The 112,855-nt window shown below is 36.7% G+C and overlaps 4 protein-coding genes, 1 long non-coding RNA gene, 1 other non-coding gene and 1 pseudogene across 8 annotated transcripts; 3 read left to right on the forward strand and 4 right to left on the reverse strand.

Annotated features, from left to right (window-relative positions):
* Positions 1-14,222: 14,222 nt before the first annotated feature.
* LOC148959685 (uncharacterized) lies at positions 14,223-20,082 on the reverse strand. Of its 2 annotated transcripts, none has more exons than XR_016144090.1 (3): positions 19,913-20,082; positions 19,521-19,678; positions 14,223-19,321 (listed from the first exon to the last, which is right to left on the reverse strand). It is a non-coding gene; the product is annotated as an uncharacterized LOC148959685 (long non-coding RNA). The 2 variants fall into 2 exon arrangements; XR_016144089.1 differs by having other exon boundaries at positions 19,521-19,749.
* Positions 20,083-26,507: 6,425 nt separating this feature from the next.
* LOC148959686 (uncharacterized) lies at positions 26,508-28,953 on the reverse strand. The gene is made up of 2 exons (XM_089110280.1): positions 28,751-28,953; positions 26,508-28,267 (listed from the first exon to the last, which is right to left on the reverse strand). Exons 1-2 carry the CDS (start codon positions 28,812-28,814, stop codon positions 27,636-27,638), a joined length of 696 nt encoding a protein of 231 aa, XP_088966406.1. The 5' UTR covers positions 28,815-28,953; the 3' UTR covers positions 26,508-27,635.
* A 9,638-nt stretch (positions 28,954-38,591) lies between these two features.
* Positions 38,592-61,687, forward strand: LOC135681915 (uncharacterized). The gene is made up of 2 exons (XR_016144100.1): positions 38,592-51,996; positions 52,741-61,687. It is a non-coding gene; the product is annotated as an uncharacterized LOC135681915 (transcript).
* A 967-nt stretch (positions 61,688-62,654) lies between these two features.
* On the reverse strand, positions 62,655-82,541 carry LOC148959687 (uncharacterized; annotated as a pseudogene). Its single transcript, XR_016144088.1, has 2 exons — positions 82,411-82,541; positions 62,655-82,191 (listed from the first exon to the last, which is right to left on the reverse strand). The product of XR_016144088.1 is annotated as an uncharacterized LOC148959687 (transcript).
* On the forward strand, positions 73,117-81,215 carry LOC135684460 (uncharacterized). The gene is made up of 3 exons (XM_065200035.2): positions 73,117-73,249; positions 79,356-79,584; positions 79,898-81,215. Exons 1-3 carry the CDS (start codon positions 73,237-73,239, stop codon positions 81,213-81,215), a joined length of 1,560 nt encoding a protein of 519 aa, XP_065056107.2. The 5' UTR covers positions 73,117-73,236.
* On the forward strand, positions 75,404-77,818 carry LOC148959688 (uncharacterized). Its single transcript, XM_089110278.1, has one exon. The coding sequence runs from the start codon at positions 75,404-75,406 to the stop codon at positions 77,816-77,818; it is 2,415 nt and encodes an 804-aa protein (XP_088966404.1).
* Positions 82,500-83,259, reverse strand: LOC148959689 (THAP domain-containing protein 1-like). Its single transcript, XM_089110281.1, has 2 exons — positions 83,052-83,259; positions 82,500-82,756 (listed from the first exon to the last, which is right to left on the reverse strand). Exons 1-2 carry the CDS (start codon positions 83,257-83,259, stop codon positions 82,500-82,502), a joined length of 465 nt encoding a protein of 154 aa, XP_088966407.1.
* Between the last annotated feature and the right edge of the window lie 29,596 nt (positions 83,260-112,855).

A 112,855-nucleotide genomic window follows, 5' to 3' on the forward strand; every position in this document is an offset into this window, starting at 1 on the left:
TCTGGTGTACCCACTTCTGACTCACAAACCAAATTTTATTTTATATCTACAAGAAAAACAAAGAAATAGCTAATATTTTATGAAAGTATATTGGAAAGTTCCTATGAAATACGTTTTCTACCAAAAGACAGCAAAGAAAACTGTTCGAGTTTAAACTGTACAGAAATTACAAGAAAGGCGCTTAGCCATGCCTGTCAAATCATTTCTCATTATTGGGTTAAAACAAAGAAAGCTGATCTTTTAAAAATTTGTGGATAGAAGAAACAGCAACACAATAATTTCATTAGTATATTATTTACAATGAACTCACTGTCATGAGGTAGAGAAAAAGTTATGAGACGTAGTTTTAACCTAAATTAGGCTCTAATCAACACATATCCACTAGTAATAAAAAACAACAACTACGCTTCAATGCCCTAATAAGTTTGAATTCAATAGCGATGTGTTCTTTATTGAATGTCAACACAATACATGCAAATATTTCTAAGGAAGGTGACAATAGGCTAGTTTCACCACACTCACCACAGCTTTGGTCACTGGCAGTGCTTTGCTAAATTCAAGTCGTCTTTTCCGACTTTTTTGTGGATCTAAATTTAAAATATAGGTTGACTGTTAAAGACATTAGTGAGTATCATGAAATGACAGATGTTTATTAATTTTAATTGAAATTGCAAATAGAAATAAGGTGCATCAATTACAGTTTTCTATTCAATAATAGATTGTCTTGCTTTACATGAAAGCAAGACAGCTTAATCAATAAAAGCAGAACTGGTTTTACTAGCGAGCTGTTAAATGAATATTGGAGTAGGTTCAATATTCACTTGCAAAGACTATTCACTTGCAAAGACAATATCAATAGCTTACCTAAAGATATAGTGCGTGTAGGTGCTGGCCTATTACAATGAACTCTTGATGGTGGATTTGGAATGTTAAAGACCGTTTGTTTTGCATTGGATTGTAATCGTGCCCTTATATTGCAAAATTTAGGAAGAAAATCTGGCTCAATGTGTGTAGAGCAGATGTAGCAGTTTCGTTTCAGATAGTTGGTGCCCTTGTTAATAAGGTCTTCACAGCGACAGCACTGTACCCATTCTTGACATCTATATATTGGAAAAAATTTCTCTTAACAAGATGATTATGACTTTTTAAAATCGTAAAGGAAAGGATATTATAAAGTAGGAGACTAAGCTTAGATCAAACGAGAGTCTGCTCACCTGTTTGGATCCGAAGGAAAATTGAAGAAATGGAGTTCAGGATTTGTTCTTTTGTTGTTACTACAATTTACTGCTGAACAGTAACTTGTAGATCTTGATCGTTTTTTGTCTTTACCTGACATTATCCAATCTCATTTAAGTCTCCAAAAATTTAATCAGGTATACAGCTTACAACGTCTGATTTTCTTGCGGGAAAACAGGCTCGGTTAACCTCACTTTCACACGCACGTGGGCACGAAACTTTTCATAACAATGATTAGATCGATGTGGTCCTCTTGCTTTTTCCTCATTCTGTACCTTAGAGTAGCCAGACAACAGGACCATGGGCCAGAAGAGGCGTGGAAATCTATGCAAGATATATTCTTGAAGTAATTCGAATTCAATAATTTCGAATTTAACCTATGCTTAGATGTTGTCCTTTTCAGGAGACCTACAAGGTTCTGACTTTTATATCTTGAATAATTTTAATTGTAAGAGTTAAAGTATGTATTTAAGTTTAATTTTGTTCATGTTAAAACAGTCCTCTTAACTATTACCACAGTTGTTTTTCTTATCTGTGATATCTGATATCGAGATCCTGCTAACAAAGAGGTTTTGCAACACTACCTCAGGCGACTGCAGTTCAGTGAAGCCACTGATCTAGAAAAAAGACTGGATCGTGACCCAAATTTCGCGGAAAATCCAAATCTGTTATGGACAGCTTTGGCTCATCGTGGAACACAGTGTTGCGCCTTTGGTTGTAACAAGAGAAGAAAACGGAAAATAGACGCCGAAACTTTCGGAAGTGATAGTGACGGAAGTTCAGACGAAGAATCCGAAATAAAACGCAAATTCCCAAGAACTTTTCACTCGTAAGTAATGATCTCAGTTTGGGTATTTTAGGCCTGTTTCATTTAGTCGGATTTAGTCGGATTTTTAAAGAAAATTTTACATTAGGCTTAAAGGGGAACTGAAGTGAAAAATGAAAATCATTAAATTAGTAGTTTTCATCGTGCTGATTTCGAATATCGACACGAAAGTAGTGTTTTTCTTTTCGTTTTCCTGTATTTAACGCGCAAAGTGTGAAATTTCTCCATTTCCGTGGCGGAGAGGTCTGGAGACAAGTTTCAGGCGCTGACGTAAAGTCGTGGACACGTGCCCCGAACCTAACGAAAACAACAGTGTAGTAGAGTGAATCGGAGGGAGGGGATTTGGTTAGTAGTTAAAATTTCAGCTCGCAATTTTCACGACAGCTCTTCAGGAATGACAACAGACTTAAGATCGAGCGACGATGAAGTGTTTGGAGCATGTGGCGGTGAAGTACTTGCCCTACCAAGGGCGAACGGGACCTGCGAAAGTGGCGATGAAGATTAGCCTAGGCCCGATGAGATCCCAGAGGATGAGGATGAATTATCTCCCGCGACGTGCTCGTTTTGTTGGTAGAAATGAGGAAGTAAATAAATGGTACGTCGATCCTTGTTTCTTTTCTTGCAATGAAGGCAAGAAATACTCAAACTCAATTTCCTTATTTCCTTATAAAAAGTAAGATATAACAGAGAATGAGTAGGCTTCCTATTATAATTTTTCCATTTCTAAAATCTGAAATAATAAGGATTATTACATGTTACAGTTTAATAAATATTTGCTTTGATATAAAAACGTTTATACATAGTTTGATGTGTGTGCTACAACAGGTCGACCTAATCCACTTTTGGTTTAAAAACTGGTTTGTTTTGTGTACATTGACAAGTATTATTAAATCTTCCTGCAATTCAAATTTTTGGACTGATAATTCGAAAATGTCAAATATTTAATAGAATTGCATAAATATGCCTAAAATAGAATAATACCTAAAATTATATCCACTTTGCTAGGTATCTACAAACAGTGGCCGATCAATGTATGGTTTGCTGGTTTTTGGGTATTTGTGCTGGAATAACTGGACAACTTTAAGTATGCATTTATCACAAATGTAAAGGAAAGAACTTTAGTCAAAGAAGACAAGGGTTTCAAAATTCTTCAGAGAGACAATGAAAATGCAAAAATCAGCTACCTACTACATATACAGTGGAGAACAGGGTTATATACACGGGGTTATTCAAAAGGACCAGACTTTTAGTTCATAACAGCAAAAAGATAAATTTGTTGAAACTAGTGGGACAATGGCCAAATCTTGTCAGCTCTAGGCCAACCACTAGATTAGTCACATCAAGGGGGGGGGGGGGGAGGGGATTGAGCAAGGCTTGATATTTTTAAGATTCCTAAGGTGTACTTTTCAAGATAGTTCACTCACATCAAAATGTGTAGAATAGTTTGGATTTGATCAAGATTTTATCTTACCATAATGGTCCTGTACCACCTGCTTGGTAACATTTTTTATAAATAATCAGAAGAAAATGTTTTACCTTCAGGGTAAAATGTTCTTTTAATGTATTCTGTCACTGCCTGTTGTTTAGATACACTGTTTTTAAATTTTGAGAATGAAGTTTTTTTGTGCCCAATGGTTGTATTTTTCTGAAATTCGCTTCAACTCAACATTTTTCATAGAGAACAGTTATGAGATAAAATCTCTGACATATCTTTTGTTAAGATAAGTTATTTTAATAAACTTGGAAACATATACATCATTTAATGGTTGTGCTTTAAATCCTCCCCCTTTATAAACATCCTGGTATGAATTGTTTTTTATGCCTGGAGTTAAATCAGAAAATGCTTTGATATCATGTTCTGTAGACAAAGCATGAGAAATCATGTTTAAAGGGGTATTTCTGAAGTGGGGGGACCACTTTAATCATTTTCTGCAAGTAAATTGTGTGGGTTTGCCAAGTTTCATGGCTGTATAGTTAACATACTAACATATTCTGAGTACTGGGCACAAGTACCCAGTCTAAAAATAGTACAAGGGGTAGTTCTGAGGATGGGGACCATTTTTATCTTTTTCAGCAAGTCAAATTGTGTAGGTTTCCCAAGTTTCATGGCTGTATGGTTAACAGAAATACATTTACCATACTATTGTATTCTGAGTACTGGGCACAAGTACCCCAGTCCAAAAATAGCACAAGGGGCATTTCTGAGGGTGGGGACCATTCTTATCATTTTCATCAAGCCAAATTGTGTCGGTTTGCCAAGTTTCATGGCTGTATAGTTAACAGAAATAGATCGACCATACTGACGTATTTTGAGTACTGGGCACAAGTACCCCAGTCTAAAAATAGCACAAGGAGCATTCCTGAGGGTGGGGATCATTCTTATAATTTTCAGCAAGTCAAATTGTGTCGGTTTGCCAAGTTTCATGGTTGCATAGTTCACAGAAATAGATTGACCATGCCAACGTATTCTGAGTACTGGGCACAAGTACCCCAGGCTAAAAATAGCACAAGGGTATTTTTCCCAAAATGGATTTATATTCTATCTTGTTACGCATATCGAATTCTATATTTTCACCAAGTTTCATGCTTTTATCACAATTTTCACGATTGTTACCTGTCATGAACCTTATCAAACTCACTACTACATTTCATCAAAACATCTCTTCGTGTCCACCACTTTACGTCACAAGGTCACGTGACACAGTGGTCTGACCGCGTTCTCGCTCCGCCATCGATGAGGGCAAATTTCGACTTTAAAAACTTAATTACTTAAAAACTACATAACGTATTTAAAAAATTCAAACGGTTTTTGAATCAGCACGGGAACCTTTATCAGTGGTAAAAAAATCGTTTTTCACTTCAGTTCCCCTTTAAGCCACACACCCTCCCCCCCTCCCCTTTACATTTTTTTTACTTCTTTGGCATCCTTGATAACGTTTATAAATGTATCTGAAAAGGTCAAATAAATTTATATAAAAATAACAGTTTGTAGATGGGGGGGGGGGGCAAAAATTCGAACATCTTTTGCTCTGAATTTTGAAGAAAAGGAATATCGCAACCTTTGACAAAAGGAATATCGAAATTACACCACGTGGAGCAGACTTTTATTATGGGGATTCAATACTAATTTACTCTTGTTGATATAGTCAAAAAGTCTACATGGTCAACTACAAACTGGAAGATAGAAGTGAATACCCAAAAGCTAAATTCACTTTTGATGGTTAACTCAAGCTCAAAAACAAAATTACTGGCTTTAGAAATTGTAAAATAAAGGGGGGAGAGTACACGGGGCTTGCCCCTTTTGAGAAAAAAACAATCTAAAAAAATATCTAATCTATTAAAGAATTATGCAATAAAAATAGAATTTTAACAATCAACATTCAATTGCTAAATCTAAGATTTACAAACATACTTTGAATACTTGAAAATCCTTACAAAAGTTGGCTTAAGGTTTGACAAATGAAATCGTTTTTAGGTACCACACAACAAAAGAAAAGAGCCCACTGCCAGGACAAAAAGTGTTCCAGATAAAGAAGCTCAAGAAGATGCTGTTTTCATTCCTATGGTACCAACAAAAGATGTCTTGCATGATCATGCTTATGTAATTACTAGTTCACTGAAAAGCCTCAAATCTCAATTGAAAAAAAGCAATGAGCAACTAGTGGTTTTGAGGAGAAAATTGAAAACTCAAAGACAAAAGGCCAGAAGATTCAAATCAAAATTAAAATCTTTGAAAGGAGTTATTAAAAAGCTAAAAGAAAAAAAATTGATTTCTAACAACTGTCAAGAACAGCTTGACAAGTCTCTTTCTGGGGTCCCTATGGCACTTCCTTGATAGATTTGATAGACTCCGCGCAAATAAGAAAGGAAAAGGTCATAAATGTCCACCTGAATTGAAGTCATTTGCCCTTACGCTTCAGTTTTATTCTTCCAAGGCATATGAATTTGTGCGACAGAAATTGAATCTTGCATTGCCTCACCAAGCTCACATTAGGAGATGGTATGCCAAAGTTCCAGCTGCACCAGGATTCACGCAACCAGCATTTGTGGCAATAAAGGCGAAAGTTGATGCAGCTAGAGAGAGCGGAAATAGTGTTGTGTGTTCATTGATGTTGGATGAAATGGCTATACGGAAACAGGTCTCTTGGGATGGGAAGCAATTTACTGGGTATGTTGACTTGGGGAATGGAACACCAGATGATGACTCACCACCTGTTGCGAAGGATGCTCTTGTTTTGATGGCTGTTTGTATAAATGGATCTTGGAAAGTCCCTTGTGGATATTTTTTCCTTGATGGGTTGAGTGGTGTCGAAAGAGCTAATCTTGTAAATGTGTGTCTGCAGCGATTATGGGACACTGGAGCAGAGGTGGCATCTGTTACATTTGATGGTCCGTCTTGTCATTTTACTATGTCTTCTGAGCTTGGTGCACCACTCAATGTTGAAAATTTAAAGCCTTATTTTCCTCATCCAGTCCAATCTGAGAAGAAGGTAAATATTTTTTTGTTGTTTGTCATATGCTGAAGTTAGTTCAAAACACATTTAGGGACGGTGGTATAATGGTTGATATGTGTGGTGAGAAGATTTATTGGAGATACATTGAAAATTTGCACAAACTCTAAGACAAAGAAGGGCTGAGGCTGGGGAATAAAATCAAGATACCACATATTAATTGGCGACAACAACCAATCAAAGTGAACCTTGCTGCTCAAACATTCAGTGACAGTGTAGCTGATGCCATTGAATACTGTAGGACAGTGTTAAAACTCACACAGTTCCAAGGTTCAGAAGCGACTGTCAAGTTCATTCGTTTGTTTGACAGGTTGTTTGATGTTTTGAATTCAAGAAATCCACTTGGCAAAGGATACAAATCAGCTCTCCGAATTGCTAATAAAAACCAATGGTATCCATTTCTCGAGCATGCATACTGCTACATTTCCAGTCTCAAAGACACCACAGGAAAGCCAATGTACCAAACAAGGAGGAAGACTGGGTTCCTTGGGTTTTTGGTAGCCATATGCAGCACACAGAATCTGTTTGCTTCTTTCGTTGAAAGACAGGAAGCACCACTGAAGTACATTTTGACATACAAATTGAGTCAGGATCATTTAGAGCTTTTCTTTGCGGCCATTCGTTCAGCAGGTGGGTTTAACAACAACCTAACTACTCAGCAATTTACTGCTGCATATAAAAGGCTGTTAATGAGAAGTAGCATCCAGGGGGGAAACGGAAACTGTCAAAGCCAAGACCTGACAGACATTCCCTATGTGGTGAGTGACAACTGCACAATAGGTGATCAAGAAACATCTCAGAAACATCCTTGATGAGGGAATATGACTTATCTGACAGGCAAACACCGCTGAATTTTGACCATGATTACTGCATTAGAAGCATATCAAAGCTTTCTGAGTACAAAAGGGCTGCTATCTCCTACATTGCTGGGTTTGTTGCTCACATGGTGGCAAAAAAGCTTTGTTGTTTGACATGTTGTAGTGCACTTGAATCCAGTAGTCATACACCAACATTGCCCTGAAAGACAGAGGAGGCCTATTTAAGCCAACAAAAAGTGTGGTTGCTGTTTGTGAAGAAACAGAAAGATGTTTCCAAAGAATGTTAACCACAACTACAGGTGAGCTCCCTCGTCTTAAAGGCATTCCTGCTGCGATTTCAGTATCAGTGTTACAAGATATCAACTTATCAAAAACCTTTAAAGAGCTGAATGACCACATGCTTGAAACTGCAGTCACAGATAATCATCTGTTCTCGCTTATCAAGAATATTTCACAGGCGTACTGCAAAATCAGACTGTTCAATATGGGAAAGGAGACAACTAACAAGCTTTTTGGAGCTAAAATACGTAAAAAGCTAAGCAAGTTAGTCCTCTTTAAGCATCAGCAAGCCCCTTTCTCTCTAGAAAAATACCCCTTCTATTCCAGTGGTCATGGCAAAAGATGCCACCTCAGTATGGTTGTACCCAACCATCACAAATAGCCTTATTGAAATTTTAAATACAAAATACTACCTATTTCTCGTGCATATAGAGAGAAGGAAACCCCTTCTATCCCAGTGGTCATGGCAAAAGATGCCACCTCAGTATGGTTGTACCCAACCACCACAAATAGCCTTATTGAAATTTTAAATACAAAATACTACCTATTTCTCGTGCATATAGAGAGAAGGAAACCCCTTCTATCCTAGTGGTCATGGCAAAAGATGACACCTCGGTATGGTTGTACCCAACCACAACAAATAGCCTTATTGAGATTTTAAATACAAAATACTACCTATTTCTCGTGCATATAGAGAGAAGGAAACAACAAATTTTATGACCACTCCCTTTAGATTATCTGAAAACGACTTTAATTTCATGCAAATCTCAGATAAAATTTCTAACTAGCACAAACTTTAAATAGAGCTAGTAGCAATTTAGAGATTATAAAAATTTTGTTAAAATAACTGCTTGAAACTGTACTTTAGTTGACGGAATTCTTTCTCAACAGAAACACGCAACTAACTCTGAATTTTCAAATAATAAACTAAACTGAATCTTTTATCTTTTCACGGCAGTAAAATTTCATGACGTATAAATGACAAGTCACGAAAGAATGGAATTTCACACTAAACGTTTTTGTTGTATTAGCCGACTACTAAAGCGACATGTGCCCTTTAATCAAATTAATGCCTTTGAAAGTTTTCTTTGCGGTGGTTTTTCGTGGAAATAGCAGTTTGTTCGTCGGTTGAAGTGTCATTGTCATCAGTTTCAAAAACTCACCTATGTAATCGTAATACTAAAAAATGCTAATGGTCCGAATTCAATCAACACATGCTGTATTTGTGAATAGCTTTTATTTTCTCTTAGATGAAGGAAGACAAACAGTAGTTTGAAAGACAATTTATGGAGTATTGAAATCGATTATATCATATCAGCCATTAGCGACCCACCCAGATTAGCAACGTTTGATACCAATTCCTTTCTCTTCGTATATTCAAAGAAAATCATAATATTAAAATTACATAAAACTCCTGAATTCAGAGCAGAGCTCCGTGCTTGAGACAAACACTCTTGATCGAGGGGCAAATCAACAATTGAAACGCTACAGCTCTTTTTAAAAATCCCTAGAAATCTTTTTGTTTGGAGGGAAACTGGCAGCTGAAAGAGTGAGCTACCTACATTCCCACAAGTATCCTCAGCGGTCCAGGCATAAGGACCTATTGCGCTTTTAGATTAGACAAAACGATGAAGACAAAGCATCTGTACCATTATTACTTCCAAGTAACTTTATGATAAGAAAGTAATCTGTTAAATAACATGACTTGCTTATAGGCCTAAATGAACCCCTATCTCATTGGGTTTATTTATAAACGTCCACGACAACAGCATCAAAAAGAGGGCTCCCTAAAACGACATACATAATTAACATTAGTAAACATACCTGTTTTGCCGTCTCTCTTTCAAAAAACTCAAATCCTTGTTGTCAGTTTTTTTTGGAAGCGGCGTTACACACAGAACGTTACGAAAGCCCCAATTCAGGAGAGTGTGCTCCAACTTGCTCCCGATAACGGATTCAAACCATTTGCAGAGCTGGATTTTGCTCCAGTTGCTCAGTAGTTTGATTGGCTAACCAGCACTTCCTGGAGCAAATTTTCATCAACTGGAGCGAAATCCAATGGTCTGATTGGTTTATTTGACCATGACGTATTTCATGTGGAGCAAAATTGTGAACATCTCCTCCACAGTCAACACATTAGCAACTCAGACAACAAAATGTAAACCAGTTCTCTAAGGCACCTATCTAGTCCACAGGGGTTGTTTGGGGAAGGGGGGGGCATCAGGAAGTATTAATTGATGATTTATGAAGTAACAGAGCTAAGTTAATATCAAACAGGCACTATAATAAATTTAGAAAATGAAGGTTTGCTCCGGTCTAAATCCGCCACTGCTATCCTAGTGGTCATGGCAAAAGATGCCACCTCGGTATGGTTGTACCCAACCACAACAAATAGCCTTATTGAAACTTTAAATAAAAAATACTACCTATTTATCGTGCATATAGAGAGAAGGAAACCCCTTCTATCCTAGTGGTCATGGCAAAAGATGCCACCTCTGTATGGTTGTACCAAACCACAACAAATAGCCTCATGGAAATTTTAAATAAAAAATACTACCTATTTCTCGTGCATATAGAGAGAAGGAAACCCCTTCTATCCTAGTGGTCATGGCAAAAGATGCCACCTTGGTATGGTTGTTCCCAACCACAACAAATAGCCTTATTGAAATTTTAAATAAAAATACTACCTACTACTCGTGTATATAGAGAGAAGCAAACCCCTTCTATCCTAGTGGTCATGGCAAAAGATGCCACCTCGGTATGGTTGTACCCAACCACAACAAATAGCCTTATTGAAATTTTAAATACAAAATACTACCTATTTTTTGTGCATATAGAGAGAAGGAAACCCCTTCTATCCCAGTGGTCATGGCAAAAAATGTCACCTCGGTATGTATCCAACCACCACAAAAAGCTTTCTTTAATATTTACATACAAAGGGGTTCACTTTGAGAATGGGAAATTTTTATAGTTTGAAATCAATGAACGAAGACTTGGGTATGTAAAGACTTACCAGCTAACCTGTAGATATATTATTGTAGCCCTAAATGTATTAAATAAATCATCTGTTGTGAGCCATAAATAATTTGGTCTATTAGCCTATTATGTTATGATGAAGAGAATCTCTATAAAATTTACGCCAACAGTAAAGTTTGGTAGTCAAATGTTTCCTTTTCTATGTTCCAACTGCTTTTTTTCAGTATTTTGTAGAGCTTTAGAACAAGTCAACATCGTCTTTATTAAAGGTGCTAATATTGTAGGCAATAATGATCTGAGCAGTGACACCAACTAACGAAACCCGCACGCGGTAGCCTATATACTGTAAACAACGAAACAGTCAATCATGCCTTGAAAGTGTTAGGATATTATTTAAGAAGCTTAGAAGTCAACAATACCTTTCAGCACAGAACATTTCCAAGTACTTCGACAAAGTTTCTCTTCTTATATCAATATGACCCTGCAATGTTTACATCTGTGACCCTGACTGAGTGGGTCACAACTGTGATGGCTGCTATGCGGTATGATTGGCTTCACAATTGGAGCGCAGTTGCTCGATCCAGTCTTTTTTCTAGATCAGTGAGTGAAGCCCACAAGTGAAACTGAGGCTGAAAAGATAATCTCGCACACATTCTGCACTGAGGCTGTTCTTTATAGATCTTTCTAGCTGTCTGTGGGGAAAAGTGGCCGCTGACCTCAGTTTGAGAGATGACCTCTCATCTTGCTTCTTATTTGCTTTACTTTCTATTTAGTGGGTTACTTATTGAAGTGTTGATTTGTTTTGATTTATTTGCCTGGGGTGCTTTTTTGTGTTATTATGATCTTTGGTGAGTCGGAGTTGTTCAGAGGCACGGATCATTCTGTGAAAGAAAGCGGATCTACCGAGAAACCCAATGAACAAACGAACCTAGAAGTGAAGTCAAAGAGATCGCACAAGAAGAGAAGAACTCAGGTGACGAGTAACCATTTATATATCTAAAGAGCATTCAATTTGAAGAACTCTAGAACGGATCAAACTCTTAATTAATTTATTTTGTTTAGTATTAGTGTAACTGCTTGATCTGCCTTATTCTTCGGAATTTAGAATGGTTATCTATATCTTTATACAGTCCTCTTACGATTTATGATTATATTGAAATCTATTTGACTCTGTGGAAAAATATCGAACCCTTTTGGGTATTCTATTCTGCTAGGTAGGTAGGCTTTGCTAGTCGCCTAGCTCCAAATTTGGATCTTATACAGAAAATTATCTACACTGTCTTTTAATACAGAAATTCATCAAGACCTGTTTTGTGGTCTTGATAAAAACTCTTTTCTTGAAGCTGCCAAGAGATGATAGGCACAGAGATTAGATAAATTAATTTCTGGAAGATATTTTGACGTATCTGGTGGCTGTTAAATGATGCCAATAAGGATCTCCAAATACACTCCATTTCGGGTTGATCAAGGTCGAATCTTCGTATATATGGTATATGGGATGCAATATATAGCCCCACACCGCCTCCTTTATCTGCGTTTGAAAGTCTTGGTTTTGCGATAAAATCGTAGCCAGAAATTTTAGCCTAAGCCTCATCATCATTTGAAAGATGAGTTTCGCTGAGGGAGAAAATATGGATCTTTTTAAAGCTCTCTAAAAGAAGACAGATGTTGTGTTTATGTGTTAGAAGCCCTCTGATGTAAGATTTTGAGGCCAGGCTTATTTTGCAATACAGCCAGCTCGGGTAACTCATAATGTGTGTCAGCGTTTACACCATTTGCTGTGTTTTGAATATCAGCAGCTCCATTCGAACTTTTGCGATCATGTTTTGTTAAGCATGATAAACAGCGAGCTTCATTGAGATCTTTGATCAAGCATTTCAGGTGTAATGTGTCCTGACATTGCACACACATAGCTCTACTCTGGTTTTTTCGCACTGTTTTGGCACATGAACAGCACTTTATGGATTGACCTGGGCATGTTTCAACATCGCCACAGAGTAACAGCATCAGTTGAATGAAAGTAGGCCCATCTGGTCGAAGGTGTACTCCATGGCTCTGTTGTTGTACCCAGAACGAAGAAGAGATATAGCATTCAGAGATAATGTTATCCATATCCAAATGATTTAACATGATTGGTAATGAGTCAGTGCTGCAAAATGCAAGCTTCTTGATCGATGAAAACGACCATAGGAACAAACAGACGTAAAAGAATCCAAGTTGTGCGACCGCCATTCTGACTCCATTTATAGTTGTTTGTGATGCTTAAATTGATAATGCTTAAGAATGTTAAATTATATGGTTAAAATTAGTTTTTTCTTCAATATTTTATGTTATTTCTAATTGAATTTCAAGTAAATTGACATTTCTATTGAAGAAAGATAAAAACATATCAATTCTAGTTACCTGCCTCTTCAAATATTAATCTTAAAACTTTAATCAGCATTTTCTCAGAATAGTAATTTTGGAGTTTAGTGCAAAGAAATATTTTACCTCCTGATTATAACAAAACATGTCTATACACCACAAGAAAGCTTATACTTCAGAGAGAGGGCCTTATTTTTTACATTAGATAACTATTTGTCTTAATGATTGGCCTTGAAAAGGAGAGATGTATAGCCAAAAAAGTGAGATTTTGTAAAATGTGTAACAAAAAAGTACAAAATTAGAAAATTAAAATTTAAAGACCTTTGTGCAATCCTTTGATGTATCATTTTGGCTTATATGTTTAACAACAACTAAGAATAGCTTTCAATAAGCAAGGAATGTTTTTCCCTATTTGCAATAGCAGCTATAAGTTATTTTAAGAATTTTATTACATTTTTGTAAAAAGGGCAAAAAGTTACCTCAAGTCCCCAAATATTAACAGTGTAGCAATACAACAAAGATTTTAGAATTTGGACCAGTAGCAGCCTACTTTAATCATTTTTCAGACAAGGGATGACAACTAAGGTCAAATTTATTAAGATAAAAAAGAAAAAACAGGAATTGCAAGGAGCAGCAGAAAAGGGAAATTAACCTGGGACTTGCAATAAAATAGGTAGTTGTTTAATATTGTTTCCTTTTAAATTGTTATTGTCGTAGTAATTAGATTCTATTTTATTGTTATTTTTTCTTTCTTATTAATGTCTTATATTCCTGCAGGGATCTGAGGAATAAAACGATGTCAGAATCAGATGTTTTCTGTTGCCATTGAGTAATTGCCACAAGATGTGGAGCTTACCACAAAAGTAAAGGATGCCTTGTATCTTGTAGTCAAGGAGCACCTGTAATGCCGTGGGAATTTTCTAAAAAAAGCAAGCCACCAGTGTATATGTGTTAAGGAGACACCAAAGAACACGAAAAGTTTTCGTGGCAACTTTTAATCTCGCTCAGACAGGATTATTTGGGTCAGGTTTGTGAAGTGTAGATCCCAACATGGGAAGGAGGCTCAAACATGAAATTGCCCGTATTTATTCATTATTTGCGTTAATTAATTTAACCTAAAAAACTGCAATAATGCAAATAAATGGTTCAAGTACGAAGATGTGATTTTAGAACGTTAATTGGATCACGTGGCTAAGCTAACATGAAAACGAGGCTTTCACAGAAGCTCCACTTGTAAACTTGTAAATTTTGTTTTACAATGACATTATACCATACACATCATCGATTATTTCTCTTTAAACAATTTAGGCGTCATCATCATCTGAAACCTCCTCTCCATTTGGGTAGAGAATGTCCTCATTCTGAATATAGTTATGGCAGGCGATCCTTATGAACATAGTCTGAACATAGTTATTTCTAAGCAGGTGCAGAGATCTGTACAGTTTAAACAAGCCCTGCAGCATTGACAGTAGAACACTGTTCTTTGGAGCATCCACATTTTTGAAGTTGAAGTATCGCTTCAGGGGCTGGTGGCAGGCTTGTCATGTCGAGGACAAAGGGCAGGTAATTCCCACCAAGCAATCTAGGGGCAGGGATATTTAAGTCCTTTTATTGATACACTGTAGTAGCAATGAATAGCTAAAAACTCTTTACTTGTTCTTTATTTGCACCAAATATCAACAAAAATACTTGAACTCTAGTAATTATAGTTTTTATCAACCAAGACCAAAAGAACTATACTGCATGTTCTTTTATAGTTTAAAAACTATCATCCACCATTTATAGGCTCCTTGGTCACGCTGGGATAGATCCAAGTCTTTATAAATAGGATGCCACTGGATTGAACCACAGAAATTGAGAGAGAAATAGAAGAATCTTCAGAATGGGAAATAAAGATCAATGAAACTCTGGCAAAGATCAAGGTACCGTATTTACTCTAATATTCCTGCTTCTCTTTTATTCCCGCCTCTCTAGTAATCCCGCTTGTATTTCATAGATTGTAAGAATAATCCCGCCTCCCCAGTAATCCCGCATGCGGGATTGAAACTTTTGATTGGCATTTGCTATTCTTTACACACTTTCTATGGGTTGAAAATCATGGATTGAAACTTATGTTTGGAGTGAATGGGTTAAATTGTTACGCTACGAAGGTCGAACTTGTATCATGTGCTGGTCCACGTGGCTATCATTGTGAATATCGTTTTATTAACTTTTATGCTTTTTTAACTATTGTTCTGTTCTAGTGTTTAATTGGCTGTTATCATGTTCTGTTTTCTTATTGGCTAGTTGTATTTTAGAAAGCTTATAAAGTAGCTTGCCTGTTTTAGAGTAGGAGGCTTTTCACTGTGGGCGTTCTCGCCTTGCCAAAAGAATCGTGGCCGTCGTTTCCCGATGATAGAAAGTCGAAGCGTGTGTCGCTTGAAAGACGTCGCTGTTGTCCTGTTGCAATTCGAAGTGTTATAGTCAAGGACGCCACAAGTCGCCAACACTAAAGCAAGCAAGCTAAAGGTCGTGAGTGCTTTGTTATCATTGTAATTCTTAGTGTTTCTACATTATTTATATTGAACATTTGAGACTGATTTCATATGAAGTTTTTCGTTGACTCACAAACTGTTAGACTTAGAGGTGTAGTCTAATAAAATCACATGCTTATGTCAGAAACGGGAGAGGGCAGAGAGCTGTCTTATTTTGCAAGTTTATCAAACATCCAAGTCTCGCAGCATAAAAAGACGTTTGATTCTTTGACCTCGTACTACTGTCTATAAAGCACAATATCTGCTCTGTCTTGTCTGTGAAAATAAATATCCAACCCCCTATTTAATTTTAGCCCCCCATACATGTTGGAATTGCATATTTTTTTCTCTGATTTGCCACAATCATGTTTAAGAGACTTTTTTGTTGAAACGGTATCCTCAAACTAGACTTCAAGACATTAAAAAATAATCCCGCCTCTCCAATATACCCACCTCTCGAATAATCCCACCTTTAATTGTTAGGTTGAAACGCTAATCCCGCAGCAGGAATATTAGAGAAAATACGGTATTTTACAAAATGAGTTACTCTTCTCCATCTCAAAATGCAAATGTTCTTGATACACAAGGTGAACTTCCTTCCCTGACAGGGGTCATAATCTTAAAGACTCATTGCTAACAATGGGCCTTTGGGAGCGTGGCGACGGTCCAAACAATGGCAGTAATTGATTTTAGACAGTCTAAAAATGCATTATGGGATGCTTACGTAGCGTAATGGCTCATTGTCAGCAATGAATCTTTAAAGGCAAAACATTGTTTTAATTGTTTGAGAAATGGTCATTTCCTTAAAGATTGTAAAAGCAGCCACAATTGTATCCACTTGAAAGGCAGACACCACCAGTCTATTTGCATGAGCAAAATGGAAATTAGAAGGAATCTGCAAGTGAGAGTAACAGCGTTACAGACACGGCTAAGAAGAAGGGTTCAGTTATGTTGCAGACAGCTAAGGCCTACGTTTATGGAGAAAACAAGGACGACAAGACAAAGGTCAGAATTCTCTTTGACAATGGGAGTATGCGTCCTATCACGGAAAAACTTCGCCACAAGCTCTCATTGAAGACCGAAAGAAAAGATAAGACATTGAATTTGAACCCTTTTGGTTCAAACAAATATCGTAAAGTAAAATGTGATAGAGCAAATATCGTAAAGTAAAGTTTAATCTAGAATTAGATAATGGCGAACGTCTCGTTATTTCAGTTCTAACACACCCAGTTATCTGTTCACCAATAAATAAGCGTATAAGCCTGGCAGGGAGCTTAAGGCTTGGTGATCGCAGCGCAGAAGGCCAACAACCCATATACATTTTAGTTGGTGCAGATTTTTAATTTGATATAGTTTCAGGAGAAGTTCAGAAAGGTAGTTTTGATCCTACTGCTATCAATAGTAAATTAGGTTGGCTATTGTCAGGGCCTATCTCTGATAAAATTGACAATGATTCCTTTTTTAACATTGTTTCGCATCTTGTTAAAGATAGTCAATCAAGATTTTTTGCACAGATTTAACTCTCCGTGATAAGCAGCCTGACATGAAAGGAGAAGATTCAGCTGAACTAAAACATTCATTGAAAACCTTCTGGGAGCAAGAAGCCGGAGGCTGGCATGGGAAGGAAAGTGACGATGAAAAACTTGATGAGCTAAAGGTAAAGCTTGATATCCAGTTTGATGGTACACGGTATAAGGTAGGCCTTCCTTGGAAGTTAAATATTTCTACTTCTTTACCTTATGATAATGACATGTGTTTAGGACGTTTGAGGTCTCTATTTTCTTGTTTAAAGAATAAGCCTAAATTGCTTAAGGAGAATGATTCGATTTTTTGGAACAGCTAGAAAAGGGTATTATTGAATTGGTTCCGGAGGAAGAAATACGCAATAGTAATTGTCATTTTATCATCCACTATTGTGTTATTCAAGAGGATAAATCAACTACGAAGTTTAGAGTCATTTTTGACGGTAGTGCATGCTCAAAGGACAATTCGTATTCTCTTAATGACAGCCGTCAGATATTGAAGAAGCATTTTTACAAATTGATGTTAAGGAGGCAGACCACAAAATTCTATGCTTTGTATGGTACGAAAATATTTTTGATAATGAGCCTAAGGTCGTTCAATTTAGAATCAAATGCCTTCAATTTGGTCTCACGTGTTCACCAGCGAATCTCGGTGCCACCATTCGTCATCACATTGACCAATTTTCAGACAAATACCCGGAGGCTGTCAAGATACTGCAGCGTTTGAATTGTGACGATTTGTCATGCGGCGCGAACTCTGTCGAACAGGCATTTGACATATACCAGCAATGTCAGGATATAATGGCGGTTGGGGAGTTTAACCTTAGGAAATGGAATTCCAACAACAAGGAGATATTAGCAAAAATCAAGGTGTCTCAAAAGGTTAAGGACAGGGTAACACCCCCTGGCAAATCACAAGTTGAAGAAGACAACCAGTCTTTCGTAAGTTCTCTATGGGGTTGCCTACTAATGATAACAAAATTCTTGGACTATATTGGGACACAGAACATGACTCAATGTACGCTTCATTGCAAGGCTTGGATGCTTTCGCTAAATTGTTACTGCCCACAAAAAGGTCTGTCTGTGCTTAAAGGGAATGAATCAGCATAAGAGGTAGAGCATTGGGGGGGGGGGGGGCTTTTTGAAAAACGTGATTTATTCCTGTGATCACTTTTGCGTTTTTGAGAAGGAGGCTGTCTCCTATATGGCGCCAGTTTCGAAGCGAATGCTACTTGATACGGAAGAAATCGGATGGATACGATTGATGCCAACACTCTCAACAACTTGTTGGTATTTAGGGAAAACAATAGAGGAAAAGCAACAAATAGGAGGTGAGATACCGTTTTGAATACAAATTAGATTGGCCTAATTATATCAAGGGTCAAAGAAAAGTGAATGTCTGTCACAGTTAACCATAATGGAACGTTTATGAATTAATGTTGCCACTCCTTCTTAAAAGACAAATAAATTTGTGAGATGTTTGGCAATGAAATCAGCAAATTTATACTAACTGGTTTCGGTGGACAGTTAGCAGTTAGTTTCATATTTCGTAATGGAAGATATGAAAGCTCCTTTTTCAAATTTTTGTTTCAAATGTACCATATTTAAAAGATGAGTTCCAATTCCGTTAACTGAGACAGTTTTCATTTATTTACCTATCAATCAGTCCTAAATACAATTCTACACAATTTCATGAAAACAAAATGGTTAAAAATACCATACAACAAAAACAAATTAAAGTTACAAAATTCTGGAATAGAATTTAACATGATGACTAACTGGTTAAGGAGGAGCTCTCTAAATAGACCCATGTCTTGTTCGCCATGTCTTGTTCGAGCCTACCCTAGAGTTGGCAATGCGCAATAATGCAGACCATCTCCATTATCCTTTTGACAGAAGCAACAATGCCTGTTGGCGGTTTACAGCTTACCACCAGTACTGTCTCTGGGCCTGGGGTAGGCTAGGAAAGCATAATAGGAAAGTGATTCCCTCCTGCTGTGTTTGGATGATAAGGGATAAATGTCCTGATCAAAATTCAAGCTACACTGGATTTTTTGATGTAGAGTTTAATCTGTAATTTTTCAGAATACATCAAATTACCTGCATTAAATTTCACTTTGTTTCATATTTGCACGTTTCACGTGTGGTGCAACAAGGTCAGTTGTGGGAGGGGCTGGCTTTGAAGCAATGTTTCTTGCCAATGCCTTGGTAGCTCTCCTTGCCACACCTGAATTCCTGTCCATATGTCGTCTCCACATGATTTTTGCTTGCAACTCTAAATAAGATTTTATGAATGTATAACAACTCAATACTACTTAACAAAAACTGAAATAGAAACTTTATTTCAATGATCCACCTATAGTATTCATCATTCAATTGTACATGACAACAATGTGTATTACAACAAAACCAGCAAAATTTGTTTTATCAACCAAGAAATAACTGTTTTAAAAATAATGTATGCTGGATACTACCTTCCATATACAAATACGACTTAGGAACAGGAACTGGAACTGCATGCCACATCTTTGTCCTTTTACCCCATTTTCTAGCAAAAACGTGGGTACCATCTTTTCGCTTCAACTACGGTCTGTTTAGGTGTGCATTATAATCTAAGTATGCCAGCTCACATCTGGTAACAAAAGCATCATTCTTGTAACCAATTCGCTTACAACAGTACTCCAAGATCACATTGTGGAAAACCTATATGCATAAAAATATTTTACACAAAATTTGCTGGCAGCATTGGATTAATGGTACAACATAAAACACATGGCAACTGCTTTAGCCTACCTCCAGTAATAAAGAATCTGCACTTAATTGATATTCTCTTCACTTCTACGGAAAAATGTTTATAAACACTTACCTCCAACATACCAGTATGCCTGTTCCGAACATAATAGTGTAGAGAATTTAATAGAATGCTATCCATGACTATCTCTCTAAGAGCTGACAAAGTATTACTGCCAGGCTCTAGCCACTTCTTCCCATTCAATGGTTCAATTATGTTGTCATGATCACAGTCCTGGTGGTCATCCCCAATGTGATGTAAGAGTCTGGTCCAAAGAAGGCGAAGTTTCACTTCATTGCTGTCACAATTGCCACAACAGTACCAGAAATGGTTCCTTATTGCTGAAATCCATGGCAAAAGCTCTTGATGGGCCTTCTTCTTTGCAACCTTTGAGAATGCATAAAAAATGTGATAGCTCTATCGTGACAATTATGCCATCATCACTGCAAAGACTACATGCACATTAGTGTATCCAGATAGAAAAATAAATTCTTTAAAGAAATCTCATACAATAGTTTCATTAAAATAAAGTTCAAAACTTTTTGCAAGATCCTAATTTGTCAACCCCTGTGTCAAATACCCCCACAAATAGTAAGATAGAAAAAAGCCCTGTTTTTTCAGTTGTTAGCCACATAGCTGCAAGATATGTTTTAGTCAAAAAACAGATCAAAAATTTACCTCAAACAGCTAAGAGCTAACTCTATTTGTTTTGTGCCAGACATCTTTACTGTGGAATATTCCCATTTTTGGCACAGCTTGCAGCAAAAATTTTTAATCCCTTTGGCATATACAGCATTTTTGTGATTAACATTAAGGATCTTCTTCAAGAATTATGCGAAGCTAAACTACCATGGGATGAGGAGTTAACAGGTATCAATAAAACTAAATATGAACCTATTCTCAGGCGAATTGAACAGTTACAGTGTTTGGAGAAGCCGCGTTTTGTTTTGAAAGCAGCAAAACTGTGTCACATTCCTACTGATTCCTTCAACAATCTTTATTTCAACCCAGTCATAAAGAGGTTTGCACAAGCTGAAGCGAACTTATTTTCTATAGTTGTGCCCAACTTCTGTCTATAGAACTTATCATGAAATTCAAAGTAGTTGTTTTCAGGACCCAGAGGTGCCAATACCACAAGGGTATCAGTAGCCACAATTGGGTTTTCCCCTCTATCCAGCGCTACCCTGGTGGCTTCCAAACCCTCCCCAAGTGGACTGCTAGGATTGAGTCCCACAACATCAACCGTGCACAGTATAGCCCCCTCTGGTATCCTATCTATTTCACTTAACTAAGACAAGAAATAGTGTCCTTAATGTACGACCTAGAGAGGCTAATCAGAAGATTCAGGTGGCTAACTAGTAGACCAGAGGTGATGGGGTGTTGAATATTTGATTATCTTGTAGACACCACTACAAGGCACGAACTGTAGAAGCTTATATCTGTAAGTAGTATACGGGGTTCGGCGTAATATGACCAAAGACGTCCAACATTAAAAACGAGGTTATAGTTAGTGTGATTATATATATCGTAAAATAAACTAATTGAATGGCTTACACAAGTCGATAGTATAATGTATAATTCGTAATCCCTATAAAAAAACCGTTCTTTGAGTTCAAATGCGGCCACAACTCCCTGCGTGACCGCTCCGTTTATCTTCGACTCTTGACTCCTTGCTCTCGACTGACCACAGGGGTCCGAAGTTATAACAGAAAGATAACGAAATCCAACATGGGATAGCATTATCACCTGAGCTGGCAATTAACTAGACTAACTTTTCTGACTTAACCTTTTTGCGTAGACTACGAATCCAGATGTTGCTTTGGCGTTTAGGGGGGCATTTTCTAGATATAGGGGTCAAAGCCCTAAAACACGCAATGTGACCTAATTTGACTGTATTTAGTTATTGCACTTTAGAAAATGTTTAATTTTATCAAAAATTGGTTTCTTGATCAATGCTCTGTCAAATTTGGCCTTTTTTGGCATTGATGGGGGGGGGGGGGCAATTACAGGGAAGGGGAATTTCACTATTACTGTATTCTTAAAGCGTTTAACTTAAATTCGCTTTTTTCTTCTGATTTCTTTGCTTGCAAACAATAGCTCCACAATGTCCTCAGGATAGTAGAGTGATTGGCTGGTTCTTCTTTGTTGATTGTGCTTTGTAAAGCTTGTCTTTATACTCTTGCTACAAAGTTTGCAAGTGTTTTTCGAGGCTGCTTTTACATGGGGGCAGCAGTGACCCACCAGTTACTTTGTTTTCCTTTTGAAAGGTCCACCAGAATATAGCATATCTTGCTTCATTCACTGACAGTAATCGTTTCTCTCCATACAGTGTGCAAACGAACCTTTCTAAGCCGAGTAACAAATTACCACTTGCACAATTTTTCTTGCCAAGCTCTGAGAATATTTTTCGGAATTCTTTATCGCCTCGAAAAAACGCTTCCAAAATGCAGGCTTTCCTTTTGCAAGAAGAATGAGATGTAGAAATTTCCTGAAAATGTATGCAGGCCAAGGAGAGCTTGATTCCGCAATAAACATAGTGCAAAAGCATTTAGATCCAGAAGTCTCCTGTATTTTCTTCTTCTATACTCCATAAAGACATGCAAGTTGTTAGCCTCCTTGGCTAAAAGGATAACAAGAATATCATCATCTCCAGAGCGCACAATGCAAACTGTCTCCTGTCCCTTTTCATCTGTAGGACATGGTGAAATAGGTAGCAGATTTTGGTACCTGCGTTCCCATGGTTTGTGTTTGACTTTCCCACCTGAGTTACCCCTTTGCTCTCAATTTTAACATAAGAATTTTTTCTTGCAAAGTATATTGAGACTACTTATTGTTGCGCTAGAAATTCTCTGACGAAGGGGCTTGACCTTTCGATAGGGGGGCTATGCAATTGGAGAGAAAGCATGGAATCCCAATTGCAAAAAGACGCACAATCGTTAAGGTTATAACAGGACATGAATGTAACAGACAAAAAAGAACAGCTTCTTAGAGCTTAATCAATATTCTTTTGTTGGGAACTCGCATTTATAACAAAATATCCCTAAAAAGACAAAGACGCATGTTGAGAATGTTCTTTGAAGGTCTTTTTCCATGATTTTTTCACAACGCTGTAAACTTTTCTGAGTAATAAAAAAAGACTTCATGTAATCATCAAACAGAATAGGAACCATTACATGAAAGTTAGTACCTGAGACGGCACCATGGTTGCCGCAAAAGGTGGGAGAAATGTTCAAACCTTGATGCTTCCAGTTTTCTGGAAAATTCACTCATTAGAGACATTTTTACTACTTTACAATACAGTCTTATTCTAAAAATAAATATCCGTGGGTGGAAAGCTATTTGACGGTTTTAATCGATTTTCTGGTAGTCATTCTCATCATTCGCACATCCAAGGCTGAAAAATTGTAATGTGGAGTTTAGCTCCCAGTGGTTTCAGTTTGCAAATTAACGTTTGAAATATTAACATTCCAAGGAGCGAAGAGGAACAAATCAAAATGAAAATGAAAGCAATCAAATATATCATCGACTATTATTGATTTTTTTAACTAACGCCACCATCAAGTTAGCTGAGTAAGCACCAAAAATGCTGAATCTGCTGAGTTAAGAACAGATTCAGAAATCTTGGGGGGAGGGGTGTTATCCATGTGTCTCAATGTGTCCATGCATCAAAGTATTCGATTTTTGTAACTTTTATGACTGTGCTCCAGATCATTCTATGTTGAAGATAAAAATAACTTACAGAAAGCTTTTCATTTCTTTACTCCGAAGATTTTTCAAGTTCTCACAATTTTTTTTCCAGATTAATTTTTGGCACCAGGTTTTTTGGCACTATGACTGATTATAATGCAGTATGTAGTAGCATGCTCTTGGCTGTTTGGCGTCTGTATCTTCAGTTGTTGCAAGGGCAAGAGGATTAGCTCTACTGTGGTTTTTTTTCGCTCAAAATTAAAAAGGTACCTTCTTGATTCATATTCACAAAACTAATCTTCAATTAAACTCATATGATTAATCCCATAGAGGTTCATCTGGTTCTTGGTTAATATGTGCTGCCTTTGTTTTTAAAATAATTTTTGGTTCTTTGTTTTTTACGGGGGGGGGGCTCTTTTTTCGATTAGTTAACCTACTTAGAGAGCTCCTCCTCAATCAGTCAATCTTAATTCAATCATGTAAAGTAATTTTTTTTAAATTGTTAGTTTTTAGTATGTAATGTGTCTTAGTTGTAGAGTTATGTGTATGAATTGTATTCGGGATTGATTAATAATGAATGAAATGAAATGAAATAAGTTAGAGCTTTGTCTATATCAACTGATCCCTTTTCTTTAAACGATGTTGAACAAGAAGTTTTCAAAACTTCTTATATTTCAAGAACATACGTAATTTGAAACTATTATCACTGTCTTTTTGTTTTCGTAAGATTACTACATCACCAGATAATAACAAAAATTACCAATTTTTTTAAAGTGTGAAAGTGGAAAACAGTCAAATTAGGTCAAATCACGTGTTTTTGGGCTTTGACCCCCTATATCTAGAAAAAGCCCGCCTAAACGCCAAAGCAACATTTGGATTCGTAATGTATATAAAAAGTTGAGTCAGAAAAAGTTAGTCTGGTTAATTGCCAGCTCAAGTGATAATGCTCCCCCTCTCACCTCTGGTCTATAGATATTCCGATATTTTTTTCTGTAATGGTGTCACAATTGGAAATTACTGGCCTACCCTCAACACCACTTAATCCCTTATAAATCTTAGGCAAATGGAAAATCTGCCTGGTTTCCCTCACAAAAAAAATTAGTCACTTCCTTTACCCTAGGTCCTCCACCCTTTACTCATTAATTCTTTAATTAACGGCCTTACCCAATTCTATTGTCGGGTCAACCTCAATCTTTTCATAAACGTGCCTATTGCCTAATTACTGGTTAACCTCTATTATATAGTCTCCCTGTACCAAACCAAAACCGCTAATCTCTTGTCCGCCTCCTTGATAACGATGCTCCTATCGCATTCATGACTATTAAATGTATTGAGTTCAGAAGAGGAAATGTTACTGTGATACTTACCTTCTGTCTGGACAAACAGCATCTTCTTTTCCAGTTGTTTGTTTGAAACCATACAAATAACAAGCTCAGCTTGTCAGAAAACTAAGAAAAAATGGTGTAATACCAACCGCAGCCCTGCTGTACCGGGCGCTGTCCCACAGTCTTGTGCCGAACGAAACCTGGGAGCCAGTATGCTATTGAAGTACTGTACCCGCATTAAAGGGGCGTGTTTCAGCATAGGCATTCTATACTGTTTATTCTCTTTCATACAGAGTGTTATATATGTACACAAACATATCAATATATCTATACATATATATACACATCTGTACGATATATTTTGTGATTATGAGTCCTTGCTAGCTCCTCAGCTAATCCACCAGGCAGAGCATTTCGGGGCTTATGATCAGTATGCTCTTTTACACCTGGGTGCCCCCTCACCCCTGCGTCCAGGGATGATGCCAGCAAAGGTGTGTTAATATGTTGTAGCAGTGTATATAAAATATGTATATTGTAGCCATAGAGGCATGTATCATCCTTTGAATGTAGAAGTATGTTGCATATATAGACAAATGGTTATAAAATTGGGATATCTTGTTTATGCAGATAAATCGCGAATAGAAAAAGCATTGGAGTCTGGTGTGACATAATAGTAATGTTGATGGTGTGGTATCGAGGCATCTTACAATGTCATATGATGCTCAAAATTTAGTATGAGTTAACCAATCTCCAAGGTTGTTGTGCCTTTGTAAGGCGAGAATGGGGGTTTTTGACCATATGTTTTGTAATTCTTTATCCTTTGTTATAATATTCCAGTGTTTTTTGAGAATTTCACGGATGTGAATGGTGCGGTTGTCATAGGGTATAATGAAGGGTAAAACAGAGCCTTTCGGTGTGGAGAAACTGCCGTTATTTATTTGTTTAGATTCAAGTAGCTGCGATTGCGATAGTCTAATGACCTTATTGAACTGTTCATTTATATCATTGATCTGATATCCCCTTATGATGAGGTTGTTTTTTAATTCTTGTAATTTTGAATATAGCTCTTCGTCACTTGTGATAACTCTTCTGTAACGTAAGGCCTGGCTGTAAATGATTCCAGTTTTACAACTCCATGGGTGGAAGGAATCACCGTGTAAGAGATTGCAAGTGTCTGTTGGTTTTTGGTAGAGTGAGGTGGTAATTCCCCCCTCTTTGTGTGAGTTTATTGTTGTATCCAAGAAGTGTATATTTGAATTGGAATAATTTGCTTCAAACTTTATTGTTTTGTGGACGGTGTTGGTGTATTGTATAAAATTTTGTAGGTCCTCAAGGGTGTGTGGCCAAATGAAAATTATATCGTCGATGAATCTTTTCCAAAACATTGGAGTACGCCCCATTGGGGCATTTTGTAAAATATGTTGTTCTATAGTTGTCATAAATATGTTGGCATAGTTGGGAGCGAAGGGGCTCCCCATTGCAGTGCCCTGAATTTGTTGATAAAATCTACCATTAAAGGTAAAATAGTTGTGTTTAAGTATGAATACCATCATTTGTTTGATGTAACTTGTACGCATTGGCGGGGTGTCCCCATAATAATTCCGGATGGCCTAGAGGCATGCCTCGATCCCCTCGTCCTGGGGGATGTTGGTGTATAGAGATTTAACGTCTAGCGTAACCAGCCACGAGTTTGGTGGAATGCTAGTGTGTATTTCGAATATTTGTTGTAAAAAATGAGTGGTGTCTTTTATATATGAGGCACTTTCCTCGACTATCGGTCTAAGATAGTGATCAAGATATGACGAGAGTTTCTACGTAGGGGAGCCGCAACCCGACAGTATAGGCCTCCCTGGGATGCCCTCCTTGTGAATTTTTGGTAACAAATAGAATACCGGTGTTCGAACCTTCGTGTTAGGTGTAAGATATTCGAAAAGTGTTTCATCAATACGGTAGTTGTGGAGGAGATGTGTTAAAAAAGTTGTAATCTTGGCGGATGTTTCGATTGTATGATCTACTGGATGTTCTTTGTAAAAGTTTGCATCATCAAGTTGTTTTGTGGCCTCGCGTAAATACATGTCTTTAGGCCATAGTACAATTTTGCCTCCTTTGTCGGCTTTTTTTATTGAAATATTGTCTATTTGTTTTAGGCTACGAATGGCCTCTTGCTCCTCTTTTGAAATATTTAGAGGGTTGTAGTAGTTTTGTGTGTATAGGTTTAAAATGTCTGAGTGTACGTTATCAAGATACTTGTAAATGTTGGGGTTTCGAACAGATTCAGGTTCCCAACTCGATTTCCCCCTAAATGGAGAGGCAGTTGTATCACTTTTGGTGTCCTTGAAGTGGACTTGTAGGAGCATTTTTCTTCTGAATTCATTAAATGATTGTAATGTTGTATGTATATTTACACTTTTCGGTGTGACAACGAAGTTTAAGCCTTTGTTTAAAACCTTCTCTTGTAACGAATTAAGTTTCAAATCACTGAGATTGACAATATTGCTGTATCGCACGTTGTGAGATTGTTGTATTTTGTTTAAAAGGTATTTGCGTGTTGATGATTTTTGTGTTTTCGCTTTCACGCGATGTTTTCTATTTTGGCCTAAGATCTTTCTAAGGCGTTTTTTGGTATGTTGATTCGTGAATATACGTGTACCCTCGGATCCTGTATGCAGCGAGAACAATAGAAGACAATGTAAATGAGGTTTGATAGTAAAGTTGTAAAATAAGATAAAAAAAATTTTTTATGTATATTGTTAAAGTTATATGTATAATTATGAGTTCAAAATTGTTCAACGCCGTTCGCGTTTCCGCTTATTGCCTGTTGTTGAGACCTCTCTGGTTCCTTTGTATCTTATGTGTTTATCCATGGCCAGGGTTTCTGCCCCCGATACAATACCAGCGTATGCACCGGGATATCTTTTTCTGGCCATGTTTATGTAGTTTTGTGTGAGATCATCTTGCAATGACCTCATTGATTCGTGATGGGAGGCCAGTATGTTGCACATGGTCCTGGCGAACGTGCAACAGGCCTCTGCCACTTGTTTTTGTAAATCCGACGAGAAATCGTTTCTGTATCGGACGTTGACCTCCGGGTAGAGAAAAGTCGGATATCGACCTTTCTCTGCGTGTCTCTGAAATTCTTCAGATTTGTCCTGGTGGTAGAAGCTACTCGCCAGGCTGTTGGATATAAGGGCAGTCAATTTGCTGTTCTGCTCTTGATATGTCCCACTATTGTGCTGGCTGGTGGAGTGTGTTTTTTCGGACCTCTTTCTGAGAGGGGCGGAGGACTGTTGTTTTTTCTTCGGTATTTTGTAACCAGAGAGGCCATGCCTGGTGTTTTCGGGTGTGCGTTGGCCACATTCAAGAGGTTCCTCCTCGCTGGTGGTTTCCAGCACCATGTCCAGAAGTTCTTTTGTGTTATCTGTGCAAGTATAGGTATAGCAATGTTGTGAGATGTGTTGTGTGATATTACTCTATATATACAGAAACATATACACACATATGAATATTTGTATATAGGTTTCACCATTTGGATGATATGTATACAAAGCTTTTTGTTCTCGATAATTTTCTGGACAACCAAACCTATGTAGTCGTTCCCGTACCATAAAGGTGGGTCGTGTGATGTTTCATAGGTTGCACGATGTACCAATATCATAGATATGTAGATACAAAGATATATTTTCCTATGTGTACATTGCGTTTGCTTTATATGTACATGTTTATATGTGCACCGACCGGTGTATGCTTTGCGAATTCTGGTATATATTGATAGAAACATGAATTTTGGCTATATATGTAACGAGTATCATATGAAATACTTGTATAGAGTGCTAAACCATGTGAGGAGAACGAACATTATAGGTGTGGATAATTTGTAATTTGTAAAGTAGAAATGTAGTACCTTTCTTGGTGGTGGATGAATCGCGTGTGTCTTCTTTGTCGTTTGAAAGGTAATTGCTGGCCATTATGACGTGCTGATTTTGTGGATAGTCTTGTGTTATATCAACAAGCGCAGGCGTAGATTTGAGCGAGAGTGAAGCTCAGGGGCTCCTATCGCATTCAAGATTATTAAATGTATTGAGTTCAGAAGAGGAAATGTTACTGTGATACTTACCTTCTGTCTGGACAAACAGCATCTTCTTTTCCAGTTGTTTGTTTGAAACCATACAAATAACAAGCTCAGCTTGTCAGAAAACTAAGAAAAAATGGTGTAATACCAACCGCAGCCCTGCTGTACCGGGCGCTGTCCCACAGTCTTGTGCCGAACGAAACCTGGGAGCCAGTATGCTATTGAAGTACTGTACCCGCATTAAAGGGGCGTGTTTCAGCATAGGCATTCTATACTGTTTATTCTCTTTCATACAGAGTGTTATATATGTACACAAACATATCAATATATCTATACATATATATACACATCTGTACGATATATTTTGTGATTATGAGTCCTTGCTAGCTCCTCAGCTAATCCACCAGGCAGAGCATTTCGGGGCTTATGATCAGTATGCTCTTTTACACCTGGGTGCCCCCTCACCCCTGCGTCCAGGGATGATGCCAGCAAAGGTGTGTTAATATGTTGTAGCAGTGTATATAAAATATGTATATTGTAGCCATAGAGGCATGTATCATCCTTTGAATGTAGAAGTATGTTGCATATATAGACAAATGGTTATAAAATTGGGATATCTTGTTTATGCAGATAAATCGTGAATAGAAAAAGATAGGGTTCACCAGTTGAGAAAGATAGGATTCCACCAAAGAAACAGTATTTGAAGTCCAGCTGGACTTTGAATTAAAGACTATGTTTTCGATTCAGTGATGTGAAAAAGGGCTGTTTTCAGCTTGTAGAGGGGTGAATGGTAATTCTTTGAGGGTCATTCGTGCAGTTTGGCTTAGTCTTGTTGGAAGTAGCTTACACCCTTGAGAATTTTTCTTGTTTTCAGAAGTCGACAGTCCATTTCCAAGATGGCTGCTTTCAGAAACACTGCAATGACCATCAAATTGCTTGGTGCATCAACATATATAACGCTGAAGATGTATTTTTCTGCCCCTATGATCACTAACTGTCAGTGGCTATTCAAATAATTCCATCATTGGGCAGAATTCAAAAATATATTTCTAAGCTGTAAAGCTTGTTATTGTTAGAAATTTTGCGGGAGATGTTCTGATTTTCAACCAATTCCGTTGTGCAATCTTCAATCTTCAATCTTCAATAGTTAACTCCTAAAGGCTATCCAACCAATCTGGAGAAAATGTTGCATTTGGTTTTGGTTCAACAAATCATAAATTAGGAATAACAAAGGCTAACAAAAGAGTAAAAATTGTCTCGAATAAGTTTATACTAGGGTCCATGTGTTGGTGGAGGCTACCTTTACCCACTGGCGTGGACGCAACCATTCTGTCACTGATACTTTGAATTTCTCTTCTCTCACGCAATTCATAATTTCTGGCGGTAGGCTATTCCAAATTCGAATTGTTCTTACGAAGAATTGATTTTTGAAAGCTTCAGAGTGGAGGCATTGGATTGTTTGATATTCGAGCGGATTTCTGGTTGAGGAAAGGACAATTTCTGGAAACGAGATGTTGAGCATCATGTTGTTTTAAATTTTATTGAAGATTTGAAGGTCATGGATGCAGTGTTGGTGCACTAAAGAACAATGCTGAAATTTTAACAATGTTACAGTTCTAATTAACTTAAAATACAACAAAAGGTTGACACAAAAAAATGTTTTGAATGGTATACTTTCCTACTCAATGACCAATACAAAAACGTTTGCCTATCATTCCACTTGAAAAATTGTGCATAAAAGTCACCACGTTGTTGTTTGGATGCTAGGAAATTTCAGCATTGTTATTTAAAGGCCAATCTCTACTGATGCTTTTTTCAGCGTTCTTCTGGAAAATTCGCGTGATGAATAATGGAAGTAGTTTCAACTTTTCGTTAAGCAAAATTACTCAAGGAAAACATAAGACAATAGAACGTCATGATTTTCGTAATAGGCCTATGCAATATGGCGTTCTTACACTAACTGGAATTTAGTAGAAGCGAACCTGATTTGCAGTTACGTTCTTTACTGGGTAGAATAGGCAACAATTCCTTTTCACAGGGAAAAACAATTTACAAATGCTGACATCAGGTTGGTTGGTGTCAACCAAGAAGAATTAGAGCTGGAAACTTTTATCGATGACGCACAAGATCAGAGCAATGATGCAGATTCTATCCGGGAGAGACCTTAAATGTTGTTTGCATCCTGCCCCCAGTCACCAGGAATAACACCATTTGAACTATCTTGATCCACAAATGAATCTGGACAGTAACAATCAACACAAACCATAAGAAAGTTATGTAGGGACACTACAGCTTTTGTTACTGCAACAACTTTTTCTACTTTTGCAGTAATAGGATGGTGAAATACACGAAATCTACTGGCAGCAATTCCAAAGGGGTTTTTTTATTATTCTTCTGGCAAGACTGAGACGGTAATTAAAGACTTTTTGTCCAAGGAAAGATTGGTAAAGGGATATGGCTGCATGGTTAGCGACAAAAATGAATGGAAAAACACGGTTGGAATTAGAAATTGTTTCATCTTTGAGAATTGAAAGTAATTTATTTTCAATGGCATATCCCAGTTTGCTGTTCGTTTACACACTGCCACTATCACAGATGACAACTAGAGTAATTTTGTACCTTGTGTCACAAACACCCATAAGTACAATGCTGTGGGTCTTTTGTAGTTACAATAGTTGGAGCCCTCTCTTGGTGGGGCAAACATTTTTACATGTTTACCATCAATGGCCCCAACAACATTTGGAAAATTCCAACAATTTTAAATTCAGCTGAAATTTTCTTTCAGTCATTCTCAGACGGTATTTTTAAATACACTTGCTCGAGCATTCGTTCCCAAATTGCAATACAAGTTTCATGTACAATCCTGCCAACCGTAGTAGCACTCATTTTGAATTTTAGGCCAATTGTGCAATGTGCGTCCCCAGTAACTAAATATCGAAAAATTACTGCTAATCTCTGTTCTGGGTTTATAGGTTTTCCAGGTGTGTGGAAGTTTATTGAAGATCTTTGCCAATAAGTCTGAGAAGATTTTCGAATGTTTCCGGTAGCATAGGAAAGTATTTGACAAACAATTCGTGATCATGTAACTTTAATTCCCTGACAAGTGATTGGTATTCTCCTCTCTAATCTCTTTCTTTATATAATTTGCGCACCCAATATTTACATGTTTTTTTTAAAGCTCGATTTCTCCTCCAATGTAAATATAACTGAATTTTTCTTCTTCTCAAAAACAAAAATCGTAAAAGATCAGGCCGAGATACCATTTTTGTTATAAGAATCTCGTGCGCGCTAGAATTTGTTGGAAACAGTGGAGATTGGAATGCAAGAAATTTTGTACGAACGCTTCAGTGAACGCTACGAAACAAGCGTCAGTGAAGATTCGGCTTAATGTTTCATTTTCTACTAATAGTTTTGAAGAAAATAACAATGATATTTCGAAAAAACATTAACAATGCATTTCCTTTATGGCCCGTCCATAATAATTTTTATTTTTATTATCTTCTCTTTTGTCAACTTTCCTCTCCCAGAAATAGAAATTTTTTGTGCTTTGCTTTGGGCAACTAAGTTGTGTAATGCTGTTCCCAATCTCTTTGTCACATGATTAACACACTCTTCCTTATTAATTTGAATGGCATCACCAGACACTTTCTTTTGCACAAGATTGTCATAGGTTTTGCTTGATTGATAAAATACCAATCAGTATCAATCAATAACTATCACCATCTGATGAAATTGTTGTGTATCTGAGTTTGTGTTTTTGTTCTGACCTTTTCCAAATCCATTTCCATAGAATTGGAACACCCTGCGTAGTTTTTTAGCAATGTCCGAATGTTTTTCTAGCCAATCATCAAAGATTACATCCCCACTAGATGGAGCAAGTTGGCACTGCAGGCAAAAGTTTGATAGTATCTCATAATCAATGGGTAATCCTGTGAGGAGGTCAATGACAAGGCTTTAAATTCCCTCGTATTAATTTCAAATAGAGCACGCCAAGTTGCAACAGAACCGATTCTCTCACCCATGTACTGTTCAATGATTACATCTTCAAAAGTATCACAGACGACAACACATTTTACAGGAAACCAACAAACATTGTAGATGACGATGAATCACAGTCTAGAAGAGAAACATTTTGGACAAAGCACTGTTGCCATCAATGTGCACATTGAGCTCTATTGCTCAATAAAATAGCAATCATCCTCAAAACTTTCACATTCCTCATGAACATCTAGTGACATTCCAAAAAACGTGAAGCTTTCTAGTGCTGGTTGATGTATGTGGCTTTTCAGATGCTTCTGACCAAGGATTAGGCCCAGCGATTAGTTTGGAACTTGTGCAGTTTCTAACAAGTTACTCAAATAAGATTTTCTGTAAGAACGCCTTCAGCCTCCTTGAGAGGCATTTGAAACTCTAAACTTTGCCTTTCCCTTAGCTAAAGCCACAGGAAAACGAATTCATCATAGATTGATAATATACGATTGTCTGAATTCCTTGAGTTTGTTGGAATGAAAAAAGCATGATTGTTGTTACAGGTCCACAGTGGCCTAAGATTTTTCTAACAGCCAATTCAATCACTCAGATAGCATAATAGGCTATAAGGCTGCTTCTAGGTGCAGGTAATAAATTGAATAATTACCTAAAAAGGAGGATATTATTGGTGGAAAGAAGTTAATAATAAAATTCTTCACAATGTGAGCCATCTTTTGATAGATAGTCACATGATTTTGCGGCAAGAGAAACATGGTCAACGGCCTGAGAAGAAAGCCTACTTTCTGTTGATCGTTTCATGATTTCATTAAAACCTCCTTAGGTAGCATGTGCTAGAACTAGAAAATTTTCATCAAAAAGAAGAGCTGACAAGTATTGAAATACATTTTCTGGAAGGTGAATAATTTTAAGAAATTTCTAACCAAGAACAAAAAAAATTAATTTGACTAAAATATTTGATTTTTGACTTGCAACCTACCTTAACGCAATAATAGTTGTTGGTCGAAGCTGTTACGAACTTTTGAGAACGAGCCCTCCTTGCTTTCTGCCATTCTGATGAATGTGCTGATGAGTGGTATGTGGTGATGAACAAGCAGAAGCTGATATACCATCACTGGGAACTGAGATCCAGAAAATAAAAGAAAGTAACCTAGACAAAGGCAAAACTCTTGAGACTGTCTGACGAAACATCACTTGGAATGATTTTAAGCGTGCCAGAGAAAGATACTTTTCATTTAGTTAAAAATTATCTAGGCAAGATGACTCTTATTAGAATTCTAATGTTTCGGACGTTTGTGATGTATCTTCTGATTCTTTGACTGAGCTTAGATTTACATTACACTCCCTATCTGCACGGTTAAATGAAGCAGGTTGTTTGCCTTTTCATCCCTATTTTCTATTTTGTTCGAAAATACCATATTATTGCGAAATGCATTGTCTGCACAGGATATTTCTAATTCAATTTTGTTTTCCATGATCCATGTTATTAGGACGGCGTGTAAATAGTCATTATAATACAAAATGTTTCGTAGGTAGCGGAACCTAACACATTTAGTTTCAGTAGCAGAAGCAGCTTTAAAAGACATTTGATCTTAGCAGAATTTTGTGTCATCTAAAGCTGCAAGACACATGATAAGAATAGTTGAGACACCACAACTATTGCCATCCTTTTGCAAGGGGATATATGACCAGCACTTGCGAGCACATTGTGCCCATTAATTGGGTCAGATGATGCATTTAGTAGGTGCATGGATATGATGGAGATTGAGGTGTCATCAAGTAACCCAACCCTCAAACATTTTGCAAGGAAAAAGGGCATCTCATCTGGAATGTCCCGAGTGAGAGAATCTCCCTAATATAATGTGCATGTGTGTCTACAGAACCAATCTTCTGTCCATCATTGCAAAATACAGATGATTTCTCATTGCAAGCGAATAATATTGCAAAGGGCTTCTGGAAAAACATCAAAAACTCTATCTGCCCTTGCAATGTCGACGTGAAATGTTTTTTCTTTACTAAAAGAGGCTTTTCCTCCTTCACAGTAAATGGTAACAATTCAGTCATACTTTCAGAAACTTTAATTATAGAGCAATATCGATGAGGTAGGCTTCTGCCACACTTCACTTCGCAAAGAATTTCTTGAATTTTGTTTTGTATCTGTTCTTCAGAAGGTCCAACTTCAATTTTTCCTTTAAAAACAAGGAAGCGAAGATGACTGAAATGAATGAGCAGGCAGTACTGCCATTGCGACCATTGATAGTTTTCTGGGTAAATCTATCTTCGTACATGAGAAGAATGCAATCTTCACTCCTTCCAAAAAATACCATACGCACTATTCTTAGGGACAAATGAGAGGCTTTTGCGTTTTATATTGATTGCACGGAAACTAGATTCAATGTCTTCATTGTCACCATTATCACCATCATTGCTATTGTCACCATCAATACCATCATCACCCTCAATGTTTTTGCTTTTTTGCAAATCGGCCGGTTGAATTTCCGATGGCTCTTGCCCTGCAGGTTCTGGTTCAACAAATGTGAAACCTGTATCCTCTGTGACTCCACTGACATGGGAAACGGTCTGGTACCCCTTTTGCAGCTCAAAAAATCAATGCCTTTGTTGAAAATTGACAAAAGACCATCACCTCCTCCACTAGTAGAAACACTGTATCTTCTAGAACAATCCTTGTAATATAAAAAGCAAAAATTCAACCATTGAATTCACAAAAAGTTGTATCTTAGTCCTTGGATATAGCTATGCTTATAACTTAGAGATTTTCTTATAACTTAGAGATTCAAGCCATTTGTGTAGGATTTGTTGATTTAAGAGTGTGAACTTACAACTTGATTTACAATGCCTTTAGACAAATCAAAGCGATCTTATGGAAAGGGCTGAATGGTGATCGAAGGGAACATGTGCCCCACAAAAGCAAATTCCACATATACTTGGATCAATAGGGTGCTTTCAGCATAAAGTGAGAGACTGAATTGTTTGGCATTCCATTGAGAATGTGACAAAGTTTTTATTTCAGCTTTGTAGTGTAAAAACAACATAGCCAGTATTAGGGTCAAGTATTTTCAAAAGTACCATTTGACTTACTCTTCTTCCCTGAGCTACTTCCCCAAAATCTTGACACCTCAGCTTCGCCTTGAAATGCTATTTAAGTTGACACAGATATTATTTCAAGACACTGAGCGTTAAATTATTATGCACTCAATCCATTTTCTACAACTAATATGCATTAGGAAATTCCAATTTATTTTTTAAGTCTAATGGCAAATGGTAGTATCGAAATTTCTAAAATAAATTCCAATAAATCTTATCTAGACCCTTCTATAATAACAGGGAAGAGTTTGTAAAGCTAGATCAATGCAGAATCTTTTTGGGGTGGGCTGAGTCCCTCTAGATATTACCACTGAATGGAAGATGCAAAAGTTGTCATGCAGGCCCTTGTTTGTCAACGTTTCCAGAAGAGCTGATTCTTTCTTTGAGGAATGGAATCACTTTGTTGGCATAGAACTTAAGATGGTTTGCCATCTCAAAGCTAAATGGTCCATTCCTTCCTTGCATCTTCGTCAAACATCCATGCACTGGACAACGTGTCTCATAGTAGCAATCGAAACTGTAATAACAGGAGTTGTTCTGAATTTACATATTAAGAACATGGCAAGAAACAAGCATTTCATATAAAAAAGGAAACACATTCCTGCACGGGAAAATGTGATAAAATTAGAAATCCTGCTTCTTAAAACTCCGGGAAGGCAACTTAAATTAACAGTTTAATTTTTAGGTTTGGCGTATGGGTGTTTAATAAGATTATCTTCAGTCAAGGATCAGGTATTTGAAAACACCAAATCAGGTACGCAAAATATCAATAGTGGGAAAATCGATACACTCTTTTGATATAGAAGGTAAAAAACTAACGATGCAACTAAGGTTGCAAATGGTTTTTGCAGCAACAAGCGATTCCTTTGTTCAATTTTGCCTGGAGACCCCAACGACCTATACACAAAAGAACTGACAAGAAATTCAATTTTTGGCTTGTGTCAAATCTAGAAGTCGAAAAATACCTTGAATCTATCAAGCAAAACAAGTCAACTGACATTGAAAATCTGCCTCTGTGTTTGTTAAAAGATGCTGCATGTACCGTATCAGCTCCTCTGAAACACCTTATCAATCTTTTACTTCAACTTTTTGCTGCCGACTGTGAACATGCAAAAATTGTACCACGTACTACCTACATTCACGTCCTGCAGAATTTTACAGCTGAAACTAACCACCACCCAAACTGAAAGACTTGAATCATTTTATGATCGCTCCACAAAAAATAATAAAACGAAATTAGGCGAACTGATTTTATTAATTTCATCCATTAAAAATGCAAATGACATCCGAGCATGTAACTCCTCCGCAAATGCATAAACAAAGAAACGTGATATCTTTCAACAGTATTTTGAAGTTCAAGACCACAGAAAAGTTCAAGACAAGAAATAACCACTGCTTGCTTAAACTTCCCAGGATTAAGACTGAATATGCTCGCAAGTCTTTTTTCTTCATGGATGCTAAAATTTATAATGAACTGGCAATTGAAATCATGAAAACCGAATCCTTCAAGGACTATGATAAACTTTTAAACACTTTTTAAAATGCATTAAATGTTTTTATCATCTCTGTAAATAGTTCATAACCAGTATCAATGCATTTTTTAAATTCAAGTAATCAAAGTACTTATGTAATACATTTTTATCATTCTTGTAAATAGTTCATAATCAATATCAATGTAAGTTTGTTTTTAGCGATTTTCCTATAGCAGGTTGTCATCATTGGCTCTAATGATTTTTGTGGTAAGCCTCATTGTCAAAACGAGGTCTTTTTTGTGCCTATCGTTGACTAATACATGAAGCACTACAGTCAAGAGGACTGGTCTTCCTAAACTTTCTGTGACCGATTTTTACAACGTGTCTCCTGAAGATAAGTTATCAGGTGAATTCTGCCTTAACTTGCCTCCATTTCTTGTCATCATTCTGGTCACCTTTATTCTCTTGAAGATCATACTTTTTTTCTATTAGCTTTAATAAGTGGTGTATTCGAAAGTTTATTTATATTTTTAAATTTCTCATCTGGCTTGAAATACATGAATCAATGTCACTGAGGATGAGATTTCTTCATCCATTGGAATGCATTTATTTGCTCATGGGCAAATTGCCATCATATTGTTATGACCTCATGCCACTAAAGCGCTTCACAAAGATAAAGAGGTTTATGCATTTTGTAGACAATGACATGTCAGAGGGACAAGCAGACACACTATTCAAGATAAACGCCATCATTGATGCAGTGCAGGATTAGTGTAGGAAGATTGAGCCAGAGGAATTCCAGGCAGTGGATGAACAAATCATTCCATCAAAAACAAAATATTCAAAGATACGCCAGTACAACTCAAAGAAGCCCAAGAAGTGGGGCTTCAAGAATCTAGTTCGGGCAGGTGGATCTGCAATAATGTATGAGTTTTTCATCTATGCTGAGGAGGATTCAAATGATGATCCACAATACAATTATCTCTCAAAAAGTGCCAAAGTTGCAAAGTTGTGTAAGTCACTGCCATGTCTCATGAATCATGAAGTTTTTTTTGATAATTGGTTCAGCACAATGGAACTGATGGGCTACATGAAGGATCAAGGGTTGTTAGCTGTAGGGACAATCAGAGCAAATTGCCTGCAAGATTGTCCACTTCAATCAAATTGCGTGTGACGATTATTGTGGATTATTGTAGATTATTTGATATGTTTGAGAGGACAGTGCTTGAGAAAGACTGTGCCTGATATAAAGAGAACAATGGACGTTACAGCAGACATTATATTTAAAGTGCCTTATTCGCGGAAAGATCTTTTGATCTGAAGAAAAACGTTTGAACATTATCATTGTGTCTATTTGTTTCTTTTCTCATTGATGGAAGGACCATTTAGTCTTGATGATAACATTAGGGTGGATACATTCTTTTGGCAAATAACCCTATTACATTTGCTGTCAGGTGTGGGATTTATATTCGAAACGATACTTGCAATACAGTATTCGAAGGTGCTGGAAACTGACCCGAACTCAATGCGACCAAACTCTGCTTGGACAAGCATTCAGTTATTCACTTACTAAAGGCAACACCTATATGTCATTGGAGCATACCATGGTGAATACCCTAAAACAGTATTTGAAGAATCTGTACGTGGAGAGAGCATGTATTTTATCAATGGAAGGTGACGCACAACTGTTCAAAGAGACGATAGTTCGTATACCCTAAATACCACACAGAGATGCATTTGGCTAACATTTATCTTACTGGACTTGTCATTTTAACACTAACGGACAGAACATTTCAGACAGTCGTTTATTTATAGTATTTGTATATAGAATCGAGGATGATTCCTTTTTTCAAGATGGGGAGGTATGTTATAGTGCTAGTTTAGATTTCGTTTGTTTTGCATCCTGTAACCTTAGTAATTTTATCACCATTCCCACATTCGATTGTTTATAATTCCTTTTGTTATCTAATTGCACCTTTAGATTCATTAACTATTTCTTTTGGGATTTTTAGTATCATTATTCAGTTTATGTAATTAATCTTGGGAGTAGTATATTTTGTATTCACTATTATTATGTAAATTTACGTAGCTATGTAGCATCATAATTAGTTCTTGTTTAGTTATATTTTGGGCGTGTTACATTTAGAGTTAGTTTTAGTTGAAGTTGAAGTTGGAGATTGAATTTGGTTAAAAGCGATTAGGTTAAGTTTTGATATTTTGTATATTTAGGTTCTCGACGTTTCACTTATGTGGCAAGATGCTTGTAAAATGCTTTTTATGGAATACGTAGCAGGACGATTTAGATTATTTTGGATTATTTGATATATTTGAGAGGACAGTGCTTGAGAAAGACTGTGCCTGACATTAAGAGAACGAATCCATGTTACGGGACAATAGTAGAGAAACATTATATTCATAGAACCTTATTCGCGGAAAGATCGTTTGATCTGAAGAAAGACGTTTGAACATTATCATTGTGTCTATTTGTTTCTTTTCTCATTGATGGAAGGACCATTTAGTCTAAACGATAACGATAGGGTGGATACATTCTTTTGGCAAATAACCCTATTACACTACCACTATTTTGCAGAATAATATGACTTTTCACAGAATCTTTTGTTGTGAGTATTAAATTTTATCTTCCCCCCCCCCCTCTCAACTTCCCAACCTGTGTTGAAGCCCGTGCTAGAAAGCTTTTTATTTCACAAAATGTTGGAGAACAATTTTCGACCATGGTTTCTTGTTAATGTCATACTGACTTTCTGGCCATTAAGGGCGACTAATGCTAGGGAAGGTTCGAGAAAACAGTTATTTTTGATAAAAAATCGTTTTAAAAATTGCTTTGCAGCACACCCTTTGAAGTTACATAAAACACAGGAAATATCAATAGGAAAACAAAAAGACTGATTAGCTTTATTCACAGCTTGGTTAAATTACAATAAATTTTCAGATTGCAGTTTTTACCACCACCCTGCCACAGCCATTTTGCATATCCGCCGAATAACCAAAAATTCATTAAATTTTAAGTCGAATAACCGAATAGGAATTAGTGAGGCCTAGTTTAAAGGTCGCATTTCTGTCACATCAAATTAAATTAACCAAAGGTGTGTTTCGTATATTAGCAGCAGCTTATATTATTTCCAACCAATTGCGCATGCGTAAAAAAGCCTGTCACTTGGAGAAAATGGCAGCCACAAACAGTGCCTCAAATCTCCCGTCTTTCAATTCTTTAAAATTAAATGATGAAATGCGCAAGATTAAAAAGAAAAAAGACATGAAGAAGAAAAGACAATTCACAATGTTGATGAAGGCTGCACAACAAAGAAGAAAGCTTATTTTGTCAGCTTTTCTATCAATACTTTTTTGGCAAATCCGACCACCTTGTCGATTCCACAACAGAGAAGTCATTTTCAGCACACTACAGGTTGGTGGGAGAGTACAGTGATGCCAGGTTCAAAGAAACGCTCAGCATTTCAAGAGGAACGTTTGTTTATATACTTGATCAGATGATGCCAGAACTCGAACGAATAAGCTTGAACAAGAGACCCCTACCTCCTGATTTCAGGCTGGCTATCTGCCTATACAAACTTTCAAGAGGAGATTACTATTTCACCATTGTCGAACTAACAGGTGTGGGTGAGGCAACAGTCTGCATAATTGTTATGGAAGTTTGTGCTGCGATAGTTCAGATTATGTGGGACTCTGAATTCTATGGCATATTCCCCCAAACTGAAGTAGAGTTAAGGAACTCAATGGAAGCCATAGAAGAACATTGGCAGTTTCCTTGTTCCTTTGCAGCAATATTTCAGCAGCAGCAATATGGATATTTCACCGTATTTCAATAAAGTGCCCACATGGTCTACAAGAATCTCGGAAAGATCGTCACAACTTTAAGGGATTTTATTTCATTGTATTGATGGCATTAGTTGATGCAAAATTTAGATTCACATGAGCAAGCTGTGGTTTCACTGGCAATAACCAGGAATCTACAATATTTCAACCCACACATTTAACCAAAACAATTACTCTTGGAAACATCATACCGAAAATTGCTAAAGATGTTGGTAGTGTAAAAGTTCCTCCTCTCCTATTAGGTGATGGAGCTTTCCCATTTCGCTCCTGGTTAATGAAACCATACTCCAATGCTTTTCTGAGTCATGGCAAGATGTATTTTAATTACCGATTAAGTAGAGCCAGGATGGTAACAGAAGGAGCCTTTGGGATACTGAAGGGACGATGGAGGGTCCTCCTTACGAAGTGTGCATGTGCTAAAGCTACTGTAAAGAGCATGAATTTAGCATGCATTGTACTCCATGATGAAAAATTAAATTAAGAGCAAATCAAATACACCTTGCAAGGCAACTAATAGAATTGAAAAAAAAACAAATTTTCTCTCAGAAAGGGGTTACCACAAAAGTGCAGATTTGTTCTCAATATTAGCTGATGAAGGAATTTTTTCAACTCAGTTTTTTTATGTTCTTGATTTAACTGTCACCATCAGGTCAACTGTTAATGTACCAGATACATTCAGAGAATTAGCAGTCAAACGGCTAATTGATATTTCACTGTGATTTGATTTCATTCATGTTGCATACAGGGTTGAAGAAACAAGTTGTGTTGTACGCTCTTGCTGAGAAGACAAAGACATACAAATTATTCTACTTGCCAATGAAGACCAAAACCTGCACATTCTGATTGAAATGGGACCAGCAAAGGCAGAAAGCTATTAGATCTTACACAATGTGAACTGTTGCCAGGACAAAAGCGACCACTTCTTGGACTTCATGCATTCACAGGAAATGATTACATTTCATCCTTTTTCAGGAAAGGTGTAAAGTTTAGTGCTGGAAACTAATTTAGGATTGTAGAGTTCCTAGAAATCTTTTCAAAATTAGGAGAGGTGAATGATATTTCTGAGAATCTCATTGCTGAAAAAGAAAAAAGGCTTACATGAGTTGATGATGCCTGAAGGAAGATATTTTGGAAGAATTTCACGAGAGATGAGAAGATAACAGACAATTAATCCATGGATGGATCGAGAGAATGGATTGAAGAATTCCGTCCATTCAAAAGGACTGTGTTCCTGCCACATAAAAGTTCTGTTGTATATGAATTTACGTGCCAGTGTGATTCTGGCTACGTAGGACGCACCACCCAAAGATTGGAGGATAGAATAAAACAACATGTTCCGTCTAATATTAGAAACAAAACCCATCCCCAAAGAGAACAGCCACTTCAGTCTTGCAAATCTAAAATTACAACTAAAACCTGCGATTCTGCCATCTGGCAGCATTTACTAGAAAACCCAGATTGTACAAAAAGCTATAATGGCGACATGTTTCGGATTATTGGTAAAGCCCGATCGTCGTTCCACCCAGCAGTTTTGGAATCTATCTACATAAGCATGAAAAAACAGCTACTGTGTAGACAAAAGGAGTTTGTTTTCACCTTAGGACTCCATTGGTAACATTCTCAATAGGCAAGCGGCACTGATTGGTCAACCTATAAAGTTATGTGCTTCGATCCACAACTGGGAATATATATTTCCTAGTGTATTTTCCTAGCAATCTATGTTCTGACGTTTTAAACTCTGAAGAGTGTCACACGAAAAGCTTTAGTTTACGAAATGTTTGCTTTTTTCAAAGCCATTTTCAAAGCCATTTTCAAGTTTTGTACCACCAAAAGATTGTTTAGACATTTAATCATTACCACCTTGTAAGAGTAGCATATTGCTCCATTTCAAATGAGCAAACTTTGTTGCAAGAGCGTGGAGACAAGCAAGCTGCGCAGCCCACAAGGGTCCAAGATGACCCAACAATGCATGGTTGGAAAGACAACTATTTATATGAATGGGTATCTGAGACATAGAAAATTTGTGAGCTTCTGATCACCAACGAAGAAATTGAACCAGATGCTGAAATGGCTGATTATGTGTCTTCTGATGAATAACTGGGACTTGGAAACTTTAGGTATTCGTGTTGATGAAGATGTTCATCAAAAGATTATCGATGATGTATCATTTAAAAGTCAATGTTACTCAGTACGTTTGCCCTGGAAGGCAGAGCATGGACCTATACTATCAAATTATAATAGTCCATTAGTAAACTCGAAAAACCAGTTAAGAAAACTACACCAGACACCTGACATTTTAATGCAGTATGTTGCCGTAATTAAAGAGCAATTAGAATCAGGTTTTATTCCAGAAGTAACTAAAGATGATGTAGCTACTGATGTATCCTATTTGCCTCATCAACCTGTTATACGTGAAGAGGCAGAGACCACTAAGGTCAGGGTTGTTTATGATGCTTTGTGTAAAGACAGGTCAACTAAAACGTCTTTGCCTACATGCAGGCCCAGCTTTATATCCTCTTATGTTTGACATTCTGATAAGATTTCGTGAGCATCCTGTAGTTTTGGTAGGTGACATTGAAAAGCCATTTTAAAATATTAAAATGCACAGAAGAGATTGTGATTGTCTACGTTTTCTGTGGGTGAAGGATGTAAATGTAGATAACCCAGAGATTGTAACATACCGATTTAACAGGGTTTTGTTTGGAGTAAATTCATCTCCTTTTTTGCTTAATGCCGTTATCAGGAACTATCTTGATAAGTGTAAGGAAGAAGATCCACAATTTGTTGATTGTTTAACCAAATCATGACTTAGTGACATTTTGTAAGGATTCTAATGAGGCTTTTTCTTTGTATGAGAAGGGTAAACTGAGTATAAGCGAGGGCAGATTTAAACTTAGGAAATGGAAGACAAATGATGAAATTTTATCTAAGAAAGTACTAGAAGGTGAGAATGAGGGCCAATCAAGTAAATGTAGTGTGGGGATTCACCAAAAGAAAGCAGATTCCATTTCTATTCAGGAAAATAAGAAGAAAGTATTAGTTTTACATGGGATAGAAAGGAGGATTTGTTAGAACTCAATTTCAATAAGATAGGGGAAAATAATGATAAGATTGTCCCAACAAAGCGCGGTATTCTGAGTACTTTAGCTACTTTGTTTGATCCTTTAGGCCTGTTAAGCCCAGTAGCTTTAGTTGCCAAGATCCTATTTCAAGATTAATGTTTGCACTGAGTGGTGTGGAAGTAGAGATAATTAAAACTAGTTTACACGAATTTGGTGATGCCAGTGGGAAGACATATTGTGCAGCCATATATATTGTTGTCGAAACTTCTATTGGTGTGTTTAGCAGGTTGATATGTTCCAAGACTACAGTCGCACTCCTAAAGGGTTTGTCTATCCCTGGATTAGAGCTCATGGCAGCAAAAATCTTAACAACACTGATGGATTAAGATATTAATGCGCTATGCTAACAAACTAAGATAGATGAAGTAAGATACTGGACTTACAGTATGACAGTTCTCTATAAGAATAAGTATAAGGGTGAGTGAAAGACATTTGTCCAGCACAGGGTTGACGAGATCCTTACGTTAACTAGAAAAGATCAATGGAGACATGTGGTAGGATTGTAGAACCCTGCTGATATAGGTTCGAGGGGTGTTTCCATTAGCAATCTTAATCAAAGAAGACTTTGGTGGTAAGGACCCTTATGGTTATCTGAAAGTATAGGAAGTGTGCCAAGTAATGTACTTGTTGAAGAGCTTATTGAAGCGAAAGAGGAACGAAAGTAAAGCTTATAATCTACCAAATGTTGCACCATTGCCAGATTTTAGAGTGAACTAAGTGCCACCCTTCAGCAAAATAGGAGTAAATTTTGCTCTTCCTTTGTATTGTAAGGGTGCAAGAAACAGCACAGCCACATTTCCTTGTTGTATAACAAGAGGTATACACCTTGAACTACAATCCTCGATCGGGCACCCTGATTTGTCTTCTGGCCGTTCACCTCGCACATCCAAATCCAGTAAGATGGCAGCTCTCGTTCTAGAAAGAAACATTCTGACTTGGTAATTACTGGCCCTTCTAGTTTGCCAAAGGCACAGATACTATCGAATTTTGATGTTGCCGAACTAGTGGTTAAATTTCTGGCTCTTGCGAAGGAGCAAAAAGACCTTGGAAAGGTGGATCTTGCCAACTTTGTCTTAGGAAAACCCGCAAAATGCAAAAATGAGCTGACCAAGAGTATGTGGAAAATAAAAAATGCATCAGCTACTATTTCACATAATACAATGTCACGAATGGCCATTGTCAGGGAAGCTCTTTTGGAACCTTGTGCCTATATGTGTGGTGGTTTGTGGCTAAACTGTGTCAGGGAGGTTTTAAGAAACAATGGGGTAAATGCTTTCAGTTTTGTGGATGCTGTTGACAAAAAGTTGCGGCAAACATTGTAATATCATGGTTGTGGGTCCCGCCAACTGGAGAAAAACTTTATGCTCAACCCCTTAAACGATATGCTCAGGGTATTTACTAATCCTGCTAGTACCGGCTATACATGGCTTGGCGCAGAGAATGCAGATGTCATCTTTCTGAATGACTTTCACTACTCACAGGAAATATTGGCCTGGCAAGATGTTGCTTCTTCTTGAGGGGCAATTATCCATTTTGCAGCCCCAAAGTCCACTTATGCCAAGGACATTATGTTCGATAGAGACATCCCCATCTTTGCAACTGGAAAAGAACCGATACAGTATCCTTGCGGTTGCAACTGCACCGATGAGCGAGAGAATGAAATGATGGACTGTCGGTGGAGATACTTCAATTTTCACTGGCAAAATGAGGAATGAGACGTAAGAGTAATTACTAAATGCAAACGCTGCTTTGCAGAACTGTTGATGCTCGGCTCGGATGCCTAGAAACTCTTCTTTGTTGATTACTTTCAATTGGTTATTCTTTAACTTAGTTAGTAGGTATTGATTACTTTCTAACTTTTTTATATTGAATACTTTCATACATGAAAATTTAAATGATAATACCATTACATAGATAGACTTTGATTAATATTTCGAGGCTCACTTATAGTAGTTTGTTCATTGGCACATTCCCATTGAGTATTGCAGGCCCCGTTAAATTAAAAGGCGTGTGTCACTTCTGTTTCGTGATTGTGACATTCATGACGATCCACTAATGGTTCACCATCCAGTAATTATAGGTTTAAGTATGAATTCCAACGATTGACTAACGATTCATTAACGATTCACCACAAGTATATAAGGTTTACAGTATCCTTTATAAACTGTGGTGAACATTTGGTGAACCGTCAGAGCCTGTACTTAAGATAACAAAATTAACAAAATTTGGTGAACCTTCAGTGAATCGTTGCTGAACCGTTGGTGAATCGCTGGTGAATTGTTGGTAGTTTCTTTTTATTTGTGAGACACACAACTTCCACCTAATTTTGGCTTAAACTTGATAATATTTTGCAAAACAGCCATTTTTGAGGTTTTGTTTTGAACAGAGGTAGTTCAATTTCAGACAGAATAATAATTTCATACAATGAACTGTTACAGATCAAAAAACAAAATAACAAAATCTACATGAACACGTTTACAAATCAATACTTGAGTCGTTCCCCTCTATTTCCAATAATTAGTTTCATTCTTTTGTTCATCAATTTTATGGAGTTTGTAGTTTTTAGGGGTATGTCTTTCATTTTACATCGTATTCTATTCTCAAATTCGTCCATTATTTCAACTTTGATGTTTCTTTCTATTGCAAAAAAGTTCTCTATTGGGTTCATATCTGGACTATGCGGTGGAACTGGCAGGAGAACTGAATTGATTCTTGTCATGGCCTCCCTTGATGCCCTGCTGTTTTGAGAATAATCTCCATCTTGAACCCAGATGCGAGATCCCTTCGCAGCCTCTTTGACCATGTTCTGGAAGTGCTTGTCCAGAAAACCTGCAAAGTAGTTTCCGGTCATTGTTTGTATTGTTGGCATATTGTGACCCCTTTGTTGTAAGAGAAAGCAACTATCATCTTAATGTATTTCCCTCCTATTCCGCATGCCTGTCCTTTCGCAGTGCAGCCTGGAGAGGTCCCTCTTTTTTCATTCCCATTACTCAACCAGCTGGTGCCATGGCCTGGCCTCGTGGGTTTCTTTTGTAAACGAAGCCAACCCCATCCAAATAGAAAGCAATTTTTGTGTCCACACATCTTTGGGGCAAAATTGAAGCATATTTCTGGCAAACTGGTCTGGCTGTTGTTTATCAGATTCGCTCAAAAGCCACTTTTCACGGGCCTGGAGAGAGAAATAACCATTTTATTAAGAAAAGGTGAAACTGTTCTTCTCGCCACTCTTCCATCCAGTAGGTCTGCCCTGGCCATTAGTCATTTTACAGTCCAGTTTGCATTTTGCCTTTGTAATGTGCCTACCAGCCTAAGAATTTGTCGTTTATCTTTTCTTGATAGTTTTTCTGGTCGTCCATGTGTTCTTTTTTGTTTCGGTACAGGCTCCTTTTTTATTTGATTTGAGAAGTTAACAGTACTGTATTTTTAACTTTTAACTCAATCATTCACTCACTCATTCACTCATTCACTCACTCATTCACTCACTCACTCACTCACTCATTCACTCACTCATTCACTCACTCATTCACTCATTCATTCACTCACTCATTCACTCACTCATTCACTCACTCATTCACTCACTCATTCACTCACTCACGTGTTGAATAGGTTATTATTTTTCTTGTTTCAGGGCCAATTTATGGCACACAAAATGATAAGGTAGATTTTTGTCGTAAACTGGAAGATTCTGTTTATTCAAAACCTTTGCTTTATAATGTTGTTTTACATTTGACCAGAAAGTAAGACAGTCAACTTCTTTATTGAAGTCTTATTTACCCAATCACTGTTCAGCAGTAAAGCGACTCACGAAAGCTAACTTACTATCAACATCAACTATCAATATAATGGAGAAAAACCACATCGAATACAGGTAAACTGACGGTCTCTATCACTTGATGATTCAAAATGTATTTTTGCACCAAAGAGTTACTGATTATCAATGTTTGTACTATGTATTTCTCCAAATATTTGAGATGATGTCATTTCTGCTTAATGATAACCCTGGAATTAAAATATCATCAAAATTGTGTAAGCCATCTGACTACTCTTAGTATTGTAAAAATGTCTACAAACATTTAATATTTTGGTTAATTATAGTTAAGAGGGGTTTTTGCACCATTGGAATCGTTCCCTCCTTAATAGTTGTTATACGACTGCGGCTGTGAAACAGATACTTTTTTCACTAAGACAGGATCTCTCCTTCTGCACACATTCTATGTACTCCATTGTCTTAGTCTGCTTCTCCAGGTCAATTGCCTAAGAAAGGAGAGGGTAGGGAAATAACCCCATGGCTCTGAAAAGCTTTTCAAGAGTTCTGAAAGCTATCTTAGATAACAGAGTGATTTATAAGCTTGATGTAGAATCTTGGGTCCTACCCCATTTTGATTAATACCATAGATATAATAGAGCTAGATAGCCTGCTCTATTGTTTCAGTCGGAGAATGGCAGTCCTCCTTAGTCTTTACTCCCTTCATGTAGCCATCAACCTCTGCCTGTGACTTCCTACCCTGTGTGAGAAAATGTTGCATGTTGAGTTTTTGTTTGGACTTTTTTCAAATTTTTGTTATGGGGGAAAATTCCCACCCCCCTCCCACTTTTCAACCTCTGCTGGAGCCCATGGTTCAAATAAATGTTAGCTCCAAGTAGGTCACAAAGATTTTTATATTCTTTCAAGAATTTCAACCTCTTAGGGTCTATTAGCATGGCCTACTCCTGGAGAAATTGCTTGCCCAAATTGATGAATAAATTATGATTATTTTTGAAATTTGATTTATAAGCTTTTCTACACTAGATGTAAACTGTTCAAGTTTGTGATGTTAAAGTTTCTACACACGTTTCAATTATTTAGGAGTGTATATACAATACATGAACCAGTTAAATTTCAGATTTGAAAAATCTGTTGCTATTTGTGCCAAAACTAAAAATATGATGCTATAATCTGAGCAATTTTTAATAAAATTGTATTATATTTGTAATTTCTTGGCATAGCTCTCACCTGATTGACAAAATCTTGTCATGTGTTTTCAACCTCCTTTGGCAGAAAATATTGAGTGAATAAATACTTTTAAGAAAAATTGGTATATTACCTGATACTCTAAGCTGGTGTTTGAGACATTGGAGTGTGTCTTGTGTGGAAAAAACACTTAGGAAAAAAAGGAATGCTTTGTCTGGATGATTTCTTAGCAACAGAAAAACTAAAAAACAACTTTATTGCAGGGGCAGTTGTGATGGTAACTGTTTGTACAATGCAGCATCTGTGGCAATTACTGAACAAGAAGAATTGTCTCAGGGCACTTACTTCAGCAGAGCTTTATCTTAATGCTACCTACTATGCATCCTATCCCCTTTTTTGTATCTCTGCTAGCGACAGACAAGACCCCTGGTCTTATTGGCAGGTTTTTCCAATTGTCACATTCTTTTGAAATGAGTGATCTGGTAACATCAAATCACTTTGAGCATGGGCAATCTGCAAAAGTTGAAGCACTTAAAAATTTTCAGGTTAAGAGATGGAGCCCTTTTATATGCTTATTAGCTTTAGCTAGTGTCATCAGGATACCGATACACACATTGTATCCTCAAACTTGTGGCATGATATCTGGAAAATGTGCAGCCAACATGTTTAATGCAATTTTTTATCCACGTTAAAGGCTTGATGGTAGCAATTCCCATATCCACTTGTTATGGTGTTTGAGGATTTTGAAAGACACATCAATCCAAATTTTAAACCCAATCATTTTGTGCCAGTTTTTGTTGGTGACAACTTTTCTCTGAATTCCAGTAATGCCACAACTAGACCTTCTCAAACTCTTGATGTTGCAGCTTCAGGAGTGAAAGATGACAAATCCAAATCTTCTGTCACTGCCTCTTTATCTTCATCGAAACAAAGCAAGATCTGTTCTATTCATCAACTGAATCATCTGATAAAATTATTTTGCCTGTAGAAACTAGCTCTTCTCCTGTTTCTGTACTTAAAACAGACAGTGCATTGGAAACTGCGGTTACAAATTCCTATGATATTGGTTCTTTTTTTGGTCAATCTTCAACAGCAGCTAAGAAGTATGGCCTTTGTAAAAATGTATGGGGACCAGATGCAAATTTTGTTTTTCCTTCCCATTCTATATATGTAAGTAAGTGGAACTTTTCTTTTTCTTGGCTTACTCTTGATGATGCATTTTGCCTTCCTTGTGTCATTTTTGGACGGAGGATTGGTGTAAATTCATCAAAAGTAGGCAAACTGGTGAAAAGTCCTTTCACAAATTTGTCCTGTGCAGTTTCTAGATTTAAATCACATAGCAAATCTGATATCCACCTAACATCTTTATTAACAATGCAGACCTTTCTAAATGTAAAGCAATATAGAATCAAGTCCATTGACCAAATCAGCAATCAAGCTGTAGATGCTCTTGTCACAAAGAATAGTTTAAAGCTTGAACCAATTGTAAAGATGCAAGACGAAACTTTCTACTGTGAGGACACAGGGATGACTCAAGCTATTACAACAAGGAAGATACAGGGAATTTTCAAGCACTTCTTGATTTGAGAGTTGACAGCGATGATCTGGTTCTTAAAGAAAACATTTTGATACTGCTCCTAAAAACGCCACATAAAGATCTAAAACTATTCAAAATGATATAATTTATTGTTCTGCAACCATCCTCAACAGTAAAATAATATCTGAAGTAAGGCATTCGAAATATTTGAGCATCTTAGCTTATGAAGTTTCTGTCTGTTCTAATAAGAAACAAATGCCTCTTGTGATCAGGTATGTAGACAGGAAGAACAACATCCAAGAAAGGTTTCTTAAATTTATACATTGTGACCAAGGTGTTACTGGAAAAGCTCTTACAGACAGGATACTTCATTGTTTGGTCAACGAATTTAATCTGGAAATTCAAAACTGCCAGGATCATTTTAGCATCTTAGCTGATGAAGTTTCTGACTGTTTTAATAAGAAACAAATGCCTCTTGTGATCAGGTATGTAGACAGGGAGAACAACATCCAAGAAAGGTATTTTAAATTTATACATTGTGACCAAGGTGTTACTGGGAAAGCTCTTACAGACAAGATACTTGATTGTTTGGTCAACCAATTTGATCTGGATTCAAAACTGCGGTGGTCATTTTAGCATCTTAGCTGATGAAGTTTCTGATTGTTCTAATAAGGAACAGATGCCCCTTGTGATCAGGTATGTAGACAGGGAGAAAAACATCCAAGAAAGGTTTCTTAAATTTATACATGGTGGTCAAGGTGTAACTGGGCAAGCTCTTATAGAGAAGATACTTGATTGTTTAGTCAACGGATTTAATCTGCATCATCATTCAAATGCCGTGATCAATGATGGGACTGGAAACATGGCTGGCAAGTATTCTGGAGTTTCTTCTGAAATCCTTAAATTGAATCATTTGCCTGTAAAGCTCTTGGATATTTGTGGTACCAGGTGGGTTATGCGTATTAATGGCCTGGCTACATTTCTGGAAATGTATGAAGCCATAGTTGAAACAATGTTACCCATCAGCCAAAAAAAAGATAGGGCTTGGAATTCATGAGCAGCTTATGCATCTTCTTTTTGGTCCAAGCTAGTGAATTTCAACTTTCAAATGACCCTCACTGTTGTAAGAAACTGCCTTGATTATACTCAGACAGCCACTGTGCAACTTCAAAGTATGGAGGTCGATATCTTGTTGGCTTCAAATGGTAAAGACAACAATTACATATTTGTAAAAAGTCCAAAATGAAATTGAAACGTAGCGTGGACAGTGACTTGAAGATGCTTGTGAAACAGCAGAGAAAGTTGAAGCACCGGTCTTTGCCTATAGGGTCTGCAGTACACAAAGATTTAGAAATAATGCCCCATCTTCTGATGTATCCAGTCACTATAAGAGCAACATTTCTATTCCTTTCTTGGACAATCTACCACAGCAGTTTCTGTCAAGATTTTCAACTGAAAATTGTATTGCCGTAAATGGTCTTTCCATAGTTCCAGCTATCTTTAGGTCAACTTACAAAGAGAGCTCCGGAAACGATCCATTCTTGATGCTGAGTATCTAAGTACTGCAGAAAATTTACCGCAACTGAAAAAAGTCAAGGCAATATCTTCTAAATTTAAAGATAGTAAGGAAAAAAAAAGTAAAAATACAACGTGTTGACAAGAAGTGGAAAATTGATTTGGAAAATTTTTGCACCCAGTATGCAGATGATCTTCGGGATGCCTCAAATCTTTCTTATGAAGTAGATTACTGTGAGTCTTTTTGGAGTCATGTAACAGATAACTTTTTGCCTGAAACAATTGCAGACATGATAAAGAAAACAAACACAATTTCTTTTCCCAAATTTCTACGGCACTGCAAATCTTAGCTGTTCTTCCTGTGACAAGCTGTAGCTGCAAAAGATCTGCATCAGCTATTTGGCTTCTTAAAACCCACACAAGAAGCACAATGTCCCAAGACCGCTTTAATGGACTCCCTAGCCTATATACAAAGATATAAAAATAAATACTCAGGAAGTAATTTGCTCGCAAGTGCAAGAGAAGACTTTCCCTCATCAACCTATTAAAATCTGACAATGATCTTGACAACAATAATGAAGCAATATATTCTGAAGTTTATTGATTTTATATGACATATTTGATAAGTAGTTTTCAATTTCATCTCTATTATCTGAGCTTATTGGTCTCTATTATCTGAGCTTATTAGTTCTGTCCAAAATTGCTTTTTGAGTTCAAAATATCGAAAAAATTATTCATTAGTAGAATAAAGTCACTTGTAGCTTTGCTATCTTGAAATCCTTTCATTTTGATGTTTCTTAGAAATGAAATAGCTGCTAAAAAAGAGTGGGACAGAGTTTGTGCAGCCACACTGACCTTCATTTTGTGGTTCTGCCACTTGACATGAACTGCTTTCAATTTGTTTCCCATGTGAAGATTATCCTTTTGCTGAACACGATGCAAAGCAATTATGTGTTCGCAGGAAATTATTTCTCCACTTGGGTGGCAAAATATTTTCTAAATCACCATAGGCATTTCTGACAAGTTTAATCATATAGCATACATCTAATATAACATTGACTTTTCAGCTTGGCTTTGATGGATGATCAAAGGTGCAATCCAGTTTTTCAACATTACAGCCCAATTTGTTGGCCATACTTCTATGTTTTTGAGAACCATAAAAAATAACAGCATGAACTTCTGCTCCTTTCTGAATTAGCAGGTTAATGGCCTCAAAAATTATGTGTTGCAAAATATCTGCATTCAATATTTGCAAGCCAGAAGCTAGCAAAACAAGGGCATTTGATGCAACAAGAACAAGTAGCTCACCCTTTAAGTTCCCATAGTCCACATGGCCAGAAAATTTAAAGTTTCATTTGTCCCATTGAAGGGTTTTTTTTATTGCCACCTCATCAGCACTGAGAACACAGTCTTTTTAGCCTTCATTCACTTTTTGCTCCACCAAGTCAAGTGGTTATTGCAAAAAAATCCTGGCTCACATTCAACATTCACTGACCATGATCTCAGGGTTGATGGGTGTGGAAAATGTAGAGCTTTCCGGACGAATCTATAGGCACATGGACTATAAAAATGCAATGAAATGGCAAATTCTTTTATCTCATTTGAATATGAAGAACCCGATGACCTGTTTATATTCTTACTTCGTTTTTGAATAATGACAATGTCATGTGTCCAAAATTCTTCAAAAATTAATTTCCAGACTCTTCGGAGAGCTTTTTTTGTTGCTTTAATTTTGTAACCAAGGCTTCATTGGTTTTTTGTTTTCAGATATTTTTCCATCAAAGATTTTTGATAATTAAATTATTTTTCTTTAATTGTTCTTGATACAATTTTTTTTGCTTTTCTTGAGGATGACTTTGTGGCATAATTATGATCCAATCTTGTTTGTTTTGAGCTGGGTATAGGAAGATCAACAGAACTGGATTGAATAATTCTTTTAGGGACAGATCATGGTGGTGCTACTTTTTTCTTTAAATGGTCAGGAAAATTAAAAACTGATGGAACAGCATCTTTTTTTAAGCATTTTATTTTCAATGAGGCAGCACCTGGTAAAGATGGGTCATATCGGTATTCAGTGGGAAGGCAAAAGTTCAAACAATTAATTACTGGTTAATAACATTGATAAAATGATATGCCTTAATAAGTTACCAGTAGATACACCCGTAAACTGTCTTGTCAGGCCTTTGTTACAAAAACTCAAAGGAACCATTTAAATAGTCACTTTAGAGGGTTCACTAGATTTCTTCAGTCTGAAATGTGGGGTTCAACACGTAGAAAGTTTTACCCGATCTAGTGCTCAAACACTATGAATTTAAAGAGTTTTAACAAACTTGTTCTTTTTCTTCTAATTTTGATTATTACAAGAAAGGAAAATGCGGCAACAAAATCATGCTAAGAACAAACTGCACGATTTTCATAGCTTTGTTTAAGTCATTTTCCATGAGACCTCTTTTTTTTCTTGGCCTCCAATGTCCCAGCCAATACATAACTTTTCAGCCTTATTTCATGAGGAGGAGGCAGGAAAGCTTTTCGCCACAAATTTTGAAAATAAATTTATGGAAAATTTACAGACAAATTCAAAAACTGAAATTTGGCAGAAAATTTCATGCAAACTCACTGCAAATATTGCAAAACAATATATCGACTGTTCTAAGAGTGCTGTTACCAGACTTCTTATTGAATGGTTAGTATTTCTAGGGTACACGTGTGAACGCTGACTTTGCTTTTTCCTGCTTCAAGCTTTCCAAATTTTCTTCCAAATCTTCCACGTCTTCCCCTCTTCCGATTCCATCTTCTGTCCTTCCTTCTTCACCTGCGTTTGAAGTCATGCTTCTCGTCAATTGGCCTTCCTCTGTCCAAGTTTGTCCATGACAAAACTACCCTCTGCTACCAAATGTTTGGAAGACTGTCTGCGACTTTTGATCCTTTAAGCCCGAAGGCTAAAAACTAACTAACTAACTACAAATAAGAACCTAATTTATACTGTTAACGATGTAAACAACTTTAAAATATTGTCACTAGTTTCATTGTCCATTACGCAAGGGATTAACAAATACTGTCCTCTAAAGACTCATTAACACTTTCTACCAACCAACCATTGTCCAATTTAACGCAAAACAATTTGCTCAAACAACTATTGTGTCCAAACGCGTAAACAAGTTTTTCGAATAACAATTATTGTTCCAATCAACAATTGCAAAAATGAAAGTATCACATGTTTGTCTTCTGAACAACTCTGGAATCAGGAATGCAGTTCCCAGATCCAGCCGAACAACTCTCTGGATAAGTCTATATACACTCAGAAATGGTGATCCACGATAAAATGCTTTAGCTGCTTTGTAAATGCCAGTTTTTTTCCAAAAAGAAGAGCTGCTACCATGGGGTTTATACCAACTTACACAGGCAAGCTGAAATTGATCAATCTGACCTGTTCACTATGGAATTGAACCCTGTTTCATTAACCCTCCATCAAGCAAACTTGTTGAAAGTTTTTGAAAGATACTGCAGTCTATCTCCAAATAAATCTTTAAAACAGGACTGCCTCTAAATACATTTCATAATTTGTTATCTTCCTTTTCCTTTGTGGTGGAAGCATTTTTGGTGCAAGGAAATTGTAATCGCTTTCATGCATTTCAACAAACCTCTGGCAATTAAAAGTACTGTCCCCTTTGATACCTGGTTCTGATAGAAATTCATCAGCCCACATTCTTTCAATCTGCTGACCAGTTGAAGATTGCTATATAATGTCTGTTTCTGCCAACTTGAAAAGTGCTGGGGAATTCCTGTTGTGCAGCATTTCAAAGTTCAGTGGGCAAGTAATAAAATGCCAAACCAACAGAAAACTTCTGTTCAAGAACAAATCGTTCAAAAACATCTTTCTTGGTGTTCCTGCTACTAAATGGCAAAGCTTCATTAGCCTTTCAGAAGCAAAGCACCAATAACCATGACATGGTCCAAACCATAGAAATAGGAGGACTAGAATGTGTGCTCTATTTTTTCCGCTCCAAAACCAAAGCCGATGCATGGGGAGGAAAGATGGTGGCAACAAGAGGGCAGAAGCAACTTCTCTGGAAATGTGGACAATTAACATTTTTGCTTTGGCTTCAAATATCATTTCCCGCTGGTTGAAAAGGTAAGATGGTTGTATCGGATCTGTGAATCAAAGTTTTATTCATTTAACTTATATAAATGAAATTATACGCACTTCCGGTTGTTTTAAGGTTATTCGTTATACTGAGCTGTATGGGCCTAGCCTGGCAATGTCATACTCCCTACCCGTTATTCTTCTTATACTTAATACTCTTTCATTAAAAAGAAAGAAAGACAGCCTTTCTATGGAGTAATATTTAACAAAATTTATCGGCAATAACGAATTCAAAGTTGATGCAATACCTTAACAAAAATTGACTAAGAACTTCTTAAAGAAGCCTTCCTTCCGACGAATTAATTTCTCTAATAACGGTGATACGACCATGTACTATTGCAAACTGTCTGTACTTTCTGTATTATTAGTTGCTAAAACGAAAAATGAACTTACCAGCAAATGTTCAAAACAGTACAATTTTTTTGACCAAATATTGATTTCCGTATGAGTCTGGGTCAGAAGTTCATGGCATTTCCACTATCAATTAAGGCCAGGTTACTTTACCGCCACCTGGTACTCGATGTTGCCTCAATTATGACTGACCCAACTCAAGAAGAAAAAAGAATTTACTCATTGCTGAATAAAATGGTCTTTGTCAACTCATTTCTTTTTGGTGCCTGACTTTTCTTTATCATTCTTTCAGTGTAAATGCGCCCAAACTGATGGAGGAAAAGAGTAAGATAAATTTCAACAATGCGTTTTATAATAGTTGTTCATCCCTCATGTGGCTGTCTAAAATATGGTTTTCGATGGAATGCTGTTGGATTGACAGAAAAGTGGTATTCTTTGTTTCTAAAAGCACAGAAGCTGTTATAACAGATATAACAGTATGATCTTTGATATAACAGATTTTGAGAAAGATGTCCACCTGCATAGCTCTTTTCTGGCTAATTTGTGCACAGTGGATACAACAGTGTAGACAGAGTTAGAAGGCATGATCAAATTGCCATAGTTTTTGCAGAAAAGGAGTGATGCCTTGCTTTGATATTCATGGTCAGTTTCTAAATTATTAAACAATGCTTCTACACAATCAGAGCAATCAATAGACTGCAATAGCTGGCAAACTATGTAACCAGAAATATAATACATGATGTTTGAAGACATCAGAAGTCTTAAAACTGAAGGATCAATTCTGCCACTATCCAAATTGTGTTCTTGAAGAGCTACACAGTTTGCAGTGCTTGGAGCTTCGATCTTGTTTTTTAATAGTAAAGATCTCAATACACACTTTAGTTGCAAAGCAGATGGATTGTTATTCCAGCCAAGACAACCTTCTTGGAAAAATACATTTCTGAGAAAATCGATGTGTAAGAATGTATTCAAATGGGGATATTTTTGCTAATGGCGAGAATTGATTGAGCAGAGATACAGATATCCATCACAAAACATTTTTTTGGACAATGCATCAATGGAAGCCCAGAAAAGTCTATGGAATATTTTATGCAAGACTCTATTTAATTTAGGGTACTTTTCTCAATTTGCTTTTTTGTGTGTTTGCCAAATTTGCTTTTAAAATTAAGCATATCAAATCGATTACTCATCATTAAGATGATATCACTAGTTGCCTTTCTACCTTTGAAGTCATTTAGCTTCAAATTTCTTAGAAAAGTAATGGCAGCAGACAGAGTGACTTAAAGTTTGTGCTGCCACACTGACCTTCATCTTCTGGTTCTGCCAATTGACATGCCTAGTTTTTAATTTGTTTCCAAGATAAAGCACATCATTCTGCTGTGTTTTATATAGAGTTAGGACAAAATCCCATCAGATTTTATCCCCATTTGGTGCGCAAAATACTTTCCTATCACTGAAAGCATTGCGTGTTAGTTTAATCATGTGGCAGACGTCAAAGATGATGTAAACTTTTTCATTAGCATTCACTGGATGAGGAAATGAACCATCCAATTTGTCAATATTACAACCAAGTTTCTTTGCCATCCCAATATTTTTAGCTGCACTATCAAAGACAACTGCATGAGCTTTTGAACCAAACTCACTAAGCATTTTAATAGTTTCCTTGATAAGTTGACAAAACATATCACAATTAAGGTTGTTTGTTAAAAAGTATGCAATGGGGGCATACCATGGCTACTTAAGACCAAAAATCATTATGAATAGGGCATTGGTTGCAATATTATCAGACTTTAAACAGCCATTATCAACATTGCCCTCAAATTTTTGTTTTGTTGGGTCCCATTTGGTTTCCTCTCTCATGCTCATTTCATCAATGATTACCACACAGTCTCCTTGACCCTCTTTAACCTTTTCTCCAATGAAGCTCAAGAATTTTTGCAGAAAGCCTGGCTCACAGTCAACATGGGCAGCCCAGGCACGAATTTGGTCTCTTACCAAGGCATTGGCATTCATGAGGTCATTGATGCAGACACTGGCATATGTTTTCAACTCAAAATAAACATTGAAAACTGAGACAATAATTGATTGCAGCTCTAGGGCTCCCGTGGCAGATGTCAAAGATGATGTATACTTTTTCATTAGCATTCACTGGATGAGGAAATGAACCATCCAATTTGTCAATATTACAACCAAGTTTCTTTGCCATCCCAATATTTTTAGCTGAACCATCAAAGACAACTGCATGAACTTTTGAACCAATCTCACTAAGCATTTTAATAGTTTCCTTGATAAGTTGACAAAACATATCACAATTAAGCTTGTTTGTTAAAAAGTATGCAATGGGGGCATACCATGACTACTTAAGACCAGAAATCATTATGAATAGGGCATTGGTTGCAATATTATCAGGCTTTAAACAGCCATTATCAACATTGCCCACAAATTTTTGTTTTGTTGGGCCCCATTTGGTTTCCTCTCTTATGCTCATTTCATCAATGATTACCACACAGTTTCCTTGACCCTCTTTAACCTTTTCTCCAATGAAGCTCAAGAATTTTTGCAGAAAGCCTGGCTCACAGTCAACATGGGCAGCCCAGGCACGAATTTGGTCTCTTACCAAGGCATTGGCATTCATGAGGTCATTGATGCAGACACTGGCATATGTTTTGAACTCAAAATAAACATTGAAAAACTGAGACAATAATTGATTGCAGCTCTAGGGCTATAAAAAATCAAAGTGATAGCAAACTCCTTAATTTTGTCTGAATAAGATGATCTAGCATACATTTTGTTTTTTCTTCATCTTTGAACGATTTTGTTGCCATGTGACCAAAATTGGAAACCATGGCTTTGGTGCTTTCTTCTGATAAAAGCTTGGTTTGATTCAGCTCAAGCATAAGGCCCTTGGTGGTTTTTTGCTTCCTTAAATTTGTCCTTCTTAAGTTTTGAATTTGTTGGTCTTTCTTTTTCAAACGGTTTTGAAGTCCCGTGTGATCTTGCATCTTAGGGCGTTTTGTGGACTTAATTTGTTCTTTTGTGGGAAGATCCTCAGTCACCACTTCACGCTTTGTGGGGTTTCTTTTTATTACAGTCTTCCTTTTTAAATGTTCAGGGAAGTTGAAGATTGATGGGACAGCAATTTTTTTCCCAAGGACTGGGAATAAGGTCAGCTTGAAGAGTATGCAAAGTCAGAATCTGTGAAATGATTGCCACAAAGGTATGAATTGGATGTTGGCACCCATTTGTCACGCTTCACAGCTTTTAGCCATTTCTTAAACAATTATTATTTGTGAAAAGGAAACCTGTATATAGTGAAATTGTTAGACAAAAGCCAATTCATAAGAAAGATTGTTAAACTTGAACCATACTTTATAGTGCCAAACCTAGCTTTGTCTGCCTTTGCAGCTAAAGATAAACAGCTTCTAAATTTTCAAAAAATGCTGAACCAGATGGTCCCAGGGTGCTTTTTAGCTTCTGCGTTTGGCCTTGTGCAGTGAAGCCATCGAAGCTAGTTTTATCTACAATGGAGTTTGGTATGCGCCCACAATCTGATGGCAGTCTTATGTCTTTCATGGGCTTGATGAAAATTTTCCGCCTTTGGTTCAATGTCTATTTCTTTGCCGAGAAAAAGAGAGGTTTACCGTTTAACAAGCCCAAGCAACAGAATATGCTCTGGATCTGCCGCACACATCTGTACGATGTTGAAGCATGAAAGGCGCAAGAGTTCTGAATACCGAACATAATTTCTTGTAGATATTTCTTTTGCTTCCGCTGCATTTTTAGCATTTTGAAACTGTTTCGCCTGTTTTCGGACATTTTAATTGGTACAACTGGCAACAACAAAATTTTCGTTTGTGAAATAACTCATTTTCCCCATAAATTTGCCTTGATTGTCATATTCTCGTTCAGCGTCAAACTCGCAATAACTGCAACCTTTAGTAGCTTTGTGTGACAAAAATTGGGACACCTTACGAACAGCTGAAAGGTCACATGATACACAATAAAGCATCGCTCGGACAGAAACACAGTGGCCTGCTGAAGTTATGGCAATAACATCCATCCATTCAAAAGGATTGCAATCCTACCAAACAAAAAAGTTCCGTCATTTATGAATTTAGGTGCCAGTGTGATTCTGGCTACGTAGGACGCACAACCCAAAGATTGTGGGATAAGATAAAACGGCATGTTCCTTCCAACATACAAAACAAAACTGCCCCTCAAAGAGAACAGCCTCCTCGATCTTGTAGGTCAAAGAACACTGTTAAAACAAGTGATTCTGCCATCGGTCAATATCTTTTAGACAACCCAGATTGTGCAAAACTCTATATTGACGACATGTTTCAGATAATTGGCAGAGCCCGGTCGTCCTTCTATCTAGCAGTTTTGGAGTCAATCTACATAAAAATGAAAAAGCTGTCATTGTGTAGACAAAAGGAGTTTGTTTTCTCTTTTGGGCTCCATTGGTAATCTTTCTTTAGGCTCGCGGCACTGATTGGACAGCTATACCGGTCTTGTGCTTTCGTTTTTCTGATTGGCCTATTTCGATACACAACTGGGTATATATTTTCCATCATGTTCTTTCGGAACCTTATTCTGACGTTTTTGCTCTGAGCAGTGTCAGACGAAAAAGCTTTTAGTATGTCCTAAAATGTTTGCTTTTTTCAAAGCAATTTTCAAATGTCATGTTATTTTCTTGATCTATTAAATCCATGAGGGTACTAAAGCATCATTATAAAAATCGTGTGTGACCAGTGGCATGATGTAAGAACAAATACGTATTAGCAAAAAGAATGCTTGGAAAAGTACAGTGTGACCGCGGCCCAATACATTTTTGCTTTGGGATTCAGCAGTCAAACTGCCATGGTAAATGACATGGTAAATCATAACCTCATCATCCAAAGCTAAGGCATCATTTGCAGAATCATCAGCCCCTTTAAATGTCACAAGTTATTAATTATCAATAGGCTTTCCAGCATATCTACACCCAGTGGCAGGCACCTGGGGGGAAGGGGGGTTTGCTCCTAATACTTTAGATGACAATGGTCTTTTGTTATAAAACAATAGGATAATGTGACGTCATATAACTAAAACAATAGGCCTGCCCCCAATTTTTTACAAAGTCTCAGCCTCTGATCTAAACTTGCATCTATAGGCGGGTTTACACGAATAACCCGTTAACAAAAAAAAATGGAAAAAACGAGCAGACAAGAAAGGAAATGTTTAACAGAATTTTCAAATCTGCAGTGAACGTCAGCTAAATTTACTTTAAAATAAGATTCTCAATGTTTATCAATGTTCGATTTGAATCCAAGGTGACTATCTCTATTATAGCATTTTGTTCAATTCTTGTTCAATTGTGATGCTGTTTTAAGATATAATTGCAGGCCACCCTCAAAGCCCCCCTGTTTATTCTGAATCCAACACTAAGTTTTCCAACAATAAATTCCTGTTAGCCGTTATTGGTCCATGTTCTTGCTTAGACATATATCATCATAAAATTTTTTAAGAATCAAAATTCCTAAATAATTATGTTGATTCATAAAAAAATTAATGACTCCTCTTCTAAACTCCAAAGAGTTATAGAGTTATTATGCAGTTCTATACATTTGAGGTCCACATATCACATCTTCGTCACAATTAGCTTTTGAAACACTGCAGGAACAAAGCAGTTAAGAAATAGAAAGATAAAAAACAGCCAAGTTTCGTGCATCAGAAAGGAATCTTACTCTAACAACAAATTAACAAAATACAATTTACGGACAACAGCTGATCTATATAACTTTAGTCCTTTTCTCCACAGTCAAGTTTTTTCTTGTTTCATCATTTGATTTAACGCCAGCATAAATACCATAAATTTCGGTTTCAAGGTCTGAGAATCACATTTGCGTAATAATTATTGATTGAAACGGTCTTTGATCTAGATGAAGAACAGTAACAATTATGAAGATGTTTTTCCTTTGTCAAAGCAAATAGGAAAATCGATATATAGTCGTAATGATTTGAAAAAATTTCAGAAATAAAGGTTCGCGGCGAGTCTAGCCACCCCTATTAGTGACCTGTTTTTAGTGTAATTTCATCAAATTAAGCATTAAATCATTTGAAATTGTTGTTGTTAAGAGAGCAATGCAGCAAATAAATTTTCCTTTAAGCACAAAACTATGAAGGTGGTAAAACATTAAGAGAAACACATTCACGTTGGATCTAGCGACCGTTTCTTAGTGACTGGTTTTTAGTGGAATTTTATCCATATAAGCAAAAATCATTTGAAATTATTTCTAGAATGTTTCATTTACAATTCCTAAAATGTTGTCAAAGCTAGAAATAATTTTAACTCAAGGGGTAGGCAAATCATATTTGTCTCGGTGGGAAAATCACAGAAAAAAGTGAAATTTTAATCAAAAATACTCACTTGTTGTACCAAGACGTCAGCGAATCCCATCGTTCATCTGGAAAGAAGCAAAGAAGCTGATTAGGGAAAATTGCTGCAAAGGATTGATAAAAAAAGCTAAGGAGACTCACCTGAGATTGAGAGCACCCACTACTGACTGTAGCTGTAGCACAGAACAGAACTGTCTTCGAGAAGCACGTTTTTTGGCCTTATGAACCCCCCTCCCTTTAAAAAGAATCTGATCACACATTCAGTGGGGGACTGGGATAAAACTTTGCTATTTTATTCTAATAACCCTGACGCACATTTCCAGAAAGAGCAAACATGCAATCTCAAGTTTTGGAAAGTTATGTAGGGAAATGTCAAATCCTGCGCCATCAGCCTTTTTTCTGTTATCATGGTTGAATTCTGGGATTTTACAGACGTGTTTTGCTGAGTTTATTCTACAGGGAGCTGTATTTTGACGGGAAAACTATTGCAAAGAGTTTTGAATCTGTGATGGATTGGCAACAGGTATTTTCACGTGCATCGATACTGTAAACTCTAGTCATAGAAACACAAAATGTTGCATGGGGGGTTGTAGCTGGATGAAGCAGAATGTTAATACCCACGGGGCTTTGATTACAATTTTCACATGTTTTGGTCGAAATTTAAATGGAGTGAAAACAACTAGAGTTTACTGTATCAATAATTTATAGCATAGTTTAGAGGCCTAGGCCACTTTTCTGTCTTTAGTAAAATCGATTTTCGAGTTTTTAATAATTCAAATAGGACCATTTATAAGGCCCCAGCTACAAATTTCTTGTTGAATTTGTAGGCACGATTCTCCAGCGTCCAGGTTGTCTTCTTCCACAATTTCATCATCGGTAATGTCATCATCTTCGTGCGCATTCGACGTTGGAGTTTCTTTGATGTCTGGATTGAAGATAGATTCCTTTGCTGTTGAGGCTAGGGTCTTCATGGCCTTGAGAATCTCCTCACTGCAAACTGTACAGGCCCGTTTCTCTTCACCTGACAAGCATTCAGTGTGGAAGGAGTGCCCACATGTCTGGAACAATATGATCCTGTATCGTGCATTCTCAATACACACCTTGAGCTTGTAAATGAGCTGATTTTGCATCAATCGTTTAAATTATTTGAATTGAAAAACTTGAGTGACGGATTTTTGAAATGGCTTAGGTTTATGGGTTTTCTCATTACTTTTTTACTGAATTTTGGAACAACTTTATTCGACCTTCCAATTTCGTAAAACATTGATATTATTTTAAAATCTGCTATTTTCTTAGATTTTTATACTGTTCACCGACTTTCTAGGATTACCCTTTAATTATAGAAATTTCGATCACAAACAATTGCTGTGTTTGCATGAAGCAGCATGGAGGCGATTTGGGAGTTTTTTGGTGTGGATCAAGTTGGCTTCTTATTTGCAAGTTGTGTGCATGGACGACCTTCTTGCGATCATGTTGCAACAATTGAACGAGTACTTGAAAATTAGCAGCTAATGGTGAAGCACAAAGCTATACAGATGCAACACTCTAGATGTTATGTTTGCAAGGCAGTCTTAGAGCACATGAATCATCCATTTAAGGAGTTTAGTCCCTTTTATAAAAAATTTCTTCATTTTTTGAGAAAATAACTTCATTTTTGCAGTGAAGAAAGTCTTAAATGCCAAAATCATAATTTCAACAAAATTTTAATTAAATATGGAAATGAAACAAAATGGCAGCAAAAACAATAGACAAAAAGCGTTCATTACTTCTGGCAACTGTTTTCAACAAGTATAAGAATAAGAAGGCTGATTTCTATATAATTATACTGAGATGCTCTAGTATGTGCATGAGGTATTCAAAACCTATAGTCCAGAAGACAAAGGGGGAGCATTACCACTCGAAGAGGGACTTTACCAGACTAACTTTATGGGCACCGACACAAAGATTCTTTGCCTTTTGGGCAGAGATCATGCTGAGGATTGTTGGTATTTGAGGAAATATGGTACAAACCAGCTAAAGCGCCGTTACTATCAAGGTTGCCTTTACTTTTTCTAATAGCATGTCCATAATAGTTCTGCATTTTGTCTATTAGTTTCTCTGTTAATCTTCCGCTCCCTCCAATAATTTACCATCACCTAACTTTTTCTTTCCATAACTAGCTTTCAGCTTGCAAAGTCGTGAGCCCAACCTTTTTTGCACATGTCCTACACATTATTTTTTTTCAATTGAGATGTGCTCACCATATGGTTTTGCGTTTGAAACACAGCTAAAAGTAGAGGAGTCTCCATCTCCAATATAAGCAATGTACCTTAACCCATACCTCTCCTCTGAACGTTTAAAAATGTCTAATACTCCAGCAACTTCCAGTTGACCTGATGAACCTGAGTGATCCTTTGTACAAGAAGATGCATGCTAGATTTTCCAATTCATGTACTCTTTGGATGCCTTGTCCAAATTACCTTGTGTATCACAACCTTTACATTTTTTTATTTCACTTCATAGTCAAGCACCTTTCCTGATGAAATAGAAATTGCTGACACAATCCCATCTAAAGAAAAATGTTCTGGTTTCTGCCAAGATCCATTAAAACTTGCTGGTATGTCATCCTTCCTTCATCTTGACTTCTTCAGCAGCCTGCTTCATACTTTTAGATGCAACATCTACAAATGCTCTATGCAGTTGACCTACATACAATGCTGTTGTAACTTTTCTATGTCATAGGTTTAGCCATCTTCATGATGGTTGCAAAATCAACAAGACCTTTGTACCCTACACCAATTTCTCGAAAAGCCATTATTGTTCGAACATTTACCTCCATGTTGTTCCTGGACTTGCCATCAATTTTTGCATAGCTTGAAGTGTTGAACTTTTGACTCCGACAGCATTTAGGACAGTCAAGAACGAGGCATTTGCTGAAACCAAACTTTTTATGAAGTGCTTTGCACAACTACAACCCAGGTTCTTTGCAACTCGGGCAACAAAGAACTGACAACATGTCAAAAAGTTTCAGCAAGTCAAACATAAAAAACCTTCCAAACTGTGACTTTTCTCCTCTGATTGAGCTTCAATCATTGGCCCAAGCTTCTTTCCTGGTGAAGATTGAGTTCCAGTTTCATTTCTACTTACTGGAGTTTGTTGGTCGCTCTTTTGTGGCCTAACTTCGTCATGGTCGCTTCCACTGGATACTTCACCTGTGCTCTCTGATACCAAACGCTGTCTTTTAGCAGCAGATACTTCTCTAGTATTTTTTCCTTTCCTTTTTTTTTCTAGTTCTGTTTCGTGCATTTCCCATAGTTTTCAAAGATTGCGTTGTAAAATAATCGAGAGTTGTTATGATAAGGTGAGCAATAAAAGGAGCGTGAAGAACAGGAGAGTCACTTCATCTAAGACCCCTGAACCTCCCTTTAATGCAATCTCTCACTCAAAGCATCCAATTCAATTACAGTTTTTAAGGCTAGCGTGGAGAGACTATTTTTGGGGGCCGGTAAGATTCAATATTGTGTTACTAGGGGCGTTTGTAAGGAAACATTTCTGAGTCGCTCATAATAAATCGAGTATTAGGCAGAAATATTCCAAAATTTTTAGCAAAATGCTACATTTTTGAAAAGAGAAAGGTTTAATTGTTAGAAAAATGGGAAAAGTTTTTTCCAAAAAATCTCACAATAGGGACCAAGCCCTTAGGAGCAAGTGTCAAATTTAAATGGCTCACTGCATGCAGTTTTTGATGACAGTGGAATACTTCTTCTTGCCTTTCATACTGACATCTGTTCATCTTGCTTGACACCGTTTGGTGAAACCATCATGTGGGCAGATGATAATAAGCATTTAATAACAATGAAAGTTATCAAGTTTTTCTCATGTAAGTTATTGTTGTAACCAATGATATTTCCTCTCTAGCTGACAAATTTTTGCAGTTACATTTGTTAAATGAGGCAGTGATTGCTCATTAATTAATGCATTATCTTGGTAAGAACATTTCTCTTGTGCCTAGAATTATGACTTTTTAACTGATTGACCGACATTGGTAATCTAAAATGTCTAAAAACCACCAGAGCTATTGACAATGACAGGTAGACACTACTGTCTGGACAAAGAAGACAGGATGAGAATTGAAAAACTGGCTAGCAATTAGAATTTAGTTTGTCATTTAGTTATAGAAATAAGGAGCGAAATGACCACCTTGATATCACTAATCAAAGAGTAGGCCAAACGAATAGAAGGGTGTGTAGTGAAAGTCAGTTGACTGCTGCTGATGTTATACCCTCAGCGGTAGCAAATTGGAATCAGTTTCCCAGCTTTTCAAACGGCAATCAGTTTGCCATACCTTCATTTGGAGATCAGTTCTCTGATTTACAAAACTTAACTACGGAAATGGAGATGGGTGTACCTTCAGCACCTAATCCTTCATCACAGACTGCCTTGAGAAGTTTTTCAACAAACTCGACAGAGGGAACTTTTATTCCTACTTGCAGCAATGCAGAGTTTGCGCTTTTGCATGTCTTGCAGTCAGGACCTGAACAGCACTCAGTTAAATTACAGTTTGTTGAGGATGAGTCTTTGGGTCCAAGCCTTTCAACAGTTTGTGCTAAGTATGTTGAAGACTGCTGTAGGTAACGTATCATCGCCTCAAAGCTTGTAAAATCCCGATCTTTGGGCTCAGTTGCCTAAAGGTCAGAAGGAGCACAATGAACGACTCCAATCCGCCCAAGGTTTGCTGGCAAAGGGCTTAACAGGGGTTATCAAGATGAAAGAAACTCTCCTCCAATTCAACACCAATCAGGATAAGTTCCCTAGCTTGTTCAAGGAGCTGAATGAAAAACGTGATGCCTGTGTTGCTATTCTGGGCAATGCTTACCTTGAAACATCATTTCGGCAAAGAGACATGTTGAAATCGGCATTAAACCCAGGATTTCACTCTCTTTGCAGCAGAAAAACCCCCATAACGAATTACCTTTTCGGGGACAATATCCTTGAAGCAGCCAAGACAATTTCATCAACTTAAAAAATGACAAGGTCAATCGATCCCTCATGCTCCTCTTCCGCGTCGACTTCACGTTCACCCTACAAAACTCAAGCCATCAATTCACTCGCCCTCACCAACCTTCCACCAGTTATTTAAACTACAGAGGCCAAACGAACAATTCATGGCAATCCTGCAACAAAACAGACACATGGCACCAATCCAACAATAAACACCTTTTTCAAAGAATCACCAAAAGTAACAAAAGAACCGCCGGTAACTGGTAGAACTAAATGTTGTCTTAAAAATTGGAACACACTTACTAATAATCAAATCGTTCTAAATCTTGTAAGAGGCATTCGCATTGACTTCTTCGTCAAAAGTTAATTCCTTAACCAATTCAGTTTGGTGATGCTGAACGTAACTGCATAAAATTCAAATCTTACTTTGCAAAGGGGCTACCATTCCCATTTATCCAAACACATCTAAATTTTTATCCAATATTTTTACGAGACCTAAGAAGTCTAGAGGATTGCATACTATCATCAATTTAAAAAGAATGAACAGACATGTAAAAAAGTTCATTTCAAGATGGAACATATTCCCACCTTATTACCCCTGCTGAAATGCAACGTATTCATGGCCTCAATTGATTTACAAGATGCATGTTTTTCTTTACCTATTGCAAAACGATATCACAAATACCTATGTTTTATGTGGCAATCCTCTTTTACTAAAGTATTCAATAGAGAAAATTTCTCTCCAGTGATAGTTGAGTCCTTTCAGTCAGCTTCAACATAATCAGTTATGCAATGGGCCTGTTGCATGGAGCAGCACAAAAACGGGAGATACCATTACCATTTGGCAGTGCTCCTGGACAAAGCGCAAAGGAGGATCAGAGTTAAGCAGCATATCCAACAGCGATATGGTATTGTTGTGAATTTTTCTGACCATGCAGGCTATCATTCAGCCTTCACATGCATGATGAAGGAAGATGTGGCTGTTCTAAAAAGTCCAAATCACCCTGCTGTTCCAATTCAACCCAGAACTGCTGATACCACAAGGGCAAGGGCAGGGAAGGGCTGTAAAAGTATCAAAAGGGCTAAACGCCTTTCCAATAGTGAAGTCGCAAAAATTGTTTTGCGAAATAAAATATGTGCTTGAATTGATATCTTTTCAAGCTTCCAAAAATTACAACTTAATATGCTCGCAAATCGTTTCGTTTCATAGCAGCAAAAATTTACAATGTTTGGTGTTGAGGATAAAAAAGTTATATTTTTGAATGACTTCAGGTCGTCTACAGTTATACTGCAATGGCATGACATGTTGTTATTGTTGGAAGGCCATGTTGTCCGTTTTGCTGCACCAAAAACAACGTACAACCAGGACATTGAATTCTGCAGAGACACGCCAATCTTTGCAACAGCAATATCTTTTCTTAAGGGCTCCATCAAAGCTGATCGAGAGACCGAGATGATGAATGTTTGATGGCGTATCAATTTGACACACAATGCCAGAAAACAGTTCCTTCCTGTGGACGTTGTTTCGCAAAAATGCTCCTTCACTGACAGCATTGATTATCACATGACTATCCGTCACAGTTTTATGCTCCATAAATAAATGTTGTAAAGAATGACGACTCGCAATGACCTACACAACGATCTACACTTTCTTTTATTCTTCTATGAAGCATTTTCCTGAAAAAGGTAACCAAAATTCCTGGTTTGTACAATACGGAGAAAAAAAGAGCATAAAGACGATTTAGTAACGGAGAACGCTTGCCAAAAAATTTGCAAAGAAGTACTCGGGAAGACAAACCAAAACGAAAAAGAACTCATTGAAGGTATATCAAAGTAGGTGTATCGATACTACAATTAATGCAAAATGGGAACAGCTATTAACTTAAGGTAACTTTGCACATTTCAATTAATGACTGTTTTACAATGTATTTCAACGTGAACACATACATAGTCCTGAATTGTAAGCATGATATTTTGAACAGAAAGAGTACTTTATAAGAACACGGGTCAATTTTTTTATCATGAATTATTGCCTGTGTGTTAATTTCTTTATAAACAAATCAAGAACAATCCAGCCTTTGAAAAGTTTCTACCCTACCATATTTAACTCGAGTCTTTTTGCTCTTTCATGTAGATGCAAATGCCCTAAGAAAAGTTGTCAAAAACCTGAGAGACAGGTTTATGAAAATGAGAAGGGAATACAAGCCGTCCGGAAGTGCTAGAGCTGTACCATTGAAGCCTTGATGGCCCTACTTCAGACAGCTTGAATTTTTGGCTCCTTTTCTGAAGCACAGACAGACGCAAGGAAATCTACTGCTGATCATCCATGACACTGGACAAACATCTGCAGAAAGCAGCTTTTCTAATGCTTTTGAAGTCAATGAGACGGAGCAGCAGTTGAGCACTCTTTCTTCTGATTCATTCATTATTCTGGAACATACACAACCAACAAAGCTGAATTCTCATGTTCCTGCTGCACTGAATGATTCAGTCGTCCCCAAAAAAGCAGAAGGCCACAGTTAGAGTCTGACAATGATGTTTTAATGAGTGTACTTCACAGTGGAAGGGATTTTATAAACAGGGAAAAGGGAGATACAGACAAAGATGATTTGTTTGGTCAAAGCATTGGAAAAGAACTAAAAAATTGACTGGTTATCAAGAGAGCCTTGCCAAAATTAAGATACAACAAGTTTTGAATGAAGTTGGGTGGCCCTAAGAGCCAAAGTAATGCATATAACCTGCTCTAGTTGAACAAATTGCGTTTTTTTTGTTTTTAGTTTCTTTTGATAATCAATACCCTGTTACTCTTCTTTTATATAATATAAAATGGAGAATTAATATTTATGTGTTTTGAAAAAAGTCCTATTACACAACAGCTTTAAAGTGAGTTGGAGATTTTAAGGCTATTAATCAATTTAAGATCTCATGCTCGGAAAACAAAGGGAAGCAGTGCCGCCCATGTTGCAGCCCTTGAAGGGGATCTCTTTATCAAAAACTGCAAGCAAATTGCGGTGAATGTATCAAATGTACCTGACAATGAGCTTAGATTCCAATTCAGAGAATTCTTGAGACGTCTGCAAAGCTATGTTTTACCACTCAATATAAACGATTTATGCAGCAAAGATATAAAGTTTTTCTTAACAGCAAGAACAAGATGTTCAAACATATTGAAATTATTATTCATGCCGTCTGTGTTGCTGCAGCAAGCATGTCTGTTGAGTCAGTTATTGAGTCGATGGTTTCCATATATGGAGTCCATAAAACAAGCATCGGCCAATCTCAGAGGAGCGGGTGGAGATGGAAATGATGGTTGCTGTCAATGGCCCAAATATTGAAAATGCTGAAAGTGTCATTATTGATAGCATGAAACAATATTGAAAGGAATCTAGCAAGAGCTATAAAACAGACTGGCATTTCGTTTGTGGCGCCGATAAAATAAAGGACTCAATTTCATCAAAAGTTTTGGCACGAATGAAAAATCCAAACCCAAAATTGCCTTTTATGTCATAAATTTAACTTGATTCAAACTTTGTAATAACATATTTCTTGATGAAACGATCGTTATTCTAAAGTCCTATAGTTCTGTTAAAGTTAACTGAACAATAAAAGTGATTGAAATGAAATTAGATGTCTTATTGCTACCATTTTTCTGTAACAACCATTATAAATGGATAAAAAAATATCTTTTTTAAAACTCATGCTATTGCATAAAACCATCACCAAATCTTACTTAATACCTCTCACTCTAAAGAAAGTCAATTCCTGCAAATTACACAAAAACAGAATTTTGCAGGCACATTTTGCAGCAAAATCTTTGCTTGCATGCACACAAATGTTTTAGGGAGACCTGCCAGTGATGACTTTAATTTAAGACCATGTTCTGTCATGAGGGTTCATCTTGCTGCTCAAGTTTTGAATGATACAGTTGCAGTCTGCTTGGATAAGCAAAGTTCTGTTCAATGATGGACAAATTCTTTGATTGTCTAAATGTCAGAAACACAACTGAGCATGTCGTAAAGAGAAAACTCTTTTTACAGCCATATTCTGATGTTTCGGATCCAAGATTCATCTGGTTGGATCAATTCCTTCAATATTTTTTCCAGTGGAAAGATTCTATCAGAAATTTCTCAGAAAATGCAAGGAGCAGTATATTCATCTCTTGGCAAAAGTATGAAAGCCTTCGAACAAGTGTCCTTCCCTTCAAAGAAGTTAGCAAATTTCTCCGACAGAATGGTGTTCCTTATGTGTTATCTAACCCTTTTTGCCAAGATGATCTTGAAAACTACTTTGGCAGACAAGGTGAAAGTCGCAGAGACAACCCTTCAGTTAGAGGTATTGGTTACAATGACAACACCATCAAGTCTCAATTTTCTGTTCGTCCAATTGCTTGAAATGCAAACCTCCAGGTTGGAAAATACGTAAACAATACAGAGCCATTGCCAAAAAGAAGCAAAAAGAAGTAACCACTAATAATATTGCAAAACATTTATATTTACAACTTTATTGTATACAGTACACACTAATCTTATTTTACTACAGAATTATATCTAGCAACTTTTTATTTGACCAATTAAGCATCTAGAACTACAGTGCAGGCCTCAGAATATTAGCATGGTTATAGACCGATTCGGCGTGACGTAACACTAAGCGTTGCCATGCGCGACGATATTTACTGGGGTGAAAACAGTTGTTCTCGAACGTGGAGGACAGTACCACGCGCACTACTTGCACTGCTTGTATTTGTTAGTTCGGCTTGTCTTACGAATACTTCGATACACTAGATGGAGAAGCTAAGAGTCGATATTTGCAGAAAATTAAAGCAATTAAACTCAAAGAATGCCCGTACCGGCTGCCGGCTGACGTTTGGGTGAATGCGCCTGCTGACTGGCCTAACGTCGAATACCCGGATATTTATGAATATTTGATGAATACACCTGGTAAGAGCATACTTTTACGTTTTTGATTGCTTAAATGATTTGTTTTTGCTTCAAAAATTCAATGTAATGAAATAGTTTTTTCATAGTATTTGACAGTTTATGAACAAAACCCAAATGAACTAAAGGTCTTACTTTAACCAACACTGTTCTGTTCTGTTCTGTTCTTGTTCAGGTGAACATAGTGCAAAAATGTTTTTTATGCGCGCGCATGCTGACGTGACCTCACTTGCCGCGAAAAACAAATTGATCCGTAGCGAGCAAGTGATTCAGTTTCACTCTGTTTTGACAAGATGGCACGAATCATCATTTTAATCGCGATTTGTTTTTTGGTGGCTAAAATTTATGGAGCCCCAAAGAGATGCAAAGAAGGATGTGGAGTTTGCGGGAAGACCGCCGATGTACGGTTTAAAACGATTGAAGACGAAGAAGTGAGGACACAAGTGAGAATGGCGTTCGGGTTAGACGAGAGAAAAATTAATGGCAAACTGTGTGTTGCATGCAGTCGGGCATTAAGACGTTATAAAATGGAGGGAAAAACTGATTTAAATGTAAAATATTTTCGTCTTAGTCTTGATTTACCTTTTACCTTTCGAATTGTTTACCTCTTTTGTTACAAGGCTCAAAACTTTTGATAATATGCACTATTTAGGCAAGACAACCTGCCCCCAAAACATTACTGAACTTAGACCGCTTTTGCCTACCGATTTTTAATTCCTTTTGTAGAAATTTTTATACATACTCAAAATTATTAACAACATGCTATTTTAAAAAAGAGTAAATATTAAAAAATATGACCCAAAATTTCTGATATCCAAGAATCAATTGAAAAAGATTTGTATCTATCTGACAATGTGATTGTGAAAATACAATGTGAATTTGATACTACCCTTCGATAAAACTTTTCCAAATATTGAAATTAATTAAATACAAGTTTCATTTTGAGCAACTCTTAACTACAAAAAAACGTCTAAACCTGAAATTAAAAAATCTACTGTTGTGTCTAAATATATGAAAAATATATGTATAACAAACTTTTAAACATCAATATAAAAATTATCTACTTTTACATTTGTAGTAATTTTATGAGTCTTGCATCACTCTTTCTGTTTTATTTAGCGAGTCATGAAAAATCCTGAGAGAAAAGCAGGAAGGCCAGTGAAAGTAGCTCGTGGGTGTGTAGCTAGTAGAGAACAACCAGACCAGACACCAATATGCCCCTGTCCAGAGTCATGTCTAACCGGGTCAGATCCAGGTTCTATAAGTTCTTTCACATGTACAACACCACCATGTCACGAATCCATTTCGCAACTTGTCCCTGTTCAGAGCCCCATTTCCTCTAACAGTTGCCAGATAAGAGGGTCGGCTGAATGGCCTGTTGTACACTATACTGCATTTGGCACTATAAGAGAGAGCCCTGATGGAGAGACATTACTACCAGCTGGAATGTTAGAAAGAATAATGTCACAGCAATCCTCCCAGCTACAAAACGAACTTACAGCCCTTAAAAATAGTATTCATCGATCATTCAAGTCATCCCAGCCAATTTATGATCCATCTGCATTTCATCACTTTTGCATAAAATCTGGAGCTCCAAACATCTTCGAACATATTCACAGACTAATGACATCTGGTAGAAGGAAAGAAAAGAGAGAATGTGAAATTGAAAGATTGACTATGAACATAATTTATACTCTTTGTTATGGACTAAGCCAGAAGTGTAACTTTGTACAGAAGGACTTTAGCGCCTTTTTGCTTTCAGAAAATTTAAATAGGCCTGCTTTGAACACAGCAAGGAGGTTTGGGGTAACATGTGCTCATGAAACTGGAAGATTACTGGAGACCAGTTCCATTACAGCCTATGAGCAAAAAGTTGATGAAATCATCAATAGGGCAATAGATGAAGGTCACTTTATAATTGTCATAATTGATGATTTTACAACAGTTCCTAGCTATAGGCGGCCAGAGTGTGAGCAAACTTCTAATGCTAAATCTATGTGTACTATAGTTCTGCGAGTTTTTGAAAACATTAAAGCCATTCCATTAAATGACAGTATTAGCCATTTAGATCCTAATGTTCTTTCTCCATAGATCCTATCACTAGAACTTACTGACAATGCTAACGTAAATATATTAACAACTTCTTTTGCAGCAGCAATGCCTCACCAAATTAAGTCTCAGTTCTTTAACCCAGAGACAGTTAGATGCAGATTGGGAACACATGAATATAAGGAATCTGATGATGCTAGATTAATGCGAAGACTTGATAATATGTATCTTTTAGATTTCCAGGAATGTAAACTGAAGAAGATTGATGGTTATAGGACAGCTTTGAGTATTCTTTTTCAAACAAAGGTAAGAAATTATTGTTTAAAATATCTCTTAATGGTACTTGGAGATTGGCCAACACAGTTTTATTTGCGTCAAATTGTATACAGCAGGTTGAAAAAGGCACCATCTAGATCTAGCTTAACACCCAATGTTTCCTGCCAACCTGAAGCAAGTTATTTCTTACAGATGTACAATCCAGAGCTTTCCATTATTCCCATGTTAGGTGCTCTTCATATTTCTTTAAATGCCCAAGAAAATGTCATGAAAATGTTTCATTCTGTTTTCAAGTTTCTTTACCAGACACTTTTTCCAAACAGCAAATTGGCAGATAAACCAAAGCCCTGCAGAACAACTCTTATTCTTGAAGCAGTATATGGTGGCTGGACAGTTGTGCGTGATCCAATAATCCAGTTGCTTTCAAAGTGCAGAGACATAGAATGCACTGCACTCATAAATCTCTTTGACAATTATATCCCTTTGGTTCTTTCCATATATTCGATAATTTTCAAGTGTAACCTTTTTAAGGAGTATTTTAAGTCAGTAATAAGGGTTTGGATAATGTTTTTTTGTTTTAGAAGGAGACACTATGATAAAGCACCACTTGTGTGGTTATCCAACATACTCTATTGGAAAAAAATGAAACCTGGTATTTTTAACATCATCAAGGAAAATATTACAATCTTTGATGAGTATCCAGTTGAAAATGCCCATTCTATCTTCAGGGCACAGACAAAGGCATACTTCACAGTGGATCAGCTTATTCATAGGGTTAAGTCTGTATTTGCTTCAAAAAGTAAGCAGCATGAGTTCCGGAGTGCTTTTACCCCACCAAGGTACTATTCCTTAAATGTCAACCAATTGCAATCATTAAAATTAAGAGCTGCATCTATATTGAAGACATTTTTTGTTAACAAGATCACAAATTTAATTTCTGGCAATTATAGCATTAATAAGGACCTGTGGGGATGTGAAAAGATTCCTCTTGAATGTCTTCCTATAGGTTACCAAAGCAAGTTTCCTCCCCAAGGAAATAAGTTGTGTGACCTCCCAGGTTGTAATAGTGGAGATGTTATTTGTTGGAAACGGTTTGATGGATGTGCACATGCATTTCATAAAAGATGTTTGACAAATGAAGATGTATGCCCTATATGTCAAACCTTTCTCAAAAAAGAGCTTGAGCGGCTGGCAAAAATTGCAAAAGATGCAGTTTTATCACAAGAAGTTAGAGGTGATATCAATGATAATATATCTAATGAAACAAATAAGGAAGTTGATGATATCCCATGTGTAGAAGAAATAACAGAGGAAGAGGTAATAAACAAAATTGGGGAACTAACTGAAGAATTATATAGTCTTTCACCTCCTTCTTATTTAATTTCTGAAGGACTCTCTTCTAGTGACTGTATTTCAAGTAATGATAATCGTCGCCCTCATTGTAGAATCTGTCAGCATGAAATAAAAGGGCATAAAAAGATATCTGACAATAAAAAGCACTGTCCAATTTGTCCAGGAAGTACTTGTTCTGCTTCAGGACTTTGCATTCCATGTACTTGTGATTTTCATTCATCCCAGCAGGAAGTGAGTACCCATGAAGAAAGTTTAATTCTCTCTTCATATTTCTTTGTCAGAGATCACATCAGTAAATGCATTTTCCCTTCTCAGATATCACAGGAGCAGATGGCAAGATCATCTTGGTGCAATGCTTGTACAGTAATTTCTTTGTATACAGGCATTTCCTTTCTAGACAAAACTTTACATCTTTCCTCGGGGGACATCACTGAAGAATTAGCCATGCAATATAAGGCCTGCATCCAGCTTGGAGTATCAGTTTATGAGAACATCCTTAACCCACCTGATAACCAACCAAATCTTTCTGTTACTGATGTCTTGTCCCAAATTCGACTGCCACTTAGGGACCCTGGAAATTTTAAGGGCATTATGATTGATGATACATGTGAAACCTCATTTGAGGTTGTTGTTGCAAATGCTTGTAGTGAACCTGGCAGGAAATGTCTTCTGTTTATTTTACAGCCTGATCATTCAATTGTTTTTTGTATGAATCATGACACAATAGCAGCCTTTGACAGTCATCAATATGGAAATAATTTTGGAGCAATGATTATGTGTGGTAAACTAGATTATTTTGATTCATTTATGGCCCAGTTCCATCACAGCATGAGGGAAGGTTATGGTAAGACAGTGAGAGGTGCAAATTACACCCAGCTTGAATTAAAGTTATAAGAGGGTAGTATGGTTTTATTTTCCCAGTTTTTCATGATAGTTTCTATTTTTGTTCCTGTTGATTATCTTGTTTTTTATGCTTTGTTCCTTTCAAATACCTAAATTTCAATTGATATATTATATGTTATAGTTTTAGAACGTGTGCTCACACTTGTATGGCCAAATCTTTAAGAATAACAATATGTTCCAAAAAGGTTCCGTTTTCTTCCAGTTTACAAAATTGTTTCTACATACCATTCATGAAAAGAGGTTTTGCAATTGTTGTTATTTGTATCTTACTGTGCTAATGTTTCGGATTAAAAATACAGTAGGGCAAAGGAGAAGACAAGCTTCTCAAATATTATACTATTCACAAACTAAATATTTTTTTTCTCACATTTATAAAGTGCTTGAGTCATATATGGAAGAGGGTAGCTTTCTTGTTGTTTTTATAATGTTTTTGTAAAAAAAATCTATGTTGAAACATATTATGTTGAAATTATTTTAATTTATAAATTAGCTATTGTCCGTTCTATGTTCATATAGATGCCAAAGATAGTTGAACATGACTTTTTATTCTGCTTTCTTCTAGTTGTGTTTTATCTTTTTCACACAATCCAGGCAAATCAAAGCATTTAATTAAGGCTCGAAAGCGCAGATCTATTCCTTGTTCCCCTATGCTTCATTAGTAAACAGAAGTATCCACGGGCTAGGCCTATTAAGCAAGGAGGGAAATATGAACAAATAAAAAAGTAAATTTCAAAGCGTTACCCAATTTTCCGCCACTGAAGGAGACATTATACAAAAAAATTGAACTTTTGACTACAAGCATACAAAAATTCAGGATGCGGCATGGTGGAAATTTTTCACGATCGTTAATTTAAATATGGAACAAAGATTCCCACGTTGACCTTCCCGAATGTCGTTTTTGTTTGGTTTTCTTCTCTTATACAAAAAATACCGAAACGATTTCAAAATCGCGTTAAAAACAGCTACTCACATTCGTGACCAATCTATTTTAATGAAAAACTTCCATGAATATACTGCATATCCCAAAAAGTATGGCGGTTTTAAATCATCAATCAATTGCATCCATAATTTGACAATCCTAAAGTTAGGTATCTTTTCGATGAAATTATAAACGTGACCCAATTTTCCGAATATGCCGACCAATGTAATCTTATTTTTTGGGTCATGAAGATGAAACACTAAAAAAATCAGCGTGCGGCATGGTGCCGTTTTTGAGTTAAAATAAATTTAAATTTTGAACTATTTCCCCCGTGGAACTGACAATATTTGAGGCATACTCACAGTGTAAAATTGTGTATATAAAATGAGCCGATCAGGCTTCAAGTTCACTCCGCCATGCTCAGGTCCGTTGTGGTTGTGATGACACGAAACCCAAGCAGCTGCACCTCCCAGGAGGCCTGGATCACAATCAAAAGGTCGCATGGTCGGTTGGCGGGAAAAATTTTGCGCGTCGCCATTTGGCCGTAGCTTGCAGGCGCAAAAGCTCTTTACACAGCGGCTGCACACATTTTTGCACTATGTTGTTCAGGTGCCTTTTCAAGGAAACAGATAAAATCACGGAAGGGGCTAGATGGTTACAACCATTTCCAATCTGGATGGGTAGATACTGTCTATTTACACAAAATAGACAAGCATGTATCTTTAATGTCTGCCAATGTAAAGCACTCTCAACGGATGAACGAGCTGCCATTGAGGCCATGGTTTGCAGCCAGTAATGATGGAACAATAATTTCTGCTCACTGCAATTGTATGGCAGGGTATGTTTACTTATGAAAAAGATATATTGTAATACCTTAAGTAATCAGTAAGTAAGTAATCATTAAGGGCATAATTAAAGCTACTTTATAATCTGAATATATAGATCTATTTCCAACTCATTATTCTATACGTAATATATTCATATTTTTTCCTTTGTGAACAATTTTACTCTATAGTAGGCTCTGATTAGCTTTATTTGGTTACTATGTATATTTATGCCAATACATGGATGGATATAATGAAATGTTTATGACAATTTTTTTAACTTGCTGATCAACATCATATATACTGAGAAACATTTAATTTTTTTAGGCTTGGGGAGGCCTGTTCTCACATTGGTGCTTTAATGTTTAAAGTTGAGGCTGCTGTACGACTTGGATACACAACATCAGCCTGCACTGATCAGCCATGTATTTGGAATAATGATTTCGTAAAATCTGTTGAGGGGGAGCCTCTGAGGGATATTCAGTTTTACAGAAAAAAAGAGCTGAATAAGCGTCATGCTTATCAATTTGCTGATGCATCAGAGCAAGAAAAAGGAACACTTCTTGACCAGCTATCAAGCTTAGAGCCACAAGAGCAGCCAGTATGTCTCAGCCTATTTGCAGGGAATTCCAGCATATTTCATTTTAAGGAAAATTTACCAGCAGAACCAAGAATACCCAGACCACTAAGAGAATATTTCTCTGTAGATGGCAGTGGGGTTGATGCTAAAATTGAAGAACTCTCTTCCATTAAATTAAATGAGCAAGACAGAGATTTTGTTGAAAAATCTACAAGGGGACAAAGAAATTCTCTTGCATGGAGGGAGCTGAGGATCGGCAGGATAACTGCTTCAGTTGCACATGAGGTGCTGCACACCAATATGAACAACCCATCAAAGACTGTTGTCCGCAAGATATGTTGTGAACCAAAACCTCTAAATGTACCCTCAGTGCTCTGGGGTCAAGATAATGAAGATGTGGCCCTGAAGGATTATGAAAGGCAACTGAAAGCATCCCATAAAAATGTTAGCATTGAAAAATCAGGCTTGAAATTAGATGCAGAATTCCATTTCCTTGGGGCATCAGCAGATGCAGTTGGGTATTGCGATTGCCATGGAAGTTTTTTAATAGAAGTGAAGTGCCCCTTTAAGCACAAAGACACTGCAACTATTGAGGAGTGTTGCAAAGATAAAACATTTTGCCTTGATGATAATCAGGTTTTGAAGAGCGACCATAAATATATGACACAGGTGCAAATGCAGATGCATGTGTACAAAGTTCACTATTGTCATTTTGTTGTATGGGGACCAAATTTTTGTAAGGCAAATATAATTACATATGATTATAATTTTTTTCAAAGTGTAAATCACCTTGATGATTTCTATCACAAAATCATTTGTAAGGAGCTTGTGACCAGATCACTTGAAAATGAAACAGCTTCAAAGAATCAACAAGAGGTAGCCCCAATTTACTGCTACTGCCAGAAGCCTTGTGACGATATCGAACCAATGGTAGGATGTGACAACCCGTCATGTCAGTATCAATGGATTCATTTTCAATGTGCAAGGCCCAAGCTGAAGAGACCACCACGAGGAGCTTGGTATTGCAAAGATTGCAAGAAGAAAAAAAGGAGTGAGACAAAGTAGCATGAAACATTCAGTTATATTTTATATTTGTAAATCTACTTAATATCTTTTTCTTTTAATACAACTCCAGTAGATAAATTAATTAAGGCAGAGCAAACTTTAACAAGCTTATCAATATTAGGTGTTTCAGATAATATTTCATTTCTAGGAGATTTAACTAAAGTTAATGGTAGAGGCCCTTGCAATATTTTAAATCTGTTTTTTAATTGTCCAATAACTCTTTCAATGTGAATCCTTACACTTGATATTCTTCTTGAAGATTCAACTTCTTCAGCACTAAGTTGTGTTTTGCCTTTTGTGAATGCTGGTGTAATTAGCTCAGCACTACATGCGACAGCAAAGTCATCCTTAAGAAGAAATCCTCTGTCAGCAAGTATTTGATCACCTGGCAGGTGATACTTTCTGCTTATAAATCCAGATGATCGTACAATTTGGACATCAGTGGCTCTCCCACCCCAGCCATCAGACAAAAAGGTTACTGCTCCAAGAGGGCTACAGCTTATTAAGTACTTAACTGTACTATGTTTTTATAATTTGAGTATACCTGAGCACGCTGTTTCAAATTCTTTGGACGATCGATAAAAATCTCAAAGCAATCTATGATGCTTGTAAGCCTGGGAAAATTTTGCTTGAAAACTGGAGGCAGAGTTTTTCTAATATGATCTCTGTCTGGCCAACAAACAAGAAACCCAAGCTTTGCATACATCAAATCAATAATCTTTTGAAATGTTGCATTGACTGTGCTTTGTGATATACCAGTCTGATAACTTAAATACTCAAAGGGCAAATTCAATCTCAACCGAACCAACACCATCAATATCTGGTTTCTCACTGGCAAATTCTTGATTGGTTCCTTTAGTGATGGGGTTATAAAATCACAAATGATTTTAAAAACATTCCACGACAGCCCTGTCAAATAGGTTGCTTCTTGATCATTTCCTTTCATCACTTCAGGGTTGAAATTTGTGAGAAAAACCTAAAAAAAATAATATGAAACTGTCAAAAATAATATGCCATAAATAATAATGTTACCTGAATATGAAATTTCAGATACATACACTAATCAAATGACCATTTTGAATATAAATGTGCCACTTCAGAACTCATATTTTGAATGCAACATCGATACAAGCTAGCTTTTCAACTGTGCAGAGCATAAATTCAATGCTGTAAAAGGTGATGATGGTTTTCTTACCTGCTGTTCCAAACAGCTGATTTTTGTCAATAAAGCTTCCTTTTCCCTTCGCAAAAAATCAATCTCTTGATGTGCTTGCATCAGTGGATCTAAGTCAGATACAGCTGGATGTTCTCAATGTCAACTTCTAAATTTGCCTCAGACTCAGCTTCGACCACAACATTTACATCAGGCTCATTGTCTTCTTTTTCGCCAACATTGCAGGACAAATTTGCAGCAAATTTCTTTCTTTTTTGGGCATTACTATACCTCCGTAACTTTTCTGCTTTTCTTTTCAAATTTACTTCCTTGTGTTTAAAGACAGAAGGAATGAAGTCTGGATGGTTTGGATCGTTTGATGGGCCACCTGAGAAATAATAGTTGAAAGCCTACATACAGCAACGTTGAAATGAAACTAAACAAGTTATTCGATATAAATAAGGCCTTATATATCATAATCTATTTGAATGATATTATTATCAATATAGAAAACAGGCTGCTGAAAAACGTGAAAGCCTAGTGGCAACCTAGCAACGGGATTAAACATTTCAGTTTAGGCCTAATATAAAGCACTACTCTGAAGCACTAAGAAAACAATAATTGATCCAAAAAACGCCTCAAATGCAAGAAAAGAGTCAATAGGGTACTAAAATGTGTTTTACCTTGAAGAAAATGATCAGAACATAGATATGTGTATTTTCCAGTAGGAAACCAAGGGCTTCCATCCGCGTTTATCCGTCTGACAGCTTGCACCCATTTCTCCCATTTTCCCTTATGTTTTACAGGATTTGGAAATCTGTGAAAGCTTAATCCAACTTTCTTCATCATATTATGGTTTGTACAACCGACTGCAACACAGTGTTTTGGCATAATTTCGCGAGAACGCAAAGAAGTACGCAGGAATTCGTAGCGAATATATTAAAAACAATGAGGTGAACTCAAAAGTTTTCACCTCGCTCCACCGCAACCATTCTTGTGCGGAGGCGGACCGAATCGGTCTATTGAGTGTTGGTGAAACCTTCTTATAGCATTGGCAACAATACACAAAAAGCAAATTGCATTTGCCTTTGGAAAATTTCCAAAAACTTCTTTACAATTATTTTATGTTAGTGTACTCAGGACCCAAACTGTAGATTGCGTAGTATTTTGTGTTATAAAATAATCATGAATGAAATATTACATGAAGTTATTAATTAAATTTATTAACCATATCTGAACAACATGAGAGAGTTATCCTCATCAAAACAAAAATGATGGGTTTCTAAAAACAATTAAAACTTTTAATTTGATTACGTAGTTGTATAATTGTCTAAACAATTGAATGTCAGTATGATTTTTTAGCGTGTGCTCATTATTTTAATTTTGCTGTGATACATGATGGTTATCAAGAAAATTATTATAAAAATTTTCAGACGCACTCAAGTAATTGTTGCTACTGTATAATATCTTGCACATCTGGTACACTATCTTTGCTGAAAGAATTACAACTGTAAATTGTGAATAATAAGTAAACACCATAACTGCCTTAGCATACAAACTATAAAATATTATTAAATATGTATGTTGCATTTAGTACTTTATTCAAAATAACAAGACTTTGAGCATGTAGTTTTGACTTGATCATGAGTATGTGCTTTAAACATCTTGTTTTAACTATCAAACTAATTTATTTCATTCTGATACTCACTTTATTTGCTTACTTTATTATCGTTATAAAATTTTACTATTTTTTTAAAATTAAAGTTGCGTTTTCATATAATCATGAAACAGGGTTCAAAAATATGATTACCAATCTTTTGTCTGATACAAAATTTAAAGTCTACAGTTCTCAATATGGGCACTCTTATTGACTATTTTAAACCTGTTGCGTCATATGTGAAGTTATATGTTTCAGCACCAAACTCTAGGATCATATAAATAGAAAATAGAAAAAATCCATGTGAATGGGTTTGTTACAAGTTTTCATCGGGGCTCAAAACCTGACAGTCAGTCTGATTGTACTGACTGTAAATTCAAATGACTGCAATTTGTTACTCAGTGGACTCAGTGGCATTTATTAGTTGGATAATCAATTACCCTTGTAAAAACTTGACTTCTGTAGAGTGTCTGTAGAAGAACTGGATTTCTTGATTTCTGTCCAGAGAGACTGCTTCTTTGCCAGTTTTTTTAAAATTTTATGTTTTTCCCTGATATCCTTTGCAAAAGAAAAAGTTCTTACTCTAAAGTATATTGTCACCATATGCTCTAAAAAATCCATACTAACTTCTTTACTTATTTCAAGGCTGACATTTAGGCAAATATCATTGTAATTGGAAAGAACAGAAGGGTCTTTCAAAATCTCTGAAACCAAATCTTAACAAGCCAATTTTGTTTTAAAAGAAGCAGTTCTCGCACAAAATAACAACTCTGATCGCAAAGAAACTTTTTGAACTTTATTGTTCACTCTCCATAAACCATCTCTGTCAAGAGCATTAATAAGAGTATATGTCTCTGCCTTTTGTGGAATAAAAAATTTTTGAATAAAGTTTATGTAAAATAAAACCAGCTAGATATTGTTAACCTTTCTCCTATTTTCTGACCATTGATCAAATTTTGTTTAATATTTTCCGTTTTGATACAGATATGAAAATATGGTAAAAAGATTCGGATTCTCCATTAAATTATCTATATACTTGTCTAGTGCCCTAAACTGCATACTGTTCCTCTGTTTTGTTTTTACACACGTGACAAGAGAAAATATCCTTTTTGTGACTGCATTGTTGATAGGTAAACACAAATACGACAGCACATATTGCGCAATGTCTTTAAAAGGCTTGTTACCGGTAGAGGTCTGGTATTCCAGAACACCTGACCAAAATTCAACGGTATCCCTTGGTATCTTTCCATTGAAAACGTTGGCCCAGTTCACAAATTGAACTTTCCTATACTGTTTTTTCAATGGCATACTCATTTTCAGCTTTCAGATGGGCAAATGGAAGCTTGTAAAATGACAAGCGTGCCGTCTGGCTCAAAACTTTATCGGGATGAAAGTAGCCCAGCCCTTTGAAAATATTCTTTGTTGATAGAAGTCTGCACTCCACTTCAGAGATAGCAGTCTTTAGGAATGTGACACATCTTTCCTTTATTGCCATTACAGATTTCTCAGCATCATTTGAAGGGCTACTGGATGCAATGAATTTATCTGCTTTAAAAAGAAATTTAGACCAAAAGTCTATATTTTCAATTGGTTTGCAGTTTCCATGAAAGTCATGACTCAGTTACCATGACTCTAAATGTCAGGCTTTTGTGGTGAAGATCTAACTGCCTTTCTGATTCTTCTGGGTCTGCATTGGTTGCTTCGAAATAGGCTTTGAAACTTTCGAATTCTCCAACAATAGGGGTGACAAAATAAAAATATAAATAATTCATTTTATCTTCCAGCATCTGGCGAATCATCCTTGCTTTAAACCTTGCGTTTTGTGACAATGCAGGTTTCGCAACAAGGAAGTAGGCCTTGAGCTCCTCCCAGTTTAGCAATATATTTTGAAGTACCTTTCCTCAAACAAGCCAGCGAGTTTCACAGTATCTTGGTGAAAGGTAGTGGAGTGCTTTTTCGCTGATCATCTGGTTTCATTGTCTGTAACAACTCTTTAAAACCCTCTCTCCTAACGCTGCTTTCAGAAAATCATTTTGGCACTTCTTTCAAAAGAAAACCCAGATTCGAAGGCAGCTTGTCGAATGCAGTTTGTATGCACAGGCTTAGAGAGTGACATACACATCTCATCTGAAGGCAATTTGATGAGGCTTGGCGAATTCTCGACCAGACAGAATTTTGCTCTCTGATCATATTTGATGCACCATCTGAACCGTGACCGATGCAGTCTGCTAGAGCAAGACCAAGATTATTGAGGGAATTTTCCAAAGCTTTGAAAAGAATTATGCCTTTTGTACTTGACACTGGGACAAGACCTGCAAATGCCGTGCAAATACTTTGCAAGAATTCATCGAAATATCTTATCACTACTGCCATGTGCTTGTCAGGTGACACATCAGTAGATTCATCCACTAACACAGAGAGCTTCTTCCCTTTTAGTTTTCTTGCAAGATTTTCCTTCATTGCAGGCGCTACAACGTTAGTAAGTAATTTTGTGCATTTTAATCTGTGCAATCTCATATTGCCAGCAATGCTGCCATCACCATTTCTTTTGATAATTTCGCCCAAATGATAAATTGACCTCAATGCACTTTGACAAGCGATTCCAACTGCAAGTTCTATCTTGAAAATCTTAACTTCATTAGAAGATTGGTCGAATTTCTTGGGAACTTTCTTGAACAGTAGAACATTTGAGGAATTAGCAGCTTCACATTCTTTGCATGTCTTTCTGATTTTTCCTGGTTCAACAGATTAGATGCTTTTGGAGCAATTGCTTGGTGCCATAACTTGCAAAAAGCGATTCATGATCCATCAGATACTTTTTTAACCCATGAATATTTGTCATTAATATTTGTCTTCCCAAGACTTAGCGCAAGGCCGCCCATTCTCGTGCAAAGATTTCCATTTAGACATGATTGCAAGAGAACAAGAAACAGCTATGATAACCCTATGCTAACGAGCAAGCGAAGAAGTATTCACATTTACATGATTACATTGCCTGTCAGCTATACTATTTCGGTTGACAAAAATGACATAAATGCCTTGTGCCATTATAATAGGTCTAGTTGTGCCTATTACTTTGAGTAGTTGTCAGGCGAAGAACAAACAGAAATATCGTGCGACTCGTAGCGAGAATATAAACTGTCTAATCCTTCTTAATTAAACAAAGGTTATATACAAATGAAAGCGAGGTTAGAATATTGTGACGTGTTTAACAGTCCTACTACAGTCCACTCCTCCTTACAAAAAAGAAGCTTGTCTTCTTTTGTCGTTCTACTTGACATTGCCGAGTGACGTAAATGCCTGGACTTTATTTATAATGCGGGTGCACATTCATTGACGAATCTTTGAAATAGATCATTTGATCTGGTACTCGGATTTCGGCATCAGTCTTTTGAAGATGGTTGTTTCCAAAGATGATGTCAGCGGAAAGGCGTTCAAAGACTACCATCTGAAACGTGACAGTGCGATTGTTCGCAAAAGTGATAGGAACAAGGATGGTTCCGTGAGGCATTGACGTTGAGTCATCAGCATTCTTTAGAGTGCACTGGCGTGAGTCCAATGATTGAATGGATGTGGAATCCGGTGATTTGGCAATTATGTTGTTAGCGTGACGTAAGGATACCGAAGACAATGGCAAACATGTGGCTATTGGCATCAAAAGTGATTTGTCTGCGGACACAACTGGAAGGGCTAACGAGCCACCATTGGAGGAAAGAATAGCAAGTGTTTCTTGCAGGGTAAAAGGAAGTGTTTTCCCATTGCTAGGCGTTGTCAAAGCCTTGAGATTTTCATCTGGACGGCAATTTTCTGTTTTCAGTGAGAAAAGGGTTTCTGAGAGTTTCTTTATGGTCTCAGCAATGTTCTGCAAAATTGTCGCAGTTTTTCCAAATGGGCCTTTCATCGGTTTGATGTGGTAGAAAGTCTTGAAGATGTGGCGACGATTAAAGATGCATGAGCCATTAACTTCACATGAAGAATGTTCAAATCTGTTGAAATCTCTACACAAATCTTCAGCATCAGAGGTCTTTGTAAGACGCTTCAGGCAAAATTGTGTAAAGTGCCCTCTGGCTTTACAGTACCAACAATGAAACGAACCTTTCATCTTTAGGTGCAATGGGAAGAAATAACCAGTTGATCCTTCGTTGAAAAACCAAGAGGCTACCAGAGATCTTTAGAGGGTCCTCCACCAACTATAATAGGTCTAGTTGTGCCTATTACTTTGAGTAGTCGTCAGAGCGAAGAACAAACAGAAATATCGTGCGACTCATAGCGAGAATATAAACTGACTAATCCTTCTTAATTAAACAAAGGTTATATACAAATGAAAGCGAGTTTAGAATATTGTGACGTGTTTAACAGTCCTACTACACCATGGGGGGGGAGGTAGATTATATCATTGAAAACAAGGAACGCTGTAATGTGCCGAGGACACACAGCAAAGAACACAAACACCAGAGATAAACATGTTATGACATTTCACACATGTTCTACACATCACACATCTTCACACATGTTCTACCTTAAGAAGGAAACCCGAAAGTCTCAGAGGGAAGTGATTGACTGAAAGGTGTTATCCAATTAAATCGAAACAGCTGTTAACCGAAATATCTGTTAAAAATTCAAATGTTCAGGAAATTTGGATAATTTTTCATATAAATTCAAAAAAAGCCAAATTTTTGGCCAACATATTTTGATAGCCAAAGAAGTTTTCACGAATTCGAATTTCTGGAATTTGAATAAGAACTGGCCAACCTCGGCAACCCTCAGTGAGGAACTTGTGAGAAATACAACCCCAGTGTGAGCAACGCATGAAAGACATTCATGCAACAAGTCAGAAACATAGGAGCAAAAAGAGAAAGAAAAGATCCTAAAAGATTGATAAAAGAGATTACAAATTAACTGAGAATTGCTTTATTGCAGAAGCGTTTACATCAGAATCTGATGGACCAAAATCTCGCAAAGAAGCTTTGAATAGTGAACATTCTGATAAAACAAGGTGCAATACAACTTTCAAGAAATAAAAAGTTTCATAACAGAAGACAACTTCCAAGAAATAAACAGTTTCATAACAGAACAAAACATGTTTCTTATCACTTTGATCGTGAAAAAGTGATATCAAATGAAATTGTTGTTGATTATTGTCCAACTCAGGACATGATGGCAGGTTTTTTTTAATAATTTATGAATTATGTCCCCCATTAGGAGTTCACAGCATTGTTCAGTTCTGTCCATATGTAAAAAAATGTGTTGTTTAGATTTTGCTTCAAACATAATCATCAAGTATGAGTGTTTAAATATATGATGATTATCATAATAGTTAATGTTTGCTTGTTGTAGTCACATGCTATGTTATGTTGAAGCTTATTGGACAATAGACACTTGTATAACTTGCTAACCACGCTGTTTGAGTTTTGAGCTTTGATATTAACCGTTGTACTAGGTCTGTTTTTGTTGGCTCAACGATCTTAATTCATATATTGTCAGCTTGTCATTATGCCCCCCCCCCCGTCAGCTTGTCATCCGAGAAGAAGCAGAATCAATGAAGATAAGAATCGTGCTTGACTGTTTAGCCCATGCCAATAGCCAGGAACCAATCCTAGCGAAACAAGGTTCTGGGGTGCCATTGAACCACATCAAAGTCAGTTAACAATCAGTTGTACAAAATGCATAGGGGAATGAACACAGTGGTGCAATTACGAAAAAAAGATACTGTCAACCATCAACTCCGTAATTGACCAGTTAGACCTGGCATCACCTGTAATCATTACTGGATAATAAAGAGTTTACGAAACATGATGCGACAGGTCAAGACGAGCTGGGGGAGTCTAGTAACTAGCGTGACCATCTCTGTTTTTCCAATCCAGCTGATGGTTTACCTTAAAATCCAACAAAATGAAAATTGCCATAGAAGTACATTATATTGCATGTTGCCACTAAATTTTGATTATGTGTTGTTGATTGTGGCACAAATGTTTATTAGTCTGAAATTTTCGAAAATAAATTTATTCATGATTTAGATCATGACACTCTGCTGTCATGATCTAATTGTGTTTTTTCTATTCTTATGTTCTATTAATTAGGCCAAAAATGACATGGACCTTAGATCATGACACGCTGCTGTGTAGAAAGATCCTTGTTGAGGAGCCCTTTCAATTTAAAATGGGTACTCGAGAGCGTGGTCACATTTGGGATAAGGTGGCTACCAATTTAAATAAGATAGTTGAACCATGTTTCTCTGTTGATCAAAGAGCAGTGAGAGACCGATATTTGAAGCTTGAAAGAGGTTTTAAAAAAAAGATGTCAGAAGAAGAGTGTGCCAGTGGTATCGGCCCACCAGAGCCAACTGAATTGGAGCAAGCGATTCAGGATATTATTGAAGGGACAGACTAAAATGGCCAGGGCTGGTAAGAGAGTTGCAGAAAGGAGAGAGAAACAGCTGAATCTGTAACAAGGGAGAGAGAGTGTCAGGAAGGTGGGAGAAAAAGAAGAAAGGCTGATGGGGACAAAGAGGTGATCAACTATATGCGAGAAAAGACTGAGAGAGATCGGCAACTAAAAAGAGAAGAGTTTGAATTGAGAAGAAGAGTGATTGAGGTAAAAGAAAAGGAAATTAAGATAAAAGAGAAAGAGATTGAGACAAACAAAAGAAAAAGAGAAGGAGAGAGAATGGGAAGTTAAGAAGCGAGAGCTAGAAATGAAGGAAAAAAATAACGAGGCAAGGGCAAATAGGGACAGGGATATGATGGTCATGTTTCAGCAGCAGCAAGGGCAAATGCAGCATCAGAACCAGCTGCTGCTTGATGTTGTCAATAAGCTGTTGGACAAATTTACTTAACTTTTAGCTGTTCTTGACACTACAATTGAAATATTTTCATAAATAAACCTTTCTAGAATCAACATATTAAACAAGACCTTCTGTTTAATAAACCTCCCCAGTATTTTGCTACTGGATTTAAAAAACACCTTTTTACGAATAAAGTTTTTTTAAATATTAAGACTGCTTCTTTATCAGCTCCAAAAGTTTAAAGGAACCAATTGGATCTGAATGTGTTTAGTTTTACATCATTTGTTTCTTATCCATGAATTTTGTAAAGTATCTTGTATCTTTAATGATTTACGCCTTTTGTGCATTACCCAATTAGGCAATTAAAATCCTAGGATTGGTTCTCCAAGAACTTCTTTGTGAGTTAACTGACTTTCATTATCAGGAAAGTACCACTTAAAACTGTTCTATTCTTTACACTAAAAACATATACAGTAAATATCTACAAAGCACTAAATAACAAACCAGTGAACACTGATTCTTTTCATCCAATCAACTATGCAAAACACAGTTTTAGTTTCACTCTTGAAAAATCTGTGAAGTGTAGAAGATGTTTGAAAGGAAGATGGCAATTTTTTTGCTTAGCTAGATGACCAATTTGCTACTTAGGGGGCTGGTTAATGAAATATTTGGTTAAAAGAATATCTTATTCATAAACAAGCAACATTCTTGGTTTGTTTGATAGTACATTTTCAATGCTTTCAATGTTTGTATGACCTCAATATCAACCTTATATTTCACATTTACATCAATCAAAATCCAAAATTTTTTTGCTGTATTTCTATAGCATTTTCTGATTGTTTCTCATGAAGAGGCAAACATCCAAATTGAAAACATGCAAATTTTCATAAGAAACAAATACTGGAAAATCAGTAAACAATTAAGATAGTTAATAGAAAGGGCTCTCGTAAAAATTCATCTATATGATACAACTATAGACAGAGAATAAAAAAAATTACCCTTATAGACATAGAATAAAATAAATTACCCTCATCTATGTACAGCATTATAATGGAAGTGAATCTTTTGACAGAGATGCAAAGTGCATTTGAAACCAAGCAAGTCTCACCATTTGCAACTTCAATTGATTCTCCCCAACAAATTTGTGCTTGGCAATTCCCAAGAATGGAAAATCAAATAGAGGGCTCCAAAATATTGAAATAATTAAGAAACTCTCAAGAAACAATGAGCATTAAATTTTTGAAAAAGGAGGATAAGAAACTGGAGTACCCAATATCAAACTAATGACCGAGCTTAAGAGTTCTGCATGTCATCTTTGATGAATTCTTTTCTGAAAAATTTTCATATTCCGCTACTATTTCAAACATCAAGTCATATTTCTAACTGTGGGTGGATTACAGCAAATAGGTACATATCAATGTTGCAAAAAATATACAAAAAACACCAGGCTGAAAGTGTACGTCTGTTTTTCCATAAATATTAGGTAATCATGCATCATTCAGTGAAATTCTGAATTGAAGTGTGAAAATATTTAAGTGCTTAACCGGAAGAGATCATTGTCCAAAGTATGGATTTAGCTAGGTAAGGGCTTATTTGCCATAAAATTGTGATGTTACATTTAATGCTGAGATGTGAAGCTAAATTTATCCTTAATACCTTTTTTCTTAGTTGTTCTTGTCATGTTTTGTCAACATGTCAAGTACAATATAATTGCCTTGGATTGCATTTAAATAATGCACAAAATGCATTGTAAAATTGTTGTGCGATGTCGGACATGAACCATACAGGGCGTAAAACACCTATTCTCATTTTTATCTGCTCGCATGACATCTTGAGGACTGTTGGAAAGACACCAAGCAACAGAAAACCCTTCTCCAGATTCATCAACAACAAGCAATGATGTTAGTTTGAAATCGTATACTGCCAAATAATCAAATGATTTTATCTACAAATATTTGAATTTAAGAAATAGAGGTAGGAGCAACGATTTACTTTTAGCAACGAGCTCATTGTGCCATTGACAGCTGCAGTATTGATCACAGCCATTGTTGTCAGTCCAATGCTGCATGTTATGTTTGTCATATAAACCAAAAGGCAATGATTTCAGGGATCAACACCATGCAGATCAATTAAAAAAGCTATTTAAGATGAACTGCAGTGTACTTCAGAGAAGACACAGCTTCTGACTACTAAGTGGTTATGACCCTATCTGTTACAAGACTCTTTCAAGAGAGTAGAACAAAAAATGAGGCGATTCGCATTGGCTTGACAATAATGCAGATGAAGAGAATGGTCATTAATCCATAGATAGAGTAAAAAGTCAGCACGAAAATATCTTTTAACTCACCAGTTGTTCCATGAGCTGCATCACAACAAATCCCCTTGTGGGAAAACTTTCTCATTTGGTGCCTTTGAAAAGTTGTTTGGATGACGATACCAAAGTCTTCTGGAGCCAAACTGCCTGTTTCTTATTGTTGGCCATAAAAAGGATAAGTATTTTTTAACATTTTTTTGAAAATTAATTTTGTCTCTTCGTTTATTTGTGAATGTTGTACGTTTGTGATGAGAAATGTTTGTATCATTTGAATTGCTTCATTGACTCACAATTTGTTAAGCGACCATCGTTGCAGTGTAATGGAAATAAGCCATGGTCTCTGCAGTAAGTAATGCTAATTGGCCCTTGAATCGGATCGGATATCCATTAATATGTCAGACCGAACATTGAAATGGAATTCTGAGACAATTTTCTTGGCCACAGATCCACCGGGCACTGTTTGGAAAATTTCTTTAATTGAGAGGGTAGATATACCTCCAAGGTCCTAGTTATTTACAATGTTGCCAATAGGCCCATGTTGTTCGACAGGTTTATTTGAAATAAATGACTCACTTTATCAATCTTTGAATGTTTACGCTGCAAGGTCGCTTCTGCAGCCTCAGCGAGGGAAATCCCTGTTAAGTTAGTAAACCCTTGCTTGGTAGTAGTAACTTTAAAACCCAATGAACATCGGTGAACTGACGTCCATCATTTATTCAGCTCATACGTGATTAGTCTGTAATGACAATAGCTCTGTTCTCGACAGTATTAGCCTACAAAACGATTACTTGTCAGACAAACAACAAGTTAAAGAACGTTTTAGGCAAATACATACTGTTGACACGTAAGATAATGCCCCGATTTCGTAGCAACCATATCATGTCCCAGTGGCACAACAGAACGTTACTGAAACACATATAAAAGATATGGCAAGTAGGGGGGTTTTTAGGCCCTCTAAAAGCCCTTGGTCAAGTCCTGTAGGATTGGTGGGAAAAAAGGATGGCAGCACACAATTTAGCATAGATTTTCTCAAGGTTAATGCGATAACACATGTGTACCCTTTTGCAGCGCATAGACGAAACCTTAGATAATTTACACTATTGATATTGGCACTCGTTATTTTACAACCCTAGATTTAGCTTCAGGATATTGGCAAGTACCCCTTAAAGAGGTAGATATGCCTAAGACTGCTGTTTCTCATCACGCAGGTCTTCGGGAATTTACAGTGATGCCCTTTGGCCTCTGCCTCGGATTTCTCCTTCCAAGATGAACCTTTTTACTGCCTAAGTAAGAAGAATGTACCGTTCGTACGTATTGGGTCCTGAACAAGAGAAAACATTTTCTTTCATGAAGGAAGCGCTTACATCTCGCCAATTTTGCAGTTTCCAGATTTCAATCTACCATTTTATATCCAATCAGATGTGAGTGAATCGGAAGCCTTTGCAATTATATGGGCAGTTAAGTATTTTAGACATTTTCTGTTTACCATTTATACAAATGGTCGCCAGTTTACTATTTATACAAACCATAATGGCTGTTCGCTCTTAACCCCTGCGTTTTTGGATGCTTCTGGCGCGCTTTTTGCAGATTTCTTGAAATGGCGGATGTAGTCGAAAGATTTCTGATGGAAGCAAGCATTTTTGTGCTACTTTTATTGAAGAAGCAAATCGATCGGCATAAGTGAAGGCAGCATCGATTTTGGGTCAGAGAAATTTTTCAGACAAGAAACGAATATGGTGTGTTTTACACTCTCATGTATTTTAGGGTAAAATTAATCTTGAAATCTGATGATAGATTTCTGAATGTTTTTGCATATTTCAATTAAAAGCACCTTATAGAGGTGTATAGCAACATTGATGCATCTTACGTCTGCGGAAAATAGATGCGCATTGTGGGATAGTTGGTACGCTGTGGATCGTTTGGGATCGCTGGAATAGAACTCATTTCTATTCCAGCCATCCTCAACGATCGCTGGGGATCGCTACAAATTTGACATGCAGTTTCCATTTGATCGTTTACGATGGCTGCAAAACTCCAGCGATCCTCAGCGATCATGAACAATCAAATGGAAACCAGGCTTAAAAAAATCTCATTAAGATACATTTCCCTTTGAGGTCATGGTTTAAATTTTTGCAAAGCCTCAGAGGGAAACTTGGATTCACATTTTTCTTGTAGAGGTTTATTGGTATTATCTATGAAAGTAAAAATGATGCAAATGGCATGCAGAAGATCTTAAACAACCTCCAAGGTTATGTTCCAAAATTTGAGGACAATGGAACAATCCAATATTCACAGGCATTGTAGGAGACCAGTTAACATTTGAAGAAGGAGTGAATGGTCTGTTTGAGTTTAAAATGGGTACAATGCCATAGAAAGACGTGAAGGATTTCACTTTAAAATTGCAGATTTTCATGGTGGCATATAAGGAGACCAGTTGAGGTATATTTGAATTTTATATCAAATGTGCTGCATTTTACTTACAAAAATTAATACATTGAAAGTAAAGATGAAATATTTCGCCAATTTGAATGCTCTGGACCTTGAGTAATGTTCAGTCTAAAGGTGTACAGGCTTGGTCAACCTTTCACAACTCCAGGGAGTCACCACGAAGTCACCACGGAGTCACCACTGAGTCACCACAAAATTTTTCATTCTTGCATTGGAGGCAAGAGTTGTTTCAGCTGCAATGTTGGAACTTGGAATCACTGATAGTGATGAGCTCCCAGGCCTAGACGGACTACCAGGAAACATTAATACTTTTTCCAAGCAACAATAGGTAGAATGGCTGAATGCATTAGCTACTAAAGTGGTTGATAAATATGTCTTGAATGGCAAAAATGTTCAAGTTCCTAGAGTCGGAAAAGCAAGTGATAGGTATTTGTGTAGGTTTCCTACCTGTCAAAAGTCCTTCTGCTTTGAGAGGAAAAGTTGCCGGGCCCATGAAATGACGCACAGAGGGATAACATCAAATGGGATTACTAACAAAACTCCCAAGTCATCTTTCATGGAGGTCTAATGTCTATAAACTGTAACAGTATCAAAACTGTTGACAAGTGAGCAGAGTTTGCTAGCAAACAAGCCGGTCATGAATCAAAACTAGACTTAAATTACACATCATCTGAAGTATACCAAGAAAGACCAGAGGTGAGAGGGGGAGCATTATCACCTGAGCTGGCAATTAACCAGACCAACTTTTTCTGACTCAAATTTTTGCGTAGATTGCGAAACTGGATGTTGCTTTGGCGTTTAGGGGGCGTTTTCTAGATACAGGGGGTCAAATTCCTAAAAACCTCTAAATGTCCCAATTTGACTGTATTTAATTATTGCACTTTAGAAAATGTTTAATTTTATTAAAACCTGGTGACTTAATCAATGCTCTATCAAATTTAGTGCGGGAGACAGGAAATTACAGACAGGGGCATTTAGGGGGGAGACAGGAAATTACAGGGAGGGGGAATTTCACTATTATTGTTATTCATGCTCTGCGTTGTAAAACTAAATTATGAGGAAAATCTTTCAAGCTGTTTTGTTCATTCACTTTCTATTTCGGATCCGCTTTCCATTACTTCGCTTGCAAGCAATAGCTCCGCAATGTCCTTAGGATAGGGCTCCGTCAACCAATCAATTGACAAATCTTCTAACCACCCGTGATTTTCTTGTTCTTCTATATTGAGTATGCTTTGCCAAGCCTGTCTCCATACCCTTGCTACAAAGTTTGCACGCTTTATGTGTTTTTTGAGGCTGCTTTTACATGGGGGCAGCAGTGAGAGATCAATTACTTTGTTGTCTTTTTCAAAGGTGCGCCAGAATATAGCACATCTTGCTTCATTCACTGACAGCAATCGCTTCTCTCTGTACAGTGCGCAAACAAACTTTTCTAAGCCAAAAAAACAAATTACCACTCGCACATTTTACCTTACCAAGCTCTGCGAATAATTTTTGGAATTCTTCATCGCCTTTCACGAGCTTCCAAAATGCCTGCTTTCCTTTTTGCAAGAAGGATGAGATGTAGTCATTCCCTGAAAATGCATGCAGGCCAAGGAGCGCTTGCTTCTGTAATTTAGATAACGCACATGCATTTAAATCCATATAGCTCCGGTTTTTTCCTGTTCCGTTATCAATAAAGACATGCAAGTTTTTAGCTTCGTTGGCTAAAAGGATAACAGGAATATCAACATCTCCAGAGCGCACAATGCAAACTGTCTCCTGTCCATTATTCATTCGTAGGGCATGGTGAAGTAGGTAGCAGATTTTGGTATCTGCTTCCTCGTGGTTTGTGTTTAACTCCTCAACCTGAATTGCTCCTTTGCTGTTTATCTTAACACAAGAATCTTTTCTTGCAAAGTAAATTACTCGATCATCGAGATTGCTTGCATCTTCAATCCAAACGTGTTCGATTAGCTCAAAAAGCCTTTCTTTGTTTCTGCCATTGCTCAAAAAACTTTTGAAGTTTGCAGGTATTCTAATATCCGCATTTCGTATCACAAATTCATCACCATGTCCTCGCAACTCCCTCTCTGCGCCTTTTATTGATCTGGCAGAATACGAATCACAGACAACATATATTTGTTGCTGCTTAAGTGGTATTTCTCGCAAAATTTACCATGAAAGCTCTCTAAATGTATCGGGCATGCTTACCGTGCTTCTCAATGTTGCTGCCAGATCTATTATATAGCAGCTGGCATTTGCTGGTGGTTCTTCATCAGATATGATTGATTCTAATGCTGTATGTAGTAACATGCTCTTGGCTGTTTTGCGCCTGTATCCGTCAGTTGTTGCAAGAGCAAGAGGCACCGGTGCAAGAGCATAAGTAAGAGCATTCTATGGAATGTCTGTCCTTTTGTCGAGTTTTGACTGCGACAGACACTTGCAAAATCATCAGTTTTATTGCACTTTAGGCAAACCTCCCCTTTTGCAGAACATATTTGCTCGTGCAGCCATGATCCTCCACAATAGTTCTCAGCATGTTCTTTGTCCTCTTGCTTTTGGTTTTGCCTATTGCGCTTGAAATTGGTTCGTCACAAAAGTTTCCTTGGTTTTAGATTCAATGTCCTTCGCTTTGTACAAGCTCATTTCATCTTGCTGACCATCTAATAACATGACTTTCAATTTTTAATCTGGATCCCTCAGAGCACGTCTTCGTATTTTAGAAGAAGAAGAAATTGGGATTTTCAAATTCACAGTTTGTAGAGAGGTTTCGTAATCTAGTATGGAACTTATCCAGGGTTTCTCCCTCCTCTTGAAGAGTTTGGCGAAATTTGTATACCTCGTATCAGCGATTGTTTTGAGGCTCGAAGTAAGCAGTGAGTTTTTCCTTTGCAATTTCATAATCGGCATCAGCCCCAATATCATCAAGTTGGTGAAAAATTTCTCAAACACGAGAACCAGCTTGATACAGAAGTAATGCCCTCTTGTGATAGCATCGCGAATTCCACTTGCGATGAGAAACATATTGAAGTTGCTCAACCAGAGACGCCATCGTGCTGCTAAACTTGATCCAACCTCGCCATCAGGGCTGAATTTGGGTACCGGTTTGAGGTTTAAGGCCATGCTGTATTTGACTCATCACCAATCTCATAACCTGCACTTTGAGGTTAACGCAAGAGAAAAACTTCCACTTTGCAAAGATAACACTCTATGCATCATACAGCGAGGAGTATATTAAATAATACAAAAGTCTTGCTAATTAGCATTTTTACTCCATAGGGAGTCCATAGTGTAAAAACTATTTACAAGGATATGACATAATTCTTCAAACATACTTGACACAGTGAGGAAGTGTTGAGAGAAACAGCGAAAAGAAAAAAAACGCCGCAGGTGGAGAGAGAAGCCAACCCCATGGCCCAGGACTCACCTTCAGAAAACAATAGCTGAAAGCAGTGGAAAGAGCAGTCTCTGTGGTGGAAACCTATTGTTTTACAATTTGCCCCTCAAGCCAAGTAACTTTGCTACAGCAAACATTTGCATCATTTTTCATAGAATGGAAAGTATTTATACTCAAACTATTGCCAGTTGAGGATGGCACGTTTATGGAAAAACTTCATGGAAACGCCGTAAAAGAGGCCAAACCGTTTTTGCTGAAAAATAACAAGACAAAATTACTTTGAACTCAGATCCTTTCGTCGTGGCTTGGAGGCTGAAGCATAGGGAGAAATAAACAGCCTCTGATGTGGGGCATATGCATAATTGAATTGTAGGTTTGCATTTCAATGTATTTCTGTACACTTTCACCAAAATTTTACAATCAACACGTCTTAGCAGCTAATTGTGCTAGAAAAAAGATTCAAACATTTAGATTTGAAAGTGACAATCAGCTTTTTTTCTCATATTTATCCATTTAGCCGAAACAAGCATCAATATCTCGAGCCAATGTTTGATGCAAAGCCTTTAGTAATTAATTGAAATAAAATAGGATACAGTATTTTTTATCAGTCACAGAGTTTTTACTTTTCTCACTTGGTCCAGCTATTTTTATCCTCTTATAAGATTAAAAGAAACTTATTTTTGTCAGAAACTCATCAGCCTGTTTTTCAAAATTTATTCCAAATTAAAGAAAAAGTTCTAGTTATTGATTGCACTCACACTGCCATGCCGTTGCAGTATTTGCAGAGTATGGTTTCATCGTCCAAAGCTGCCATCCAAGGTATCAGAAATCAGTTGTTCATTCTTTGTGAATGCATTGCTTTTGTGGACAGACCACTTGTAGACCTTAGAATATAGATATGAAATGTCTGGACCCAGGAAGAATTAAACTGATTAAAAGCTTCCAAGCTTTTCCTCAACTTCATTGTCTCTTTTGTGTACATTCCTTCAACGAGAATGAACAAATAATCACCTTAGGCCTATGTATAATACAGATTGTCATAAAAAAATATGAAGCGAACATACGAAAGATTATCAATACTTTTTCTTACCGGGTGTGTTTATGTTCAATGTTAAGACACTGTGTTGGATCACACAACATCTGTACGCAAGTGATATAGACAATTAGCCACTGAGGTTTTCTAATCAACCATCGCATATATTTCAATCTATGTAAACGAGATTTTTAACAAAGAAAATGAAGAAAAAAGAGATGTATTTACCTTAACTGCAACATATCTAAGGCTCAGGCCGCATTTGTTTTCAAGCACCGATTTTTGTTGTTAAGGTAACCACAGTGAAAGAGTCTATTAGCCTACATTAAGTATAAGTTATCGCAATTGTGACTCTGCAACCCCCAGGTTAAGAGTTTCTCGAAAATTTTCCATAACATTGATGAAAATGCCATCCAAATGGTTTGCAGGACTAACAATGTTTCTAGAACTGTTTTTCCCATGCAGAAAGTTTCAATGTGGTCTTCACTCAAAAATATTCAGGAAGCAGAAACACAAAAGGAGATTCTTCGCAGCAGTTGATAACTTGAATTTCTTGGGGTTATTGGATTTCTTTGTCAAATGAAAGACATGTCCAACAAGAATCAAAATTGATCGATTCATTTCTTCAATCTTATTGGTGTACCTTTGAGAGTAACATGTTCAGATTTGGACAACACAACAAGCTTGAAGCCAGTATCACAACTCAGAGAAACAGATTTCATTTGAACAGCAAATTTAAGCAAAGCACTTATTAATGATTCCATTGGTTGCTCGGAAAATTGCCACATGCATGACAGCTTTCCGTGGGTTCAAGAAGTGTGTTCCTTGGTATATCAACCACAAATATAGAACAATAATGGACAAAGCAACTGATGAGATAATCTCTTTATTTGATTAAAGGAAGCAAGAATTAAGTAGACATCTACTTTTATCAGTAGGGGTATATTACGAGGGTGAAGTTTTCCATGTTTGTGAGTATATTGCATCCAAACTGAACTTTTTTTAACTTGATGATTGTTTGATTGATTTTAAAAAATTTGCATACTACTTTTATTGCCTCTTTTCCTGCCACAGATTCCTGTTGGTTTAGTCATGAAAAACGAGTCAATAGGTGCTAAAATGATAGATATCTTGGAATTAGTACAACATCGATATATTCCTTGCATCAAGGCCGGAGATAGTGAAAATAGAAAGAAGCAGATTGTCGAGAAACTATTTTTGGTGGTGATAATTTGACAGAGGAGCGAGCATGGAACATACAAGGAGCAATGGCTCATGGAGAAACTGCGTATGAATGTCTCAAAGGAATTAGTGAAATTTCGAAAAATGAAGTCTGGGATGCTTGTTGACTGTATAAAGTTGGTTAACTTTAGGAGTGCAATTTAGGTGTGTCATATGATGTTAACTTGCTGGACACAGTTTAGTCACATCGTTTCTGTTTTAAACAAAGTCGAAAGAAGAATGTTGAAAGTATAATGATATTGAGAATGTTTGTTGGACTGAAAATATGTTGGGTATGATATGAGAAGCAATTTCAAGAAAAAGTTTGTCATCAAATCTGCGGAGAACAAAAAGAATCTAAATTCAGACTGTAATCAGACTGAAAACTTGCGATTATTTCATAAAGCAGATTATGACCAAGATGAAGCTGGCCAGAAGACTGGTGCAAACCATAAAATAAACATGGCTAATTCAAGCTTACAGGCTGGGGCACATTTGCTGCAAATTGAACTGCACAAGACACGATAATGTTGCAAAGTCCGGCCTCTTTTATAAAAGCTCAGGAATAACTGCCTTCAAATAAAGCTTGAGGAACACAACTCTCTTGATGAACAGATTATTCTCTTCAAAGGATGAAGTAGCCTGAGCAGGTATTTACCAAAAAGCCAAAGAAATCAGGATTTAAGCTGTTTTCACAAAATAGGTAGAGTGGATTTTGCTATGCTTTGACATGGATGGAGCCCCGAATCATGTGAAATATTTTCTTCTGAACAAAATTTGACATCTGTAGGCTTGATTACTTAATGATTATTTTATAATTGCACTTAGCTGTTATTACAATATCACACATTCTCTTATTTTTATTCCCTTCTAAAATTGCTTAATTCTCATTGATGTTCTATAAAATATTGCGGTTGACCATTCATTGTTATTTAGCCAAATTAACTTTGATATTGTATATTTAGTATAATTATGTTAACTGGTATATTGTAATTAATCAATTTGATGTTGAAAAAAATATTTTGAGTGTGAGTTTGAGACTGTAGGTCAAAGTTATAAGCTATATTTTGATAACTATTTCACCTTTGTTGTGTTGTTACTGAGATTGAAGGAATCAAAGTTTTGAGCAATTGGCACACTTTGTCAAGAAAGACACAAAGGATGCCAATTGAAATCTGAAAAAGAATTGAAAAAAGAGAGCCGTGGCTCTTTTGATGCATTTGTTGATGTAAATTCAGGTTTGACTTTTGTTGGTCCAATTTGCATCCAATTATGTTTACACAGAACCAGTTGAATCAGTAAGGATATGGCCTTCAAGTAAAAGGATATAAATTGAAGTAGGAAGACCAGCAATTGTTGAGGCATACAGCAGAGGTATGGGCTTTGTGGATCTATTTGATGTGTTCCAAGCACTTTACAGGATGGGGCACAGGAGCAGAAAAGGCAACATGAGGATTTTTTTGGATCCTTGGAACATTTCTATAAATGCATGGATTTTGTACAGGAGACTTGCAAAGCTAAAATAAGTCCCAACTTGCTAGACTTCACTTCACTTGTAGCAAAAGCACTTGTGAAAGAAGTAGTGGAGAAATAAAGGAAGAAGTCGGCCTAACAGTGAAGCAGTAGAAAATTCCAAGAGACCAAGGAGAGCTCCAGATACGCTAGGTCCTGGAGCAACCACTTGCTTTGTTGGGAAAAAACACTTGCCTGTCCACAGACAGGATAGTCTGAGTTGTATTACATATTGAGGGAAAACAAGACTGGGATTTCAAAAATGTGAAAAAGAATTATGCTTGACTGACAAAAAGGAACGGCTTTTTGACATTTCAAAAGAACTATATGACATTTTCAATTGAAATATTTGTAAAAAGAATGCTCTTGGTGATTTTCATAATGAGTATTTTCAAAATATTGCTTTCTTATCAGCTGATTCTGTACCATTAGTTTCCCTGAGTTCCGGCAAGGACCATATAGTCCTGCCCCCAAATTTACCCCAAATGACAATCAATTTAAAATTTAACAATGAAAATCAAATTTAGATATTTTGATTAAGAGACAATTTGGAAAAATATCATAAAAGAAGCTCGAAAGGAAGTGCTTCCTTAAAACCAACCTTGGAAGCTGACGTCAGTATTCCAAGACTTTTGGCAGGCATTGTAGTGACTACTCATAAAATTTATTTCTGCCCATTTTTTCAAATATAAGATGGTACCAATTAGAGGATTCCCTTCAAGTTTAGCCTTAAACTAGCATAGGCGCCAAATCTTGATTGGTTACAAAGGGAAATTTCACTCAAGCTGTTCAGAAACCCATATTCAGAAGAGCCAGGCATCCGCAAACGAAAGAAATCCCAAGATATAAAAATGTCTTCATCAAACAAAAAAGTGACAGTATCAACTTTTCTAGGCCAAAAGCGAGATGCAATGATGTATGGCACATCACTGAAAATGTCCACTTCAAAATTACAATTGTTGCACCGTAACAAAAACTTGAAGAAATCAAAACAACGTGGCAAGAGAACATTTTTCTCTTCAAAAACATTCTCATTCAAAGAGACTCAAAAAAGTAATGATCAATGTGGAAAAAATGTAATGTGCTACTTTTATTGATTTTTGAACTTGTGTTCAGTTATATGGAGCAACTGGTCAGCTAACAACAGCTTCCATAGACTGGAAAATGTCATTGCCAATAAATTAAGTGTGTGAACAGATAAAGAAACACACCTTGATGATTGACCACAATACATAGTTGTTGGCTTGAATATCTCTCCCAACTTGTGTTGCAGTTACAGCAAGGACACTCTGATAGCCAATTCATGATGGGATGGCGAACTTTCAAGGTTAATATAGTCTTGTGAAATAATAATTGAAGCTAAATCTCCATTTCGGAGCAGTTACCCAACTACTGGGTATCACAAGCTGGTGCTATAATTTTAGCCAATCTTTTTATTTCTATTTCATCCATTGGTAAGAAATTTTTGAAGGGTGTTGTTGATACTTTTAAGAATTTTTGAATTATTTGTAGCTAAACATGTTTTTTCCATCTTGGGTTTTTGATAAAAACTTGGGCAATCCCATAAGTGTTCAATATATTCCTCATGGGCCCCACATCTTCTGCAAAGAGAATCAGAGTACTTTCCTTTGTAGTTCGCTCTTAAGTCAACCATGTTTAGTTTTAATTTCAGCAGGGATGACGCGTCTTCACACCCCAGATACTCTTTCATTTCAAATTTACTACCCTTGATAAATCTAGGTTTAGTCTTACTATTATTTCTAATGTTATTCTCTATGATTATGATCATTTTTTCTCTAACAACTTTTTTCCACTGTTCTTTGGTTAAATTTTTGATCTGATTTTCTTTGAGGTTAATATCAATCAGTTTTATGTCACTAATCACTTCTTTATACCAACAGTTTGGGAAATTTAAACGTTTTTGCTCTTCATAAACTATCTTGGTCAATCTACTTTCGTTCATGTTTAATACCTTATGGAAGTATATTAATCTTTTCTCTTTTATTCTAAATTCCATAGGCATCAGGCCACATTCAAGGACTATTCCATCATATGACATTGATTGGGGTAGAGAGTTAATTATTGTTACTGCATCTTTTTGCAATTTTTCTAAGTTTTTAAATTGCTTATTAGTTACGTTAGTCCATGTTTCACATGCGTACAGAACTTTTGGCATCAAAATTGCTTCAATCAGTTTGATACTGGTTGCAAAACTTTGTTTCTTGAGTGCCTCCTGTTTAATAAGGAATTTTATTTCTTTAATAACTCCCAAGGCAGTGTTGATTCGTTTACTGATGCACAAATCCAAGGTTCCTTTGTTATTTTTCAAGTCCCCTAGATATTTATATGACTCTACTTCTTTAATAACTTGGCCATTTAAAATTAAAGTTTCTTTTTGGAATTTTTTACTTTTGCTATATTGCATGATCATTTGTTCACTTTTATCCAAGTTGAAATTCAGAAGGTTTTTCTTTTGAAACTCTTCAGCAATAGTAATCATTTCCTGCATTTTCTTGTGAGATATGGAAGCAATTAATATATCATCCTGGTAAAGTAGTGGAGGTATCAAAATGTTCCCAAAGTTAATTCCTAGGTTTTCTCTTTTTACTATTTGCATACCTTTATCAATATGATTGGCACAGATGGGGGCTGCCAAGATAGTTCCTTGCTTTAAATTTTCTTTAATTCTAACCTGTCTTGTAATTCCACTAGGTGTGTGGATTTGAATGTATCCTTCATTGTTTAATTCGTAGACATTTTTAAGAAAGTTTCCTTTCACCCCACTTCTATACATATCTATGATGCAAGACTTTAGCCACAGCTTATCAAAAGCCTTCTCTAGGTCCAGGTACACAAACTTCACTGAGCATTTTAGATATTTGTAATAATCGTTTATTGCTTGCCAAATAAACAAATGATCTAATGTTGACCTACCCTTTCTTCCTCCTGCGGCTGCCTCTGAAAACCCTTTCTCAATAACATTGATCTGTCTATTAAGCATTAATTTTTCGTAGATCTTACTTATGCTTACTGTTAGAAATATACCTCTCCAGTTTTTTATTGCCTTTCTATTCCCTTTTTTCTTATAAATTGTTCTAACAATTATTTTCTTCCAATCCTTTGGGGGCTGACCAGTGGTGAAAACCTTGTTAATTGCTTTCAACACAGAGTTTTTAAACTCATAGCCTGAACTTGTATAAATTTCATTACTTATGGAGTCAACCCCTGGGGATTTCTTTATTTTCAGGCTTTTAAGTACTTTTTCCAGTTCCCATATTTCAAAAGGGGCATCATATCTCTTCTTTTGTCCCTTCTGGGATTGTATTACTTTGGCAAATAGCTTATCAACTGATCTTACATGATTTTTATATTTTTCATCTGGCTCTCTATTGGTGAGTAATTTCTCAAAGTAGGTTTCATGCTCCTCAAGGATTTCATTTTGTTCAACTAATTCCTTTCCTTGCTCATTGATTACAGCAGTTGGGCAGTCTGCTTTTCTTCCTAAGATTTTGGCCCTTATCTTATAAAATTCTGAGCTTTGCACAGCAGCCCTACTTAACTTTTCAATGTTTGCTTTCATCCTAATATCTTTACTCTCATTCTCTGTCCTCACTAGTTGGTTGTTCAAGTGTTTGATTCTTATCTTCAAAACACTTTCCCTCAAATTGTCCTCTTTTTTGATAGCTTCACTTAGTTTCTGTTTTAACTCTCTTTTCTTCTTTATCAGTTCCCTACATGCCCTCATTGCAGCATGGTGCTTATTTCTGTTGTACCTTTTCTTAAAGCATTTTGCCATAATTTCATATATTTTCCTTTTCCACTCTTTATATAGGACATTTACTGGTTTGTTTTGATCCCAAACATTTTCTATTTTGTTAATTTTCACTTGTCTATCAAATTCCTTAAGTGAGTCACTTGATAAGACCCAGTGCCCTTGTTCCTTTTGAGGATTTTGGCTATAGACATCCTTTTTCCTGAAGTTAAAGTCAAGCACCATTGTATTATGATCGGATTCTTTCACACTATATTTCCCCACTCTTTCTAGAACATATCTCCTTTCTTCATCAATAATCATTCTATCAAATTTATCAAAGCCTTTTTGATTAACCAATGCATAATCAAGTATCGTCTTCTTTTTAACATTACACTTGTCAGTAGTTGATACCCTTGTCCAAAGCCCTTGGCATTTATCACTGTTGTTCAATATGTTTAATTTTATTTTCTTTACTATTTTCATTAGACTTTTTCCTCCTGTAGTTATTTTAGGATGGTTCCCTTTTATGTTATCTCCTACTTTTACATTTAAATCCCCTAGTATTATCAATGCTTTGTCTTCAATTTTAGCTTTTACAGCATAATAATCAATTTTATCAAAGAAAGTAAAGTTACTTTTTATTTTTGTCCTAGATTCCTGTTTTCCATACACCACTCCCAATATTATTTCCCTACATCCAAGACTGATGTTAGTCCAGACCTGTTCATTATCATCATCTCCTACCTCTAAGACTGTTACTTTATCTTTTAGTGAATTTTTATATATCATCCATATGCCACCACCTTCTTTTTTTTCCCTTCTTAATTCTATAGGATCACAGTATCCTTTTAAACTGAGAGGACCCTCACAGGTTTTAAACTTAGGTTCTGTTATACAAATTATTGTAGGATCTAAATCCTCAATTATTGAACATAGGCTGTCTATTTTAGATTTTAGACCATTAGCATTTGAATACAGAACTTTTATCTTTTGTTTATCATACCTTCTTGTTTTTTCTTTAATGTGAGCTTTTTTCCACTTGTTTCTCTTTACACAAGGGTAGGGTCCCATGATACCCAAGGGTGTTGAGGGACTTGTTGCTGCTGATGGTATTGTATGTCTCTAACAATTTCTTTTTTAATACTATCCATTGAGTCTTTTATGCATTGTTCGATCAGGTTTGTTACATCTGTTTGTTGAAGATATCCTGTCTCTTTGTATCTTTGTTTCTCTGGGTGTAAAAATCTGCAATCAGTTCTTATGCAGACTCCTGTCATGTGTGCAAAGCATAATCCTGATGCCCTCCATCTATCCTTTTCATCAGCATTACCACCAAGCCCGCCTATGTTGTGGGAGAATTTACAATAATTTCCCCACCTACAGCTGCCTTTCTGTTTCTTTTCATATCTACATTCCCTTTTCCCAAAATTTTGCACCTTATTGGGGGTATATTGGGGTTGAGTTATTATCTTTGCTTTCAGGTGTTCCTGGTATTCTCTCAATTTTGCTAACTCTGCTTTTTTCTCTAATTCCCTGATGGTCTCTTTCTCTGTTTGGAGTTGCATATCATATTGGCTCATTTGACTCCAGGGTTTCTCGGCCTCCTTTTCTTGTTTTTGTTGCTTCCTTTCCTTGCTTTTTCTCTCTGCTTCCTTGGCATCCTTTTCCTCATCAAGTTTGTCTAGTATCTCTTCCAAATATTCTCTTTCTCTCTTTTCACTTTTGTATGCCCTTTTTAGAATTTCTTTTTCATCTGCTAGGCTACGTGTTTCATATTCTAGCCTTTCCACTTTTCGCTCTAATTGCAAAACCCTTCTCTTGAGTGCATCCCGTTCCTTTGCTATATCAGAGCTGGGGGCCTTTGCTTCTTGTTTTCCCGTTTTCTTTTCTTCATTCTTTTCGTTATGTTCATTCTCTTTTCTACCTCTTTTTTTAACACTTCCTTTATGGCTTCTCTGGGGTGGAGGCACTGTTTTTCCATATCCTTTCCCTTTTTCCTCCTCTTTTTCTTCTTCTATCATTATTGTGGCACCTGCTACTACTTTTTCAGTTTGAGTATGTTCTGCCCCCCCTTCGTCACCACTTATCTCAGTTTCTTCATCTTCAGAGTCCTCTAATAGTTCTTCTCCAGAGTCTGGTGTTACATCTGAGTTTTCTGGGTCTCCTGAGTCTTCTGTGCCTGCTTTGAGACTTTTTTGACCGATGCCGTCTGATTCATCATCCAACAGCTCTATTTTGATTAGTTTTGCTTTACATCCTGGATCAGACACAAGTTTCTCTGGGAAATGTTCCCCCTTTGATTTTTTTAGGACCTTAATAGGGGTTAAACCCTTCTTATTTAAGTCTGCCAGATATTTGATCGTTGGCATTTCTTCTTCAAACCAGCATTGGGCTGCTGTTCCTCCCATCATAACACAATGCTTTCTCCCTTGTAGGTAGAAGATTGCTGAAAGAATTTTTCTGTAGCTGTTACCACATACTTTAAAATAGATTGACATAGTAAGCTGCTTGTTTTCTTCTGGATCTAATTTGCCTTCATTTGTCAGTACTGGAGCATTGCCATTTTCAGCCTCCCATTGTACAAGTAGGTTCTCATAATCGGGATCTTGGCCTAAATGATCGTAGTATCGTTTATCAAACGCGTTCAGCCAATATTCCATTTCCTCTCTATTTGGCAGGTATACTGACAGCCCACCTTTGAAGTTTTTTACCTTTATGTCTGTAGAGTTTGGTTTCTTCTTTCCCTTTCTCTTCATTTTTGCCATTTATTACTGCTGAAAGTTTTTCCCGTCGGGGCCAGTTAGTTAGGCCACAATCCACTTTTCTTTGTTCTTTACTGTTTCAAAGTGGCTTAGTTTAAAATACACGGTTCAGGCAGTTGTACTTTCTTGTATACCTTGCAAAATTTTACTGTTTTAGTCGAATTGCCCAAACTGGTAATGGGCCTAAGTTAGGCCTAACCTTATCACTGAAAACAAGATTCTCTGCCCTTTTTTGCTGTTTTCACGTCATCAGAGTTCATCCTTGCTTATTGTTCCAGCAGATGACTAGTTTTAATCACATGGCCACTCTGCATTTCAGTTATATTCATAGAAATATGAACTCAAATTCCTTATCAAGAAAAAAACGCCTGCTCGCTTCAACAACAACAACCTTATTGGATGGGCAATCCCCTAAATAATTGCAATATCAACTTACCAACATTAATTATATCACCAGCTGAATGCTCAGATGCCCAGACATGGGGTGAGTTTTTTAAGACGCTTTTCAATGTAAAGGAGTCTGTCATGGAGAAGTGCAGCTGAATGGATTACATCATCACAAACAAAACATGAATGTTTTCTGCCTTTACACTGCTTACAAATTATTAATGCTTCTCTTTCATTGCAATAATGACAAACAGCTCCTTTCTCAATAAACTGTGAATGAATCAAGCTCTCAGCCAATTCTTGTCTGACATTTTCCCATTTTGTTAAGGCTGCATCATTCCTCTCAAACCAACTTTGTCTTTGACTTTTATTTTCTTTTGATGAACCCTCAAGTTCACTGATCAGAAGGTCACAACTTTCAAGAATTCCATCAATTTCTATTGACAAAAAATCATTTCAATCAGAAGAATTGATACCCATACACTTCTCTGTACTTAAAAAAATCTATGCCATAAAGTATGTTTTTATTATGAAAAAATTACTAGTATTTTATATTTCATATATCTTAATCACAATGTAAAAAATTATTGTCATGCTAATATGCAGAAGCTTGCAGTGTTTCAGATAATTGCCAGGGCTCGGTTGTCTATTCATCTAGCAATTTTGGAATTGATCTACACATAAACAAAACAACCGCTATTGTGCAGACAAAAGGGGTTTGTTTTCTCTCTTAGACTCCATTGGAAATTTTCTATAGGCATGCAGCACTGTTTGGCCAACTTTGCCAGTCATGTGCTTGCGTCTCTCTGGCATGCCTATTTCAATCCACAACTGGGTATATATTTTCCATCCTCTACTTTTCGACCCTTATTCTGAGTCTCAGATAAAAAGCTTTAAATGTTATGTTGTGAATTGTCTGCTTTTCCAAACCCATTTACACTTATATCTAAAAGGAAATTTTTTAATAAAGAGAGACATTGGCTTTGAAAAAAGCAAACAATTTACAACATACTAAAAGCTTTTTGTTCTGACACTCCTCAGAGCATAAAGCGTCAGAGTCAGGATTCCGAAAGAACACAATGAAACATATATACTTTGTTTTTAAACCCTGTAAGTAGGATGGCAAAAAATTATCCTTTTTACTGTATGCTGCTTCACTTTTTATTTTGGTTGAGAAATGTGTCCAAGATCGCTGTGAGGCAGGCCTTTTGGGGGGTGGGAGGGCAGGGGATGTGGACTAAGAATTTACTTGATAAAATAATAATTACCTTGAATTCTTAGGTTGCTGTCACAAACCGTTTCTGAAATACTTTTGTCAATCTAACTCTTGGATATAAAATTCAAAACTTTAATTTAAATGATAATGACAGACTTTTCTAATGGTTTTGTCAAAACTCTGTATCTGGACAGTAAAATGCACTGTTTGAAGCAAATTTCACTGAAGCAATACCCTTAATCCTATTGAAATTTTTTTGCAAATGGATGAAACAGCAGATGAAAGCTCTATTGTTGTTCCTGACTAAAAACATCACATGATTCCTGAAAATGAATATGAGGTTTCCAATGTTTAAGGCTTGGGGAAAGGAAAGTACCTGTCCATTGAGACCACGATTCAAGTTGGTCAAGTGTGGCTGTGTGAATATTTTACAGAGTTTGTCAAGTGTGGCTGCGTGAGTATTTCACATCATTCTTACCTGCTAATTCAGTAGAAGTGTTCATTTTTGTTTGTATAATATTTTGTGTATGCAGGGGTTTCATTTAAATACTCCCATAGGTAGCACAAGCGTACCAATTAAGCTTCCAATATTTAGTTTATAGTTTATAGCACACAGTGAGCAAACTGCTATAAGTAACAAAAAATATCAAACTGGTTTGATTTCTAAAAATTCGGCATGTGAGGCAAAATTCACACAAAAATACCGCTGCACATGTGAGGCAAATGGCTGAGCTAAATGTTACTTGTGCCATTTAGCTCAGCTAAAATCTCTTGTTTGCACCTAGCATTAGCGCTTTCTTCTTGTTGATTGTTACATTGCAAGGCAGGTGTCAAGATATATTCATTCTGTTCTTACAGCAACTCCATAATCAACACTAATTTAGTACCTAAATTGCATACCTGTAGATCTCTGAATACACATGGAAGAAGAGAGATATGACAGAATATATACTTTTTGGAGAAAAATGAGCTCCCTGAAAATGGAAATCGAAGAAAGGACATTTGAAAAGCAAGTGAGTTTAGTGCTAGAAAATTTGATTATTATGTCATAAACAATTTTTATAGCCTATCATAATTTAGGATAATTTAGGATTTATCCAATTATTTCTGGTTTTCTTGGAATAAGAATAAACCAAGAAAGGAAAAAAATAAGGATGACAAAACAAAACATTTGAAAGTATTGTAGATTGCGAGTGCTGAATCTTTTCCACGTTTTGTGAAAGACTTGTTGCCAGATGGTTTTTTCAAGAAGAGTTTTCAAATTGCAATTACTTTATTTAAACTCTAGAATTTTTTCAATATATATTGTCAGATCAAGGGAGCGTGATGATTATCATTGAATCATTCTGTCAGGCACAGCCCTTGAGAAAACCTTATTTTATTGAATGTATTTAACTGGTATTGCAACATTTATGTCCTTAAAGGAGAGAGAACGTTCTTCAAGACAGTTGAAAAGAATTTAAGAGGCTCAAAAGTAGCCCATGATGATCGGCAGGTGGTAAGGAGCATGACAGAAGCGAGGCGTGTTTTTTATGCCTTCCATGACAGTTTGATGGGGGGTCATACTGGCACAACAAAAACTTGTACTGCTGTTGCTGCAAAAGACTATTGGCCTGGTATTTGGCAATATACAAAAAAATGGGTGAGCTTATGAAATATGTTCTTTTATCAATAATAGGTTCCCTAATTCCAATATGGAGACATTGAAATTGCATAACAAACCAAACATTATGCTTGGATTAAGTTTTCAGACACTGTGAGATCTCAGTTATGGAAAGTATTGCACTAATAACCGACTTTTCTTACTACTAGCATTAGCTATTTTGCTTTCTAAGCTTTACTTTGCTGATTTATACTCAAGTGCCATTCTAGCCCCAATCTGAAAATTTTCCAGGGCTCTCCAGTAATAAAATTATGCAATGACCCAATATAGCTTGCTTTTGCCACTATAGAATTACAGCTGCATATAAAAAAATTGTTTGTTACTTTGAAATGGTCTTTTACTTACATAACAAGTAACAAG

Source organism: Rhopilema esculentum, chromosome 9 (assembly GCF_057945365.1).
Source record: "Rhopilema esculentum isolate cy_ngs chromosome 9, ASM5794536v1, whole genome shotgun sequence".
NCBI classification, from domain to species: domain Eukaryota; kingdom Metazoa; phylum Cnidaria; class Scyphozoa; order Rhizostomeae; family Rhizostomatidae; genus Rhopilema; species Rhopilema esculentum.

What these genes read in the sequence shown, in the direction of transcription:
- LOC148959688 (XM_089110278.1), top strand. Translation starts at nt 75,404, where the DNA reads ATGCCTCACCAAATTAAGTCTCAGTTCTTTAACCCAGAGACAGTTAGA.
- LOC148959689 (XM_089110281.1), bottom strand. Translation starts at nt 83,259, where the DNA reads ATGCCAAAACACTGTGTTGCAGTCGGTTGTACAAACCATAATATGATG. An exon ending in TTCTGATCATTTTCTTCAAG is followed by an intron (nt 82,757 to 83,051) that starts GTAAAACACATT and finishes ATTATTTCTCAG; the next exon opens with GTGGCCCATCAAACGATCCA.
- LOC148959686 (XM_089110280.1), bottom strand. Translation starts at nt 28,814, where the DNA reads ATGGCCAGCAATTACCTTTCAAACGACAAAGAAGACACACGCGATTCA. An exon ending in TTCATCCACCACCAAGAAAG is followed by an intron (nt 28,268 to 28,750) that starts GTACTACATTTC and finishes ATACTTGCACAG; the next exon opens with ATAACACAAAAGAACTTCTG.
- LOC135684460 (XM_065200035.2), top strand. An exon ending in CACTGCAATTGTATGGCAGG is followed by an intron (nt 79,585 to 79,897) that starts GTATGTTTACTT and finishes TAATTTTTTTAG; the next exon opens with GCTTGGGGAGGCCTGTTCTC.